We start from the raw sequence: 116334 nt of genomic DNA, 5'->3' as shown, positions 1-116334 counted from the left end.
ACTTGAAAATTAGGAACTGGGCTTCAGTCAAAGGGATAATGTTAGAGTTTTTTCATTTCTCCTTCTACAAATTCGCTGTCCAACTCAGACTTCCTGGACAGCATTTGCAGTCAGATTTAACAGTTTCTCCTAAAACTTGATTGTTTTCTATTAGCCTCCAAGGAAGGTAGATAGTTATTTTGTCCTTTTTTTCCTTTTTTTAAACATTAGGTAAAGGGCTTCCAAGAAGAGGGTTTCATTGTTGTATTTTCTCCCCTTTATGCTGTTTAAAGCCATTGCAATGTTACAATGATGGAACCTGGTCTTTGGGGGAAGGTTCAATAATTTATTCACAAAGTGGCTGAATTTGTTATCTGTTGCTGTGTAACAAACTATCCCCAAATTTAGCAGCTTAAAGCAACAAGCATTTATTACCTCACAAAGTTTCCTAAATCAGGGTATATTCTGGCTCAGGGTCTCTCATGAAGTTGCAGTCAAAATGTTGGTTGGGACTGCAACAGAGCAGGACCCTATGGGCCTTCCTGGGACAGACCCTACCCCCATATCTTCTGCTGTAGCTCCTCTCTGAAGTACCCAGGTAATAGTATCTCATTCATATTTCTTGAGTTTTTCAGATGCTAAAAACCACCACCAAATGGAAGAAATTAAATACTTGATGATCATGAGCACATAACCCCCAGACCTTCTGGTGCCTAAGGATTAACAATGTTAACTGCTCTGTTACCACACCATCAACCAATCAGAGAACTGTGCATGAGCAGATCACATACCCTGTGATGCTCCTCCCTCACCTGGCCTTTAAAAATGCTTTCCTGAAATCCTTTGGAGAGTTCGGGGTTTTGAGGGGCATGAGCCACCCATTTCTCCTTGTATGGCCCTGCAATAAACTTTTCTCTGCTCCAAACTCCAATGTTTTGTTGTTTGGCCTCACGGTGCATCAGGCACATGAACTTGGGGTAGGTAACAGGACTACTGCAGTCTTCAGAAGGAGCTGGAGTATCTGCTTCCAAGAAGGTTTTTTCATGTGCCCATTGGCTGGAGGCCTCAGTTCCTTGTCATGTAGACCTCTCTATGTATAGGGTTGCTTGAGTGCCCTTATGACATGGCAGCTGGCTTTTGCTTCCAGAGCAAGTGATCCAAGAGAAAGAAAGGAAGAAGCCATAGGTCTTTGATAATCTAGTCTCAGAAGTTACACACTGTCACTTCTGCCTTATTCCATTCCTTAGAAGTGAGTCACTAAGTGTCCACTTAAGGGGAAGAGAATTAGGCTTCATCTATTGGAGGGAGCATCAAAGAATTTACATATATATTTTAAACCACCAGAGTGGCTTTCCTTCAAATAGCTCCAGAGAAGGCAAACAAATCCTTGTTACCCTGTGGATAAAATACCACTTGGTATTTGAATGTTCTGCTTAGAGGTTGCAAGAGACTTGGAAGTCTTACATAATAATCATTGGAATAGTGAAAAAATAATACTTATGATAATGGGTGAGAGGGTATTCTGTTCTTTTACGTATGGATAACTGGAAGAGTTTGGGAAGAGTAGGGGATGCCATTGACTTCAATTTAGTACTTTCTGTTTAATATATTCAATATTAACTAGTTATCTCATTGTGGTCTTCCATTCGGCAATTCAATACCAAGGGCCATGATGAATGAAACAAAATCCCTGCCTTCAAGGATGAGATACAGATGGAGCAATGCTACCCCAGCTAAGCTGTCCAGCCAAGTGCAGCCCAGATAGAACCCTATCAGACCCACAGATGCATGAGTGAGCCCAGCAGAAACCAGCAGAACCACCCAGCTCAGATCTGCTGAACCCGGAAGAAATGTGAGACATTAATATTTATTGTTGTATGCCACTGAGTTTGTGTGATTGTTTGTTACAAAACAATAGTAATGGATACAAGTTTATAGTGTCATGAAAGAGACAAACATAAAGGCAAATTTTGCAATGCAATGGATGCATGTTATACTTGAAGATTTAATAGGGTGCTCTGAGACGACTAAGAAGGTAGTGCTTAAATCTACCTCAGAGTGGTGAAGGCAGTGGAAGACTTCAGCTGATGCCTGAATGAAGTTCTAAGGATGAGCAGGTGTTTGCTAGAATGGGTTGTGAGACTGAGGTGGGGGTTGAGGAAGCACATCCTTTTCCGGTAACTGCAAGCCTCTTAGTAAGCTAAGGAGCAATAATAATAAATTGTTCCTAATTATTGGCAGCCACTGGATCATGAACAGCTTCATATGTCCTGCTAAAGAGTTTGTTCTTTATCTTAATGGTAACCAAACCACTGAAGGACTGGAGATGCATAACATGAATGGATTGATGGCTTTTTAAGCTCGTTCTGTGAGTGGTGTGGACCCAGGCAATTCTTGGGGAGGCTAGTCTTGAATCTGTGTTTTTCCACATGTGGCCATAGGAAAGAAGGGGCAGAGGAGGAAGATATTAGGAGGCGGTGCAGACAAGGCTTGGCAACTGATTTAATGAGGGCATTGTATCTGGCTTCAGTCCTGAGGCAGAAAAGTTTGGAAGTGGGGGGCGGTAAGCATTTCAGTATGGGTCATGGTGAATTTGAAGTGGCTGTGGGTGAGCTGGAAGGAGGTGTTTAGTAGGCAGGCAGAAATGTGATTTGGGGCATCAGAAAAGAAGCTTGGAGTTCTAGTTTTAGGCATCATCTGCATGGAGGCTGTAGCTGAAGCTATTATAGGCAAGGTTGGGTTTATGCAGAGTGAGAAGCAAACCAAATTCAGTACTTCAGGGAAACACTAACACCTAAAAGATAGGCAGAGGAAGAGAAACCGAAGGAGACTGAGAAAGAAAAAATTCAGAGGAAAGAGGTTTCTTATAAAACAAGGAAGGAGTTTTGAAGTTGGAGGTCAACAGTATCAAATATCCCAGAGAGGCTGGGGCATGGAGGATTGGAAAGTTTTCTCTTTGTTTTGTGCCCAGAAACTATGATGAACTTCATGGTGGCTTTACCAAGGGTTGAATCAAAGGTCATGAAGGGTGAGAGAGTAGTAAGAAAATGGAGAAAACAATGGCTGTTAACTATTCCTTGGTGGAAGATCCATCCATGGTCTCTAGACCTCAGCTCTGATTTCAGCCATGGAGGGGTAGATAGTCCTGTGCAGTCTTTGACTCATCTCAAGCAGGCACTGTCTTGAAAACTTTGAGTTTTCCCTTCTGTCCAGGGCTTCTCCAATGCCATGAGCACCAGTGAGAGCATGCTCAGCCCTGTACATGAAAACTTGGAAGTATGGGGGAGTTAACACTTCTGTGGGGGAATCAACAATCCTCCACCCCTGTGGATGTGAACTAATGAATAAATGATTCTGTCTTGCATTATTCACAGTAGCCAAGATATGGAAACAACCCTAAGTGTCCATCAGCAGATGAATGGATAAAGTAAATGTATTGATAGTATTTACACACAATGGAATATTATTCAGCCATAAAAAAGAAGGAAATCCTGCCATTTGTGACAACATGAATAAACTTTGAAGATATTCTGTTAAGTGAAATAAGTCCGACAGAGGAAGACAAATACTATGTGATCTCATTTATATGTGAAATCTGAAGAAAAGCTGAACTCATAGAAACAGGGAATAGAATGGTGGTTGCCAGGAGCTGTGGGTAGGGGTAATGGGGAGAAATTGGTCAAAGGGCACAAACTTCACAATTATAAAATGAATATATTCTGGGGATCTAATATCCAGCATGGTGACTATAGTTAATAATACTGTGTTATATATTTGAAAGTTGCTAAGAAAGTAAATCTAAAATGTTCTTAAACAAAAAAATTATAATTATGTGAGGTAATGGATGTGTTAATTAACCTTATTGTGGTAATCATTTTGCAATATAAACACATATCAAATATCACCTTGTACACTTTAAACTTACAAAAACTGTTGCATGTTAATTATATCTCAGTAAAGCTGGAAAAAAAGAAAAGAAAAAAGAATGCTCTTGCCTTTCCTCTTTAGACTGGACAATTCTGAGAGGCACTCTGTAAAGTTTTCAGAGGTTCCCATGGAACTGAGCTCCATTGCCCAGAGCAGTGATCTTGACAACACATGCTTTATATTGGCTTTTCTTCCTTACCAGATCCCTCACTCCTGCACACTGGGATTACCTCCCAAATAAAGTGTCTGAATCCAAATCCCTAACTCAGGCTCTATTTTGGGAGAATCTAAATTAAAAAAGAAATCTTTTAGACTAAAGATTTAAGATGAATATATAGATATCAATAGGTACTCACTCACTACACCCCCCTTCCTTAAGGCTCCTGCTGCTTAGGTGGCCATGTTTTGTGTCACATGACTTAACTCTCCAGCAATAGCTAATTGGAGCAAGAGTGAGCATGTGACTGAGCTCAGCCTCTCCAAACCAAATGTCAAAGAGTCAGCAACCTATGATGTTGCTTGTTGTGAAAATAAGGGAGGAGCTAATTGGATTGCCTGTTTTGGGAATCAGACTAAGAAAGATCTAGGGAATGAAGAAGTGATGAGAGCAGAAGCTGAAAGGTTGAGATGGATGAGTTGGACGTGGTTGGTCCCCTGCAGCAGCATTATGAGAGAGCAAAAGCAGTGAGCTAACAAAAGAATATAAAGACAGACAGAAGGGGAGCTTCCACAGGGCTCATCACTATGCTCCTTCTGACAACTTCAAAACTGACAACTTCAGTTTTTCTCTTGAAATGCAAGCTAAAATCATGCTAGGAGAGAGGAAGCGAAAAGCGTGGTTCAGAAGGGGTTCCTTTATATTTGAAAGACCCTTACAGCTGAAGGGAGAGCCAGATGAAGTTGGGGACTCTATTTTGCTGTTTTTATAACTTTTTTGAAACTTCTTGTTGAGGTATATAACATACATCCAAAAAGGTGCACACATATCATATTATACAGCTCAGTGAATTTTTGCAAACTGAATACACCCATGTAACCAGCATTGATGTCAAGAAACAGGACATTATTAATGCCCCAGAAACTTCTCTGTGTCCTGGTTAAGTTACTAACCCTTCACTCTAAGGGTAATAACTATCCTAACTTCTAACCCTATGGACTGATTTATTCTGTTTTTGAAATTTATATATGTGGAATCAAACAAAGTGTTCTTTATATTTGGCTTCTCTCACTCTGCATTGAACGAATAAGGTCTATGCACCTTGCTTTATCATGTAGTTGTAGTTTGCACGTTCCCATTGCTGGAAGAATTCCATGTGTAAACAACCATAATAGATTTCTCTATTCTATTACTGATGGGCATTTGAGCAAATCCCACTTTGAGGCTATAATGAATACTTTCTGCTATGAACATTCTAGTACATGTCTTTGATGAATGAAAGTACATATCTGATGGGTAGATACCTAGGAATCGAATTGCTGAATCATAGTGTATGCATATATTTAGCTTTTGTAGATACAGTGATCCCTTTGTGTCCCTGGGGGATGGGTTCCAAGAACCCCCTCGGATACCAGAATCTGCGGATGCTCAAGTTCCTTACTGATAGATTTGTGGTCGGTTGAATCCGCAGATGCAGAATCCCAGATATGGAGGGCCAAATGTACTGCCAAATAGTTTTCTAAAGTGGTTGTACCAATTTACACTGTCACCTGCTGGGCATTAGAGTTCCAGTGGGACCATGTGTTTTTATTGGCACCAATCCAGGTATTTGCGTGATTTTACCCTGTGTACCAAAGGACTTCGTACAAGTGGGATCAGGCAGAGGGCTGCATTTATCCAGAGTTTGGGGTTTATAGTCCAGGGTTGAAGGGCAGAAATTTACAGATATTGGCACAAGAGTGGAGGAAGTTGTTGACCAGGCCTCTTGGTGACATTAGGAAGTTGGACTTAGAAAAAATGTAGGAGAAGCAGCTAGAAGTTTAGATGAGTTTGAAGGGCATGTATAGATATGTAAGAACACGAGAGAATGGAAGTGTAAAATTTTTGGTCAGAGGTGAATTTTTCTCTGAACTTTGGAGCAATATTGGATGAGACTGAGGATGAGAGAAGCTTTGCAGTGTAGAAGCTTATAATCAAGGTCACCTTGATCGCTGTGAGAATAAAGGTAGAGAGAAGGACCAAGGACTGCAGGTAGGGTTATTTCCGGAAGATGAAAGAGAAATAGTAACAAGGAACTGAGTCTATAACCAGCCCCTGTCCTCCAATCCTTTGGGTGGTATTTTTATCCAAAAGTTCTCTTTCATATTTCTTTCTTATTTCCTTTTAACTAGTTATGTCATTCTCTGCTCCCCCACCCCCATTCCCTCAATCTCTTCTGTGTTGTCATTTTTGCCAAAATCTCTCAATACTATCTTCTTTGGTGTTCCTCTTCCTTATCTCCCTCCTCATGCTAAACTTTCTGGCCCTTTGCCTTTGGGTTTCCAGGACTCAAAAAACAAAAACAAAAACAAGCCTTCCCTGTTACTTTTCTGTTATCATCCAAAACATTTGATCCATCACTAATATTTAGAACTTTATTTTTTCCATTTATTCTTCAGTTTGTCCCTTCTGTTGGTCCTCCAAATTATTCTAAAACAGAAGCTTTTAAAGGTTTCATCTTACGTTGTTTTAACATTTTCTTTTTTAGCAGTGGAATCTCTTTCATACAAAATCTCATTTGAGACCCTACATATAAAGCAGGGAAATATGGAGCTGCTATTATGCTGTGAATGGCACCCTCTAGAGTTGAGCAGTATGCAAACCACACAACTGTACGCAATGCACATCAGATGCTTCTTAAACATACCTTCCAACTCTCTTGTCCCTGTCTTTTATCCCAGCCACAGCAGTATTGACCAGTTTCATGCAGATTTCAACCAGCCTCACACACGGATGAATTGACAGTACTCACCTCAGTCCCACCTCTCACTTCTGCCTGGAGGTCTTTGATCTTCTAGGGCAGGACATCCTTGAAAAGAGCCCCTTGACATTCAGGTACATCACCCAGAAGTATAAGGGAGTTGATGCCCTGCCCTGTGGCTACCCTTAACTAAAGGCAGATGGAAGCTGATGGGTAAATCTCCCCAGCTTGCCCCAGGAAGATGGTCCTGATGTGCATTTCACAGGGCTTCTCAGCTGCCCCATGGGAATCAACACCCAGGTGCCTGTATCGTGGCTAATTCCATATGGCTCCCCTTCCTTTGCTATTTCACTCTCTTATCCCTCTTTCCTGCTCCCTGAAATCACACTCCCAGATAAACTACTAAGACTTATGCATCTATCTCAGCTTTGTTTTCTGAGGAACCAACTTGGAATGCCCCCTAATTCAGTCCCTGGAGGTTGGGAACAGCATTTCCAAGGCACTCCCTTGTTTCTTCTTGGCTTGAAATCACTGCTCTGGAATAAGATTATGTTGAGATAGTTGGTAGGGATATCTTGACTGAAGAATTAATTGTTCATTGTTCTCAGAGCAGAGTGGGGTCTTCATATTTAAGGTGCAGAAATGAAATTTCGGAGGCCAGGAATTCCAGTAGGCCATCGTCATGGTCAAATCGATAGGTATGGAAGGTAAAGTGGATTTTCAATGGAGACATATAAAAGCTCTAGCCCCTTAGAAAATCTCTTTGTCCTAGTTGGGGGTTTTGCCTTTAATAACAAATGAGGGTATGGGTTTAGCTCTGAAGAGCTTTCTATCCCCCCAGCCTCTGAAAGTTTAAAAACACACACCGTTAGCATTTTCTCATCTTTCCTAAACTGGCGGTTGTCTCGGTTCCTTTAAAGAAGTTAAGACAGTGCCTGGGAAGACAGTAGTCACCTCCCACACCCCCACTCCCCCAGACAACCAGGATACATCTTGTGTGTACTTAAGCTGTCTCTGACACACATAATTTCTTTTTCATCCCTGAGTAATCAGTCTTTTTTATCCTTTTAGCAAAGAGAATGGTATATTTTTGTGCAGAAAAGATTGGGAGGAAAGGAAAATTAAAGAAAGCACCTGCCCTCCTCCTGAGAAATTTCCGTGTAAATTCCCACAAAATAGCAACAAATAAAAGATGGCAGGGAAAAAACCACAGACGTTTCAGAATAAAGATATTTGTCAGGTGCTGGTTGAGGATCCAGTTCTATTTTGAACATTTTAAAATGTTTTTTTTCCAGTTCTGGTGTTTAGGGGTTAATCATGGTGCTGAAACCCCATTGCTTTGAATAGGAGGGATTAGTTTCGTTATTTTGGGATTAAGGTCAGTCTTATCGACTGGCTGCCACATCCTGTCAGCAGTGCCCAGTCCTACAATCACTCTTCTCGGGTTCTCAAATCCTCGCTTGGGCTGCTGCCTGCTGAGCCCTACAGTTTTTCTTTTGAATATGACTAAAGGGGAAGAATATTCGGGTGTGCTTACTCTAAGGCACACAGAGGATCTACCCTGATCTTCTGTTTCCTTGAGACGATAAGGACACAGAGGACAGAAGGAGAATTCCATAGGCCTCTTGGTGGGTGTGGTAGATTGATTGCCAAGATAGACACATAGTTCACCTCTCTCTGCATCCCTGTCCTTTGCAATATGACTTTAAGCCTTTCCCAATAAGAAGTGTATTTCCTTATCTCTTGAATCTGAACTGATCTTGTCACTTGCTTTGGCCAGTAGAATGTAGTAGAAGCAATGAGCCTAACCTCAGGAAGTTTTGCCTACTTCCACTCTTTTTCTTGGACTTTTTCTGATTTTGCCCTGAGAGTAAATCTTGGTTGACTTGTTGGAGAATGAGAGACCACAGAGAGAAAAGGGGAGGTTCCTCAGCAGACAGCTGGCCAACTTGCCCAGCTGACTTGCAGTTGACTGTAGTTATGTGAGGAGCCCAGCCTAGACCAGAACTGCCAGCCAAGCCCAGCCCCAAATGCCAAAATGCAGAATTGTGAGCCAAATGAATATTTATTAAATCACCATGTTTGGGGGCAGCTTGTTATGTAACAATAGCTAACTGTTACAGAGGTTCACAGCCTCCGCCATATTCTTTGGATCCTTTGCCTGGGTTCCCTTATTATCATTGATAGTATTGGCAACAGTGATAACAATAGGTAATATTAAGACAGAACTGTAGAGTGTACAACTCATTTGGGTCTCACAATTACATCTAAGGGATGCCTTTTATTTTGTCTCTTTTTAAAAAATTTTCAAATATTTTGGCTGTGCCATGTGGATTGTGGGATCTTAGCTCCCCAGCCAGGGATCAAACTTGTGCCCCCTTCATTGGCAGCACGGAGTCTTAACCACTGGACTGCCAGGAAAGTCCCCGGGATGCCTTTTATTTTGGATGTGAACAATGGAAAAAACAATGCTAACACTCTTGACTTTTATTACCTTTGGGTAAAGGTCAAAGAGACTGATGGAACTTTAATGGTAAAAAATTTAGCAGACCAACTGTTACAATTCAGAACGTGGAGATAACTGAAGAGTTTGTTGGTAGGTTTAACAAAGTATGAAGCATCTTTGATGTGAAAATTAATTTATTTAAACTTAAGATGAAGTCCAGTGAGTACACTGTGTGTGCACATATGCAATGAGTGAATTCTCTAACCAAAAGTGGCAAGGGAGGCCTGCTTTCAATCCTGGTGGTGCTATGTTCTCTTTCACTTGTCATCTTGTGGCACATAAGATTTACAAGGCATTTTAATGAACATGATCCCACTTGATAGTCTCAGCCATCCTGTGAAATAAGTAGGGCAAGAATCATTATATCTGTTTTGCTTAGACATATATAGACTAAGGCCCAGGCTAGTCTTAAGACTCCTGATTGAATTATCTTTCCATAGCACATCCAAGCTACCCTTCAGTTTATAACTTTGTGAGAGGGAGCACATTGTCTTTTACTATAAGTTTTCATCCCTCCAACCCTTGTTTGGGGAAGGTGGGTGCTACACGAGGGGCAGAAGCCAGATTTCACAAATGAAGAGCCATGAGTTTAGACAATAATTGGTACTGCTTTGCATGCAGCTCCTTGCTCACCGCTGAGGAGTGCCAGTTTCTAGACACATGCAGTAGGAATTAAGGGGCATTTTATTGAAGAAGGATGGATCCAAAGAACAGTGGCAAGTAAAGAATGCTGGCAAGTGGGTGGTAGGCAGCGTATTTCTCTATGGAAGTGTTTTGGAGGAGATGATCAGAAGCTGGCATGAATCTCATAAAAACGTGTTGTCGGGCTTCCCTGGTGGTGCAGTGGTTGAGAATCTGCCTGCCAATGCAGGGGACACGGGTTCGAGTCCTGGTCTGGGAGGATCCCACATGCCGTGGAGCAGCTGGGCCTATGAGCCACAACTACTGAGCCTGCGCGTCTGGAGCCTATGCTCCGCAACAAGAGAGGCCGCGATAGTGAGAGGCCCGTGCACCGCGATGAAGAGTGGCCCCTGCTTGCCGCAACTAGAGAAAGCCCTCGCAGAGATACGAAGACCCAACACAGCCCAAAATAAATAAATAAATAAATAATTAAAAAAAAAAAAAAAAGTGTTGTCTTAGGTAAGGCTTCCCCAGAAGGGGACCCTGAGGCAAGGATTTGGGGGCAGGTAGTTTATTTGAGAAGAGATTTCAGGAAATACAAGTAAGGAGGTGGCAAAGAGGCAGAGAAGAGAAGACAGCCAATAAAGAAAGTGACAATTGAGCTGTTACAGTGGAGGATTACTGGACTGAATGTCAATATTATGACATAGTATGAGTGTGTTTCATGTTTGGTAATTGCAATCATTGTTGCTTTTGTTGTGGTCATCCATGTACAATGCTTGGTGTCAGTCTATTTATCTCTTGTAGAAAGTGACAATTACCAGGCAAGATATCATGTGAGGAAGTTGAGATTAGTTCTACTGATGAACTCTGGGAAACTATATTGAGAACACATGCTTCAGAACCATCCCAACCTGGGGCTGAAGAAGCTGGGGAAGCCACTCACCCAGCCCTAATCATCCTTGGTCGAGGACTGCTTCCAGGGGCATTAAAACTTCAGCACTTCTGGAGAGGGTGTGGAGAAAAAAGAACCCTCCTACACTGTTGGTGAGAATGTAAACTGGTACAGCCACTACAGAGGTTCCTTAAAAAACTAAAAGTAGAGCTACCATATGATCCAGAAATTCTACTCCTGGGCATATATCCAGAGAAAACCATAATTCAAAAAGAGATATGCACCCCAATGTTCATTGCAGCACTATTTACCATAGCCAGGAAATGGAAGCAACCTAAATGTCCATCAACAGATGAATGGATAAAGAAGATGTGGTACACATATACAATGGAATATTACTCAGCCATAAAAAAGAACTAAATAATACCATTTGCCGCAACATAAATGGACCTAGAGATTGTCACACTGAGTGAAGCAAGTCAGACAGAGAAAGACAAATATCATATGATATCGCTTATATGTGGAATCTAAAAAAATGGTATAAATGAACTTATTTACAAAACAGAAATAGAGTCACAGATGTAGAAAACAAACTTATGGTTACCAAGAGGGAAAGCAGGGGAGGGATAAATTGAGAGATTGGGACTGACATATACACACTACTATATATAAAATAGATTAACAAATAAGAGACTACTGTATAGCACAGGGAACTCTACTCAATACTCTGTAATGACCTATATAGGAAAAGAATCTAAAAAAGAGTGGATATATGTATATGTATAACTGATTCACTATGCTGTACAGCAGAAACTAACACAACATTGGAAATCAACTATATTCCAATAAAAAATAATTAAAAAGAAAAAAAAAGCTTCGCACTTCTGGCATTCCCTGCCCCAAGGCAGAGAATTGCAGATTCTCCACTGCAAATCGCCTTTTGGGAGTAGAGGTAAGTGCTCAGAGGATGTGGGCAGGGTGCTAACAACATCTGCTAGAAGAACTGTGGGTCAATTTCTCCAATTTGCTTGTGGAAAGAGAATCGTGAACTCAAGGCAGCAACTCCCATAAACAGGATGGTCTTGAAGCTGTGTTATGGTGAGAGGCTGGAGGAGCTAAGGACTATGTGGTGGGTGGGAACGTTAGCTGGTGGCGCCCTGCCTGGGAGTGAGGCTCTAGAACAGCCAGATACCTGGGATGTTTTGGCAACTCGTTCTGGAAATAACTGAGAGTACTAGAGTTAAATGACTTGTTCATGGTTTATTTTTCTTAATTTCCTTGTTTCCCCTACATTCTAGGAGATGTATTTGAGTTTCCAAAACCTAGTTGGAAAGTCTGAGGTATATGACTAACATGCTTGAAGGTAAATTCATAAGTTGGTGATTGGATGATGACCACTTAGAGCAAGAATTTCCAAATCTTGGATCATGAAGTCAACACTTTTTACTCTTCTAATAACATTTGACTGAATACTCATCTCTTGCACACTGTTTGTTTCATCCTTTGAACTTGCCTTCTTGCTCATAGGGCCAAGGATTTCACAAGTTTCTTCTGGACAATGTAGGAAATACTTAAAACCAATATTGATTGAGCTGTAGAGGAGGTATGCCAGTACTATGAAATGAAAAGATACAGGTAGCTTGTACGTTTCTTCTATCACTCCCAGCCTCTGCTTCCCAAATGGGTTCACTGTGGACATATCATTTTAGTTACTCCCAACATTGAACTTCACCTTTTCTTCCTGGATCACTCTATTTCAAAATAACACCTTCTCTGCCACCTCCTACACTCTTTACCCCCCAGTATATAAAAATATACTGCTTTATATTTTTTCTGGGGCAGTTACCATCTGATACACTTCATATTTTAGTTGTCGGTTTATATGGATAGATAAAACACCCAGCTTGAGTGTAAGTTCAATGAATCAAGGGAATTGCCCCTGCCCCTCCCACTCCCAATACTCAGAACAGGACCTGGCATAGAGGCTCAATAATCATTTCATGAATGAATGAATGAGAGGTGGGTTTACCAAGACCTTCTACTAAGAAGCCCAGCACATTTGTCTTTACTGTTCTTTGTGAAACCAAATGTCTCTCAGAGTTTCCTGACTGGCTGAATTGAGAGAAGCACAATCCTGGATTCATCTTCCAGGCCTCTCTACAGCTTTGGAAACACACACATCTGGCTTGAATCATGCCTCCATCACTTTTTAGCTTGAACAAGAGAAATCTGGTTCAAATAATCTATTAATTTCTTCTTCTGCAAAATGGGGCTAATAATGTCAAGTTTGCAGAGTTTTTAAGAGTGTTTAATGAGTCAACATAAATGAGGCACTTCACACAGCACCTGGAATGTACTAGCTGACCACAAGTATGATTTTTCTTTCATTTCTCTCAATTTCCATTGCCGTTATCAATGTGCTGACAAATCAGTGACACAAAGATTGGGGCAAGGTGGTCAAAGCAGATGCTGGGGGAGGATGTGGAAAAAGGAAAACCGGAACTAGAAATGGAGAGGCAGACAAGAGGAAAGGACTCTGTCACTAGGACACAGGACCACCTTTCACCTTCTGGTGTTTTGTTGAAGGCTCATGGATGAGAGAGATAGAAGACTTAGGCTTCGCAGTGTTCCACCTTGCTCCAGTAACTGTATTTCTACTGTACTTTCTGAGTTGGTTCATTACACAGATCTGATTCATTCCTGGGGAATATGTCTTCCTTTAGCCAAATGAAGCTGACTGCATTAAAGCTGAGGCTAGACAAGCTCAATTATCAAAGGAAATATGCTTCAGAATGAATTATGTGATGGACTGTAAAGCAGGATACCCATGTCTTACTTTTCATGTATCCAGTGTGGGATTTTAATTACTCAAACAATGTGGAAACACACTCACTCACCTCACTGAGAACAGATGGAGTTTGGAAAAGAATTTTCTAACTCGGCCCATACATCAACCCCTTAGCAGCTTCAACATACACGGTATATTTATTCATCTCCATCTTTGAGCATCCTCTCTATTACCTTAATTTTAAGGAATAAATGTGTTGCTGGAGTTGGTCCTTAGAATAACTTCTCTGAGCACCTGGGTATCTCTAGAACCTGTTCTGAGGTTTGGGAACAGGGTAAAGAACTGCAAACATTTCCTGAGAATGATGAGCTTGCCATCACTGTTTTTACTTCTTAGCTGCTCTCACCAAACGTCCAGAGTTACTGGTGAAATGATCTGGCAGCCAACCAGAGCAATCAGGATACATTTGTCTGCATTGCCGTTATGGGGTAGGAGAGAGAGACAGAGGAGGTGGCAGAGGTGAGAGAGATAATGATGGTGTTGGTGAAGGTGGTGGAGGAGATGGTCATGGTTGGGAAGGTAGCAGTGATAAAGGTGGAGGTGCTAGTTAAGATGGTTAGAGAGGTGGCAGAGGCAGTGGAAAGGTCAAGGTGGTGGTAGTCGAAGCAGTGGTCATGGTGGAGGTAGGAGGGTATAGGTGATGGTGGAGGTGATGGTGGGAGAAGTGTTGGAGGCAGAGGCAATGATAGTGGTGAAGGTGGTAATGTCAAGAGCAATGAAAACTTATGTCTGCACAAAAACTTGAGCATGAATGTTCATAGCAGCATAACTCATCATAGCCCAAAAGTGAAAGCAACGCAAATGGCCATCAGTGGATGAATGGATAAACAAAATGTGTTTTCCATACAATGGATATTATTTGGCCATAAAAAGGAATGAAGCTCTGTTAGATGCTACAACATGGATGAACGTTGAAAACATGATGCTAAATAAAAGAAGCCAGTCACAAAGGATCACCATTATATTGTATAATTCCATTTATAGGAAATGTTCAGAATAGGCAAGTCTATAGACAGAACTTAAATGAGTGGTTGTCTATGGCTGAAGGAAGTAGAATGGGAGTGATTATTAATAGGTGTGGGGTTTCTTTTTGGGATGATAAAAATAGTCTAAAATTAGATTGCACAACTCTGTGAATATACTAAAAACTATTGGATTATACATTTTAAATGGGTGAATTTTATGACACGTCAATAAAGCTGTTAAATAAAGTGGGGGCAGCAGTGGTGGTGGTTGTGGAGTGCTAAGTTTGGTGGGGATACTGGAGAGAGGAAGGAAGATGAGAGTTGATTGACACCTGATATACCTCAATCAATGTATGGCCAAGTCTGAGTACCACAGATATTTTTCCCATGGAATTTTTTTCTATGCCTTCTGGTTGAACTACATTTCCCCCACAGACAACACTGAATCTACACACAAGCATTTCTGAAACAGATTATAAAAATCAAGCCAAGTTTTGGCTGTCATTGGATCGTGTCTAGAAGGGACACCTTTGCTTTTTCCATTCAGTGTCTTCAGCACACAGAACTGGCTTCTTAGGAGCAATGGGATAGTAGCCAGATTTCTTCTTCTCATGTGAGTTCAAACTCAGACGGGGGTCCGTGAAGAAATTAAAACAGACATCTGGAGTCTATAATTTTTAATAATTTTAAACTAGCTACAAAATGTCAATCACATCACAAACTGACAGAGGAGACAAGGGGGTATTTAATATTACATGCTGTAATGATATTTATCTCACAGTTTATCTATATTTCATTCATTTATATTATTTTTTAAAAGTTTCTTTATCAGCTACTAAACATCTCAGCAATTTGGTGTGCATAGCTCTAGATTAAGCAACAGAGAATTGTACTGATAACAAATCACAGGGGAAATGGTGATTAATAAGAGTCAGCCTTATAAAATTTACATCTCCACACTGTTTCACAGCAAGGTTGCTTTCTCCAAAACAGAGCCTTCAAAAGCAGCAAACAAACCCTATATTACATCCATTTGACATAGTTTCAGCCAAACATATATTTTGCTGGAAATGGTTAAATGGTGAGCGTGTTTAACCCATCTTTTTAAAAAAATTTTTTTTAAAAAAAGGATGATTATGATTAATAAGTCTAAATATTGACAGAAAGAAAGTGACACTATTGCAGTTTTGCTGGTATATCTTAATCTTGACAGTGTCTCAATACTGAGCATGCTTTGTTGTTGTTTTGCTGTTGTTGCTGTTGTTTTATGTGTGTGTTTTCTCATCAGTATGCTACTGTCATGGAAATATTTTGTTTAAGTAGGAATCTAAAAATCTATTTAGTTCTCATGCATAAATGCATAAATCACATCACTTTGAGTGCAATGCCTGTTATGTAATTCCACATTGTCTAATCATGAAATCATAAAGACAGATGACAGCCGTGAGGAACCAAAGACAGCAAATTTTGAGAGTTTCAGAGCCTGACACCCAAAGAAAGGACAGTGGCAGTAGCTCTGTGGAATGTCACAGTTTTACAAGAACAATACTGTGTATTGAAAGAATCAACAGCACATTGAGCATTCCTAAATCGTTGTCATTCAGTAAACGCCACTGAGGAGAGAAAAGGAAAAAATGAAACCCAGGACATCTTACATAGGGAGTTAGAGCCACCAAATGACCACTATATACAGCCTTTGGAAAAAAAGAGACCCAGAAAGAACAAAAGACACATAGTATTGTTGGGCTGATGGATGACACAAGACAACATTCACAATGGGGGCAGATTGATGTGTGCATGTGTGCAGACCTACTAGGTAATACCATGAGAAAAGCATGAAGGTGCCATCTTGCCCGACAGCATTTGGAAGAGGACACAGGTGGGCACATTTAACCACTCCCCAGCATCTTTGTTGCACGTTGGTTGGCCTCATCAATTCTGGTTTTGTTGGAATCAGCCTGGAGAAAGGGGAAAGAAAACAGAACTCAGTTTACCCATTCACATTCCATTCATCCTTCTGGGTCTAGCTCAAATTCCTCCTGTTGGGTGAAGGCATCTTGAGACTTCCCTGATCAGAATGAACCATGCCTTCTTTTGTGTTCCCAGAACCATTGCTTATGGCTGGACTTGGACATGATCACAGAAGCTTGATCTTAGTTCTCATGACTCTTTTCCCTACTATGGAGAACAGAGTTATATCATTTATCTTTCTCTTCTGGAATGACACCCAGTGACTTCTATGGCAGGCATTCACATCTGTTGGATTGAGTTGAATTCCTGCCATTTGTACAGTTATTAGCAGTGTCACTTTGGGAAAATTACTTAACATTTCAGGGCCTCAGCTTTCTCATTTATAAGCTGGGGATAATAAAGAGCACTGCTAATGAGCACAGTTCCACTCATTCAACTTTGACAACATCAAGACTGACATCAACTATGAGGTATATCTTGTTATTAGCTCCTTTTTCCAAGTGAGGAAACTAAGCAGAGGGGATTTAGGCAATTTGTCTAATGTCACAGAACTAATAAATGAGGAAACCAGAGTCAGAAGGCCAGCACCCTGGAGTCAACGTCCACACTGGTAGTCACTATGTTAGTCATTTTACTATTTAAGTTTGCTATGAGGATGAAATGAGTTTATACACATAATATGTTTAGAATAATGTTTTGCAAAAATTAAGGGCTCAACATATCTTATCTTGTAATTATTGTTATTGGGTGAAAACGTAGTTTGCTTTTAAGGATGTTTAATAATTTTTTAGCCCCATTTCTGAAGACTTACTCTTATGAGTTATAACTGGCTTGTTTTAGCAGGGGAACATTTACTATCATTTTGTGCCTTGACTGACTGCTTCACTGCTTGAGTTACCTTTTGCTCTGCATGCATCATGAAACCCAGGTCTGCTACCTGGATATATCTTTAAACTCCAGAAAATAAACTATTCCTGACACCACTGAGAAATGTATGAGTCAGCAAGTAGATGGGAAGACAAAAATTCTTTTTAGGCTGTTGTTTTGCTCTATTATGATTGGTAATGTTGTCTGTCCCTCTCCAGCCTGGGAAGAGGGGAAGGAAGCTGAGAGGCAGTGTAGGGAAACTGGACTGTTTTTATATCAACCAGTATTTACTCAATGGTTACTGATTTTGCATCTATGACTGTGCTTGGTGCTTTCCAGTCTCCACCAAGTTGTGTCTTCTTTATTCAGTTTAATTGTGAATTCCCAGGACACTAGAGTTATCAATATTCAAATAGAAATTTGCCAAGTTAAAATAAAAAATAATTCTAGATTATTCATAATTCTGAATTATCTGGCAATGGCTCCCCACCATCTGTTTGGATAATTAAGAGTTGACTTCAAAACAGATAAGATAGAACACTAATTTTCCTTGATTGCCTTGATCTATAGATTCATATTTTTGACCTTAGGTTCCTAATTTGGGAAATGGGTATTCTCCCCAATTTTACTTGGCTCTTAAGTATTCCCTCTTCAGCTACAGAAATAATGACACTTTGGTACAAAGGAAAATTAGAGGCTCAGACCAATGTGAAATGCTCCTGAAGATTGGATTATTCCATTTTTCCAGACTTAACTTTGAGAACTGTTCAAATGAGAAAAATCATCCATTTTAAAATGGATAGCATTTCTGGAGGCAAACATTCTAGGATTTCTTACATTAAGAATGCACTGGCAAGTCTTCACATGATGGTACAAGAGGATATTTTGAAGTAGAGCATGAGGTTACTCTTTGGATATCCTCAAAGGATCTGGGAGGACCTGGAACAGACCTATCTTTAACAACCATCTGTGATGTCTTCCTGAATTATTTCTGAAGCATATCAAAATTCAAGCCCATACAATACAAAAGTGCCATATCTTTATTATATTATATAACAGTAGTGCTTTTAGAAAAAACTCCTGAGATAATCTTATTTTAGATGTCTTCCTGGTATTTGGAGAATGTGTCTGTGTTTATTCTACTTATATGCTTTTTAGGACTTTATTTATGCAATATATCCCATTCCAACTTTCATATTTCTATGTAGAGAATCCTAAACTTGCTAATATACTCAAGATATGGTACATGATTTGCCCTTGTGAGAAACCCAGGATGCCTACCAAAAAAGCCAGTATGAGAGGTAGAAGGAGCTGTTTAGTTCACCCTTCTGAACACTCTGGAAATCTCAACTTCAGATCATGACAGGTAGATTTTAGGCCACAGCTCAGACTTCCAGAAGTGGATACTCACTACCCCACATGGCAGCCTGTTCTAACCCCAGATTTGCACTGTTCTCTTATTATCTTTCAGGTGAGGAACCAGGTCATGAAGCTGGTGAGCAGGAAAACCTTGCTGGTACTCAAGATCTTAGTTTTCAAATTCCATGTTTCCTTGTTGATGAGAGAATGTGAGCAATGCTAAAGCTTTAACTTCACTGTATTTCAATGTATGCATAGCATCTTCCACTGACAACTTTAAGTCCAAGTTTGAACATCATTAAGTTGTTTCCTTAGCAACAGTTCCCATAAAGATCTGATATAAACTTGCCCCATTTTAATAGTTTTCTAAGAGAATCGTAGCTTTTTAACCTTAGAAGATTGTCTATATATAAATATCCTAAATCAGAAAACAAGGTTTTTAAATAGACAAAGTAATTTCTTGACAGTCCATAGGGATGTATTGAAAATTGGGTTGTTTTAGACTACCAAAACTTCACTGCTAACTGAAGTGATGAGAAAGGATCATGACTGATGAAGTTGGGTGAAGATTGCTGTTGGGGTCCCGAGAGAATATGGGAGAAACATCAGAAGATTCTCTTTTGTTCTACAGTGTGATTTAATCTTAGATATGCAGGAGACCTTTGCACACCATTTCCTCTTATCAGAAGTAAGAACTTGCACAAGAAGGTAGAAGTCTACTAATAATTGTGTAGCTCATGTAACATGTATCATTTGGAGCAATGCTGAGTTGAAATGGGCTTTATCTCAATCATATCCATATTGTTATTTTGAGGGGAAAAAAGGCTAGTTACTCAATGGGAACTAGACCCCTACCTTACTTCTTAAGCAATTCAGCATTCAAGGATGATATAAACTGTAATGACTATTTCCTATCCACTTGTCTGACTTTTGATTAAACCTTATAGCTGTACATGTCTTTGCTCTTATAGCAAACTTGGCCCAGAATGAAAGGTATTCTAAAGAAGAGAACTAGAAATACAAAGTGGCAGAATTAAGATGTCACTTGCCTTTCCAGGAAAACAACTTGTTTAAGCCCAGCTCTATCAATAAAGATTTGACCCCTCTTTTTTAGTAGAACTTCTCCTTCCAGGACTCTAAGTGAGTTAGAGATATATTATCTCCCTACATCTGAGTCAATTGGGTCCTTTGATAGAAAATGACTACTCTTCATTTTTTAAAAATCATTTTCCTGTTGGAAGGTAGTTCAGCAATTATTTCTCAGTTCATTTTTCTGGGCCATAATGGTTAGGTCCATTTCTGTTGGCTCCAGTGCTTTATGAAACTCTCAATATTGTTCTGAAAATCTATTGATTTGCTTTAAAAGCTTTAAAAGCTTTAGCGTATCAAAGGCTCTTAACAGTAATAAGTATGTCATGACTTGTAAAGTAGGCAGAGCGCAAGTATTTTGTCAACTAACATTGACATCTGTGTAGCTCAATATTGATTAGCCAAAGTGTTACGCAATCAAATATTTTTAATATAAAGTGCACAGAACACAATAGGGCAAAACGTTCCCTTTATGTCTACTCATTCCTTTCTCAAGTCAGTGGAGAATGCTTAGGTACTAAGAAACTGAGTATTTAGCCTTATGATTCAAGAGATCTCAAAAACCACCCTTCTTCCCCCTACCAAAGTGGAATGAGTTGTTGAAAAGAAACTCAGGGTTTCAGGCTCAAAACTTCAATATCTTCCAAGGAATAAACTCACACAATATAAGATTAGCCAAGTAGAATCGATTATAGATGCACAATTACCATTAAACCCATAATGTGTCTATTTCTCCCTGTTGGCATTTGGACACCTTTAAGAGTTTATAAGCAATATTTAGGAGTCTACTGATTGGGGAGGGGGTGGAATACAAAGACATAGAGACTGAATCAGATTTGCATAGTGTAGAATACCAGGTTTGGGTGCCCCAAATCTTTATATAATAGCTTTCCAGTGTTTCTTTCTGTTTCCTCCTAATCTCAAACCCAAACCTACCCTTTTCCATTCTACTGTCTCCACCCTTCCTTATGCCTCTTGTTGACACTAGGGGGCTCAGTCTTAGCATGACACCTGGTGTCCTTATGTGAACGCAGCTTCATCAGATTATGTTCCCTACTTTGAGATCTGGACATGTGCACTGCTGAACTGGAAATGGAATCTGGGCCTTTTTGAACTGTCATTAAAGCTCTGGCACTTATAAAATCAAAGCTCATATTCATCATCTGGCTAACCTAAAATAACTATTCTTTCATCCATTTCCTGATTCTGTTCCTACATCATCTCCACTTGACAAGCTCCTAACCATCCTTTAAGACTCAATTCAAATTCAACCTTTTGTTTTGGAGATTTTCCCATCCCCTGACCCTTGAAATCTTTCCTCATCTAACCTGATTTAGCATTTGATATGTGGCTTTCTTGGCAAATTATATTTTCATCTGAAGCTCACTGCCTTCTGTAGGATGTGAGTTTCTTGGCAGTTGGGATGATGTCTTTCTCATCTTAATATGTCCTTTGATTCCTAGCACAATGCCTGAAGTAAAGGTGCCTCTGAGGAATATCTGCTAGATTAAATTCTACCCTGTTATTTACTTATCTGTTGCTGGATTTTTGTCTTAGAAAATTAAGGGGAAAATGTCTATCTACCAACGCCTGAATCCAAAGTCATGGTTTGAGGGTCTTGTTATGCCCTTCGCACTTCCTTGGCGGTTATTTCAGAGGAAGTGATAAGCAATGGAAACTTGCTGAATGCCCCATGCTCACCTTCTCCATGATCCTGTCGATCTGGCGGTTCTGTGTATCGATCTCATTGCCCATATCCAGGGCCATGTGACGGAGGTTTCCAATGATGCCGCTCACCTGCTCCAGGTTTTCATCCATTTCATTTTCTCGGGCATCATTTGTTACCCTGGGCATCAAAGAGCAGTTTTTAGAAGATAGGAAAAAACTCAAATACCAAGGACCCAAAGTTTAGGGAAAACCTGTAGACCTCTAGGTATCAATCCTATCCTTTTAAAATTTCTGTTCTATACAAGAACACATGTTAGCTTTTGTACATTGGAAAATTATGTTTTAAAGTGCATTATTGAACACTTACATTTCTATTTTTAAAGAAGGCATATTAAATAGATTAATTTATCTTCTTCTCTTGCTTCCACCAACACATCATTTCCTCCCTTCATATGTTTATCCCAATTTTCATTTTTTTAAGGGTAAAATCAGCTGGGAGGATTAGTTGGGAGGATTCCAGGTCAGAGAATGGAACTAGTTAGAAACTGTATTTTTCTTTCTGAAATGTCAGTCAAAATCTCCAACACTCAAATTTAGAATGAAATAAAAGCTACTGTACTAAGTCAGAGAATTTCTCCACTCATCTTCTTCCCCATTTGGGACCAACATCAATGGGAAGAATAATGAGAATTACAGTCTTCCCCTTAATCCTGTTTGCTCCCAAGAATTCCAAAGGGAGCAAGATGATTGCTTGCTTGTTCAAGATGATTTTTACTTGCTCAGATTTCAATGCTATGGGGTTTTTGGTGGCATTGTGAATGGGTGATTTCAAGGAAGAAAACTGTGATAAAAAATTATTGTTTCAGTTTGAATGGGGAGGAAGGATTTGGCTCTCAAAGTGCCTTATCCAAAGTGTCTTCCCATTTTTTTCATAGCTCAGCTTGAAAATTAAGAAGGCACTAACTCTTTACTGTAAACGGTAGGTACTTATTCCAGAATGTCTGGCTAACTAATATCTTTCTACAACAGATGGTGATGGGCTAAAATATGTTCAGAGGGGTTAAAATCCATCCCCCATGGTAAATCCCAATGCAGACTGCCCCTCTAAGGTTTTTAAAGCAGTCCAGGCCAGATAATATTAAAGGGGAACTTCCTAGATTTCTTCTGTAGAAAAGAAGCTTATTTAAATGATCTTCAGCAGCTAAGGCATACTTCTGGTTCCAGGGTTCCCAGCCCTATTTGCACATTAGAATCACCTGAGGAGCTTTAAGAACTACTGATACCTGGATCTCACTTCTAGAAATTCTGATTCAGTTGGTGTGGATTAAGTCCGGGCACAGATACTTTTTAAAAATTGCTCAGGTTATTCTAATGTGCAGCCAGGATTGAGGACCCCTGGTCTGGTTTCCATTGGAGCAAATAGAAACATGAATAGAATTGTCATCTGTTATTTCTAGGTAGACATCTAGACCTTTATACACAAATGGTAGTGACTCATTTGAATCTGGGTTATTGGTTGGCAGTCTCAGCTACAAAGGACTGGGTATGGATGGCTGTACAAACAGCAACCCTAGTCATTGCTGAGTCCTAGTGTAGTAACCTGTAAAAAGTTATAGTTTTTTTCCTTTTCTTTTTAACAACAGGGATATTTGTTCTTATTATTATTTTCTTATCTCTTGAGAGCTTAGCTCTTTTTTGTTTTTTTTAAACTTTGGGTTTATTTGTTTATTTATTTATTTATTTATTTATTTATTTATTTATGGCTGTGTTGGGTCTTCGTTTCTGTGCGAGGGCTTTCTCTAGTTGCGGCAAGTGGGGGCCACTCTTCATAGCGGTGCGCGGGCCTTTCATTATCGCGGCCTCTCTTGTTGTGGAGCACAGGCTCCAGACGCGCAGGCTCAGTAATTGTGGCTCACGGGCCTAGTTGCTCCGCGGCATGTGGGATCTTCCCAGACCAGGGCTCGAACCCGTGTTCCCTGCATTGGCAGGCAGATTCTCAACCACTGCGCCACCAGGGAAGCCCGAGAGCTTAGTTCTGAGTTGGCAGATCTGTGTGACTTGAGATTTTTTAATAGATGTTTAAGTTAGCTTTTGCTTCCAGATCTCAAAAGAAATGATTAATAAGAATTCAGGTCTGCTCATTATTCTCTATTTGTACCCCCAGATCTGTTCTCTGGCTTCTTTGCTCTCTGCCCAGAGAGGCTGACCTCTCTACAAGCTTATCACCCAGGTTCTCTTACTCTGCCTTCCAGTAGGCTTTGTCCAATGGCCAGTGAGAGAGTAGAGGACAAGAGACTGAGGAGTTGGGGCATTTATTTCCCTTTCTAGTTTCCTGTTGGGTTTGACAGTGGCTGCATCTCAACCCACAGCACCTGCCCATAGCCATAACTACAGTTGGGTTCTGGTGACAGCTCTCTCCTGTCCTTTCAGGATTCTTCCTGCTATTCCTAGTTCATAAGTGCTTCGCCATTCCTTGATATTGACCCTGCCCACACCTCTGTAAATAATCTCTTTCATTAGTTCTGTCCAATTAAACTCACGGAGTGAGACACCTGTTTACTGCCACACTGATGCTGGATGCGGTCACGTGACTTGCTTTGTCCAATGTAATGTGGGCAAAGGCTTGATAAGTGCTTGCTTATCAGGGCCTGCCCCTTGGGTTGCTGCCACCACCATGCAAGAAACCTCGGCTCTCCTGCTGGAGAGGCCACATAGAAAAGAATGGATGTTCCCTACCCACAGCCCCAGCCAACAACCAGACAAGCAAGTAGGGCCATCCTGAATCATCCCGCACCCAGGTGCATGTAATGAGTGAGCCCAGGAGAAGCTATCACAAGACCTACTCAGCCAACATAGAGGTTCAGAAGTAGAAAAATGATTTTTTTTTGGCCTCGACACGCAGCCTGCAGGATCTTAGTTCCCCGACCAGGGATTGAAAGCAAGGAGTCCTAACCACTGGACCACCAGGGAACTCCCTAGTTGTTGTTTTAAGAACCACTCAGGTTGGGGTGGTTTGTCACTCAAAAGTAGATAACTTACATAGCGCCGGCTGCACAAGGCTCACCTGCGGATGAAGCCACCACTGATGGCCATCTGCTCCCGTTCATCCACCACACGAGCAGGCTGGCTGGCCACAACTCCATCCTGATTATTGCCCCAGGCTTTTTTGTAAGCATCACTTGATTTAAGCCTATGCAAAAAAGAGGGTGAGTGACAAACAAAGGGGGCAGAGCATCAAGCTCACAACAACGGTTACCTCTTCAAGCTAAGAACTGAACCAAGCAAATGAGTTTTAATTTGAGGCATTAGAGAATACCGATATATCATAATCTGGACCCAAAGAGTTGGCCACCACCATGCCTCAGCTACTCAGGATTTCATTTCCAATCAAGTCAATTGCAATTGTCAAGATGGCAACCTTTGCCCGCGGGTTGTTCTTGTTTTGGTGTGTTTTTGTAGTTTAGTTGGATTTAAGACAAGGATTAAGGTATTAGAGAACATTCAGTTCTATTTCAGTGACACAGTTATATTTTGAGACACAAAACACACAGAAAAAACATACTGGCAGACAGACACAAAACAAGACTGCCAAGTAGAGTGTGTACATCACACCACAGGAACACACTGTCATCAAGAAAAACATACTGGACCAAGTTTTTACACACCATCATGCAAAGATTCCCTGTTTAATTGTTTTCCCCCAACGCATGTGTGGAAACCAGCATTCCCACTCTGCATGGAGAACATAAAGGATTGGTGGTTGGCCAAGCGTGATGGTCTGTGTGTTGCCTCTAGAGTGATTTGAATTAGATAATATATCGGTACTTCCAAACAGTTACCATACATCCAGAATCGATGTACAAACCTTTGTCCACAGAGACAAAAAGTAAAAGAAGCATAGTGAAATGAATGCAGGAAAATAGAAGAGAGAACAAGCCATCTAGCACCAAAAAGGGAAATCCCTCTACATCTTCTTCATGCACCAGCTACAGGCATGAGTAGAAAGTGAAGCATACTCATTTAAGCCAAACTACTCCAGAAGTTGACCATTCTCAAAAAAGGCACCAGCAGGACAGTAATAGCCTTCATGAGGATTTGAAACGCAGTTCAATAGCTTCTTTGTTGGGCTGAGGGGCAGGATGGGAGTGGTTACAGACTCCTACTTCAAACTATCCTGGGATGTGGTGGGGGAGAGTGGTCTGGAACTGGTGTGGTCTCCGTAGGCCATATTTCACTGAGCTGCCTTGGAGAAAAACTTAAAATCCAGGCATACCTGTTGTGCCCAATAGAAACATGTGCAGCATATTTTGGTGGGTGTGTTGTAATTGAGCAATCAAAGATGTTTTTAGGTTCTTTGCATAGTAGAAACCACATGCTTTTTAGTCCGAGAACAGAACTTCCTTTGGTCCCATTTTTACATTTTCTATGATGACACCAGAATTTAACCTTTTTTTTTCTTTTAGTGGAGGACCATAGCCATTTATTAAAACTGGCTCTAATACTAATATTTGAAGATTAGGGACCAAGAAACCTTGGAGACAAATTGGAAAATTGTACAAATGGAATTTCAGCAATTCCCACAATCTAGGGTATAATACCACAGCCTTAGAGCAGTCAGAATTCACTGCTCTAAAGAGCCAGGGGCCCACTTAGTGGGATAGGAGCCCAAAACTAATTTAATGGAGTTTAGAGTCTGGCTTTGTTGTTTTTGTTTTTTTTTCTTTCAAATCTCCGTCTCCTCCCTCCTCACATTAACAGAAGTTATATGGACCTTGTGATGCTTTCTGCTATGTAAAATGTCTGGTATACCATCTTTGGCAGAGTCAAGGGGGTGGGAAAGGTTGCGTTTCTGAACGAAGGCGAATCACTGCACCCACAATGCTGCACATAGACTCACATAACTGCCGGACATCTACCATAGTCCTTTGAAACATGCCGAGACAGGGCGAAGCCCTCAAAGAGTCCAGGGCACCACCAGCCACTGCGTTGTGACACATGGTTTTTAAAGCATTATTTACACACAATAGGGAACACTTCAGTCAAGCTTTGAAGCTCAGTTAGGGTCTCTTGTGCAATAAGGAATTAGTGCCAACTGGTATGTGGAATTCATAGGGGTCGTCATTTCATCTGAACATTAGAATCCATCCCAGGGAGGGAAGGGGGCCTGCCTCCACCTTTTCTCCACACGCAGTTGATGGATGGGGAAAATGTACCTGTGAAATTCATTACAAAGCAGGTAGACATCTCACCTGGGGGCAAGTGGCCACTGAAAAGGATATACAGTTAAATCTTGACTAACTGGAATGCTTAGCAATGTCATTTTGGTGAATTATTGGACTTTCTTAATTAACAGTGGGCCGTGGAGGTACATTTTATTTCAAGGGTGATGGTTGAATATCTGTTAGATTCTTGAGCTACTTTCCTGACTCAGAGTGTTAGGGCATTGAACATGATCAAGTCATTCCTTGGTTATGGTTTCTCTTGATGTGTCTGATGGCCTTTCCTCTGCAGCTCAGCTCTTACTGTTTGGTTCTATTGGATGTAGAAGTTATATAGAATGGAGACTGAGTGAAAGAATGCAAACTGCCTAGATTGACCTTAAAGAGAAACACTTTAATATCCTTGATGGGATTTGTTCTCTCCTTGTTCATTTGTCTCTTTTTGCTAAAAGTGGAAAGGAGCAAAAGTATAAATATACTCAAGGGTTCCAGTTAGCTAGATTCCAGTTAATCAGGCTTTACTGTAGATCATTCTTAAAAAAAAAGAAAAAAAAAAGTTTAAATTTATTTGTAAATCGAGCCCCTCCCCCTCCTAAGCAGGAAGTGGGATATTTTAAATCAGCCTCAAAGTTTAAAGGATGTGAATGGTCATATAATCAGCTAGAAATGACACCAATTTCTATTCTAAAAGCTAGGATCAGGAGAGCTTTTAGGAAAAAGGCTTCTGTTCAAAGGGAAGTGGGAGGGGTGAGGGGGATCAGGTAACGGGTTTAATTTTCCAAATGCATGTTGGACAATCTGCTCATGCATTTTTTTTTCACTGCTAGTCAAAGGAGTCTACCTTCCAGAACCCTTATTTCAGGTTCCTTCTGTTGCAAACCTTTATAACCACATGTCACATTTCTGCTACATTCCGAAAAAGCATTGCAGAACCTTAACAGTTGAATGTTTTGTGATGTTGTGCATGCAAAATCTACACATTTCAACATTTCGGCCAGTGTACAGGGAGGTCTTCCAAGAGGAAGAATTGGAGAGGGAAGGGTCCAATTTGGCTAAGGCTTGAGCACTTCTTGTTGAATGACTCATTGCCTCTGCGTTGGGTGCAGCTGCGGCATCTATGGTCTAACCACTGACACGATTTGGCAACTGGTGGGCAGTTGAAAGGGTGAATCGCTGTCATACTCTCTAACTTATGAAATGCTTGTTTGGGCCAAATTAACTGTTATTTTTGCTTCTGAAAAATCAAACCTTGATACGTGTTTCTCATCTTCTCAACTTACCCACAGTCTTTTCTAAATCTGCAATTTTGGCTTTTGGGATTTAGAGAACATAAAATTCCTCTTTTATGGGATTTTATGTTCTCTAAAGCGCCTCTTTCTTGAGATTAGTCTCTGTCTCGAGGTACACTTTCTGGAAAATGTTGAAACGTTCATCAATAAAAGTTGCTGACAGTGAAGCTTTCACTGTAGTATGCCTGATTTTTAATGCATCAACAGTAACTCCCACTAATATCATCTATGCTATGAGATGAATGCATTGGAGACGGTATTGATCTGTTCTGCATGCCACATACTCATCCTGCCTTTGCACCCAGCAGGAATGAGCTTGTCAAGGCTTGGAGATGGGCCTTGGGAAACCAAAGCTTCAGGCAGGCAGGCAGCACCTACTTGTTACAGGGACACACACAAAGCCCGCAGAATTTTCCTAGATCCGTCAAATTCTTTTCTGCTTCTTTCATGTCCTTATTGATTTGGTCCATCCCTTCCTCAATGCGTTCCAGTTGTTCTGATTAAACACAAGTATTTTATCCCCACAGAATGAAGCAGATGAAAAAGGACAAAGAAAAAAAAGACAAAACTTCAGACATTCACTTTGACATTAAAAAAGAAAAAAAAAAAAAAGAAAGAAAGAAAACTGGACGCCACAGATTAGAGCTGGTACCCAGTACCTACTTGTTACAAGGACATATGAAAAGGCCACAGCATTTCCCTAAATCTTTTAAATTTTTCTCAGCCTCCTTCATGTCTTGGTTGATATGGTTCATGCCTTCTTCGACACGATCGAGTTGTTCTGGTTAGGACAAAGGGATGACAGTGTGGAATGAATTTTTTGGGGGTTTCCAACAGAACATGAGAAATGTCTATGTGAAACGGAATTTGAAAAAGAAGGAGAGCTATTACAATGCATTGTCTGAGAGGATGCATTGCTGGAGTCGGCTGTTGCTCCCCTATGCAGCCCGGGGTGGAAGGAAATGAACAAAAATGATGCTCAAATAGTTTATAGTGCAGACATGATGGGATGGGGTAGGTAGGCCTTTTAGATTCTGAGGGTCCAGGAAAACAGCACAGCATATTCACTTACTCAGACACCAGTGAAACCCAAGAGAAAGAAAACAGCATGTTAGTTTATGTTTTAGGCATTCATATGTAATGCTACTAGAGAAAGTGTCTGCTTCAACTTTAACATGTCTCAGTCTTTTGGTTTTTAAGCATCCTCAACCAGCTAAGGGTAGAAAATAATCCACTTTCTTCTTTGGGAAAAATAACAACTACAGTGATTACTAGCAATGGATACCATATATTTTTTCCCCCTAGCAGTGGCTGTCTAGTCAAAGGCAGGCCATGGACAGCTCTTGGTTTTGAATACTCAATTAACACAAGCTCTAAGAAAAGCAACATCAGCACAGCAATGTTATAGGTAGTGGAACATTTAAATTCCTTTTATCCTATGACTTCCTTGTAATGAAAGCTTTGGAAGGCATTTCACTTCTCTGCCCCTGATTTCCCATTCTCCACAATGGGAAATGCTAGACCCCAGCCCCAGGCAGAGCATGGGGAAAATGAATGCCTGGGTCTCTGGAGGAAGGTGATGGATTGGAATGTAAAACAGTACCAAGTCTTCACTGCCAGGAAAGCTGACTTTAGTGTACCTAAGACATAGATCAATACCCATAAAAAGGAATAATACTTCTAGGTCACCAGGGTAACATACACCAACTTGATTAATTTTTCAAAAGTTGTGTCATCAAGTTGAGTAAACTATAAGTTCCATGAAGGAATTTTTAAAACAGCTTTTAAGACCATTAAGGCAGCAATGGGATGTCTTGGCTGTCTATTTACAAAACCTAATTACATTTCTATTCCTCCTTTCATCTATATTTTCATGCATGTATGCCTACGCCTCTGGGAAGGAAGGCATGATTAGAATAAAACTGGTAAATACATTTCCAGTCTAAGGGCATACATAATCACTTAAAAACAATTTCACATTAAATTGTCATTCCAGTAGAAATTGTCATTCCAGAAAACTAAGCTAGGTTCACTAGTGGCCCAAGCTGGAGAGACTATCCATTTGGAAAATAAGAGCCTATTATGTTCTCTTGTGGGGCTGAGGAATAGAATTCAGCTTATTAGGAATCTGCTATCTCTGCTCTGCTTTTCAAATGACAGGGGAAAACAAAATGTTTATCCACCATAGCCTAGCCGGAGGAAATAAGGGTGTAGTGCTGGCAAACTTTTGCTGAATAAATATAGGTACAGTAATAGCTTAAGAAAAATCTCTAAAGGGGCTAAAAAACAAATGGATGACAATTCTTTACAATCCAGAGAATTCTGTACTTTTCTGAAGACTTCATTCCAGTTTCCTTTAAGGAATGCAATAAATTAGTCTGTAGATCAAATTAGCTATCAAATGAGGGGATTGGTTGGGGGGAAAGGAGCCCAACATCCTCAAAACAAGGACTATGTTAAGTACAGACAGAATAGGGACGCCAAATTCCAATCGAGGAATTGCTAATGGCTTCCTGGAGAGCTGGGTTGAGATGAGATTGAAGCATCTGGGTTCAGAGGGAAAACTTGCTGGACTCAACTAATGACAGCTGACATATGCAGAGGTTTTGGCATGGGGACACACATTCAGGTGTTTGCCTTTCCTAAGGAATTTCTCTTGAGTTAATATTTTCAGCTAAGATAACTTTCTGACATTTCAGGATGCCCACCCATTGTGTGTCCAGGGATTAGAAAATAACATAAATAAAAGTGAACTGGCCCACAAGTGTTGAATTTCTGAACCAGAGAATTCAAATTAAAAGATAAAAACAAACAGGCAGGTCCAAATCCCTATTTCTGAGAGCAGGTTTCGGCCATGGTTTGCCAGTTTGTTCAGCAAAGATCATAGCAAAGAGGAATTCTGGAGTTCTTTCAGAAAAGTTGATTCAGAAAACTATTTTATTGCTTCAATATTGGTTGAATGTTTCATTATACACAATTATAAGTCAAATCCTTAATTAAAAAAATATTGTGGGACTTCCCTGGGGGTCCAGTGATTAAGACTACACCGATTCCACTGCAGGGGAAACGGGTTCGATCCCTGGTCATGGAACTAAGATCCAGCATGCCGCATGGCATGGCCATAAATAAAAAAATTAAAAAAAATTTAAAATTAATAAAAATATTAAAAAAGAAATTAAAAAATATTGTGGAACCATTTTGTCACAGATATTCTGACAATAATATTAATTTTTTTCGGTTTTTTTGGTTCCCTCTTTGAATGGCACATAGCAGGTGCTCACAATAATGTCAATTTTAAGAGTGTTACTGAGTTACGTTTGTGGATATGTTTGGTATATTGGGACTTCACAGCACTTAAATGATTTCTGTGAAGATTTTTCTCAGGAAATGCTTGAAAGCAATCAATATCCTCATTCCATTCTGGCGTAGACAGCAGCATCTCAGAGGCTGATGCAATGCAGTGTCTAGGGTTGACTGCTCCTTACCTCCCTATACTTACTTTCTGGCTGTTTTCTGTTTACTCTTGGAGACTGGGAGGGAAATAAGATTTTGGATTGGGGAGGTATTCCAGTACATCACACTATATGTTGGGGCAAGAGATTGTTCTTTCTTTTGCTATGATATTTGGATGACTGGTTATTTGTAATGGATCCACAATGGCAGGATGCTCAGGGATCTAAGTTTAGACATCTTTTCTACTAATATTACGTAAGTAAAGCAGCATGGGCCATTAGAATCCTCAATCTAGTAAAAAAAGAAACAGTAGAAGAATAGCAAGAGGTCAATACTATTGATTGACCCAATGTGCAAGCCTTCATGAGTGTAACCAATTACAAGATGCTGCCTACATGATTTTCATTTTCCTTAGAATTGATGAACATATGGAAATTCATTTAAATAAATTTAAATAGCCACATTACTAGGGGCTACCATATTGGGCAATGCAGCTTTAGTCATTCATAAGAGATATTGGTGAGTGGACTTTAGCAAGAGGGATGTTTTCACAAATGTTACCCTGTAGTGCCATGAACCCGTTAAGAAAGTTGGCAGGCTCTGTGGATGAGGGTTTACTTTGCCTTTACTCTGCCAGGCAGTGGTCAAAGATTTCACTGTTTAGTTTGTAGCCGTTCCCATGGTATTGTCCCAAGAGCAACATTTTCAGCATCGAAACAAACATATAACCCAGCAAAGACCAACAAGGGAACAAGAGATATGGAAGTGAAAGGTTAAATCATCCCACATTAGGGTTAGGGGTTTTTCATGGGGATTTCTCTTGGAGACAAGAAAAGTCCAAGGACACAGGACATTTCAGGGCCATCTGTCATGCTCAGTGCTCCTTGGTGTCTCCTGACACCTGGGTGTAAAACAAGAATCCCATAAGGAATTTCCTAGCACAACCATTTAGCAGGACAACCTGGATTGGCTCTTTAGGCGGATGGCTGTTTCTTGAGACTTCTGTGCAGTTGCAGTCAACACTTTTGGTGTTCAGGCAAAGACAAAATTAGTAGAGCATAACTGGAGAGAAATTTTAAAGCAGTTACTGATCTAAACAACTAAACACAGCATATGCAGTGTCAAAATGCATTTTCAATGGCAGTAAAGATAGTTGTTGACTCATCAGTCATTTCAAAAGTTCTAATCTCTTCTTACAGTATAAATGGAACATGTAGCACTTAAGACCAGGCAGAAGCTACCCACTTTTGAGGGTTTACAGTTGCATGCTTCTCATCAGTATCAATTATTCACCACGCATCTGGTAAACCCAGGTTATCCTAGGAAATATGTTCAACCGAGAAGTTAGCATTTACTGCTGTGTGGTCACAATTGAAATGTCTTAGCTGAGAACATTAACTATCTTGTGGGGGAAATCTGCAATTTTACTTCGTTTCTCAGAGAATAATGTAAAGATGTTCCTGGGAATCATTTGTGTTTAAGAATAATATATTTTTGTATTTTTTTGGAGATTTTGGCAAATTTTGCCTGTAGATTTTCTTCATCAAAGTACAATGAAATTTGAAACTCAATATCTTATTCACTTTCTATTTGACTTCAGATTTGTATATGTTATTTTTCATGTCAATGTTTTACAATTAGGGGAGAAAATGGTATTATCCTGAACCTGTCTCAAACTTTTTCTCCTATTGCAATGCTCCTTTTCTACTCCCTTCACATGCAAATTATTAACTAAAAGAGTTAATAAGATAGAACTCCTTACTACCTGAGTTTATATGTATCAATTTAGCTCTGGAAATGAGGTACCACTCTTCTGTATGGGCATCTGCTGCCTAATTAAACAAATTTTTTAAAAAAGCAATGATTTGTTGTGTCCTGAGTTTCAAAGTCTGGGGCATTGTTAGACACATCAAGCCAGCAAGTCTTATGATTTACAGCAAATTCATCTGGAGAGTTCTGAAGACTGCCACAGCTATTGTAATTCCTTCAAAATACAACTCCACTATGCTCCATTATTTTTGTATTAATTTTGACAATTTATATTTTAAAAATGGGGGGAGAAGTGTTGGGATTGATGTTCAGTTGTTTTTTTAAAAAAATTTTCTTCTGATTTAAAAAAATTAGTCAGTGTATATTTATTGGAAAAGTTCAATACAAATAAATAATATAGAAACAAAGTCTTTATATAGCAGCCATGAGGGTGTACCCCTCAGATCTCCCTTCAAGAGGGACCCTGTAGTTAGCTGACACCTCCAGCTGTTGCACCTATAGGATCCACTACATTTACATGGAAGCCATGCCCTCCCTGGGATGCTTCTAGACAACAGCTGAGCACAATTTACTAGAGCAGAGGCATCCCTGCCCATCACAGGGCTGCTCCATTGGGTTGTCTTTGCTCCTGGGCTGCCTATCAGTCTGGTTGAGACTTTCTCAGAGCAGCACTACAGTATGAGACTCTTCCTACCCAATCCTCCTTCTGCCCCCCTCCCCTCTCACAAGTGTCAAGCCTGCATCACAGTCCAAAGACTCTCCTTGCCTACTCCTGCTTCCTCTCCCCTTCACCCATCGCAGACATTTCCTTAAGAAATCTCACACACTTCTAATTGATTCTTAGCAGTTGCTTCCCAGAGGACCCCAAATAATACACCTTCCTTCAGTCTCTCCTTGCCCTTGCTGTAACTCCTCAGAAGTCAGTAAAAATTGATCTCATATATTGTAAAGGTTGCAGAACATTTTATGCAGAATTTCTTTCCTGGCCATATCATAATTGATTTGATCAGTCTCCCCACTGACAGACATTTAGTTTCCAGTTTTACACCATTACAGGTAAGGCATGTATATTTTTCTTCATGGAGTTGTCAATGAATATCTGCAGCATATAATTCTATGAGTGGAATATTTTGGTCAAAGATGGGTGCACATCAAAATTTGGAGATATTATCAAAATACTCTTAAACTTTGTACCGATCAACAGTGCCCATCTGTAGATTGAGGGTTTCTGTTTTCCCAACATATTCACAGCATTGATTATTATCAATTAAAAAAAGTTGTGCCAATCTGCTAAAGAGTGGCATCTCATTACTCTTGTTGGGTGAAGCATGGTTTCATTTGTCTACTTGTAAACTGATGATTTACATATTACATCCATTTTTTCTTGTATGTTGTTGTCCTTTTCTTTGATAAATGCAAGATCTCTCTGTATTTTAGGGAAATGCCTTATGTCTGTTATCTGTAAGGCAGTTTCCCGCCCCCCACACACACACAGTTTGAGGTTTATTCTTGGAGTTTGTTTATGGTGTTCCATGTTGTAAAAAATTTTATATTTTTATCTTTGACAAAAAATTTCTCGTGATTGCTAAGAGTTTCCTAATGTCTTCATAAGATATACATAAAGAGAAAAAATTCTGCTAAATCTGATTATTATGATAAGAATTCAGAATAGAATCGGGTAACTAACTTGTGGCTAGAATTAAATAAAGCATAGCTGTATGACAGTATGTATAACTCAAAGAAAAAAAATTTGGTATTACCCTTCTAGGTTTCACTGTAGACTAAATATGCTATACTAAAATGTTGGTACTCTGATGTTCACTGCTTCTAGTATTTCTGTAATAATTAAAAGAAAAAGTTCAAATATTTTAAGTGGTTCAATTTTCCATTTTACAATGATTTCCCTCAGCTTATGTCCTGTTAAAAACAGCTTCCAGTTATTCAAGGAATTCCCATAATGACTTGGAAATCAATATTGCCAGATGCTGAATTAGGATGGTCAAAAGAAATGGACAATATGGTATACTATTCTCTCATTCTATTTAGGAATTATCACATCATATTTATGGGAAAGATTGGGGATGAGGAGAATTCTCAAACTCTCCAAAATCTTATCATTAAAAATTCAAACAAATGACTTCTGCCTTCAAAATTCTATAACCCCAACACATATAACAGGGAGCGTAGTACCATTTATTCAACCGTGAAGAGCTCAACATTTTCATACATTTACCAATCTTTTCAACAGAAAAAGGAGAAAAAAAGCAAGATAAAAACTGTAGAACACTTACACACATATATGTGCATAACACACGTCAATGACCACCTGTAGATGCACAAATCATTTTTTAATGGACTTTATCCAGAAGAGGAATTGTTCTTACTGAAGAAATCTGAACTTACCTCCTTGTTCATCCAACATAACCAAAGTCCTGATACCAGCATCTTTACTCTACATTCCAATAATGGTAGCAAAGTGGAAAAAGAGTTAGAGAGAGAAAAGAGAGAAAGAGAAATCAGTAAGGGGACAATTAGCCCTAGAAATGGAAAATGAAGAAGGACCAAAGGAAAAAGAGGGAGGAAATATGGCAAAGAGTATTAGGGGCTGGGGAGGAACTCAGAGAGGTGGGTCACCTGTGGACTTGCTTCATCAGTGATTCTCAGATAGAAGAGGGGGATGTAGCTCAGTCTCCATGGGGTGGGGCTCGGGATGGGGCTTGGCATGGACTTGAAATACACATACTTAATATTATAGTGAGATTTTATATCTGGAAAATAAAAATGCCTATAGTTTTTGTAACACCAACCACAGAAAGCAAATCTTTCAAAATCTTCGAGACTAAATCTTCTCTGGCACGATAGATCAGAAAGTTTCCATAGGTGAATTGGGGAGGGGTACTCCACTGAAAAGATGTGTAAGAATCTTGGGGGTGGTGGTGAGATTTTTAGGTTTATCAAAAAAGATGACAGCTTCATAAAGGTTGAGAAACATAGCTCAAAAGTAAATTCAATCTTCCATTTCTTTCTCTATGGAGAGAAGTTCTGCAAGATTTAGAAAAGGGAATGACAGATGAGAAATAAGGGCTTTTTCTAATGAAATCTGAAATTCTGCACAATAATATGGTGTGAGAAAATAATTCATCCACAAGTTTTACTGCAGTTTTTTTGTTCACCCCTTATGATCTAAATAAACAAAACAGCCCTGAACTATTTGGTGGAGGGTAGTGGGAGTTGGTGGGTGGGAAAAAAGGAGCAGAGATATTTGCATTGCTCATAATCATCATTTCCTGGAATTCTAACTAGTTAAGTAAAGACCTTCCGTTTTATAGGGTGATTATTAATAGGTATTAAATGGCAGTGCTTACAGTTTGGATTAATTGTTTTTTCAAGAAAAGCTCATGGTGGTACCTAGAATAAATTCTAAAATACATCTCTCATGGCCCCATTTATTTTCGACTGACTTACATTAACCTAAGAGAGAGATATTAGTGGAGCTCAACAAAAGTGTTTTGTTTTGTTTTTTTTAACAGTATTTCAACAATTTAATTCCAATAGTGCTTTTAAAAAATAAAATAAAACACTGAAAATTATTTCTGTGAGCTTTTATAAACTCACCATTTCAGAGAACGTGTGCAGTTAACTCACCCAGACAGAAAAGCCTATTTTGCTTTTTTTAAAAAAATTGAATGAAAGATTCTTTAAGTTCTATAGTGCTTTATAATTTTCAAAACTTTCACATACATGATTTCATGTAATCACATAAGAACCCCTTTTTTACCCCTACACCTCTATGGCCCCTTCCCCCTTCCCTCTCCCCACTGGTAACAACTAGTTTGTTCTCTATATTTGTAAGTCTGCTTCTTTTCTGTTTTAGTCACTAGTTTGTTGTGTTTTTTAGATTCCACAGATAAGTGATATCATACAGTATTTGTCTTTCTCTGTCTGACTTATTTCATTTGATATAATACCCTCCAAGTCCATCCATGTTGCTGCAAATGGCGAAATTTCATTGTTTTTTATGGGTTGAATAGTATTCCATTGTATATATATACCACAGCTTCTTTATTCATCTGTTGATGGACACTTAGGTCATTTCCATACCTTGGCAATTGTAAATAATGCTGCTATGAACACTGGGGTGCGTGTATCTTTTCAAATTAGTGGTTGAACACATTTTGATAAGTTTTAGTTGCAAAGTCAGGATGTAGTTTGGAGAGTGATGGCTCAGGATGACTTCAGGAGTCATTGACAGCACAGATTCTAGAGCTAGACTCTGCCTTGGAATCTTGGTGATTTTCTTTCCTGGCTGCAGGACCTCGGGCAAATGTCTTAATTACTCTGTGCCTCAGTTCTCTCATTTGTAATACAGCGATCATAATAGTTCAGACCTCATTGAGTTCTTATGCAAATTCAATGAATTAATAGGCGGCACATGTTAGATTGGTGCCTGGCCTATAGTTAGCCTTACACCAGGGTTAATAAAATAAATATCTTCACAAAATGTATCTATAGCAGGATATCTGGGCAAACTAAAATATCATCATTACAGACTACCACCAGAAGTTTCTAGACCATTGCTCAAACTTTAATGTGCACATGAATCCCCTGCATAGAAAACATCTTGTTAAAATATAGATCCTGATTCAGTAGGACTGGGGTAGAGCCTGAGATTTTTCATTTTGAACAAGATCATCGATGCTGGCTGGTGCAGGGTCATACACTGAGCAGCAAAATTCTAGACCCCAGAAGACATTTCAAAATCTTGTTCTTCAATGTGTTATAAATGGACATTTGTCTACACTAGCCTGTATTTTAACAATTTCTGTGCCCCTTTTCTGCAAATTTTAGCCATTGTTTATGAGAGGAAATTGTAAAAAGCAGATGGCTCATTCAGGCATATGGATGTGACAATGCAAGTTCCAGTGAGGACGGAATCATCTCAGAGAGCACCTTCTTCTCTAAGAACCCAACTCAAGGCCATGCATGATATCTCTGTTCCATTCTATTTGGGATGGAGGGTGGGAAACAGGTGAGTGACTTCAGTTTAGTCAGTTCAGCTCTCACCTGTTGACCCTTTCTGCTCTACCCATTTATTTAATATAATAAATAAAATAAAGTATAATTTCCTCTGCAAGTATAATTTCCTCTTTGTCCAATTTGGTGCTAAATGTTTCAGTGCTGGAATGATTCACAGAACCACCAAGAGTTTGCCCCAATTTGGGAGAACAGAAGCAGTGAGCACAGGTCAGACAGTCAGGTATGCTGGATTATGTTCTTAGCTCAGCCAGTTAATAGTCTTGAGACTGGGGAAGAGTCACTTGACCTTTCAGGATGCTTTCCCATATTTAAGATAAGGATAGAGATGCTAAATAAGATTGGGTAGTTGCTAGGTTGGTTCATTCACTTGTTCATTAGTTCATTCATTCATTCATTCATTCACTAAATGGTTATTGAGCTTCCACTCTGCCCTAGGCACTAAGGTAAGGGCCAGACAAATGCCTGGCTTCTAAACTGTGCTTCACAGAATGATAAACAGTTTGGTCAAGTGAACAGAGCTGGCATCTGGGAGTCAGTAATTCTGAATTCTAGACTTATCTTTACAGTTCTATTTCTCTAGAGTCACCTGTTCTGTGTCTCAGCTTTCCCAGCTGTCAGATGGGGACAGAAACAGCTCCCTCACTTCCCAAGATTTATAAAGACAAGATAAGCTACAGAACCTAAAAGCTTCTACAGGTTCAACTCCACTGGAAGCCGTGATTCAAAAACTGAGATAAAGGATTTCATTTGTGTGGAATCTGTCAGTTTAGGATGAGCTGCTATGTTTGTTTTCTTAGATCTTTTTGCTTTTTGTGGAATTCTCAAAAATTTTTAAAAATATTGTGGGAGTTGCTGGTGGAAGGAAATGCTGTAAGAATTCACACTCTGGAATCAGGTAGATCTGAGTTTGAATTTCATCTCTGTCTTTTGTGGCTGTGTGTCTCAAGCAAGTTCCTTAACCACTGTGGACTTCAATTTCCTCCTTGGTAAAATGGAGAGCAAAGCAGTAGAAAAAGTGACTGCAGAGATTAAAGTAGATAATACACTCTGAGCACAGTCGCTTGCATATAGTAGGTTCTCAATAAATAGTAGAACTTATATTTGGCTCCACTTTTTGCTGACAACTTTTATCAAAACAACTGGGTGGTCCTTTGGAGGAACTAGGACAGCAAGAGAGAAGGACAGGGATGGGACGATATCTTGGGGGAGGCAGAATATTACTTTCTCTGATTCCTTAATGAGTATTATGTTTTAATAGCTAGGAGGGAGAGGAGGTGGTTCTATTTTCGTCTTAGCTCAATTCCTGGTTCCTGTTCAAGATCCCTGGGAAACTTATCTAACTGTGAACAGGGGGAGCTGGAGACATCAGTGATTTTTAAAAAAATATTTATTTATTTACTTATTTTGCTGCACTGGGTCTTAGTTGTGGCGCGTGCGATCTGCGTTGCAGCATGCGGGCTTGGGCTCTTTATTGTGGCACATAGGCTTCTCTCTAATTGCAGCACTCAGGCTCTCTAGTTGTGGTGTGTGGGCTCCAGAGTGCATAGGCACTGTAGCTGCGGCACGTGGGCTTAGTTGCCCCGTGACATGAGGCATCTTAGTTCCCCAACCAGCGATCGAACCCGCGTCCCCTGCATTGGAAGGCGGATTCTTAACCACTGGACCACCAGGGAAGTCCCTGATTCTTTTTCATTTCTTTCTTTTTACTTTTTATTTCTCTATTCATATTTTTTTTCTTGCTGATGATCTAAGACCATGTTTATAGAACATTTTAAAGTCTTTTGTCATCCTGAAATGCTTTTCCCAAAGTCCAATACACCTGAGCTAAAACTAGGCCAGTCCAGACAGTCTCTTAACCGCGAGAGTTCCAAAAGACCCCTACAACTGTCTACCTGAAAACAGCTGCTCAGCCTGAATTTTCCACCTTTAGTAGAAAGTCTGGCATAACAAAGACATAGCTTTAGAATACTTATTTTCTTCTTGTGGCCAACGTGTTTCGAAAGATAAGTTGGAATGAAAAGAAAAGATGCTGAAACACCCATAAATGTTGGGGAGCCCTCAGTAACCACCATTGCACGAAAGCTCTTTGTGGGGCTTTTGAATCAGCCTGCCCTAGGGCAGCGTGGCTTTTTCTGGCTTTGTTCCATAGCCCAAGGCATTAACGTGTAGACCTCATTTCCTGCAGTTAGTATTAGCAGAGTTAACTTTTTTGTCTGGAATCAAATAGTATTCATAATTCTCCCTCTAGAATTCATTGTCCGCTCCTCTGTGCTCCTGAGGCAGGTGTGGCCTTGAATTTGGAGAGCTATTTTCATATCTGTTTTTCTACATGATATCAATTTTGATCTTCCACCTCCAGCGTCAGGCATTCCATAAATATTTGCTGAAATGCATCCATCAAAAGAGCCAGTTCCGGGCTTCCCTGGTGGCGCAGTGGTTGAGAGTCTGCCTGCCGATGCAGGGGACACTGGTTCGAGCCCTGGTCTGGGAAGATCCCACGTGCCGCGGAGCAACTAGGTCCGTGAGCCACAATTACTGAGCCTGCGCGTCTAGAGCCTGTGCTCCGCAACAAGAGAGGCCACGATAGTGAGAGGCCCGCGCACCGCGGTGAAGAGTGGCCCCCACTTGCCTCAACTAGAGAAAGCCCTCGCACAGAAACAAAGACCCAACACAGCCATAAATAAATAAATATTAAAAAAAAAAAAAAAAAGCCAGTTCCCAGCCCCAGGCTGGGAACCAAGTTCTCTGTGATTTCTAATCTTTTTACGTGTGTATGGTATTCAGCTTTTCTGAACTTTCTCTACTGATCTCTGTGTAACTTTACATTGTCCTTGATACACTGATGATGGCTTCTATTAAAAACCAAGCTTCCATGCCTTCCACTCTGTTACACCGTAAAGTCCATGAGGGATGGCACAAAGTCCTATATTCCACTGAAAGTGGGATTGCTTACCTCAGGGAAACTTCACAAGTTGAGTAACCTTTCCTGTCTTTGAGACTGAATTTCAATAAGCATTTAGCTCAAGTCAAATTATATGGCACTGATGGACTTTGGGATCATGGGCAAGATCCTGGTATTTCAATGCTCAGATTTTCCAAATGATTTCTGCCCTTGATGAATATTTAATGTTGATTCTCTTTAAAGAGAATTTCCTTCTTGATTGAAAAGCAGAATATCATCTGACTGGACAATGCCCTAGACGTAAGGGATGTTTGACCATCAATATAAGATAACCCAGGAGGATGTAAGAGCAATCAATCTAGTCTAATAATGCCTTGCTCATAATTTCCTAAGGATGGAAAGTCTAATAGCCTCCTCTCATTTATTAGAGGCAGGAGACAGCATCTATCTGTTTCACCCCCTGTTCTAAGATGTAACTTCATGCTTGATCGAGAAACACTTTAGGAAAACCAAAAATGTAATATTTGAGAATCCTACTTCAATTAATAGAGCTTTTGAGATTTTTTTTCCCAGAATAAATTAGAGCAGACACTCCTTTTCCAAGACTGGCCAACACTGCCTGCAATTTAAGAAGACACAGAAAAAGAAGTCTCTGCGGCCCAAAGACTCTGATGGGGGAGGGGTTAGTTGGGAAAAGTGTGTTGGATGCATTCCTCCACCACTTTCCGTGTTCTAGGCAGTTTCAGCATTGCACAGGTGGGCAAACTGGTGATAGATGTTGTAGTTTAGACATTCCCTTCACATGTGTACACACACAAATGAAAATGAAATATGAGCTTGGAGGCCATGGTTGAAGGTCATAAACACGCATCAAGATAATGATGTCAGCTGACTTCTGGGCTCCCTTCCTTCCTGTCACGGTGAGAGATCATGTGTGGGTGTTACTCAGATTTGTTCCTTTTACTTGTTCTCATGACAAGATGAGGGGCAACATGTGGATTCTGAAAGCCTCACCGACACTATTAGATTTAGAATATCTGCCTCCTTTTTGGTCCTCAAGTACTTCCGCGTGAGTGGTGTTCCCAGGACAGCGCAAAGAAAACATTTCTCTTCATTAAGAGAGTGAAGGTTGCTTTCCTGTGCTGCCGAGGGCCCCTTGCTGGCCCACCTCCTGTGGGGGCTAATTTGTGCTACGCTGCAGGCTCAAACTGTCATTTTTCATGATAATAGATCTCCTTCAGTGGACCTCCTACCCTTCCCAGGAGTCCTCTGAGCTCTTGGTTGCCACCTTCTCCTCCCCCTCCTGTGGCAATTCACATTTAGCTGTATTCCATTCTTAGCTGAGAAGCTGAAGCTGCAGAAGTAAGGGAAAATGTTGGCTTCCATAGTGTGAGAGGCGGCTGCCCTTCCTTTTAGCCTTATAAAATTGACCCTTTTCAAAAAAAAAAAAGAAAATTGACCCTTTTCTCCTTTCATGTCATTGCAAAAGCAATTTACAGTAGCATGAGGCAAGTAGGCTCATTTGATCATTCTGCTAGAAAACCCCCAAGATCTCTAAAGATGATAACCACACATGAATTTATACATTGATAAGCATTTTCAAAGCATAGATAAAACAGCATCTCACTGAATAAAAACGATTAGACTTGTTTTATTCAGTTAAGATAAATATAGCTCATCCCATTCTTTTTCCACTTCATCTCTCCCAACGGACAAGTTCAATTAATCCATTTATTCTTCCTGGTTGACTGCCGCTCTCCCAAATTGGAATAAATGAGGTTTATTGCAAATGCCCTTTTGATTCCATTATTGCTGTCTGCCCTATTTCACCCATTTAAAAATAGTCACGGATTCATTAACCATGCCTTGCAAATGGATGTTAAATCCAGAGTCAGGAATATAAAAGAGCTTCTATATTTACATGACTAGACTTGATGTTTCCCTTTATTAAAGGATTTTCCTATTATTTCATGAATTTTAGTGTCTGACTATAAATGTAACAATTTCTGAAAATTATGCCTCTATGGGTACATATTTTTTAAAGTGATATGTGGCTAAATTTAAAACAGAAGGCCAAGATTAGATGTAATTTAGAGGCATCAAAATCAGTACAAATGAGGATTTTATGTAGATAATTCTTTCGTATATTAAAAAATCACTCTGATTTGTTTTTGTGATTTCTTGGGAGCATTTATTTACTTGGAAATACCACCCTCCTCTGCTTCCCAGACTAGGAAGATAGGCTGGGCTGGAGGGAGAGTGAATACTTTGATGGCTACCTGGCAACTTAAATATAGCATCTCTCTCATTATGTGGCTTTCTGGTAGCTACATTCACACTGGAATCAATGGGACGGTGGTCTAGGGAAAGGCAAAGGGTCTAGGCAAAGAATATGTCAGCCAAAGGGATTAGTTCATCTTAAAATATAGTCACTGCTTACCTCTTCAACCAGTTGTAGCATACGACGGGTGCTTTCCAGTGACTAAGATAAAAAACATAAATATTATGAGTGCAGGATCCAGAGTTCTTGGAATATCAGAAAAACTTTCTTCACTTGGGAAACATAAAGGGTTGTTATCACATGTTCTCTGAAGTTTGTAACTGAACCACAATTTCAATCTCTTTCCTATCAGGCTTTCTACATAATAAGATTCCCTAAAGCAATTCCATTAGAGCTGATTGTCATAAAATCAAAACCAGACGAAGTTGATCTTGATATCAAAGACAAAGTAAGCTCGAAAAGGTAATTTTGCATGTGCAGGAGGCATGAAAAATTATCTCGAATACTCAGAGGACTAATTTGGCCTCCCTGGACCAGGAATATTGAATTTTAAAGGCAAATATCATTTGTCATGAATTGAGATGAATCTAACATCGATTTTCTTTTAAAGCTCCTAGAAACACAATTGGAAGTTCTTATCAGTACAAATTAAGTTGTTGCCCTAGGGTGGAAAAAAAATCAAGCGTGTTTGAAACAACTAGTCTATAGGAGACAGCTATAATAATTATCTTCATCCTTAGATAAGAAAAACTGAATTCAGCGCTGGCCCCTTGGCCACAGTGTGGTCACTTTTTTCTAAGTTCCTTTTAAATTACTAGAATCCAGCAACCAGTGTAATTTCTCAAAAGCTGTGCTTTTCAATGACAAACTTATTTTGGACAAGAGTTTGCAGGAACATGAAGCATGTTCACTTTCCTGGAAGCACCGTCAGCAGGTTGCTTTTTGAAATAGAATGGCTGTAAGCAGAGGTATGCTGGTAAATGTTAACAATGGGCTCTACAGAAAAAAAATGCGTGTGTGTGTCTGTGTGTGTGTATTATTTTAATGATATAAAGGATGACTACCATAAAATTTACAAATAATAATAAAATACGCAACACTTTATTGCAAATTCTGTATAGCCAATTGATTTTCACAGAAAGCTTTTGTTGAATTTTGCTGAACTCTCGTGTCCACAGCTAAGCACGCATAAAACAAGTGCAGCTCTGGCATGAACGCTGGTTGATATTTTCATTTACGTGAATGAATAAAAGGCAAGTGAAAGAATGAAGACATGTTTTGGAACTTTATTCATTTGTCAATGATGCAAGTGGCTTCTCTGCTGAAGAGAATCATAGTTTTCAAATACTGGAAGATTTTCTCAATTGTTTTTTGTGTTGCTTATAGTGTAATGGCTGTGGATGTTCATACTTTTAAGTTTAATCTGCATTATTAACATTTTTCCACTTTCTTAAGTCTAGAGGATCAACAGAACAATAGGTCAAGCCCTGATTTGTAGTGTTTGCAAATTCCGTGGTGTAAATACTTTTTCCCTCTCTGATTTCTAACTACACTATGGTGTCACTGAAGGTGAACTTGTGAAGGTTCACGGTAACACGCCACTAGACGGTATCATCACACTACAGATACAACACATGCCAAGAACTTTGAAAGCATAGATAGTAGTAAAATCATTAGGACGTGATGAGATCTGAGTATTTATTACCTTTGATTTTAATATAATCTATTTAATTGTCAGTTTATAGAATTCAATTTTAATACCACCTTGCAAAGTTCTGGACAATGTAACAACCAGCTCTCAGGATTGAGCCAACTCTGGCACAACACTAGCTGTAAGACACCCAAAGACAGTGCTTTTCTTAGAGAATCTTGACTTCTCTAGATTTCTAGAAGTTGGAAGTTTGGGCTCAGCCACTGATCTGCATGCAAGTTTTATAACCAACCCATTCCTGTGTGCAGAGCCCTTAGATATATAGGAAATCAAAGTCATACTCCTCCTGTTTTTTTTTTTGTTTTTTTTTCTGAGACATGAGAAGAAGCCCTTTTCCCACCTCAACCTGAATAAGACAAACTACCCAGCTCTGCATCTTTTGCTCCCTTCCCAGGTCTCCATCCCTCACCTCATCAGCCAGCTGGTCAGCCCTTCGCTGCATCTCCTCCAGCTCATTGCGCATGTCCGCGTCTTCAGCCATGGTAGGGGTGGGGGTTGGCGGGGTGCCTGGGCTGGGGCGTCAGTGATGGGTTTGGCCACGGAACCTGGAAAGAAGCAGATTTGAACATGTGAGAGCTTACATGTGTACAGGCAGGTGTGCTCAGCTAGGGGAAGGTCTCAATGGTCCCTACTCTGTCTCCGTGACTCATCTTCTGAGCTGGAAGCCATACCCAGACAGGAGTCCGCAGAACTATGCTTTTTCTCCAAAAGTCACCATGAATGCTTATCTGCCTACTTTACAATGGAGATGGATACCTGTCTGCCTATGAAATATTTTTTAAGACACACACCACTCAAGTTTGAAATGTCAGTAGGGAAGGATGTGGTTCCGGGTTAGAATACCTTTAACCTCCCACTTATTTATTTCTATTTTATTTTTTAACAGCTTTATTGAGGTATAATTGGCATACAATAAATCCCATATCTTTGAAGTATACAATGAGAAGTTTTGACAGATGCATCCTCCCGGGAAACCATGACCACAATTAAGAAAATAAACATATCCATCACCCCCAGAAGTTTCCTCATGCCTTTTATAATCCTACCCACCCACGCATCCCATCTCACTGTAGCCCCGTGCCAAGACAACTGCTTATCTGTTTTCTGTCACTATAAATTAGTTTGCATTTCCTAGAATTTTATATAAATGGAAAGATACAGTATGGATTTTTTTTTCTGGCTTCTTTCACTTAGCATAATCATTTTGAGATTCATTCACATTGTAGCATGTAGTAATAGTGCATTCCTTCTTGCTGTTGAGTAGTATTCCATTGTATTTAGGGGCATGTAGAAGCAAAAGACAGAAAATCTTTCGTCTCTTTCAGTTGTTATCAGAGGTTGCCAAGAGGGCTTATGTGGGTGTGCATAGGAATTTTTCCAAAGAAGGTTGGGCCCTTGGTCCTGTAATGTGACCTGTGCATTTTTCTGGCTGCTCTCTTGAAATCCCGTTTGGTGCAAATTACAGATAACCAGACTAGGCTCCCTCCAGAGCCAATCAGCCCCTTTCTTTCCCTACCCACCTCCTCCATTCTGGCCACCAGAATATGTACTCATGATATGATGTAGAGTTTTAAATGCTTTGCATTTTACTTAAACACAAGTCTCCATTTTAGAAATAGGGATCTAGGAAACAGAATTTGGAAGGAATTTATACCAACTCATTCCTAAACCTTGAGAAGAGCAGAAACAAAATTCCTATATTCCTTTGAGTGACTAGGATCTGCCCTCCAGGATAAAACGGTGGACCAGAAATGCTGAGTAGATTGTGGGTCGTAGCTTTGATATCAGAAAGACCTAGTTGGACTGCTGGTTCTGGCACTCAGTTGCTGGGTGACTCTGGACAAGTTTATCACTGTCTCTGAGCCCCAGCTTTCTCAACAGCGTAAATAATACCAGACTCATTGGCTTGTTGAGGGGCATATATTATAGAAAATTCTGATCAACCTTGTTTGTAAGGATGTGGGAGCTTAATATTCAGAAAGCTTGCTCATTCAGGATAAGCCTGTACCCTTTGCTAAGAGTGAAACAAATCCAGCGTTTGTTAATTAGCTTTCATTGACTGATGGCTGGGCAAGAGGCATGTTGCTGCAGTGCTGATCACCCATGGAAGCCTGAAAACAGGGAAACCAGCCGAGTGCCTGAATCTCCAGTCTCCAAGCAGCACCTCTCAAAGGATTTCCAGGTGGAGACAAACAAGAGCGCCTTCTCACCCTGTTCTCCATCTTCATATTTTGCTGCTGGGTTCCTTGGCAGAACTTCTTCCTTCAGTCTAAGCCAGCAAGTGACCTTTCCTTTTAATAGGCCAGTTTGTTAGAAGATAGAGGTCTTTGTGCTTTCAGGCCTGTAGTGCTGTTGCTATTTCCCACTTCTCTACGTCTGTTTGCTGATGGATGTGCCCTCTCTCTCTCTCAATTACACACACACACAAACACACACACACACACACACACAGGTCTCATGTGTTTCCTTGGCAATCTCCTCTCAAAGTTGCTATTCTCATCACTTGAAGAACAGCTGTAGGGCCCCCTATGTTCAAGCTGATGTTCACCTATAAGGAACTGGTTGATGGGCAGTTGGTGCAGTGACAGTGAAGTCATGCGGTAGACGCCTTGTTTTCATCACTTTCACGGTTCCCCCGGGGAGCTCCCACCCCTTGTCCTGCTCTAAAGGGTAGGGGTATGTCTGTGATTGGAAGGGCGGAGCGAGGAATCTGACAAACCTCAAATGCACGGCATTTCAAAGCCGAAAAAGTAATGTCCACTCTCCTAAGAAGAATGGGGGGAGCAAAGGCATGGAATGAACCTTGAAATCTTCTGTTGGGATGTTTATTGCTGGTGTTAGATAAACTGCCCCTACAAACTCCAAACCCATGCATATTAGAATTCTAAGAGACAGCACTTGAAGAAGCATACTGATGGTGATTAGCAGTAATTTCAGTAGCTGAAAGTGAAATGGCATTTATTATCTAGGTGACATGCAACACTTCACTTACATTAGCACATAACCTCCATCCTGTGTGTTGCCTGAGCTGGTAGTGTGGCCCCAGCCAGCAAAGCCTGATTGTTAAGTGAGGAAATTAGAAGCAGAACCACTCAAATCTATTCCCTGGGGCTCTGATGTAAGACTCTCCCAGTCCATTAAGGGCCCAACAGTATCTATTAATTAGCTCAAATCACCAGTGTTTAGCAAAGGATCTGGCCCCTAGTAGGTGTTCAATTCATGTGAATTGACTTGTTGAATGAATGAATGGACTGTTCTCACAGCCCTAGGTAGCATCCGATGTTTCCAAGACAGCAATTTTCCAGGTGTGGTCCATGGCAGTGCTTCTAAAACCTCAATGGTTTCAGAATCACCAGAAACTTTGTTGGAACAAATTGCTAGGTCTCACTCTCAGAGATTCTGAGTCAGTTGGTCTGAGATGGGGTCCCAGATTCTGCGTTTCTAACAAGCCCCAAGGCGATGCTGATGTTGTTGGTCCACAGACTGTAATTTGAGTAGCGTTATCTATAGAACGCTCCCCTGGAATGTTAATAAGTGTCACCAGGTGAGGTGGGGCAAGGTCCTGCAGTTATTAGGTTGGGGGAAACAGTGGGCTCAACAAGGGCTGCAGGGAATTATGGCCAAATCCAGATCACTGCCTGTTTTTGTACTGGCTGTAAGCAAAGATGGCTTTTACATTTGAAGATGGTTAAAGAGACTCAAAGAAGAAAAATATTTTGTACATGTGAAAAGTATATAAAATTCAAGTGTCAGGGTCCATAAGTAAAGCTTTATTGAAGCACTCCCACACGCATTCACTTCCCTCTTATCCGTGGTCCTTTCAGGTCACAATGGCAGAGCTGAGCGGTTGCTCCTTGAGGGCCACGTGGCCCTCAAAGCTGAAAATATTTACCCTCTGGTCCTGAACAGTTGCTGATCCCTGGGCTACATAAAGTTAAACAGAAATTCTTAAAGCATTTCCTGTCCACAGAGCACCGTATATTTGCTATAGACAGATACGGGGTGCTGTGTGTTTTTCTCTCTGTAGTTGTTTGTAGAATTCCCTTTGCCTGGAGTTTCCTGTGATGGGGTTTGTGTTTCCTGGACCACATTTTAAAACAAGAAATGATGCACGGAGTACAATATAAAAGTGAATTTGCCTTTGATGGACAGAGATTTAGGACTACAAGTCAGATTTAATCCATGTGATTAATCTGGGATGACCGTACAGCCCTCATAAAGATGCCTAATTTTCATGACCAGCTGACCAAGGTTCCTAGACTCAGCGTCAGTACCGGGCCATCTGCATCAGAGACAGAGACGTCTGAGGATCTGTCGCTGTCAAGGTATGCGGTACAAAGTGGGTTGTCTGCAGTTATCCCTTGATGGCAGGTGTAATTTGTAAAGCTCTCATTCTCATTCTGTATCCAAGTCTATTTGAGACCCACATTGGACACACAGCAGACGGGCTCCAGAGAAAACCCTTTCTCCCACATCAAGGGGCTTACTTATTTACATGAATTAACCTAAGACTGCTTTCTCGATGTAGAGTCTGGACTCATATGGGGTTAGGACTCAGGAAGAGCAGGTGAGTGTGCATATTTAGGTGTGTGCCTTTGATATACGAGGTTGACAGAGACATGGGTGGCTATTACGCTGGGAACATCGGCTGTTAGTCCAAGTGCCATAGGGCAAGAATGTCATGGAAAAAGTGTAAGCAGAGTACTCCCTGAGCTAACATCTATTTCTCTCCCTGTTTCACACTTTAATTAAAAGAACAAACCTATATACATCAATACCCATCGGCTGAATTATCATAGAAAGCTGAAACCTACATCTTCGCGTCTCCCCACACCGCTAACCATTTGAACAAGGCTTCTGTAGGACAGAACCCTCTCTTCCTGTAGACCCTGCCTGCTTTCTGGTGGAGATATGCTTTCAAATTCAACAGAAGTTTATTGAAGACTCACTATGTTCAAAAAGCCCAAAGAAGAACACAGGGACTTTATAAACCAAGTCTGACAACTCTCCTTAATTATTAATAAAATCACACTAACATTTAATGAGGGCTACTCTTCCTAGGGTGCTGTTTTCACATAATAACTAATGTAAACCTTAAATGACACGTGGTATGCATCCTGTTAGTATCCCTACTTTGTAGATCAGGAAACAGGCTTAGAGGAAACTCTCTACTGACACACAGATAAATTTCAGAACATGAGTTTGGGTCATTTTCAAAAACATATTTTCAAAGCATATTTATTCTCAAAGCAAGTTGTGTGGATATTTTGTCTTTCAATTAAAAACTGGAAGTGATTTTATTTTTAGTTTCATTTATATACCGGAAAATAATGTAGTGGTCTGACAGGTACATCTCTTTTTTAACTGAAGTATAGTTGATTTACAATGTTTCAAGTGTATAGCAAAGTGATTCAGAACATATATACACATATATTCTTTTTCAGATTCTTTTCCATTATAGGTTATTACAAGATATTGAATATAGTTCCCTGTGCTATACAGTGGGTCCTTGTTGTTTATCTACTTTATATATAGTAGTGTGTATCTGTTAATCACAAATTCCTAATTTATCCCTCACCCCCCTTCCACCTTTGGTAACCATTAATTTGTTTTCTGTGTCTGTGAATCTATTTCTGTTTTGTAAATAAGTTCATTTGTATCATTTTTTTAAGATCCCACATATAAGTGATATCATAGGATATTTGTCTTTCTCTGCCTGACATTTCACTTAGTATAATAATCTCTAGGTCCATTCATGTTGCTGCAAATGGCATTATTTCATTCTTTTTTATGGCTGAGTAATATTCCACTGTGTGTGTGTGTGTGTGTGTGTGTGTGTGTGTGTGTGTGTGTGTGTGTGTGTGTATACACACTACATCTTTATCCATTCATCTGATGATGGACATTTAGGCTGCTTTCATGTCTTGGCTATTATAAATATTGCTGCTATGAATGTTGGGGTGCAGGTGTCTTTCTGAATTAGAGTTTCTGTCTTTTCTGGATATATGCCAGGAGTGGGATTGCTGGATCATATGGTAACTCTGTTTTTATTTTTTAAGGAACCTGATAAGTACATCTCAAGTATATTCCAACTTTTGATATTATTTATCATCCCTACTTATGTTGTTAATTTCCAATTCTTTTTTCCCTTGCATTTACTCTTACTTTATTTCTCTTTTCTTCCTAAGATGTGTTATCATATTGTTCCTTTTCTATCTTCTTGAATTGACAAAAGATTCATTTTACATTTTGTCTTATTTTTGGTACAGTATACTACTTGCTGCTATAAATTGTCCTCTGTGTGTTACTGTGGCCCTATCCTACATGTTTAGGCATATAGAATGGTCTTTGTTATTTATTTCTAAGTAGTTTTAGATTTCAGTTTTAATTTCTTCTATAACTCAGGAGTTATTTGAAAATATGATTTTAAAATTTAAATAAGAAGAGTTTTTTTTTTGTAATTTCTAATTTTATTTTCATTATGGTCAGTGAAGGGGACCCACATGATTTTTGCTTTTTGAAATCTGATGAGATTTCCTTTGCACCCTAACGTATGACCAATTTCTGAGAATGTTTAATTTGTGTTTGAAAAGAAATTCTATTCCATATTTGACTCTGTCTAGCTACCTACCTACATCAAATCGAGCTGGAAAGGAAGGTGTGTTATTCAAACTTTCTGAAATCCTTACTCAACCTGATCTATTGATTTCTGTGTATTCAAATTCTCCATTGGAACTATAGTTTTATCAATTTCATCTTATATTTCAGCCCATTTTTTGTTTTTCTATTTTGCAGCTCGGTTGTCATACTAATAGACCCCCAATGGCTACACATTCATGGTGGATTGTAACTTTTATCAATAGTAAAGAATAGTATTGTACCTGTATACCCCATTTCATTATCTTATTTACATTACACAATTCTGGTCAAACTCAAGGGACTGGAGTATATGTCTTAGCCTATCCCTTTCATCTTCACAAAACAAACCCAAACAGCAACAACAACAAGAACAAACCAGTATCACACATCTAAACTGTGGGAGGTCTCATTTGGCTCATGACTCAGAAGCTAACAGAGGGGGCAGCCACCTGTTTTCTCTGGGCTTTCGTCCTCACCTGTAGAAGGAGCCAGCTCTTGGATATGTTTGGAGGAAGGTCTCTTTCCCCAACTGTGATGGTACAAGAATGTGATCAAGGATGGGCCTAGTGCTATTATTTTCACTGGTGAAATTCTCCTTGAGGTTAATGCAACTGTAAGACTCAAAGTGCTCATTCTTTTTTTTTTTTAATTTTTATTAGAGTATAACTGATTTAAAATGTTGTGTTAGTTTCTGCTGTACAGCAAAGTGAATCAGTTATACATATACACATATCCACTCTTAAGATTCTTTTCCCATATAGGTCATTACAGAGTACTGAGAAGAGTTCCCTGTGCTATACAGTGGGTCCTTATTAGTTATCTATTTTATATATGGTAGTATGTATATGTCAATCCCAATCTCCCAATTTATCTCTCCCCACCCCCTTTTCCCCCCGGTAACCATAAGTTTTTCTACATCTGTGACTCTATTTCTGTTTTGTAAATAAGTTCATTTATACCACTTTTTTAAGACCCAGGCTTCCTAAAGATTGCTCAGAATTACTCATTGATCAAAATCGATTAGGCAGATGGTCCCCAACCCTGGCTGCACAGTGGAATCAATCACAAAGTGCTCATTCTAAGGGAAGGGTGAGCACAGTTACTGCTGCTGAGACAAGTCCCTAAGTTTCCTCAAGCGCATCGGAAGCATCATTTATTGTGAATTATCCGAATTAGGCCTAGGTTTGGAGCAGTCTTTCTCGATTAAGATAAATCAGCTGCACTTATCCAACATTCCGTGCCACATAACTCTTGTCAAAATATTAGGTGTGGACTTCCCTGGTGACACAGTGGTTAAGAATCCATCTGCCAATACAGAGGACACGGGTTCGATCCCTGATCCGGGAAGATCCCACGTGCCGTGGAGCAACTAAGCCCGTGCACCACAACTACTGAGGCTGCGCCCCTAGAGCCCATGCTCCGCAACAAGAGAAGCCACCACAATGAAAAGCCCATGCACCGCAACGACGAGTAGCCCCCACTCGCCACAACTAGAGAAAGCCTACGTGCAGGAAAGAAGACCCAATACGGCCACATATATGTGTGTGTATATATATATATATATATATATATATATATATATATATATTAGGCATAGTAATAGTCATTTATTGACAACTTGCTATGTGATAGGAATCAAACCAGGAACTTTATATAAAACTTGAGGGTTGGGCTTCCCTGGTGGCTTAGTGGTTGAGAATCTGCCTGCCAATGCAGGGGACACGGGTTTGAACCCTGGTCTGGGAAGATCCCACATGCCACGGAGCAACTAGGCCCGTGAGCCACAACTACTGAGTCTGCGCGTCTGGAGCCTGTGCTCCGCAACAAGAGAGGCCACAACAGTGAAAGGCCCGCGCACCGCGATGAAGAGTGGCCCCCGCTCACTCGCTGCAACTAGAGAAAACCCTCGCACAGAAACGAAGACCCAACACAGCCAAAAAGAAATAAATAAATAAATTTATGAAAAAAAAAAAAAATTGAGGGTTTATATAGGATCCCCCAAACCTTTGCTATTCCAAGTGTGGTCCTCAGACCAGCAGAATTAGCTTCAATTGGGAGCTTGTTAGAGATGCAGAATCTTAGGCTCCACCCCAGACCTACTGAATCAGATCATCTACTGCACAAGATTACCGAGCATCAGAAGTTTGAGAAGTGCTGCCCTAAACTACATTATCTCCATGTTAAACGAAAAGAATGAAGTACAAGTTGGTAACCAACCAAGATCACAGAGCTGCAGTGGAAGAGGCTGAGAGCCCCACCTTGGGAGCCTGACTCTGCCTGTCCCTCCACCCAGCACTGCATGCTGTTACTTCACTCTGCCCCTTATACACGACCTGCAGACTTCTAGCAGTATTTGCTTCCCAAGAAGCTGAGAGCTCCATGGGGTCATGGGTTCTAAATGTCTCACAACAGAGTCTTGTACTCGGAGGGTGGACAAACTGGCTGATTTCCATGAGATTAAGTATTTCATTCAGAAAGCAAAGGGGAGATGCTTATCAGAAAAAGCACACTGGAGACTTTCCATCTTCCCCAAATAATAGAGTCTGTGAAGGCTAAGACTTATTATTTAAGATCATTAGAGCTCAAAAGGGAGAAAACGTTGAGGATTTTGAATATTGGAGACTCTATGGATGGTCCTGATAAATTCTTCTTCTTCTCCTTCTGAAAATGATGATAATTAAAGTTCATGTCTTAATGCTAAAACTAAGGACCTGAGCAAAGAATAATTTTAGCAGGTAACAGGTACCAAGGTTCTGTTGGCACTTCTATGGTTAAAAATGGCCATTTCTTAAATCTGCTGTGTTCATGGTTGTGTAAGTTCTTCAAAGTGTGGACTGGACTTGGCTCCCTGTGACTCTACTTTGAACATTCTTGTGCATGAAATTCAATGTCCTCTTTTCACTACTGGTTTTAATAAATTTCTTAGTTGAATGAAAAGAGCATCTTTCAAATATGAAGAATAAAGTGGCTCATGAATGAACTGATTTACTATCTTACATACATTTTATGTCCATTATGTGGTTCACAGATAAGTCTCAAGTGACTTAGGGCTTCTCGGTAGTGTGGTCTGAGGTCTCCTTGCATCTAAAACGTTTTAAGCTGCTTATTAAAATACAGATTCCCAGTCACACCACCAATGAAAAGAGATTTATGAAGGTGGGGCTGGAATTTGCATTTTTGACAAAACCACAGGTCCTTCTTATGTGCCCAGAATGGGAGAATCCATGTGCAGCATCACGTAAGGCCAAAGGGCTTTGCAAGTATCCAGTGGGCTGACAGTCCTATGATAAACCCATCTAGAAATACAAGTACATGGTTGTCCAGCATTTAGGAGGCCATCTTGATCTGAGACGGCAGCCTTCTTTTCTCCCCATCATGTTCTCCTCAGTATTTGATGGCATAGTATGTGCTGGGTTAAACACCATGAATGCATTCCCTATAAAAGAATTTTGCTTAAGAACCATCTCAAGTGACAAATATTTCAACCAGCTCACAGAATTGTCATTGTCTCCCTTAGTGTTTCTGAGGGATGGCACTGACCACCATTAGAGCCCAATTCTTTTCAAACTTGGCTTATTTATTTTCTAAACCATTGCACTGCACCCCATTCCTAAATGGGACTCTATGTTTGTACATCTGGATATATAAACAGATACAGTCCTGATCTGGTTTCTTTTGATAAGGTAAGTCCAGCTTCCTCAGTGAGCCCCTTCCCTGGGCTGTTCTGGGATTAATGACAGCATGGCTGATAGGCAGCTTTGGCTTGGTTTTTGTTTTTTACCGACCTGGGTCAGGGGTGGCCTGGCATTTCAATGCAGCCAGCTTTGGCATCTCTTAATTGCAACAGGGCAGCCAGCCACAACCAACACTGATTATGCCTAAATTTCCCCTTTTCAGAAATGCCAGTGTTTCCTTTGTCTGTTTTGCAAATGTGGCCAAATGGTTATTTAGCACTGAGGTTTGTATTATGCAGCAGTTCCTGATTGTTTACTTGGGAGCCAAGCACAGAGGACTCACTGACCAGAAGAGAGGGAAAGGCAGAACTGAACCTCATCTCATTTACCCTGATCATAGTCAAAGCCAACCACAGTAACTTGTTCGTCCATTTAACCAATATTTACTGAGTGCTATGGGTTAGTGCAGCCACATCTGGCTTGCAGCTGGAGGGGAATGGCTGCCTCTAAAGGGTGGCTGTAGGAGCTTGAGCTGGAAGCCTTTGCTTTCAGTTCTCCTCCTCCATCTTGCCTTAGGAGAGAACTGATGAAAATGTTTGTATCCCAAGTCACCTGGCTTGGTTCCTGAGGGAAGAATGATATCCATGTAAGACTAACACTTGGCCACATGAAAAACAAAATGCCCTAAATAAAATGATTCCACTCGGGAGTGCAAGAACAGATAGAATCCAAGACCAGGCAGAAAAACCCTCCTTCTCATCGAAACGAATTCTTTTTGTGGCCACATGACCAATCAACAGAAGGAAGCCGCTGTATGTTCTGGCTGCTGATAACTTGCTTTCAGTTGTAGATGCTGTTGGTGCTCTGCTTGGCATCCCCAGGATTTCCCTCGCTTGGTTCCATGTGGTCATCCCCCAATTTCTGCATATTTTACTCTGACTCATGCATGTGACCCTCTTTGTAAAACTGCCTTAATGCTGCTTCACCTGATCCACTGAGAGCTGCAAGTCCCTGGGTCTCTCCAGGGCAGACCCATAGCTGGTGACCTGCTGGCCCAGGAGTACAGAAGCCCAGCTTTTTTATTTTATTTTATTTTTTTGCCTTCAGGTGAGACACACCATGAGATGCAGTGGACACTCCGAAAGTTCTCTCGAGGTCATGCCAAAGCTAGGACCTCGCCTGCCATCACTCTACTGCCTGGCTTTCTCTCCACCTCACTGTCCTCTTCCTCCCTCTCCCTTTCTGGTTTCTCCTGGTAGCACCTCCTTAATAAATCACTTGCACACAAATACTTGTCTAAGGGTCTGCTTCTCAAGACCCCAACCTAAGACAACTTCCATTGGCTTGTGAGCTATACTTTATCAGGTACAGATGATTGCAAATCAGGTACTGAAAGAATTAACAAATCACTGCATTAGGAAAGGTTGGGGGAGAACAAAAACTCCCTGTGTTCCCAGCCCTGCCAAACAATATGGGAAGTCCTGGCTGGACTTCATTGGATTTGAACACTCCACATCCAAAATATCACAGAGTGGTTAGATTTGAGGGTTATTGGAGCATCATCTTCACAGAGGGAAGCGAAACTCAAGGGTGGAGTAGTTTGTTGGTGGCTGCGTCATCACCTGGAACCCACTTCTTTTAACTCAAGAGCTAGGGTTCATCTTAAAGTATCACTGAAACAGGAAATATCAGAAAACTCGGGAGGGAGGAACCTGTCTTGTCTGTGCACATTGACTGTTTACAGAACGTATGAACAACAGCATGACTAAGGCCAATATGCCCTGTGCTCTTTTCCAACTGTTGATTTGAGGCAACCACTCTTTTTATCTGCCATGATATCATCCCTCCACTAACAAAACCCAAACTCTAGTTTCTTCTGGCTTAGGTCTTTTTGGTGGGTACTGGTCTTGGCATAGGATGTTTCCTTTCCTCAATTGAAAGGAGGCATGTGAGCTATATGCGGTTTATCAAAGAATCAGTAGTGTTTGCATTGCTAAACTAATTGAGTTTTGGCATTTTCTGTTATTTTGCCTTCCTCCTGGAGACATGACGAATAGCTTAACAGGCAAATGATACTGGTTACCATGATCTCTGTTTTCCTAGGAAAGGTACTCATGGTGAAGACACCCAAGGCCAGGTCCTCCATATCACAGACCTATTATCCTTGTGAGTAGTTTATCCAAAACCCTAGGCTTCCTGTGCCTTCACAATTTAAGCAAAAATGCACACCAGGTTATTAACTTGATCTTTTTTAAAAATTGATTTTAATGGACTCACCTTTCAAACTTAGCCTTGTTCTAAGTAGTAATGTCTCTAAAATCAGAAGTTTTATGTTTTCTTTAATAGACATTGAAATAGACACATGACTATTAAAATCTTAAGGAACAAACGTTTTTCATCATCCTCTTCAGCTCACTTGGAGAGCCATCAAGGGTGCGTATGTGTTATATTTGGGAATTCACTCACCCACCCACATTCTTGTCTGTATTTCCACATGTCTGAACCATGTAGAGAGGTCAGAGATAGGCAAGAGAAGCTTGGCAAAAAGGGGTTCTGAGTTTGAGCAAAACCAGAGCATGGATGTAGAATATTTGGGGTGCGTGTGAGTGTGAGTGTGTGTATGTGTGTATAAGTACCTTTATCCTGGAATCAGGGAGCCCACAGAACAAGCAATATCTACCAAAATTCATACTCATTAATTTGTGGTTAACTTGAAGTTGGGAGGAGTACAGGGTGGTCAAGGGCTTTGACATCATATTACAAAGGAAGGTATGAGGATGTTTAGCTGGGAGAAAAGAAAGCAGAACAAGACTTAATGGTTACCACAAGGAAGAGGCATGATGACTGTCTTTGTGAACCCAGAGGCCCACCTTCCTAAAACAGCTACTACAAGTGTTTCAGTGTCCTTTATCTGTGATCTACTGGGAGGTTTGCTAATTAACATAATGGATGTTAGGGATGCTTTTTAATTGGTGAATTGAGTGTTCAAAATAGTGTAATTGGCTAGAAATGTAGGCACTAACATCCCACATAATATGAATAGGGTGTGTGTGTGTGTGTGTGTGTGTGTGTGTGTACTCACTCAGTCCAGACCTACATCATTGGCTTAAGGCTGCAGTTTGGTCCTTGATTCTGTTATGGTTAGGGAATTGTCTTGCCCACTGATTCTCATCTGGAGAGCTTACTAAAACTCAGCTTGCTGATGCAGTATGTGATTCTGGAACAGGGTCTGAAAATTTACATTTCTAAGAAATTCTCAGGTGATAACTGTTGCTGATGGGTCACAGAACGCTCTTTGGGAATCACTGATGTGGTCTGACTATAAGGTCACCTGAATCCTCCTACTAGAATATTTTTGCAACTTCCCTAATTAAGCCTTTTCTGCAAGGTTCTTAGTGGAGTGTCAAAAAGAACAGAAAGCTGGGGCATTGTACTGGTAGAACAGGTTGTCCAACTAGGATTGTGTCTTCTTTCTAATAAATATTTGCATGAAGGGAAGACTTCATCCTGAATCTTGTTTTCCTTATAACATAATATCTAGTTTCAAAGTCATGGGAGAAGAGACCCACAAGCATCACCTACTCTAACTACTAGAAGCTGTGGCTATCTATGAAATAATTACTGAGAGATATCAAACTATGAGAAGACAATTTGCAACAGACTCCAAGGAACAAAACCATCAGCACTGGGGGGAAGTTATAGGAAAGTAGAGTTTGGCTCAGTAAAGAACCTTGGAGCCATCTGTCCAAAGTCTGAGTTGGACGCGTTGGATGAAGTGAGTTCCTGTTCTTGGAAATATTCAGGAAAAAGCTGGTGGCCTATGGTCGACGGATTCAGTTAAGAGAGGGGACACTGGATCAAGCGATATGTAAATTCCTTTCCAAACCTGAGGCCTCTCAGGCTCTATAAAGGATGTCAAGGTGGATTTATGATGTTGATGCTGCAAGGCCAGGCCCCTTGCAAGAGTGGGGTCTTTGCAGCCATGGCAATTGGGATTCGCTGATTCGCAGCACCATCGGCTTCTCCGTATTAAAGGATCCTTTGTGGGTAGAAACCAGGAACATATTTCCCAAGTGGGCAAGCTCCCAGGAAGGGGCTGATTCATTTGCAAAGTCTGCTTCATGGAGGTGAGAACCAAAAATGCCAACCTAATGATTATTTCTTAAATTCATTGACAATCTCATATCAAACAACACAGGCATTTGCCCTGGGCTTTATGAGTTTCACCTTTGATGGAGATAATGTGTTTTTTGTTTTTTGTTTTTTTTTGGCCTTAGATAACAGTTCTGTCTCTCCTTGAAGCAGCCAGCACCTTCAAACACAATCCTGCTCCAAAACACACCCATCGTGGACCAAGCTACTGGGCAGTTAAGCTAAGAAACTCACAGAAAATTACTTGCTTTAGAAATGAATTCACTGCAGGGTTTCTTTAAATAGCAAAGCTCCTAGCTTACATTCTAGCTTTTTCCAGATCATTAAGTATTTGACAGAGAGAGGGTGAACAAAAGATAAAAAAGTCTGGCCAAAGCATCAAGAATCTCAGCTAAAGGCAGAAGGGCTCCAAATGATGTGATTTGTAAAATGAGAATTTACTCAAATCTCCAGTTGCTTATAAGTAACCCGTGTATAAATTTGATTTCTTCAATTACTCAATTTGGCATTCACTAACATTAATATGGAGTAGATTTAAAAGGCACTTTGGACTAAATCTTGTGGGCAGAGGGCCTGGGAATTTTTTTTTTTTTTTGCATGTACTGAGACCATCAGAGGGAAGGAAGCTTCCTGTGACCAAGTGCTAAGATGTTCATGCTGGATAAATCCCCACTCAATGTGAGTTTCCAATGTTTGCTTCTATCATTGTATCTGTGTTTAATCATGGACAGTTTCAATATACAATTCCAAAAAGTTAAAAACATGACTCTCATGAAAATATAGAGTGAACATGTGTCAAAGATTTATTTAACTCATTAATGGGGGAACCAATTAGATGAAAAAGCTGGTTCACAGATAATTTGTATATAACGATGCTGGATTGAGATTGCTAATTGGATACAGAGCTCGTTTATATTTTACAGGGCAGTAAAACTGTAACTTTTCTACTAGACAGAAATCATTTAAATCTCTAGCACACAAAAATCTCCAAGTTAATGAACCGATAACTTCACAGGGTCTGGAGCCTGATCAGAAGTTAATAGTAAGGCAAACAAAGAGAATCAAGTAATCCTTGGGTGGGTCCCTTAGACTTGTATCCACCCTTTTGCCTTATTTCCAAGTATTGGATAATTTTTCTTAATGATAGAAATAATAGAAAGAGGTGAGTTTTGCCTTGGACACTACGCCAGGAAATCTGTAGCAGCCACCAGATGGATTTCTTTTGCTTTGGAAGGCCGAGTGCTTTCTCCTAGTGTGATTAGTAAAGAGGATTTTTTAAAAAAAGGTTCTCAAATCTGAGGTGGGCGGGGGAGCACATTAAAATCTCCTGGGGAGCTTTAAAAAAATCCAGGTGCCCAGGAAACACCCCGGAACAATTCAATGAGAATCTCTGAGAATGGATCCAGGCAGCAGGATACATTAAAGCTGTTTGGGGGATTCTAATTGCAGCAAGACTGAGAACCAGTGAACTATTTAGCATCAATATATATTGTGTATCTCTAAAATAAATTTATCTTTAATTTAGGATCATACTGATATATATTCTTGTTTTTTCTTTTATTTAACTGTATTTTGAAAATTTTTCCAATTAATCATTAAATGTTTCTCAAATACCATTTTAAAAGACTATACTGTATTTCAGCATATAAATGTGTTATGATTTATTGGGCTTATTTCTGAACATTTAATGCTATTTTCTTTTTCTTTTCTCTGTTTTTTTTTTTTTTTTTGCTATTATAAGTTAGACTACTATGGACATATTTATACAAAAACTTTATCTACTTCCTGGATTATTTTCTTATAATGGATTTCTGGGAGTGGATTTACAGGTCAAAAAAAAATTGTTTTAAAGACCTTCAAGACATATTACCCAAATTGCTTCCTATAAAGTCTCATCAGTGTATACTTTTAAACGGATGAGTTCTTCAATTTTTTATTTACAAAATATTTACATATTCTAATAACAGTCAAAAATTCATTTTCTTTTAGTCTTTCTCAATGGTTATTTTTAATTTCACTTTATTTTATTTTATTTTATTTATTTATTTATTTATGGCTGTGTTGGGTCTTCGTTTCTGTGCGAGGGCTTTCTCTAGTTGCAGTGAGACGGGCTCACTCTTCATCGCGGTGCGCGGGCCTCTCACTATCGCGGCTTCCCTTGTTGCGGAGCACAGGCTCCAGACGCGCAGGCTCAGTAATTGTGGCTCACGGGCCTAGTCGCTCTGCGGCATGTGGGATCTTCCCAGACCAGGGCTCGAACCCGTGTCCCCTGCATTGGCAGGCAGATTCTCAACCACTGCGCCACCAGGGAAGCCCTAATTTAACTTTTTAATCTGGCTTAAATTTATGTTAGAGTGTATACAGAAACAGTTAAAGCTCTAATTTCATATTTTTTCCAAACAGCCCCTTTTTTCAACATCCTTTGTGGAATAATTCATTCTTTTTCCATTAATTTATGTGAAATAAAATATGTAGGTGAGTTAACTGTGCTTTGTAATGGTTGATAGACTCATAGATACACATGCCAGTTTAAACTACTAACAAGCTATTTTGAGTGTATTCTTGTCTCGATTTTAACCATCACTATTTCTTAGAGATGTCTAGTTCTGATTTTAACTCTCACTCACTTAGAGAACTCTTAGCTGTTGAAAAGCAACTCACATCTCATCCTCCCTAAAATGGCTTTAATCTGTCTGCAAGCAGCTTGTAGCTTTGCCAATAAGAAGCCTGCCTAAATCCATCTGTTCTACTTTAAATATTCTCCCTCTGTAATATTGGTTATACCCTTGCATTATCTATGAAGAAAGATTTTTCTACACTATATCCCAGACTGACTTATTACCAATTCTGAATTTAGTGGGATCCATTTTCATATATTTTTGTTTGCATATATTTAATATTATTTCTGTAATAATTATAGCCTCATTGTTCTATGCTTAATAGCCCTATTTACAGTCATTAAATGAAGGCTGAAGTTATCAAAGCCACATCACACAAAAGAAAAGGAGGCCAGAATTTTTAATTATGCTCAAGAAAACAGAAACATTTTTGTTGACTGCAGGACACAAATCTCTCCCTTCTATCCCTCAAGATTCCTCTATTAAATCGGAGGAAAGGTAGACTTGCCTACTCAGTTTTTTAATGGGCTGTGCTTCACTAGCTTTATTACTCTTTGTTAGCTTTGTTGAGTCTGAGAAACCTTCACTGTGCATCTCTTATTTCCAGACATTGAACAGACCCCTAGTGACTGTGGGTTGCAAAGAGGGACGGCTGACCTTGGTGGATTTCCATAATCCTGAGAAGGCAGAGGAAGTTGTATGTGTGTTACTTGTATGTTACTGTTCCAGAAACTGAGAATAGCTTACCCTGACTCATTCACCCTCTCCCACCCAGCCTCTGTCTTGATCAAGGAGTTATTTGCTCCTCTGAAACACACACGCAAGATGTTTGACAAGAATTAAAGGTGTTGTTTGTGGCCAGGGAAGCAAGTATCACTTAGAAGTGCTTCCCAGCACCAAAGAGTCCATGTGAGACCACCGAACTTTTGGAAACCTGGCAGGTTGGTGGACCCTTAGCTGGCAGATGGCTGGGCCGAGGAGTCCCGCTGAGTCTCAGCAATCTTCTTGCTTCAAATGAAGAAGCAGTTGGAAGCCCAGACCCCCTGCTGTGGCTGAGCTGAAGGAGGAAGTTGAGCAAACTTTCCTGAGGTTAGTGAGGGGCAGAGCAGGCTGAACCTGTTTGCGGAGAAGTTCCTGAGGCTCTGAGACTGCCCAGTGCATGAAAAAAAGTGTCCAGTGACACAGGCCTGACTAGAACGCATCTTGCCTTGGGGACACAATGTTCTTCCTTGGAGGATTTGAATGCTGCTTTCTTCATCCACTGCGAGCCCCAGGCCTACCTATCCTGCTTCTCCTCCTGCCCCCAAAGTGCTTACAAAACAAGTAGCTCGGGCTTCCCTGGTGGCTTAGTGGTTGAGAATCTGCCTGCCAATGCAGGGGACACGGGTTCGAGCCCTGGTCTGGGAAGATCCCACATGCCGCGGAGCAACTAGGCCCGTGAGCCACAACTACTGAGCCTGCGCGTCTGGAACCTGTGCTCTGCAACAAGAGAGGCCGCGATAGTGAGAGGCCCGCGCACTGCGATGAAGAGTGGCCCCCGCTTGCCGCAACTAGAGAAAGCCCTCGCACAGAAACGAAGACCCAACACAACCAAAAAAATAATAATAAAATAAAATAAATAGATAGTCACTCACCAATTAAAAAAAACAAAAAAACCAAAAAACACACAAAAAAACCAAGTAGCTCAGGGTGGGGCCGGTAGCTCAAAGCAAGCCCTGGCTCTGTGGGAACTTCAAGGTTGGAGCCTCCTCTTTTGGGGCTCCACAAGTTCTAGATAGAGAGACACTTTTAGAGTTAAAAGTAAGGAGAAAAGGAGGTGGTCCTAGGCTGGCTTCTCCCAGGAGCCAGGCCTAAGCCAAGAATCTGTGTGCCAGAACCTGGTTTACTGGGGGAAGTGCCTGAGCAGAGACCAGGGAGGGAATAGAAGAAGTAGACTGAGGAAGGGGAAGAAGGCAATCAAGACAAGATCATCCCACAGGGAGCCCTGGAGTGTAAGACGTACCTTAGAGTATGTGCTACCTCAAGGCCATGGAGCTGGGCTTTTGGACTCCCACACCAGTCAGTTGTGGGTGAAAGCCACTGAGTAGGCCAGGGGCACAGAGACCCCCCAGGTACTTCTGAAACTCTATTCAGGGGAGGCAGTCCTTAAGGGGTTACACACAGGCAACCCTTTGCATGGATGGAGTCGTAGGCTGTCTGTAGCAGCAAAACCTGCAGACTCTGGGCAAAAGGCTGGTGCAAGGGATCCAATGAGATCTTATGGTGGACCCACAGTGCCTGCTATAGGAGTCTCTGGGGACACATCTTCTTGCAGCTCTGGGTGGAGCAGTACCCCAGAACCAGAGAGAAGTCATCTTGCCAAAAGCAGGTGGTAAGACATCTGTGGGCTCTGTGGGAACACGAGGCACTTCCTGCTTAGGGAACCCTGCCAGTCAGCAGGGGGAAAACCTGGCCAGGTCACCCTGAAACCTGCCTGGACGGGACCTTTGCACTGACAACACCTTTTCTCCAGTCCCAGGGGATGCATGACGTGTAGATCACAGAGCTTTTTGTGTCATTAGACTGTATGTGCAGCTGTCAGACAACTTGTGTTAGTAACACAAATACACCTTTGGAGTTATTATTGAATGACACCCCAAAGGGGAATTCTTCTGCATATACAAATTATGTATTCAATCCTTATCACTCTGAGAAGTTCAACAACACTCATCAGTTCTGCTAAATGTCCAGGGCCCTTGGCTTCTCAGCCATTCATTCAAAGGCCCTAATAGTAAGGGAATGATCACTGAGCACTTAGTATCTGCCAAGCTCTGTTTAGATCCAGGGTAATCGTCCCAGCAACTCTGCGAGGTGGGTGCCTTTATTAACTCCATTTTACAGATAGGGAACCAAGGCACAGAGTGGTTGAGTGAATGGCCCAGTGTTCCCTAGCTGGTAAGCGGCAGAGTTGAGATTTGAAACCAGAGAGTCTGAGTCCAGAGTCTTTGCCCTTGACCACTGGGCTACAGCATGGTGGACCGACAGCTCTGAGAGCTTATGAGTAGATTCTGGATGAGAAGAAGCCAGAACTCCACCACGATTTGGCTCAAGGCCCAGTAAGTCAATTCCACTTTGAAAGTTAGATCCTGCTCTGGCTCTCATCTGCTCTTCTCATAGTTTATAGCTGAGGAATGAGAGATAAGGTAAAGGGAAGTGGTGTAGTCAAGATCACACAGTTCTTAGTATCCTTAGCGCCTCTTTCTTTGTCTGTAGTCTTTCCATCCACCTTATTGTCTTATTCAGGTTCCTCAGCTATTTTCTTCCTTAGAAACGATAATTAAGAACAGTGAACATTCACTAGGTCCTCAATATAATATGTACCAGGTGTTTTGCTAAGCGTTCCACATGCATTATTTTCTTTAATCCTAGGTATATGCCTATGACATAGAAGGCTACTTTAATCTTCATTTTTTCAGACGGAGAGCCTGAGACTTAGGGAGGTTTAAATATTTTGGCCAAGGTCACACAACTAGCAGGTGACCAAAACCTAAATCCCTTTTATTCTAGAATCAGTTGCTCTAATTACTGTCAAGAAAAATTATCCAAAACTTGGAAATAAAGCAAAAGGATGATCACATCCTTTTATATCACACTGGGGAATTGTCTAATTGGCTCATGCAATGATAATCTAATTTTCTAGGGGAATGTGCCTTTGTTTGGCTTTCTATTTTTTCTCTTTCTCTTTTAACAGCTGTATTGAGGCATAATTGATATACAATAAATACATATATTTAAAGTGTACAATCTGATCGAATTTAATGTCATATGTACATCGCCTGTGAAACCAGCACCATGATCAAGGTAATAAATATACCCATCACCCCCAAAAGTTTTTACTATTTCCTCTTAATTAGAGACCAGACTATCAAGTGAAATAGTACTCTATAGAAAATTGAGCAAATGACTTTTGTCCAAGAGAGATGCAAATGATTCCTCTTTGATAGAAAAGATAACCCCAAGAGCTATAGTTTTATTGCCCTATAAGACATTAATCAGTTTCATACTTAACATAACAAATTTATTCTAACATTCTTTTCCTGACTGTTTATATAAATCTTTGTTCCTCAGATGCTCTGTGAATGAGCTTTCCCAGCCTACTGGTTCTCTCACTAATGACATAAAGGAACTTTTGACATATACTCACTATACATTGATAGAAGAGTCATGTTTTAACTCTTTGGATATTGCACTTTGCCACTACTGAGTTAGCATGTGTGTGTCTCAGAATGGGTCAATGTATTCCTGTATCCCCAGGCTCTTCCAGAGAGCAAATCAAGGCACATATTTTCTTATCCACCTAAGGACGGTAGAACTCTAGATGGTTCTAGATGGTCATGTCAGCCAAGGCAGAAAGCAAGCTTACGATCCTCACTCATTCTTATTTGGTGTGTGCTGGCGGAGTGCCTGGCAAACACAAGTGTACAGAGAATTTGTGCCTTGAATCTCTCCAGGTTCCTCTTCTTTCCATTTCCCGACGTTTGAGATTTCTTTTTCTGTAGCTGCACAAATATCTAAAATTTCCATAAATTCACTTTCTAGGAGGCAGGTATTACAGGCGAAAGGGCTTTTCTGGGCCTACAGTTCACTAGAACCTCAAGGGGATGTGATGTGAAATGGAAGATTTAATGAATAACAAAAAGGAAACACAAAAGCCACCCAGGAAATGTTGGCCTGTTTTAATCACAAGGGCAAACATGGCTCCCTTCAAATAGATTTATGTGCTCCTTTTCAGAGGTAGCAGCAGGTTTCTTTAACATTTTCCGAGGAATCAGATCTCATGCTTATTAATCATTGCTCCCTCAGGAGCAAACCTGATGAAAATGCTTACCTACCTACTTACTTTTACTGTAATCCTCCAAACCCCTGTGATCTCATTTGCCACAATATCACCTCTCAACCCTGCTCTGCCTTCTTTGTCTGGCCAGCTTCTACCCAGCCTTCAGAATTTAGCACAAGTGGCAACTCCTGGAGGAGGCTGGTGGCTTGGCCAAGGCCCCCTCTGGACTCCTGTGCGCTCTTAGGTGTCCTGTCCTAGTATTTCTCACTTCATGCTACATTGGTCTCTTTATGTTACCTACATCTCCCACTATCCTGCTACGGGTCCTCAAAAGCTACCCTTTTAGTCCCAGTGGCTAGCACACAAAAAACATCAAGTGACTGTTTTTGAGGACAAGGATCAGAGCTCACACTTTTTTTTTGATGTGGACCTTTTTTTTTTTTTTTTTTTGGTTTTTATTGAACTTGTTACAATTTTGCTTCTGTTTCTTATGTTTTTGGTTTTTTGGCCCCAAGGCACGTGGGATCCTAGCTCCCTTACCCTAGATCCCTTACCTGGGATCGAACCCACACCCCCTGCATTGGAAGGCGAAGTCTTAACCACTGGACCTTTTTTTTTACTCACACTTCTTTGTAACAGTTTTTGTTTGACTTGATGTTGGGCTCAAACATGAGTAGACTCTCACATACATGTTGCTTGTTTCCTGCAGTTTTTTGGTACCAATCTTCCTTTGAGCATTGAAGGCAATATGTCCTCAATTAATTTGAGCATTTATTGGAGAGTCCAATGAGCAATTTAAGAAATCACACACACACACACACAAACACACACACACTATCTGACCTCAGAATCATAGAAGGTGGAGGGAAGTATTAGGGGAACATGTTAAGGCTTCCTTTCCAAATGACACAGAGACCACTCTTGGCAATTGGGTGTCACTTTTGTGGGGCCTGACAAATGAGCCCAGAAAATGTAGCCCCAGTGCTGTTTACCAGGGACTCTGGTTCTAATGGAACCAGAAGGAAGGCCATCAAAGTCCCCCAAACATGAAATCATGAAGCTATACCTTACATAGCTTACACCCTTCTTCTCACTTAGACTCAGCTAGCTCTGTCAGAAATTCCCTGGACACCAGAACCAGCTCTATTTCAAAACAGTTTTTGTGAACTTTGGTTAAAAAATAAGTTAAAAATAAGTGGTTTTCTGAAGAAAATGAGTTCTCTAATTAAGAAAATATCATTTTAAAATGTAACTATAGAATCAGAAATCTTGAAAAGTTCTTGAAAGTTGAGGTCAGTTGTTTTCTTTTTTTTGAGAAGGATGTTGGCTAAAGGAGCGCAAGTTGGAATGGGGTCCAGGATTAGCAGCATCAGCAGCCCCAGGGAACTCACTGGGAATACAGATTCATGAGCTCCACCCTAAACCAGCTGAATTGGAGCCTCATAAGGGTGCAGCCCAGGATTTTATGTTTTGCCAAGCTCTCCAGGTGATCCTGATGGTCACTAGAGGTGCTGACTTAAAACTCTCTAGAGGATCAGCTGTCCTCCTTGGGAAGTAAATCAATCCATTCTGCAGGGTTCTCAGTAGACCAGGGCTTCTAAAAATGTAGCTGCATCAAAATCACTAGGAAAGTTTGTTAAAACACCGATTCCTGGGCTTCAACCCTGGAGATTCTAGCTCAGTAGTTTTGGGGTGGGGCTTCTGAAGTTGCATTTCTATCAAGCTGCACAAGTGGTTCTGCTGGTCCATGGACCACACTTTGAGATGCAAGGGCAGACATCCAGAGAGCAATGAGCTGATCATACATGGCTACAAAAGCTGTACTCCATGTAGTCAGGACATCATGAAGCCTTGGCAATCACGAGAGGTTTTTGTTTTTTCCCTGTAAGAAACTTAGCGAAATATTACTGGACTCTTTGCTGTTTAAAATAGCATAGAAGACTTTGGAGCAGGTTCCTTTCTGTATCTTCAAAAGGCAACATCTTTGTGCAATGTTTTCCTTTCATATCTTTTTTGATGAGGACAGTCACTTAAATATCAGTACTTAGAGGCTGCTGGGACAGGGCTCATAACACTACCCATCCCAGGGCTTCCCAGCTGAGCCCCTCACCAAGGAAAGGAATAAATGAATAAATCAATGAAGAATGAATGACTACAACCTCCACATCTAACTGTAATGCCTGTTATCAGAGAGCCTGCATCTGAGTTCAGAACTGTCTCATTGAGCACCATAACCTCACCAGAAGAAAAGCATGGGCTATAAAATGAGGTGAAAATTACCCCTTCTTATTGTTTTCAATGAGAGTGAACTGGAAAAGGGGTATAACATAGAATTGGCCAAATGTGTGTCCATTCACTGAACCTCTCTGAACTTCCATCCTTTCATCTGTGAAGCAGCATTAACAGTACATACTTCAATGTTGCTGTGAACAGAGCTTGTGGACCAGTGTGGTTCATGGACCAGTGGCATCAACATCACCTGGAGTCTGATAGAAATGCAAATTCTTAAGCCCCACCCCAGGCCAACTGAATCATAATATCTGGAGCAGGGGCTCAGCAATCTGTGTTTTAACAAGTCCTCCAGCGGATTCTGATACACACTGCACACTAAAGTTCAAGTAACACTGGATATGAAGACCAACAGTAGATTCTCATGGTCAAGACTAGTTTAAGGAGTGAGGTTGCACTGCTGCAAATGCTGGCTCCACTACTTGCTGTGTGATCTCAGGCAAGATGTTTAGCCTCTCTGTGCCTCATTTTCCTCATTTTAAAATGGATTATTGTTGTAAGGATTAAATGAAGTAACACAGGTAAAGCAGTTAGTAAAAGGGCTGACACATAGGGCTCAACAAATGGTATTACTGCATATTTAAGTATAGATAGAAGCAAGGCCAATGTTATACCATATATATAGTATAATAATTATTTATAATTATTGCTTCTGGACCATGAGGTCATTGTTGACTTACTTTTTTATACTTTCCTTCACACTTTTTCTACAATTTATATGAATTTTTTTTAAACATCTTTATTGGAGTATAATTGCTTTACAATTGTGTGTTCGTTTCTGCTTTATAACAAAGTGAATCAGCTATACATATACATATATCCCCATATCTCCTCCCTCTTGTGTCTCCCTCCCACCCTCCCTATCCCACCCCTCTAGGTGGTCACAAAGCACCGAGCTGATCTCCCTGTGCTATGTGGCTGCTTTCCACTAGCTATCTATTTTACATTTGGTAGTATATATTAGTCCATGCCACTCTCTCACATCGTCCCAGCTTACACTTCCCCCCACCCCTGTCCTCAAGTCCATTCTCTACATCTGCGTCTTTATTCCTGTCCTGTCCCTAGGTTCTTCATAACCACTTTTTTTTTTTTTTTTTTAGATTCCATATATATGTTAGCATACGGTATTTGTTTTTCTCTTTTTGACTTACTTCACTCTGTAACACAGACTCTAGGTCCATCCACCTCACTACAAATAACTCAATTTCATTTCTTTTTATGGCTGAGTAATATTCCATTGTATATATGTGCCACATCTTCTTTATCCATTCATCTGTCGATGGACACTTTGGTTGCTTCCATGTCCTGGCTACTGTAAATAGAGCTGCAATGAACATGGTGGCACATGACTCTTTTTGAATTATGGTTTTCTAAGGGTATATACCCAGTAGTGAGATTGCTGGGTTGTACGGTAGAACCTCCATACTGTTCTCCATAGTGGTTGTATCAATTTACATTCCCACCAAAAGTGCAAGAGGGTTCCCTTTTCTCCACACCCTCTCCAGCATTTATTGTGTGTAGATTTTTTGATGATGGCCATTCTGATTGGTGTGAGGTGATACCTCATTGTAGTTTTGATTTGCATTTCTCTAACGATTAGTTATATTGAGCATTCTTTCATGTGTTTGTTGGCTATCTGTATATCTTCTTTGAAGAAATGTCTATTTAGATCTTCTGTCCATTTTTGGATTGGGTTGTTTGTTTTTTGGATATTGAGCTGCATGAGCTGCTTGTAAATTTTGGAGATTAATCCTTTGTCAGTTGCTTCATTTGCAAATATTTTCTCCCATTCTGAGGATTGTCTTTTCGTCTTGTCCCTTTGCTGTACAAAAGCTTTTAAGTTTCATTAGGTCCCATCTGTTTATTTTTGTTTTTATTTCCATTTCTCTAGGAGGTGGGTCAAAAAGGATCTTGCTGTGATGTATATCATAGAGTGTTCTGTCTATGTTTTCCTCTAAGAGTATTATAGTGTCTGGCCTTACTGAATTGTTTTTATAACCAGAAGAAACACTATAACAGTGATGTACTTTAAAGAAGGGAAAGTGTTAACAGCTGAGTTGGATGAGTTATTGGGTTGGCTATGGAATATCTTATGGGTCCTCATGGGTCTCCCTCCATTCATGCCTTATTCTTAGAGCCAAGCATATCTTTTATTGGCTTCTGTACATACATGTGTGAGTTTGATCATTCCTATGCAATCAATCAGGAAGAAAAACCTCTTAGGCCTCATTACCCATGGGCCTGGGCTCCAGATGATTGACTGGATTGAGGTGATTTCTATACCTTCTTGTATACATGCAACCACTAGGTGAACAAACCCAGGCTGGCCTGGTGGATCATAAGACAGACCATCTGGAACAGAGATAAGTCATCTCAGCTAAGGCCACTCTAGATCAGCTAGCCCCCAGCTGACCTAGCAACTGACCACAGATTGAACCTAACCAAGATGAGAAAAACTGCCCAGCTGAACTCAGTCCAAATTACTGACTTAGAATCATGAGCTAAATAAATGAATATTGTTGAAGCCACTAAGTTGGGAGGGGTTACTTGTTACCCAGCAAAAGCTAACTGATACACTGGGTATACGTCAAGAGTTTGCTATTATGCCATCATCCTATTCTTCCCTCAATATCCAGCAGTCAAATTTCTTTTTACTCTTTTATGTTAAGAGTTTTACAGACAGTGGGACTATCAGGATAAGTAAGCAGCAGGCAGCAAGTAGAGTGGAAATAAAGCATGCTCGGAAGACACATCAGTAATTGAAAGTGCTGTCTTCACGTCCTTTAATAAAAGAAAATAGGCCAAGAGGAAAAAAAGAAGCCTGACTTAATATAAATTTTTCACATGGCATCTCAGGAATAACCAGCCAGTCTATTCTTAGCCTTTTCCTCTATTGAAGCTGAAATTTATTTCCACTTTAATGTCTATCTTGGTCTGAAAGGCAATACTGAAGTTGTGGGCCAGGACAGGAAGAATGGAGTTGGGAAAATAAAGTGTTGGCATCTCATTTCTTTCAGGAGCCTGAAAACAAATCAATGTAGGGCTGGACCCAGATGTTACCACCAATCTATCTCTTTACTGCTCTGCTGACGGCCATTAATTAATGAGACCTCAGGTGCAGCATTCTGGGCAGAACCAGGGTGTCATCTGCAGCTTCACCAATCCTTTAGGGAGTAAGAAAGCTCCTTGCTTACCTGTTGAGAAATTGCCTATTCTGTTCTAACTTTTGGGTCATATGGGTTTTAATTAGGTGAATTTGGCCATCTTAAGTGCCTGGGAGCACCACAGTTGACACATAGTTGACTCACCGCATGCCAGGTAGTGTCTGACCTATTTGTGTGTGTTAGATCTCAGCCAGATGACAGGACGGTGCCTAGGACGTAGTAGATGTTCAATAAATACTGTGTCTGACTGACCATGTGAGCCCTAACAGAGATGTTGCACCAGGGGCTGGCAAGCGCTCCTAGAGAATGACTATTAGTGATGGGTACTGATTAATTCTCCTCTTTTATCCCTACTTTTCCCTTTATAGGGCCACTCTTAGCACATCTATTCTTTATGGATTTCGAGGGGCACATGAAATTCTTTATGGCTTAAAAGGTGGTGATTTGGTAGGAAGTTCAGGAGACTTGTCTGGAAAGTGAGATTTCCCAGCAAGCACACTGTTTTCACTCGGGTTCTGTGTGTGCTGTGGATGACAGCTGGGGTAGTGGTGGAGATTCTGGGCATGGTGGATAGCAAAAGCAGCACCCCCTTACACACATCTGTCATTGTCAAGGTGGCTTGCCTCTTTCCTTTCTTCTCTATGTTTTAGCCAAACGTCAACATTTCTTGGGCTCAGCTGATCATTTGGTCTTCACTGATAAGGAGAACCTTGCAAGTACAATTTGCTCCCCTCTCAATAAATTGGTCAGCCCCTTTCATCTCTTTCCTTTCACCTTCTGCCCCCACCCCACAAACACATACAAATGTGCACGGAACACACATACCCACCATACTTTCTTTTGCTCTCAACAAGGAAAATTCAACGTGAGACTCTATCTTTGAAATACAACCGCTCAGAATCAGCTCAGAGTCAACATGGCCCCAGTGAAACCCCTGAAATTCTGAGTTTTCCCAGCAGGCTTCAGACAGAAGTGGAGTCAACACAGTCAAGCGTAAGATGAATTCCAATGAGCTCCACCAAATAACGCCAAACTCGAGGACACTAGTTACCTGGGCTGAAGGGCATACAGTTTTGAAGTCTCAGATGTCGGTAAAGGTATATTTAAAATTTCAATCATGATGTGAATTAACATACTTTATTCCCTGCCAATTTTGGAAGCAGAAAGATGATTTTATATGGGGACAAGACAGGACAAGGGAAAGGACATAGCTTATAATTTACATGTGCTCTTGAGGTTTCAAATATGGCTGCAATGGTAAAAAAGCAAGCCACAGCACTTCATCATGAGTCTGTTTAATTATAAATTCATTTAAAAACACATATCAAGCACCTACTGTGCGGAAATTGTCAGTGTGAGTGTGTGAAAAATGAATAAGATAGCATTCCTGTCACCAAGAAGTTTGTAGCTGAGTTCAGGTGCAGGAATATGGATCTAGAGACATACCCAGGCCATGGACCTGGCAATACTTTGAAACCCACCCTGACCAGAAAATAGTACTTATTTTTGACTCCCAAATTTAAATTAATATTCATTCTCCCAAAACATAATTTAATAGCTAATCTAAGTCTTCACAATCAGAAACTTCCTTGGCGTTACAAAACTCCTGACATAAAAATGAAGGAGGACAGATTGATTCTCTTCAGTGTGGAAGACAAGGCACAGGATCTGTTTTGAATGGTCCAGATTCTTTTATACTGACCACCAGTTTGAGTTATTGAAAGCGTCGTCCTCCCCACTCCTATCTCCCTAAAATCAAAGACCTACTGAATTTTCCCAAGGGCACATTCAAGAATTGAGAAAGCAAGAGAGGAGGAGACTTCCTGTGACAAGGATACTTAATGTCGGATGGCTTTGGGGGGAGCCAAATCTTTCCATACATCCCTGCTCTCCTTCCCCTAACCTACCCCCCAACACCCTTCTCTTGCCTGGTATAAATTTACCCAAGATTTCACAGATGCTTTCCCTGATGGGGCTCCCCTCCCCTGACCAGGCCACGCCCCATTTTAAACAGTCTCCCGACACTCTATAATTTTGTTTGTACCATTTAGCGTAGCGTAGTGGTTGCAAGCATGGACTCCAAAATGGGATTTCCTCAGTTCAGATCCTGCCTCTGCCACTTTCTGGCTGTGTGCCTTTAGGCAAGCTGCTTAACCTCACTGTGCCTCAGTTTCCTTATCTGTGAAATGGGGCTAAGAGTAGTTCCTACCTCATAGGCTTTTTTTTTTTTAATATTTATTTATTTATTTATTTTTGACTGTGTTGGGTCTTCGTTTCTGTGCGAGGGCTTCCTATAGTTGCGGCAAGCAGGGGCCACTCTTCATCACCGTGTGCGGGCCTCTCACTGTCGCGGCCTCTCTTGTTGCGGAGCACAGGCTCCAGACGCGCAGGCTCAGTAGTTGTGGCTCACGGGCCTAGTTGCTCCGCGGCATGTGGGATCTTCCCAGACCAGGGCTCGAAGCCATGTGCCCTGCATTGGCAGGCAGATTCTCAACCGCTGCGCCACCAGGGAAGCCCCCTCATAGGCTTTTTATGAAGACTAAATGAGTTAATATTTATGAAAATGATTAGAACAGTGTCTGGCATATAGTAAGTGCTAAATAAGTGTTCATTTAATAAATAAACATAGTGGAATGAGTTGTTTAATATGTTCCTTTCAAATATAAGTTCCAACTTATTGTTTTATGTCACTGGGGTGAATTATTGTGGCACTAGATGTCTGATACACAAGACTGGAGTAAGGAAGGCATTACTATCCTACTATTATTACTACTGTTGGTACCTAACATTTATGGACTATTTGCTCTGTGTCTGGCACTGTAGTCAAAACCTTATAGGCATTGTCTAATGTAATCTTTACAACAAGTCTTAGAAATAGATACTCTATTGATACTCATTTCTCAGATGAGGAAACTGAGGCTCAGAAGGGACTAAACAATCTGCCCAAGGTAACATAGCCAGGAAGTGCTGATTCAATCCCAGGAGATTTGAGGAGTATTCCAAGTTCTGGATCATTTGAGGAGTTCACACAATAGTGACTGGGAACTAAGGCAAAGAGATGGGGACAGTATGATGGCCATGGAAATGTGTCTCTCGGATTTTTGCCTATAGGTGGGGTTTGAGTACCACCTCCACCCACAAACACACACACACACACACACACACACACACATACACACACATACCCCTTGAGGGTGGGCTAGACTCAGTGACACACTTCCAAAGATATGAGTATGGAAAGGGAAAAATAGTAACTCTACAGGGGAAAGACTTGGCAAGCACTACCTTGGGCAAGTAGTATAATATCACCAGTGATGTTATATGGATTTGCTGTCCCCCCTGACATAAGGTGATGAATAGGACACTTCACTTCTGCCATATTCTTTCCAAAAATCCATAACTTGAGTCTAATGGTAAGAACGACAGCAGACAACCCCAGATTGTGGGACATTCTACAGGGTGCAGGACGCTGCTCCTCGAGACAGTCAAGGTCATAAAAAACAAAGAAAGATGGAGAAACTGTCATAGATCATAGGAGACAGGGAGAAATAACAGCTAAATGCAATGTGGTACCTGGACTAGATCCTGGACCAGGAAGAGAACATTAATGGAAAAGCTGGTAGGATCCAAATAATATCTGAAGTTTGATTAATAGTAATGTCAGTTTCTTAGTTGTGACAAATGTACCATGTGTTCAAACGTACAAATGTGAAAATGTAAGGTGTTAACAATGGGGGAGATTGGGTGGGAGGTGTACCATATTTGCAACTTTTCTGCAAACCTAAAATTATTCCTAAATAAAAAGTTTATTTATTTTTTATTCCTAAATTAAAAATGCCTCCAGAAATTGTGATTTGATTGGTCTAAGATATGGCCTGAGCTTTGGAATTTCTATAAGATCCATGGGGATTCTGATGTGCAGACAAGTTTAGGAAACCATTGATCCACATTCTTAAGAGCTACTGAGTTGAGTGGTAAAGCCAGTTTCTTTTAAGTAAAGTCACAAGGGGCAGCTGCTTTTAAGTAAAGTCACAAGGGGCAGCTGCTTTAAGGTGGCTCTACCCCTGAGCTACGGGTTCCTTCTCTGTGATCACAGTACAGTGGTTCTTTCTGGAACAGCACTCCTTGCAAATTTACTCTCACATTTACCCTCAGAAACAGAATCTTATCTCTTTGGTGGGACACTCTAATGTACTGGTTAGATTAATCCTAATCTCCTATTATGCTGGCTAAGTGGGTATTCAGACCTACCTTTGGAGAACCAAACTAAATGGACTCACTATTGTCAGGGACAAAATGTAGATGGTCAATACAGGCACATAAAGGAAACGTAAACTAGTCTTACAGGAATTTACAGCTCTTCTCAGAAATCAGCAGAGGACACCAGCCAATCCTCAAACTCCAGGTCTGTTCATGCCAGCTCTGGATTTCCTCGTTCCCCTCACCCAGCTCCCCTGATCCAAATAAGAAAGAAGACCACTGGGCAACCAATCAGCTGAAAAAGACAAATAATTTCCCTATGATCCCATAAAAATTCCTTAGTCTGTGAGCAACTCAGAACTCATTGCTCCCGGAGTCTTGAGTTTCGCAGTTTGCATGCAGGTCAAAAGCCTTGAAATAAACTCATCCTTCTGCTTTGTTTTATTCAGCGGGCAGAGTTTGGTTTTTGACACCTTCTAGCATGCAAGGAATTTAATCCTAAAGAGCTGGGTGAATGAAACAGCTGTAAATCAGTTAAGTGCCTAGTGGGAGCTGACTGTTTAAAGGTTTTTTGAAGAGGACCTGTGGGCAATGAGAGGTTTCTCCTGTAACAGACCTCCCAGGTTAGCTCATTTAATTTCTTTACATTTGGGTTCAGTGTTTTCTGGCAGCAGGGCACTTCACAGACTAGTCGTCTCCCTCCCTCACTCAGGAGAGTAATGGCTACCATAATGGATGCTGGAGGTGCCCTCCCCAGATCCCAGTTACTCTTTACTGGCAGGTGTACCAGTTTCCCAGATGCTGAGCTTGCTGTGGCTCACAGGTTACACCTGTGATTTCTCCTGAGCTCTGCTCTTGACTGACAGGGCCCACCTCCCCTGAGATGCCTGGGAGTTTCCTGGCTGCCCAGTGACTGACTGATACAGAGCTACCTCCTTGCCTCAAGGCAGGATGAACTGTGATGCAACCCACACTCCAGAGCTCGGGATCAGGCTGAGGCTAGTCCACAGGTGAGATGGCATCCTTGCTGGGCTCTTTCCCCTGCCCCATCCTGCTCCCCTCGTGTTATTACACGCTGACCTGAAAATCCTTTCTCACTGAATCACTTGCACTCGAATTCCACTACAACCAGGGAATCAGACTTACATCAGCCCGCATCCTGCTCCAGGCGGTGACTGAGGGGACAGCAGATAGGGTCCTCCAGTGGCCTCCCACTCCGAGGATGCACACCAGCTGGCCATCCCTGTCTAGCTGGGAGCCCCTAGTAAGTCATGTCCTCTCGCTGGGTCTCAATTTCTCCATCCACAGCTACCTCCTATTGGGCTCCCTGTTTCCGCTCTTGTTTCACCCCAATCCAGAGTGATGTTGGAAAAAGATAAGGCACATCATGTCAATCCCCTTCATAGAACCCTCCAGAGGCTTCCAGTGCTCCTCCACCAAAAGCCAGACCCCTCACCAGGCTCTGCGGCCCTCGCTGATCTGGCGCTTCCTAACTCCCGGCCTCATTTCACACCCCATCTTCTCCAACAGCTTTGGCCACTTGCTGTGGAAAACACACCACCCTTCCTGAAATACTGGCCCCCACCAAGATGATGCCTTCTTCTCCGGAGCTTGACTGCCATCCCCTTAGACAGGCCCGCCCTCACCCCATCTCACATTTCCACCTCACACTATTTTAATCTCCTGTTTAGCGCCTGTTCCATCTGATGTGGTTCTTGTCTGTCTGCCTGTTTGTTGGATGTCTGTCTCCTCCCACTAAAATGTTATCTCCATGTGAGATCCTGCCTGACTTGTTCACCCTGTTTCCCCAGTGCCTAGAGCAGCACTAGGCATGTAATAGATGCTCAATAAATACATGGTGGCGACAGAAGGAGGGAGGGAGGGAGGGAGAGTCGACGGTGCTTTGTACTCCAATGCCACAACACGAGGATCTGAACCCACTGATGACCTCGGAGGCCCAGGAGGCTTTGCCGGGCTGCCTATAAATCATAGAACAAAGAGACCACCCTTGCCCCACGATGGCACCCCTTGGCCAGCATGCCCCCTCGAGGTCTGTCCCAATCCCTGTCTTTCTGGCCAAGTCCTCGCTGCTCTTTCTGGTTCAGGGCAGCCCAGCTTTGGCAGGACTCAGCATGCTGAGGGCCCTACAGTCCACACTGGCCTCTCTTGAGCAGGGTGGGCTGCCCTAGATCTCTTGCTCAGCTCCATGGAAGCTCAGAGAGGCCGCGGGGCATCCCCATTACCCCCAGCAGCTGCTTCACAGAGGCGTATCCGTAGCTCATGTCAAGGATCCCCAGTGCCCACAGTGATTGCTGGCTCCACAGAGCGAATGAAGTCATTTGCGTCAGTCTCCAGGGCTGCTAATAGCAAACTCTGTGAGTCGACTCCTCTAGAGGTCCCTGCCTGCTCTTCCAGGGCTCTGCGGGCCTTGCCTCTTCTGGAACAATGATTGTGGATTGAGGCAATCAAGGTCAGAAAAGTGCACACGGGCCCCAACTCAGGCTGGCAGGCAGGTCTGCAAACAACCAAATTATCCAGTTCAGAGCGAGAGCTGGCTGCTGAGAAAGGGTCATTTGGGAGGCCGCTGACTGCGACGTGGATCCAGGTGTCCTCTAGGGTAGGAGCCTGTAGATGGCTGCAGGAAGCAGAATTGGCCTTTACCCCAGGGTCGGGGCAGAACTCTAAGACAGCTCTCAAGGTTCCCACATAGCTCTCTGTGTAATCTCCTCTCATTGAGTGTGGGCATTTGTGAATAGGACAGGATGTCACTGTGATTAGCTTATGTTCAATAGAAAAGGGTAAAGGGATTTTGCAAGTGTAATTAAGGTCCCCAATCAGTTGATTTTAAGATATCAAAAGGGAGATTTTCTGGGGTGGGCCTGACCTAATTAGGCAAAAGCCCTTAAACCAGGGATCTGGCCCTCCCTGAAGAAATTCTCCTGCTGGCCTCGAAGAAGTAACCTGCAATGCTGTGAGAGGGTCTGCAAGGGGGCCGTGTGGCAAAAGGACCTGAGAATGGCTCCTGGCAACCAGCGAGCCAGGAATCGGCCCTACGATGCAAGAACTGAATCTGTCAACAACCCGAATGAGCTTGGAAGAGGACCTCAGGCTCTAGATGAGGATGCGGCCCAGCTGACCCCTGGACGGCAGCTGTGAGACCCTCAGCAGAAAGCCTGGCCACATGGTGCTCAGACCCTTGACCCATGGAATGTGTGAGATGTTTTAAGCCACTAAGTTTGAGGTAATATTGTTACACAGCAATAGATAAGGAATACACCTGGGTTCCAGAGAGGCCCCTGTGGGTTCCCGGTGCTGCCTCCCCCAAGTCAGAGGGCTTCTACCCCCTCTTGTCTCCCTCCGCTCCTCTACTTAGGGAAGGCTCACGGGTATCGCAGTGTAGTGCGGGGGCGCCACTTAGCAAGCGTTATAACAAAGTCACAACAGTGTCCTTACTTGTGAGTGAGGGGGTTGAGTAGAAGGCTTCGCAACATTTCTTCCAGTTCAACATTCCATGATTCTACAATGTAACCCTACTCCTGGGGGCACAGGGGTGGCATGGCACATTGAGTGGTTCAAAAGGCCCCAGAGCTGAGATCTAAGATGGGATTCAAAACTAGGTGTGAATGACCCAAGGTGCCCTAACCTTCATTCTCCATTAAAGCACTTTGGATTGTACCATTTAAATGGTCTCTCTGGACCCATGGTGTGAAATTTCCACTCACTGATCTATACCAGGGCATTTTCCATCAAAGACCCCTTGTTTTGGTTCTTTCAAGTCTAACTTTAATTTGTTTTTGTCCCGTGAGGGGTGGAGAGTTTCTGCCACTCACCAATACTGACTTCAGAGCAGCAGAGTTCATATTGGCACTGATGCTCTATCGATAATGTTTTTCAAAGTGATAGCAGGGTTCCCATGAAGTCCGATATAATGGCTCTAAAATGGAGCTGTGCAGCATCATTTTGCACCCCACATGCTCCCCTTTATATTTTTTTGCCATCTGGAGGCTGAAGTTCTGTGTTGACTGCTGCGGTATCCTCCCTGGGACTGCAGGAGCTGCCGACTCCTTCCCACTCCCCTGCTGGCAGGCTGGAATTAATTATTCCCTCTCTTGTTCCACACCCCACGCCATTTTATTTTTAAAATACTAACAACAGTAAAGTGGGACTTACATTTTTGTCTGATGCTTAAAAACAAACCATTTGATCCTGTTTGCTTGGGGCTCATGGGTGAAATCATGCTTAAAATCACAAGATGCCACAAAGAGATGATTCTCCGATTCCTTTAGTAGGAAACCAGAAGTAGCAGGACCTGCCAAAACCCCTGATACTGGTTGGAGGAGCACAGATCATGGGTGGGTGTGAGTTGAAGGTGTTTAAGGATCTGGAGATTCAAAGATGTAGTGAGCTTGGAGAAAGTGGTCACAGGGCCCAGGGTAAGGGGGGCCTGGAGGATGTGAGGGACAGTCCACTATTCTTAGAGAGGGTTTGCAACACTGAAGGGACAGGAGTTAACTCACTAGAGCCAACTTGAGAACTGGGCTGGGGTTACAGTGAATGGAGCTTAGACTTGGAAAATGGACCTGGATGAGAATCTTAGCTCTGTCATTTTCAAGCTGAGGGACTAACGTAATTTTACTTACCTTAAATTACTCACTGAATCTCAGTTTTCTCAGCTGTAAAATGAAACAAATAATACCTTGTAGGTTGTCATGGGAATCAAATGAGATGATGTATGCAAAAACCTTAGCTTAATGCCTAGCAGATGGGTGCTGAATAAATGGTACCCAGTTGGAGCCCAGTGAATACATGTTGAATAAATGAAGGGCTGAAATATCAATGTGCCAAAGCTGGAGACAGCTGTTTTGATGCTTGGGGTGTCTGGAGATGACAAGTTGCAAAATCGTAGCAGCCATTCTTGATGCTTCACCTATATCACCTTGGTACTCACCTCTCCTGTATATTCTGAGAGCCTCTATGACAAGCATCTATGACTCGGTGCCTTAGGGATCTCTCCAGTCTCAGGAGTAGGCTTAGCCTCTTACAGGGCTGGGTGCAAGTTTACACTCCTGGGAAGAGCCCTTAGCCACTGAAGGATGGGAGTTGGTACATAAATACCCTAAATTCCTTGCCCTTCAGGTGGGGTAATTCAGGCATATTGTGCACTCCCTCTGAGAGAGGTCCTAGCAGGACTGAACCCCAGCAGGTGGTACCCTGCACTCTGATGCCCCCTGTATTTGCTTCTTTCCCACCCCATCTAGCTTCCCTGCTCACTGACCACTGCTTCCTAGGATCATCTCCCAAATAAAGTATGTGCACTACATCCTTCCCTCAGGGTCTGCTTCTGGGAGGACCCAACTTAAGAGGGCATTCCGATTAAATAATTTAGAAGCCTTTACATTTGTAGTTTCTTTTGTTTTTTTGCTTTGGGGGCTCAGTAACCTGAAGCCGGTAGAGGATTAAGCAAGTGGACAGCTCTTCTGCCCAGCGTGTGATCCTAGGAGTCTGCCATCTGATATCTGAAGTGATTTGAGAAAATGAACAGTCAGGTCTCAGAATGCTCTTTGAGAGTGCCTGACTAGATAGCTGGGTGAGCCGGGCGCTCTCTGCTAATCTACAGAAGAGCTAAGACGAAGGCTCTCGTGGGTCTGCTGCAAGGCCCCGATGCAGGTGCCTGGTTTGTTTCCGTGACGCAGCAGCGCAGCTGAAAAGGCTTCAGGGTTTTTTCCACTGTCTCATCCCTCGGGTTCCCATTTCCAAAGCACTCATTGGATAAAGGGTTGGCTGAGGATTGTTTCTACCATTATGGGGAGATCTTGCAATTACAGGAGAAATCAGAGTTTTCTTAAACAGGAGGGACTTCTGGAAGGACAGAGAAAAAACTTCAAATACAACTGCTTTCACCGAGACAAGCCCAAGTGAAATTTCAGATAAAGAAACATCATCACAAAACAGTAGGAAACTGATATTTTTTTCCAGTTTGAGCCCAGAAAGGCTTACTCATCCTCAAAGTTCAGAGCAAAAAATTTTCCCTTTGACTTTCTCCTGAATTTACCAGACATCTGGGCCTGTGATTGCTTAGCTGCCTTGGAGAGACGCAGCAAGGTGTTCCAGGTGCCCTCTTGACCCAAGGATATCCAAAACTTAAGCCCAAGGGCTCCAAATCTGGCTGAGGAAGGAATTGGAAGGCTGACAGTGGCAGGGTAATAATAACGCATGCCCAGGTTTCGTGCTTTGTGGAATTTAGTGGAAGTTATGCAGCCCCAGGATGGACAGGTAGAGCCTAGAGCCAGCCTATGGCAGATGGAGGGGCTTTCTGTGACTTACGCTCCCAAGACTGGGGGGCTGTGGTAGATACTTTTACAAAAATGGCTGTAATAATTCCCCTCTCAATATCCATAATCTTGGGTGGCCCCTCCCACACTGATTCTGTACTTGGCCATGTGACTTACTTTGGCCAATGGGACAATAGCAAATGTGGCCTCACTGGACTTGAGAAGTGCCTACACCTGGTGGCTAGTCCTCTTGTGCTGTTTTTGAATGGTATGTGGTCTAGTCACCCCTATTAACCCCAGCCGAGAGCCAACACCAACCATCACTCATGGAAGTGAGGATGTCGTGGACCAACAAGACTCCAGCCAATCGACCAGCTGAATAAAGAACCGCCTAGGTCACCCACAGACCCATAAGCGGTAAGAAATAGTTGTTTCAAGCCACTAAGTTTTAGCGTAAATCGTTACCTAACAAAGACCAACTGCTTCAGGGTCTCCCAGCTGTCACTGGCGCCCAAATGACATGAAGACACACCCCTCCCTCCACTCCGTCGACTTCACCCCACCACGCCACCACCGAGGGGGCAGGAAGAGAGCTCAAACCCTGATGAGCCACCAGTAGAAATCTCAGGATGTTTTCATATCACTTTATAGCTGTTGCAAATATCTCAGAATATCATATTCTCAGCACCACTTTGAAATTATGGTAGTTATTGGACCAAATATTATTATTTAATGCTTAATTTTTAAAAGATTATATATTGCTATCCACAATTTAAATATTTTGATAACTATACTTTAATATAATTGGTTTCCTATGAAATCCTTTGTGTTTTATTTTATACATTAAAACATACCACTCTGCAAAGGGATCCAAAGGCTTCCTCAGACTGCCAGGAGGGTCAGTGGGAAGAACAAAAAAGCTAACTCTATTCAGATCAAAAAAAGAAAAAAACCCCGAAACTTGGTTGGTCTATTTAAGGCAACCAATCTTGTCTCCAAATACTGACTTAAGACTAGGAAAAGTTGTGACAAAATAACCCAGGAAACTTCTAGCTGTATCTGATTCTGGCAGGATCACAGAACCACCAAGAATGCCACAACTTTGGTAAGCAGTGGAAACAAACTCAAATGCCTACAGGTGTTGGGAAGATAATACAGATGTATGGACTGAAGCAGGTATATGAAGACATGTAGTGTTAGGCTCTGTGGCAAATTGGAGAAGAAATACTCTGCCTTAAGGCATTCAGATTTAAGATGTTTGCAAACTCAGCATTGGCCAAATGAAACAAGTTTGTGGATAGTATTAAGCCTAGGGGTCATTAGCTTGTCATCCATGGATTAGGAGCAAAACTGAACATCTGTTCAATCTTCATCCTTTGAGCTGGCTGTGCCATCAACTTAAGTAGGTAGGTGATGTTTTCCAGGGCAATCAAATTTCTTAGGCCTCAGTTTATATATCCACAAAATGGTTACTTTTTAAAAAATCATCTTCCTTTCCAGAGCTGTCATGAAGTTAAAAAATTAGATCATATTGGGGAAACAACTTGTAAAAAAAAACCAAAAAAATATCTTTAAACAAATACAAGTGTTTGGTAAGTGACCTGCTAAAAATTGTCTGTGTATATAGGACACATAATATGGCTTATCATGTCAACCTTGAACCTGGTTCTTCCCCCAACTGAATTGTGTGGCTCCAGCACATAAGACATACTGTTCTGTGATGCTCCACACCATTGGTGTGGAGTTGGCATTCATTCAATTCATTGGTGTAAGCTTGGCACCTGGCCCAAGCTGGACCAATCAGAGCCTTTCCCTGAGATTTTTTAACATGGGGTGCAGAAAATGGCAGTCCATTTTCTATAGTGGATGTGCAAGGAGTACAAATTAGGTGTACATGTTTCTGATATATAGAGGGAGGAAATGACTTTTTAACAAGAGAAAATGAAGTCAGTGTATAGAAAGAAGCACAGGGAGGAGGCAGCACGAGAGCCTTGGTGGTGCTTGACTCAACTCAACTCAACTCAACCCTGAGTTGTTCCTGAATTCCAGCAACCTCTCTGCCCTTCCCATGGTTTGACTGTTCAACATTTACTCAGATTCTTTGAGCAATCAATCATCTCCATTTTTGCCTAATTCACTTATATTTGGGTGTTTCTGTCGTGTGCAAAACCCAAATAGACATAAGCAATATAGCCAATCATTTCAGGATGCTCTACCTGGCAGCACAGAATCATGGGAATGTTACTAGAATGCTTTTATAAATGTTGGGTTACCATTTGAGGCTGGAGACCTCTGAGGGGAACAGCAGACTGAGAGATTTCCTGAGCAGGGTGTGGGCCTGTGCTGGAAAGAAAATGTGGAAGAGATGAGGCAGAAGTGGCAAGAAAGCACAACACAGTAAAAGAGCACTGAACTGTGAGTCAGGAGCCCTGGCTGTAATGCTCACACAGTGACTTTGGTAAGTTATTTATCTCTGGGCCTAGTCATTTGTCATTTTCTAAAAAGTGCTAATTTGTATGTTCTGCCCTAGCAACCCAAATCTATAATTCTATGTAAGATGAGGGCAAAAAAGAAGGGTGATGTGAGCCATCAGGATCTTTTTCCCAAGGGCGATTGGTGCTCTGATCCAGAGCAGAAAACAAAAAATTGCAGGATGAGTGGGAAAGGGTCAGGCCCCTTCTTGCACCTGGGGCAGTTTATTGAGGAGCCCAAAGCAAAAGCAATGGGATCTGCTTTGTCCTTTGCACAGTGGGTACCATTTCCTCTCTGGTGTCTGTCAGAGGCTGCAGGCTCAGACTGCAGAAAGAAGGGACTATCCTGTCATTTGGTGAGATTTTATACTTTGTTAAGTTTTGGGAGCAAGATTCTGGGAGCCAGAGATTGAGTCATTGTTGCAGGGGAAAAAAGATAACAAAGGAGTCCTGTGTCCCCCACACACAACCCCCGTCTTCATTCTGTGGACACTAGTCTTCCTCATCCTTCAAACTCATTCTGATGGACAATAGCATCCTTATAACTAGGTCAGAAGAGTGAGTGGAGACTTCTATCCAGTGCCCCAGGACAGCACTTCTCTCTCCAAATACCTAGTCACAGCCTTTGTAAGGCAGAGAAGAGGGGAAACACCTCATCCTCATCAGACCCAGCTCAAGATCAATGTGAACATTTGAAGGAGCTACCAAAGATCTCTAGGATATTGGTTCTCAAACTTGAGCACGCATCAGAATCACCTGGAGGTGATGAAAACAGAAAACTCTTCCCCCATCCCTAGACTTTCAGACAGTAGGATGGCATGGGGCCTAAGGATTGCATTTCTAACAAACTCTTGGGTGATGCTCATGTTGCTGGTCCAAAGATCACAGTTTGAGAACCAGTGTCCTAGAGTAAGGAGCCACTGATTCTGAAGGGTCAGTAATATTGCACTTGGGATCTTAAATTCAAACTCAAGTTCCCTCTCTTATTAGCTGTGTGGAAGGAGGATCCATTCTCTGCCTCTCAGACTCATTAATTCCTCCCTTGTCCCTTAAAATAGGAACCTTCACTCTTTGGGAAGATTAGTATTAGGAAGATAGTTTCCACCATCCCTTCCACCCCTTCCTTTATGTGCCCTTCCAACCCCCCACTTAAGTGCTCTGTGAGATGGGAAATGGGCAGTGAGCAAGCATACCTCAGTCCTCCACGTGGCTTTTTCTTTTTCTTACTCATAGCAAGGTTGCATTTTCTGCTCCTCCAAGCTGCAAATCTTCTGAGGCATGTTCTGGGAGGGGTGAGTGGGGGAGTAGGGGCAGGACCTAAGGTATTCTAGCTGTGCCTGACTACACTTATCTCTGTAGCCCTTCCTCCTTTGGTGGGTCTCCATGTCTAGACTTGGAGAAGGACTAGGAGTAGAACTAGTCTGATTCTGGCTGCTGGTTCTAACCATTTTCTCCCAATCAAGCTTTGACAAAAATCCTGATATTTTCATCACTAACGTATATATCAGTTGGTTCATGAAGGGGGAGAGAGGCAGCAATTAGCACCTTGGTAGGACCTTGACCAAACAGTATCCTCTCTGAGTCAAGTGTGGAAAATTATGTTCACCATTTAGGAGGTTGTGTAGAAATTAAATATAATACTACTAGCTACAATGGACAGTAATATAACAAGTAGAACATAGTAGGTGCTCAAAAGACAGTGTGGATTTCAAAAATCTTTCCCAGCAAGCTCTCCTGTCCTGTAAGCCTAGATTTGCAGGAATTCTCCCAAAATTTGAGGTCATTGCTGCATAGATAATTGCTTTGGGAGCATTTTCCAACTTTGGAGGGGAATCATTCTGTGAATGCAGCCTAGGATCATACATTTTGCAGTTCACATAACTTGCTCTGTTATATATATTTTATGTTTATTGGTTTATATGAATATGGCTAAAGGTTTTGACAATGAGGTGATGCATGTAGGAATCTTAAAGCTGGCTGTAAGCAAGAGTCTGTGTTTGCACCTCTCTGCCTATATATTGTGTGCACATACAAAAACACACATGCAATATTTAATAAGGAACCCAACACTCCCCGACAAAAAACATTACACTCAATACAAAATGAAGCCAACAGATGCAGCTTCAATAATGGTTCACTAAATAGCTCACAGCAAAATTATTTTTCTTAAGCTAAAGAAGGGCAAGTAATTTTGCATATCATTTCTTTTTAACTCCTCAAGGGCCTTAACACCCAATGCATTAAACAAGAGGGGACCAGTGTTTCATTAAAGCATAACCTGAGCTTCTTCATCTCCAAAAGTTATCCTGAAAGTCACAAAGCCAAAGCAGAGATGCAATTCAAAGGCATTTAAAAAACCCTCCCACAAATAGAAAAATCAAAGACTGTTGACACATTTTCCCATTTTATCATGCATGCTGCTCAAGCTAAAAAATAGTGTGATGGCAGGACCTGTTACTTCTTTAAGCAAAATCCACATTATAAAGAGGAAAAGAAGCATATGGCTTGCAATAAGAACACTGGAAATCTGGCACGGCAAACAGCGGACAATGGAACATGATAACAACAGTTCATTCTTCTCTCCCAAGTGGAGGTAACAATACTTCACAAGCATTAGCTCAGAGTCACATAACAACCACAGGATGTATGCATGGTAGCTATTGCTTTCTTTGTACAGATATGAAAACTGAAGCTCAGTTCAAGTTAGGTAAGTTGGTCAGGGTGATACAACTGAGGTGGCAGAGATGGGCCAAGTATGCAGCCCTCTGACTCTTAATCCAGTGCTCCATGAGTTTGTCTGGATATTTAGTTTCTCCAGGTAGCTCATACCACCACATCTCACCCGACTTTTTAGACCACAGGACTGAGTTCTTTGGATTTTGCTGACTCATGTTCTACATATCAGGAGCATACTTTCTATTAGAAGATCTCAATGGATTGTGTGCGACTCATGGGAAAATTCATGAGGTTGTGGGGAAAAACGTGGGCTTTGTAGTCAGAGAGACAAGAATTCCAAATGCTTTTAAGGTTGCCATGGAAATTAAATGAGATAATGTATGCCGAGGGTCTAGCTCAGCATACAATGGGCATTCAATAAGTTAGTTACTTTTTTCTTATGGTCAACAAGTGGTACCTTCATTCTCAGCTGGAGAAAGTAGGGCACAGTGGTTTTAGAGTTGTTTCATAAGAAGGACTGGGGGGAAAAGTGCAACATTCAATGCTCCAATGGTAATGGCTTTTTCTCAGTGATAAATGGGACTGATTTACCACATCATGCCTCAGTTTATTTTTCTCTCCTAGGCAAGAGGACACTGGATGTTTGAAAGGATAGGTTAGAAATTGATGTGTTTGGAGGACATTTTCTAGGAAGCCAAATCAACATGGAGAGCTTGTATACACCATGCCACCAATTCTAACAGAGAAGCAGCAAATATGTGGCCCCAAAGACAAGAGATGGCTGAAGCCACCAATCTACTTCCCTGATGACTATATGTCTCAGTGAACATGTATGTGAAGAGGGGCATCAAAAATATTCTTTCCATATTAATGAAAAGTAAAGAATTTTAACTGCATTATTTTATATATGTTAAACAGCTTTGTTTTATATGTGAAATTGACCTAAATAGGTCATAGGCAATGGTTCTTCATTTCTTTATATAAACCTGCTTTTAGCAATGCTTTTCATGAGACTCTTCAGATTCTTCATTAGCATTTTAGCCCCTGATGCATAGGCGATAAAACAGCAGGTCAGAAAAACAAATTATTTGCCAAAGTTTGGCAGCTAGTTGGGATGAACAAAAGTGCTTCCTTGGGACATAATTTTATTCCAATATTTAGGGTGAATCTGCATTCCCAAGTTGTTCTGATCATAACATCTGACCAATTAAAGAAGGAATTACTTACAGTGGTAGAATTCTTTTCTCTGCAAAGGGGTAGCTGGTATCCCCACTCACTCATTCTTTTCCTGTACAGCTGGTGTGTGACAGGAACTGTTATAGGTACTGAGGATTCAAAGATAGTTAAGATATTGCCCTTGCTCTCAAAGACTTTTATATTCTGTTAAGGAAGAGAAATGCATAAGTACATAATTACAAAGCAATGTGATAAATGGGAGCATTGCTCATTGGTAAGAAGAGATAAATTTTGAAAAGCAAGAGTTGGGAGACTAATACATTCTTCTATTTGATCCTGAATGTGTAAACTTGTTTAATGATAGGGAGTTTTCAGAGGAGGAACGTGGATTGGCTCGGGAGGTACTGTCATCCAAAAGATGCTGCCGTTTCTCTGTCATTCTATTCTCGCATTGCTTCACGAATTTTATAGTTGGGACTAGGTTTTCTAGCCTAGGAGAGACCATGTTTCTTGCAGCTTGACCTGTTCTCCCCATGAGTGGTGGGGAATGGTCTATATATGGAGAGACCGGGATACTGGAATATAACAGGTACTGAAAGGAAATTTTAGCAATACTGCCACATAAATAGAGGCAAATTTATACAAGGGCATATCTTAGATATTTACTAAGTTCCTTGATGGCTGAGGCTGGTTCTTAATTTACATTCTGTTTATGACAGCAACCCTTCCATGGACACTGATCACTCAGTAGAAACCTTTGGTCAATTGCATATTTTGGATAGACAGCCAAGTTCTTTTCTAAGTTGGGTTAATGTCTTAGAGTCTAAAAGGGATTCTATGTGAAACATGTCTTCTAAAATAATACCTCAAGAAGGGATGCCCATCAAAATACACTGAGGGCAGAATCATTCATGTTTTATTCACTGCTCTATCTTCAGTAACCAGTACTATGTTTTCCTGGTACATGACAGATGCTCAATAAATATTTGTTGAATTAATTAATTAGTGAAGAGTGCCATAATGACAGCTGATTTATGTTTGAGGAATACAGGAATAGTCATCTTGAAATTGGAAAAAGTAGATATATTCAGCAATTTCTCAGGCATAAATTAGGAACACTATCTTGATTTCTAGTGTTATAATGAAGTTATAATGGACTTTCTTATTAAAATAAAAAAAATTCACTCGACAGGACTACTGCATATTGAAATTGTTTGCCAGTGTTCTTTCTAGCAGACTTACTGGCATTTATTTCCTTCTACTTTCTGTTTATCAATGGAAAAGCTGCAGTGTGATTTACCTGTAACTAGCTGTCAGACCAACCTCAGACTAACTTCAGGGAAATTTAAGAAATATACTGTTTTGCAATTTGTCAGTCACTATTCTATGAAATTGTACAAAACATGAATAAAGGTGATCAGCAATTTGGTCTGAGATTCTCCATGGAAGGGAATTCTGTTCAACTTGTAGGACTCTCTGAGCTGAATTGAGAGATTTCTCTAGAATAGGAAAGAGGCAGGAGTACAGGGCAACTCTGGCCTCAGGGGGCACCTAAGAGGCTTTCACTTTCTTACATGTTGTCATCAGTAAAGGACAGAAAACACTCATTCAAGCCTGCAGGCATGAAAAGTCATCTCCTAAGTTCAAAATCTATAACTAGGGTCATTTGGATACAGGAAGTGATGTGGAAGCTGGGACCAGATGGTCATTTTGTCAGACCTACCATTCTAGCAGGAAAATAACATTGCTCTTCAAGTATAAAATGGGCCATCTTCAAGTATAAAATGAGGTGAGTCAGCAGAAAGTGCAAAGTCTCAATTTAAGACATGAGAATTAGCCATCTTTGGGTAATAGGAAGCAAATCAAATCAACAACAAAAACCCCAAAATAGAATAAAAGATAAGTAAGTTCTTTTAATTTTCCCTTCACAGGGATCATAATTCAGCTTCTTTTACAAGCTAAGAGGATCGAATTTATTTTTCCATGACCACAGAAAGCAGTTCATAAACCTAGCACAGCTGTCATTCAGTACCAATCTGGTGTGAACATTGTTAATTCACTTTGAGTTTCTCCAGAATGGTTGTTAAGCATTTAAAAGGAAGCACTAACCCTTAACCAGGATTTTCCCCATCTCTTTTTGGGAATACAGATTTGTTCTTCTCATCAGTTAATCACTACTGAAGCTAATCTCTGTGAGTCAGCAGTAAGAAAATCAGTTAGCAACTCCTCTTGTCAATGCTTTACTGTGATGGAAAGATGCTGAAATCTGCAGTAAGAATGAGTTTATAGCAACAAGGAGAACATGGCTTTTCTGAAACTTGTGAATTTAATTAATAAATATTGTACCGCCAACTGCTAGCCTCTGAACTTTATATCTCATAGGCTTTAAAGCTTCCTCCTCTCCTAGTCTCTTGTCCTTGAAGCTTTTTTGTAATGTTATCTTACCACCACCTCTCCATCCTCCAAATTTTATTAGTTTTTGAGCTGGCTACTTAAATCATGTAACTCAGGTCATATGGAAATGTTACTTTTTAAGTACTTAAGAGCTCACAGACTCTTTAAAAGCTTCTGTTTCCCCTTTTCTAAGAGGCAGAGAAAAAAAGAGGAATGAGGAAATAGCAGCTAATAAATTGCTTTAAGTCATACATAAAGACATGATCAAAAGGGGGTCTAGAAAGAAATTTTTTAAAACAGTTAATTAGGTTGAAAAAAGAATTATAAAAAGTTTAGGCAGGTTGTAGAAAATAGTCTGTGCCAGACAGCAATAAATCCGATTGAGAAGGAGGGGAGATCCCCATAGCAGTGATGACTCAGATCAGGGCTTTGAGGAAAAAGTCAGGATTTCTCAAGTCTGACCAGAAAGACTTCAGAAAGATGATGTCAAAGAAATTACTGAGGGAAAAAAAGAGAGAGATTGCAGGGGGTGCTGTGGATATAATTAATCTTACAATGAGGGAGGGAGTCAGGTCAGTTACTGAAGCAGTATTAAGGCAGTGCCATCTGAGACCACCAGGTCACTGGCCTCAGACTTACTACCTAGAGCTTCCACCACCGATATCATTGACTTCTGAATGGCAAGGATACTGGAAAACATTAGTTCAATTCCGCTGTCATTCTACAGATGAAGAAACTGAGTTCAGTAGTGGTTGAATGACTTATTTAACGAAAATGACAAGCAATTGCTTCAGGGCTAGATCCAGGTCTCCTGGCTCCTGATCAGCATCCTTGCCATCATGCTCAGCTGTCCAACTGAAAGGGAAAAGATATTGCCAAAAAAAAAAAAAGAAAAAAAATCATATACATTCTCTGTGCCTTATTTAGCCAGTATGAAAAATGTGGATGATGCAAGAGGTAGCAGAGTATATAATTAAGAGCTTAGACCCTGGAGTCAGAGTGATTGCATTTAAATCCTGGCTCTGTTCTGTGATGTAAGGCAAGTTATTTAGGTTTTCTTTGCCTCAGTTTCCTCATCTGTAAAATGGAAATAATAATAGTACCCTGATTATAGGATTGTTATGAGGATTCAGTGAGCTAGTACAGGTAAAAGCTTTTAGAATTAGTGGTTCACTCTTCTCTCCCACAGACCTATTAATTAATTTAAAAAAATCATATACATTCTCTGTGCCTTATTTAGCCAGTATGAAAAATGTGGATGATGCAAGAGGTAGCAGAGTATATAATTAAGAGCTTAGACCCTTAATCACTGCTTTGGGTATCTCTGTTCTAAATCAGATTTATGGCTTACTAAATGTTACCTAAATATCATATATGAAATGTTATCTAATATCATATATGACTATGGTTTGTACCATTCACTTGGAAATCAGAAACTGCTTGGACTTTTATATTGGGTGAAGTGCTTTGAGATCCTTGTGAAGAAAATTATGTAGAAACAAGTAGCTATTATCATTACAGCAATGACAGTAATTCTGAAGAGTTCATAGTGCAGATAGCATTCTCTGGAAATTTCTCTGAAGCCTCTTTCCTCTTGTAAGAATAATTTTTTAAAACCTCTTTCTCCACTCATCATGTCCTGCTTCCTCAATGCTCTGTCATATCTCCTCCTTCCTACTTAATAACTTGGAAGGCCTTCTGCACTCGGTTTAATAACCACCAGTCTGACCTCCTAAAGCATCAAACGTCACTACCTCCAATTTTGCCCCAGGGAGTCAGCTTAGAAATCAACAAGTTATCCTATGGATGTCTCTCCTGCCAGTGTTTTGGTGAAGAACAGATGAGAATAGTCCCTTGACACTTCAGAGTGAGAATTGAAATGGCAACAAGATCTATGTCTGCAACTGCCATTTATTCCTCCACATGAAGCCATTTACTCTTTCAGTTCAGCAGTTCTGTCAGAATTTGGAATTGTGAAGCTCTGCTGTGAGAGTAGTAACCACAAGATTAAAAATGAAATGGGTATAGTTCAGACCTCAAGCAAGCCCTGGAGTGAGGGTAATCAGCAAAAGTCAGCTAGAATGCTAGGATGGTAGGGAAAGAAATATGATATACTGCCCACCTCACCTCAGTTTTTCAAAATTTTACCATAGTATCTTTTTCTTTCTTCCTTTCTTTCTTTTTTCCTTTCTTCCTTCCTTCCTTTCTTTCCTCCCTCCTTCCTTCCTTCCTTTTTTTTTTTTTTTTTCCAGTTTTAGCCACTTGGAGCTGGTTCTATGTGTCATGCTGCCTGAAACATGAACAGAAAACCTGGCATCTTTTTTCATCTATCCAGTCAGCGTATTTGACAATGCAGAATACTCAGAGGGTCCAAGAGAGTGTTCTGCATGTTTATTATTCAAGTGTACCTGCTGGACACCTCTCATCCCCAGATGCCTGACCTGATTTTCAATCTTCTTGGTAGGCACTCATCTTGAATAATTTGTTCTAGTCAATAATGAAAATTTGAAACTTACAATTAACTTCTGGGTAGGACTTAGAAGCCCATGTATATACTGAAGGGTGGTAATAGATGACTAAATGAGGACTGGTTATTATTTTTTAAATTAATCATCCTTTATGATAACAGTTTGCTTCCCTCTATTTCTGGAAGAATGTAAATTTAATTCCACTCAGTCAATAGCAATTCCAAGATGCTAAAAAAGACATGGTTAGTTTGTTATATCAGCTTCTGCTCAGAAATCAACTTTAGAGGATAAAGCACTAAGTACTCAGTGTGGCATTCAAGGCTTTTCATAGACGGCTCCAACTCACAGTTCCAGCATATTCCCCTTTATAAGCGTCCCACTTCACCCAAATTCATGGGAATTTTTAGGGTTTGCTGACCATAACTTGGGCTTGCCTAACTTGTAGTTCTGCCTATGCTATAACTTTTACTTAGCAGAGTCCCCTCACTTCTCTCCAACCTCCAAAACCAGCTCAGGTCCTGCTTCCTGTCTCGGATCAATCTAGTCTACTGAAATATTGTCCTTCTCAGAATTTGCATTCCTTATTTTTGGTCACATTGACTTGGCAAATAATTATACACTCCCTCATGATTTTTCTTCTACTGTTTTATTGCATTTTCCTTCTGGTATTATTAATTTTTATTGTTTGTTGTTTTCATTAAGAGTACTAGATGTTAAACTTATTGAGGTCAAAGACTATATAAGCATGAGATTTTACATCCTCAGTGGGGTTCATTTATGTATCTGGTACTCACTGATTGATCAATATCTTCCAATCAGGTTGGTCCCTGCTGACAAGAGATGACACTGCAGAAATATATTTAGCACTGAGGTTGAAAACACCAATCTCCTTACCTTTATAGAATTGTAAAGCAGTTCCATGATGTGAGAAAAATAGTTTATTCATAGTACATCATATAAAAAGCAGTTTTATCTATTTTTATCTTTCATGTCTCCTTTGTCAACCTCTTTCTCAAATTATCTCTCATTTCTCCTAATCGTCAAAACCTACACGCTCTGCTGAAGGCTGGCTGCTATGAGAAGAGGTGCTACTGGCAGACACATCAATCTTCTGGTTGATAACCATCACTCTGGGGTCAACACTTAGAGTTTAGAAATGTCTTTATATAAGCTAATTCAGAGGCAGTTTGTATTGTGTTTGTGCATGTGTGGTTGTGCATGTTTAACGAAGTAAAAATAAAATTGTGAATTCTTGGGAGATTTTACCATGGAGAGGTTAATATGATTACAAATTGTTTCATATTCTGAATGCCAAGGTGGTAAAGCAGAAAATGCCAATGAGCAAACAAGCAGGTACCATTGGAGGGTCTGTGTGAGTGTTTCCTGGCACATCTCTATGTCCATCTGCTCCTGCCTCTGCTCACCATATTGCCCTGGATTGTTAAAATTTAAAACTTAAAATAGGAAATCTCTTGATTTTTTTCCTGAAGCTTATCAATAATGTAAATGTTAAATTCATGTTTCAATTACATTTTTTTAAAAACTTTTCAGTAAGCTATTAGCTCCATAATTGTGCACATCACCACTTCCTCCCAGATTTGCACCCTTTGCCAGCTTCACTGCAGTCCTCTACCTCTGCCCTCACTACTCCAGTCTTCCACTAGCAAACAAACCCAGCAGTAATTACTAATATCCAAGCACATAATTCCGGCAGTGTTAGGCTTTTTCATTTGTCGCAACTACGCAGAGAGCTGTCTGGACATGCAGCATGAAGTCAAAGCATTTTTCAAGACTCCTACCCATCTTGTCTCCCCTCCTCCTATCACTGAAACACAGTTATTTATTTCATCTGCAGATTGCAGAGTTGTAAAATTCTTCCATGCAGTTACATACTCTTGAATAATAATTTTACATCCATATCCAGCAACAGAGCAGTATATACTTATATGGAACCACATGGTTATCCGTAAAAAAACACTAGGAAATAAATAGCTGGGAATGCAAGTACCTTCTCTATGTGGACACGGCATTGGAGTACCTCTAATATATAAATGATTGGAGTTAATGACTAACTAAACCCAATCCAAGATCTTATTTTAAGGCTTTTCGGGGAATCATGATAGCATTTCTTTAATGCATTGTATAAACATTCTTACATATGACGCTATTACTCTTATTTAACAACTACTCAAATAGCACAATTTTGTTCCTGGTCATTTTATGTTGATTTTATCTATATCAAACAGCTGGAAATATCCCTGTGATAATTTTTGTTCACTCACAGGCTCCAAACGTCAGAGTAGAAAATGGTTAAAGTACTTATTACTGCCTCAGCAAAATCCCGCAATGCTGTAATGGAAATTGCAGTAGATCTTTAGGTCAGAGTCCAGTTTCAGTCTAACACCATGGGTCCTTTCATCTGCATCACGCTGAAGGACACAGTTAGATTCCCCTGAGGAAAGCCAGTCTTAATGTTGTCAAAATCAGAAACTATCCTGAGATAACCAATGTCCATAGGAAATACTTCTCCTCACTCTGAAACTATGGCCAAAGAGGTTAAATCTATACCCTGTAAGACCTGTAATATTTCTTAGAGATGTATTTTTATGGGCGTGTGCTTGTGTCAATGCCTAATTACAAGGATGGGGAAGAGGAAGAAGGATTCATTATTAAAGTTGATTCTGCTTAGTTCAACTACCCCTACATTTTTAATCAAATAGAAACATGTAGAAAGATATGTCGCTCCTATAAACAGATTGTGTTGGCATCTTCATATATACCTCATTCATGACCACCCAGGATCTGTAGACAGATCTATTCTGTGTTAAAAAAAAAAAAAAACAGAAATAAACAAAACCCTTGATTTCTGACTGGAGGATAAATGCAGAGTTTTAAAAATGTGTTTGTTTTTTACCTAAAAAGGGGGGTGGAGGAGAGAGGGCAACATAGAAAATTTCCACAAGTAGACTTTTTTCTTTTTTCTTTTTTTTAGGCTATGCAGGAGCTAAGGATGGGAGCTGGTAATTGTTTCCAAAGGAGTCCTATAGGCAGGATTTTTTTTTTTCCTTTGTTTTTTTCTTTTAACCTACTACACCTGCTCTATTAGGGGTCTCTGTGAGACCTAAGTCTCAGAGAAGCAATTTGGCCTGCAGCCCTGGAACATCTAGCCGCAGCCAGGCATCTCTGCCGCAGGTAGGTGCGCCGGGGCGGCCGGACCACTATCCGCGGTGCTGAAAGGTCGCGGGCTCCAGTGCAGTCCCTTGGTATTGCTGTCCAGGGTGCTGACCGCTGGCCGCCGCAGTCCGGAGGCGAGCCCGAGCCCCCGCCCCCGCCAGCCTTGCGCAGAGCCCTCCCACCCAGCACTACCCGCCCGCCTCCCGCCAGCCTGCAGTTGACGTGGAGCAGGCGGCATAAATCAAGTCCGTGGGGCACGGAGGCTGCTGTGGCGGCTGCAGCTCAGCTTGCCCGGGGCGGGAACTCCCCCTTCTTTCGCCTCCCCAGCGCCCACACCCTGCCTTCTCCCTAATTCTTCCCTAGATAATAGCGCCCTAACGACAAGTCATAATAATCGGGTCAGAACCACAGGGTTTGTTTGTCTTGATCTACAGAAACAAAACAAAACAAAACAAACAAAAAAAAAAACACCCAAAACCCAGCAGCCGAAACATCTCTTAAAACTGCATCGCAAAATGGAAGAGACAGAAGGTCCCACTACTGTTTCAAGAGAGTAAGTTATTATTCCGTACGTATTCTTGCGCTTCCTCCCCATCGCTCCACCTGCACTGTTCCCATTCATCCCTTCCCCAAGCAGCTCACCTCGAAAATACTTTATAAAGCCCCAGGCGGGAGTCTAGCCAGACGCGCACACACGGAATACCGCACCCTAGGTGCACAAATTCTTGTATTTGCCCAAGCTCACTTGGTCTGCCCAGCTGTGGTCCCCTCTGGGTATGTAGCCATCTAGAGCCAGAACCACGACCTGGGGAGGGGGGCTCCTTACCTTGCCTTCTCCAGAGGGTGGTGTTCGCCCGGTCCCTGCAGCTTCCAAGTGTGGAGGAACCGCCGAACAGGGAGGGAAGGAAAGACAGCGCCTGACCTCCTCGAGGTTTCGTCTTCAATGCAACGTGAGCTCTGCCCTCATCAAAGATGGCCGTCCCTTTTGACGTCAGCAGCTTTTAATAGCCATCTCCCGGAGAGGCGGGGAGGAAGTGTGTTAAGGGGAGGGCGGAGGGAGCATGGGGGCGGGCGGTGGGAGGGGAGGAGCCGCGAGGTGCCGAGCGCTTGACTCAGCTCCCAGTTCGCTTTACTGCAAACCTTTGTATTTTAGTCTTTTATGAACACCAGAACGGGACGATTCTTATGACTCCATTTTAATACCCGGTCACGGGCAAACTCATTTATCTCGCGACTGGTCGTCTGATATTCTGTTTTTTTGTGTGTACGTGTGTATGTATATGTATATATGTGTGTGTATGTATGTATATGTGTGATATATATGCAATATATTTGCGGTTATATATACAAAAATTTTCCCCTGCTGAGTTCAGTCTTTGATTGAGTCATAGAAGGGGAAGGGAAGGCAGAGGAGGAGTAGACGGTAAGGGGGTGGGGGGAGATTTCAGCTGCGATTTGCTTTTTCTAAAAAAGATAGTCCAAAGGGGCATCCCTGTCAACTCTCACCAGCTCCATATATGGCCAAGCTACGTGGGTTGCTATTTTTATGAGTGATTTCTTCATTTTATCAAAGTAGCATTGAGGCTTGGAGTTCGCCTTAATGTGGTCAGTTGGGGAGGGAGATTAGTACACGTTATTTTAAAGTACGTCAGAGCAATTATCGCTGAGCGATTTCAAAGGAATTGGGGGAAAGGGGAGGGAAGGGTAGTTAACCCAACCAGCTTGGGTTTGCTGGAGTTCAAAGCTTGGGGTTGAGAGTTGTTTGCGGAGGGCAAAATAGGTAACGCTGTTTGGGTTGAATTTGCAATCGGAGCCTGGGATTTTATGTTGGGTTTCTTAGGAATAGTTCCCAGAGGCGCGTACACGCCTTCTAGGACTGACCAGACTTCGGAGGTGGAGGTGGGGGTGGGGGTGGGGGTGGGATAATGTGGGGGGGCTGCGGCTTCAAGGATTGCTGGGACGCTACAAAATTCTGGTGTTTCATTCAGCGCACACACCCTGGGTACCAGTCGAGCCTGGCTTGGGGTCCCTCTGATGCTCAAAACAGGACGTGGGCGAGAAGCTACTAGTGCTGGTCATAGGAGAGATTAAAAAGAATAATCATAAAGCAATAATCCTGTCCTCCTTTGTTGTGTGCGTTAGGCACCAAGGAAGGGGGGTCATATGCAAATGGTGGCAGCCTCTCGGATGATTCACAGGTGTTGGGTAGGCTGTCGCGGGGCACTCCGCGGGGAGGGCGAGCTGGGAGCGCGTGGGACGTGGAGGCCCTAGGCTGAGGATCTGTTTGTACTTTTCCGGGAAGGGTGTGAGTGGAAGTCGTGTCTCTCAGTGTTAACACTTGATGGCCTCTTTTAGGCAATGGAAAATCCTTGCCTGGGGCGGGGGAAACGAACCTCACCTCCCCGCCCCCAACACACACCCCTGCTCTGTGGGCTGAGAGCGAGCTTAGGTTTTTAACTGCACGTGATGAGACAGAGAGAGAGAGAGAGAGAGAGGGAGAGAGAAAAGGGAATGGAGAATGAATCCCAGGAAAGAGAGGAGGAAAAGTTGTAAAGGGGGCATTTATAGCGAGCAGAGCTGTAAGAATTTAATAAACAATGCCTTTCATTGAAATAAGTAGAAGTCACTGTTTCTTTAAAGATTCCTTGACCCAAAGGGTATTTTGAAATATTAATGTTTTCAATAATAATTAATGAATAGTGTTTGGATTTTTATTAAAGCTGGATTCTTAAAACATGGCATGTTGCTGAAATTTGTTTACTTCATTAAACATTTAAGATTCTTATACAATAAAGAAGAAGAAAATCTGCCTGGTCCTCTGATACTTGACAATAAAACTCCTAGCTATGGTTCTCACTTTCATTATAGAGCAAGCTGGAATGTGCTGGGAGAAGTGGCAGCGAATGCGGTGATGTCACTACAAAATCCTTTAAAGTCAGGATTTTTTTCCCCCAAATGTGACACTTTTTCAGCATGTAGAAGTCTTGGGGGGGAAGCCTGAAGTGGAGAGAAACGAAATATGTGTTTGGCCTTCAGTCTGAAAGTCATTCAGGCAGAAAGTTTTGTGCAGGAATAGAGGAGGTGGGGGATTTTACAGATTAAAAGTATAATAAAACTAAAAAAGTAACTACGTCAGTGATGCAGGCTCAACTGTAGGCAACAGCTCTGTGGCAGTCACAGGGGAGGACTGGCTTGGTATTCTGAATTTTCAGCTGCTGATGCCCCACGTTGACATCTTTAAAAATTACACAGTAGAGGATAGAGTCAGACTGATTCAAAGCATCACAGAAAATACCACAGGCTCTACAGGATTATGCTGTGATGACGGTAGCATTTCTCATTCTCCTGTGCTTATGTTAAAAAGATGCTGTTTGAGAGCTTCTTCATCTTGCTCTGGGAAAGGTAGCAGAGTCTAATTTAGAAAACATAAACATTGGATAAATATATAAGTCTACTCAGGAAAACCAGACATCCTTAAATGTATTTTAATAGGATAAAGAGATTTTTTTTTTCTTTTTTTTCTGGCTGGGTTGGGTCTTCGTTTCTGCGTGCAGGGTTTCTCTAGTTGCAGAGAACAGGGTCCACTCTTGGTTGAGGTGCACGGGCCTCTCCCACTGCAGAGCATGGGCTCTAGGTGCGCAGGCTTCAGTAGTTGCAGCATGCGAGCCCTAGAGCATGCGGGCTTCAGTAGTTCTGGCACACGGGCTCTAGAGCGCAGGCTCAGTAGTTGTGGTGCACGGGCCCAGTTGCTCCGTGGCATATGGGATTTTCCCGGACCAGGGATCAAACCTGTGTCCCCTGCATTGGCAGGCAGACTCCCAGCCACTGTGCCACCAGGAAAGTCCCTGATAATGAGATTTTTTTCCCCCTAGTGTTTTCTCATTGCTTGATTAAAAAAAAAAAAATCCATAGTCATCTTTGCCAGTAGGGAACCAGCAGATTTATGTTATTCAGGGTCTATAAAGGCCTAAGCCATACAGAGAAGAAAGGTGATGGAAAATTCACTCTGAAATGATTCAGCTCTTGTGAGTTATTTCTACAAAGATCCAACGTGTAGAGTAACGAATGCTTAGGAACTCATTTGATGAGTAATGAGAAAATGACCTGCTCTGCTGGAAGGATATTTACACTATGCTAATGTAGTCTCTGAAAGCTTTTTCTGGTACACCATGCCCCAAAGTACTCTGGTTTGCAACAACTCCAGATCTAAGATATTTAGCTTGTATCTCCCAGGTAAGGAGCAAGATGCATGGTTGACTCAATAATTACAACTTCATGAAGAATAATTATAAAAGTTTTTATAAAATGTTGTAAGATCTTTCCAAAGTCAGTTTGCAAGTAGTTTAGAACTAGCCCAGCTCAGAACCCCCTTCTCCAAGGTCCTCCTTTGGGTCATGCCAGGCACCCTGTGACAATATTTCGAAACATTGTGAGGGCACAAGAAAACACAATTTGACAGATCAACTCTTCTAATTCCTTGGGTTTTTTTCCCACATGGTTTGCTTGCCACTTTCTCTTTATATGTTCTTCTAGCCCTTATCCCAGCCCCCAACCCATTTATAGACAGTGACCTAAGAGTTCCTGGGGAAAACTTAAATGCTGTAGATCTAAACTCCTTTTTCCCTGAAGCCTCTGAGGCAGAGACATATCCTGTAAGAGGTAAAAGCAGAACTAGGAATATTGATTTCTGTTTCTGGCTTGCCATGTTGAGAAAAAATAAGACTGCACACCAGAATTTTAAATAACACCTCGTTCCTTACTAAGAACAGCAATGCAGGATGGAAGGAGAGGAGTGCTCAGCAGCCAGATGCTGGGTGCTTTCAAACTCCTGTCCCTTAATGCATCAAAATTATAGGGTCTCTTTTGTATGTGAATGCATCCCAGGACCCTCTCCAATACTGAGATATGCAGGTGGTCAAGTAGGGAGGAAGAACCCTGTGACAGTCAGGGACAGAGGGAAGGAGAAAGTAGTAGTTGAAATGAGCAAACTTCTAAAAGGCTATTTGAAAGGGATCACAGTATTCCTTTAGCAAGTCTTTCAAGAATCTTATTAGCTCTCTAAGCTCTCTGTACCTCAGTCATCTCATAGGTAAAATGGGGACAGTGATTATAACCAACCCACAAATAAATTGTGAAGTCTTGGTTAAGTAAATCTCTCAGTTTGATGAGACTTTTAACTTTTCCTCTGAGTAGTGAAACGTAACTCTGCTTTCATATGAAGGGTTGATTTTTTTTTCATTAGCTACTAATGAAATATGTAACAATGAATGGCTCTGGGCCTTGGTTTCTTCATCTGTATTAGTTCATTCATTTACTCAACATTTACCTGCCGTATGCTTGGCACTGGAATATATTGGGATTTAAGTAAAACAGAGGAGGGAACTAAGGATTAGAGAGGTAAAATAACCTGACCAAGGGCACAGCTAATAAATAGTACAGCTGGAATTTGAACCCCAGGGCCCAAGCTCATAATCACTGTGCTTTAGTACAGACTCTGCCAGGCTCATTAGACTTAGCCCATCTGTATCTCTCCAGAGAAACAGAACCAATAGAATATGCATATATATCTAGACACACACATTCTCTCTCCCCCATACTACCCTCCCCCTCTCCATATATATATATATATATATATGCAAAGGGATTTCTTATAAGGAATTGGCTCATGTGATTATGGAGGCTGACAAGTCTCAAGACCTGCAGGGTGAGTCAAGCTGGAGACCCAAGACACCATGCCAATGGTGGTATATAGTTCTAGACCAAAGGCCAGCAGGCTCAAGACCCATTGTTTCAGTTTGAATCTGAAGGCAGGAAAAAGCCAGTGTCCCAGTATAAAGGAAGCCAGGCAAGAGGAGTTCTCTCTTACTCAGGGGAGAATCAGCCTTTTTGTTCTACTCAGGGCTTTAGCTGATTGGATGAGGCCCACCACATTAGGGAGGGCAATCTGCTTCATTGGTCTATTGATTTAAGTGTTAATCTCATCCAAAGACACTCTCATAGAAATGTTTGACCAAATATCTGGGCACCCTGAGGCTCAGTCAAGTTGACAGATAAAATTAACCATCACACTCTCCCTTCACAGCTAACCTCAACATGTTGTGGCTTGTGTATGACTATTTTCATTAGCAGCTTTAGGGTTCCACTTGCTAATGGGATGAGTCTATGGATCACTGACCGCAAAGTGTGGTTGGGGTGAATTTCAAGAGAGGATCTAGGCTGGCAAGATGATTACCTGGAGCAAACAGAAGAAACATATTCCAAATAAAAGAGTGCCAAGTACAATCAAGAAAGGAATTTAGAGATCAATATTTAATAAGGAGCATAAATAAGAATTGGGTCAGAAGATGCACTCAAAATATACTTGAGAGAGTCAGCCAGAAGTCAGAACAGAACATCAATGTCAACTACTGGTTTTGAGGGGATGATATGAGGTCTTAAATCAGAATTGATTCCAAGAGCCAGGAACTCTGGCAGTGAAAATCAGGTTGAGATGGGTTGATGTGAATAATTCAGGATATGGCTGGGATGGAGCAAGGCTATCTGGCACAATTCTATTAGTGTTGACGGTGAAGAGCAGTGCAATTCTGCCAGCCAACAGGTACCAGGCTGGACAAGGCACTCTAATATCTCAGCAGATAGCATCAATGATCTCTTGGTCATAACCAATGGACTTCCCATCTTTTTAACCTCTGACTTCACTCGACAATTTGTACCACTCATTCCATTTCTTAAAGTGCTCTATCAGGTGCTCTCACCTGTTTCTCCCTTTTTTGTTGGCTCCTCGTTTTCCATAGCAGATGGGTTGAAGCAGTAAAATTGCGGTGCCCAGCGGGTTAAGCTGGACATTTCCCTGAGCCCCACACAAACCCTCTGGGAGCTCCATATGTCCATGGATCATGTCCTGACTCTCCACCACGAAAACTTTGGTACTCTAAGTCAAAGAGAAGAATATTGAATAGTTCACGTTTGTACAAATTGTAAAACACTGTCACACACTTGATCTCATTATATTCTCACCATTCTCTGAGATATGTGTAAAAGTAATTATTATTTTAATCCCAGTTAATACATGAGAATTCTGATTGATTTTCCGGACTCCTGAACTGACCACAATACATCAAGAGAACCCAATGTCCTATTCCTTCCTTCACATGTTGTCTTAAAAATATCTGATCCATACCCTTAGTTTAGCCATTATTTATATATGACTCTTCATTTTATATTCCCAGTCCCACCTTCTCTCATGAGCTTCAGAAGCATCTTCCTAACTTCTTACTGAATACTCTTTTTATTTATTTATTTATTTATTTATTTATTTATTTATTTATTTATTTATTTATTTATGGCTGTGTTGGGTCTTCGTTTCTGTGCGAGGGCTTTCTCTAGTTGCGGTGAGCGGGGGCCACTCTTCATCGCAGTGCACAGGCCTCTCACTATCGCGGCCTCTCTTGTTGCGGAGCACAGGCTCCAGACGCGCAGGCTCAGTAGTTGTGGCTCACGGGCCTAGTTGCTCCGCGGCATGTGGGATCTTCCCAGACCAGGGCTTGAACCCGTGTCCCCTGCATTAGCAGGCAGATTCTCAACCACTGCGTCACCAGGGAAGCCCTTACTGAATACTCTTACCTGAGGAATCAAGGTGTCTTAAACCCAACATATTTATGCATCAGTTGATTTCTTCCACTCTCCTCCTCGTATATTCTTTATTTTTTTAATCTTTTCTTTGAAGGGGATCTTCAGAGGTATTTATCTGGTCCAGCCTTACATCTGATGCATATTCCTATTAGTGGTTTACAATTATTGAGTACTTATAAGATATTAGGCATTGTGACGAGTGCTCTACAGGTATAAACTCATTAAGTCCTCACAGCAACCCCATGGGAATACAATTATCAGCCCATTTCAGATGTAGAAACTGAAGCTTAGATGAATAAATGACATGGCTAAGAATTGGCCTAGCTGAGATTCACCTTGAGGCCTGTCTGGCAATACAGCCATGCTCCTCACCCTTTTATTATTACTCTGGTTCGCAAAGAAAGACCCTGTGCTACAGTGACTCCTAAACTTTGATAGTCAGTGTTTTGAAGAGGAGCTTGAAATTCTATCAAGCTCCCAGGTGGTGTCACTGCTGTTGATCCATGGATAACACTTTGAATATTAAGACTGATTAGTTTGGCCAAGTGGTAGTCCAACTTGTACTTGAACACCTGCAGTTATATGGGACTAGCTACCACCTCAGAAAGGCAAGCCTTTTCAGACACAGATGGCTCTACTCACTATGAAAATTTCCCTTTTGTATTATATTCCTCAGAACGGCCAAAATCTGGCTCTCTTGAGACAGCACAGCACAGACTCAAGAACCAAACTGCCTGTGTTTATATCCTGGTTCTACTCTTAACTGTGTGACTTTGGACAAGTTATTCAACTCTGTTTTCTCAGTTTCCTCATTTTTAGCTTGAAGTATAGTTGACCTACGCCACTATGCTAGTTCCAGGCATACAACATAGTGATTCAATATTTCTATACATTATAAAATGATCATCATGACAAGTCTAGTTATCATCTGCCACCATACAAAGTTATTACAATATTATTGACTATATTCCCCATGCTGTACATTTCATCCCTGTGACTAATTTATTTTGAAATTGGAACTTTGTACCTTTTAATCTCCTTTACCCCCTCCCCTCTGACAACTTCCTGTCTGTTGTCTATCTATGAGTCTGTTTCTGTTTTGTTATGTTTGTTCATTTGTTTTGTTTTTCGATTCCACATATAAGTGAAATCATACAGTATTTGTCTTTCTCTGTCTGACTTATTTCACTTAGCATAATGCCCTCTAGATCCAGCTATGTTGGCACAAATGACAAGATTTTGTTTTTTTAATGGCTGAATAATATTCCATTATATATGTATAAAATATATAACATATATATGTATGCACATGTATACACACACACACACACACACCCCACATCTTCTTTATTTATTAATCCATCAATGGACACACTTTGGTTGCTTCCATATCTAGGTTATTGTAAATAATGCTGCTCTGAACATAGGGGTGCATATAACTTTTTGAACTCCAGGAGTGGAATTGCTGGATCATATGGTAGTTCTATTTTTAATTTTTTGAGGATCCTCCATACTGTTTTCCATAGTGGCTGCACCAATTTACACTCCCATCCACAGTTCAATAGGGTTTCCTTTTCTCCACATCCTTGCCAACACTTGTTATTTCTTGACTTTCTGATAATAGCCACTCTAACAGGTGTGAGATGATATCTCATTGTGGTTTTGATGTGTTTTCCTTGATGATTAGTGATGTTGAGCATTTTTTCATGTGTCTGTTGGCCATCGGCATGTCTTCTATGAAAAAATTGTTTATTCTGCCCAGTTTTTAGTTGCATTGTTTGTTTTTCTGATGTTGAGTTGTATGAGCATTTTTTATGTATTTTGACTATTAACCCCTTAACAGATATATCATTTAAAAATATCTTCTCCCACTCAGGAGACTGCCTTTTCGTTTTAGTGATAGTTTCCTTTGCTGTGCAAAAGCTTTTTAGTTTGATGTAGTCCCATTTATTTATTATTGCTTTTGTAACCCTTGCATGAGGAGACATACCTCCAAAAAATATTGCTGAAACCAATGTCAAGGAGCATTTTTACATTCTTAATTAACAATATCACAAGATGTCCTGTTTACTAACCTAACACTCAGAAGCATCTTAGCATTCTCCTTTTCTGGCTTTTCTTCATCTTCCCAACTCTATGGGGTCAGGTCAAGGACCTTTTCTCCTCTCTGTACACTCATTTCTTGGTGATTTTATCCAATTCTAGAACATCAAGGAGCATATACCTATTAATGCTCTTGTATTTACATGTTTAGTCCTATTTATCTCTTGAACCTCAGCTTGTATATTTAACTTCCTACACAATACTTGCACTTAAATATAAAGCAAATATGGATGTATAACCTAGCATGGATGAAGTAGAATTTGTGATTTTTAGCTCGAAAATGGCTTCCCTCCCAGTGTCCCCTATGTTATAAATGGCAACTACATTCACCTACTTTCTCAGGATAAAAATCTTATTTCACTCATCTCTGTCACATGTACGTCTAACCCATGAGTAAATGTTGTTTTACTTTCAATACATTTTTAAAACGCAACGATTTCTCAACCGTCCATAGATCCTATATTAGTTTAAATCACCATCATCTCTCACTGAACTATTAACAGTAGCATCCTAATTTGTCTCCTAATCCTTATTTCTCCACATAGCTGCCGCAATGATACTTTTAAAAGACAAATCTTTCTCAAAAATGTTTAATGGCTCCTATCACACTTAGAAATTCTTCCCTTAACCTGTAAGATCAGGCTCCTGGCCACCTCTTCAAATTTATTTCCCGGTGCTCTCTCTCCATTTATCTTCATTACAATCTCATGGGCCTTCTTGTTGTTCACTGTACAATCAAACTCACCCCCACCTCAAGACCTTTGCATTTGCTATTAACTTTACCCAAAACACTCTTCCCCAGATCTTCTCATGTCTCATTTCCTTAAATGCTACTTTTTCAAAGGAACCTTCTCTGACAATCCAAACTAGCTAAACTTGGCTAATATCCAATTCACTACCATTCTGTATTCTTTTACTCTGAATTATTTTTCTTTATAGCACTTTTCTCCTCTTGATGTTATCTGTTTATGTATTTATCTATATCCTATTTTGAAGAGGTAACAATTGTCAATGACATTGTCTTTTCCTTTGGGTAAATTCTTTTTTATTTCTAAATAATATGCAGACATTGTTAATGCTTTTTAAAAATTTTTATTTATTTATTTTATTTTTGGCTGCACTGGGTCTTAATTGCTGCACGCCGGCTTGGCGCCAGGGGCTACTTTTTGTTGTGGTGCGCGGGCTTCTCATTGCAGTGGCTTCTCTTGTTGCGGAGCACAGGTTCTAGGTGCATGAGCTTCAGTAGTTGTGGCGCGTGGGCTCAGTAGTTGTGGCTCACGGGCTCTAGAGTGCAGGCTCAGTAGTTGTGGAGCACGAGCTTAGTTGCTCTGCGGCATGTGGGATCTTCCCGGATCAGGACTCGAACCCGTGTCCCTGCATTGGCAGGTGGATTCTTAACCATTGCACCACCAAGGAAGCCCAGACATCATTGTTAATTCTTGATTTATAAAATAGACTATCATTTGACTTCCCTTATAGTCAATGATAAACAAGCTCTCTTAGATCACCCCTTTTTCCTCTCTCTATCCTTTCAATATCATGAGTTTTCTTTACATAATCACTCAGCCATTGACACGAGTATGTAAGTACTCTTCACTGACAAGTTAGCACCACACAATTAATATGCTGCTTCTTTTGAATAATTTTCCACTTTCCTTGGGGAAGATTTTAAGAATTTCTGTAGAGGAGAAAAGGATGGTTGCTTACAAAGAAACATGAATCACATCAACATCAGACTTCTCATCAGTGAATCCAGATGGTAGGGTCAATGGAATAAGTCTTCACATGTTGCAAGAAAAATAAATTTTAGTCTATAAGTCTATACCAAGCCAAATGTTAATAAAGAATGAAGGGCAAAATAAAGAAATTTCCAAATATACACACAATCAGGAAGTTCACTTGTGCTTTGTCTGCAAATCAAAACAATTTCTGAGCATTGTACACTAGCAAAACAAAAACTCACAAAGGAATCCACCAAATGCAAGAAGACTAAAAATTTAGGAAATATTAGAACTAATACAGAATTTCTTTCCTAGTATCGAAGCTAGGAAGCAAGTATAGAAATAAATCAGTGCAAATTAGATAATCTAACAAATAGTGTGATTTAAAATGTGGATGATCCTAGTATTGGTCTGACAATGGCATAGATCTCTTCTAATGGCAATAAAAATAAAAAGTGCCTATTTAAAAATGCCAGGAAAAACAAAGCTATGCTATAAATTTTTGTTTCAAATATGACACAATTTTGAGAAATTTTTGATGGCGCTTAAGAAAAGATTTTCCATTTGTTCTTTCTCTTTGATTATTTTCTTGTTATTATAGTGAAGATTTAGTGCCATAGGAATGTTTAAAAACATACTATTCTACCTGGTTCTGCAGTGAATAATATTTATATAATCATAATGCTGTAAATGCTATTTATTAATTTTCAAAGTTTATAATCAAGTTGTAGATCAAGCACAGAAGTTTTAATTAAGTTTATCTAACAGAATCTAAATGTTATAGAAAATTGATGGTAGAACTTTCAGACTGTGATCGTTAAAGGAGGGGCTTGGGAAGGGACAAGGTGGAGAGGTTTTATTTAATGTACAAGCTCCAATTTATCCATTTTTATATGGTAAAGGGTTAAGAGAATGGGTGTAAAGTTGATAGAAGAAAAAATAAAGTTTAATCATATTATATGATTAAACATACATTTATATACAAAATTAACCAACAGAAAACCAAAAATTAATAGAAGCAACAAAGTTGAGGTGTTAGAATAGGAAGAAAGGGCCAATTAGATCATGTTCTAATCTTTAATAAGAGAGAGTTAAATATTATTTAAAGTTGATAAATCAAGAAATAGGATTATATCATTTAAAATCAAGGTTATAAACACTAAGAAGAACTTACAACTGAAATATTTAAAGATGGTTACTTTGGAGAAGGATAAACACTAAAATGCATGATTGATTTTATTTTAAAAACTCTATTGAAGCATAATTGACTTACAGTATTATATTAGTTTCAGGTGTATGGCATAGTGATTCAATACTTCTATACCTTACTAAATGATCACCACAATAATTCTAGTTACCATCTGTCACCATACAAAGCTATTACAATATTATTGACTATATTCCCTATGCTGTACATTACAACCCCATGATATTTATTTTATAACTAGAAGTTTGCACCTCTTAACCCTCTTTCCACTATTTTGTCCATCTCCCCACTCTTCTCCCCTCTGGCAATCACCAGTTTGTTCTCTGTATCTTTGAGTCTGCTTTTGTTTTATGTTTGTTTGCTTTCTTTGTTTTTTAGGTTCCACATATAATATTTGTCTTTTTCTGTCTGACTTATTTCACTTAGCATAATACCCTCTAAGTCCATACATGTTGCCACAGATGACAAGATTTCACTCCTTTTTATGTCTGAGTTTATCCATTCATCTAGCAGTGGACATTTAGGTTGCTTCCATATCTTGTCTATTATAAAGTTGCAATGAACATTGGAGTGTATATATATATTTTGAATTAGTGTTTTTGTTTTCTTTGGATAAATACACAGAACTGGAATTGCTGGATCTGTCCCCTCAGGCAAGGACAACAAAAGCACATGTAAACAAATGAGACTACATCAAACTAAAAAGCATTTGCACAGCAAAGGAAACCATCAACAAAATGAAAAGGCAACCTACTAGATGGGAGAAAATTTTTGTCAAAGGTATGTCCGATAAGGGGTTAATATCCAAAATATACGAAGAACTCATACAACTCAATATAAAAAAAACAAACAATTTGATTAAAAACTAGGCAAAGGACCTAAATAGACAATTTTCCAAAGACATACAGATGGTCAACAGACCCATGAAAAGATACTCAACATCACTAATCATCAGGGCAATGCAAAGAAGATACTCAACATCACTAATCATCAGGGCAATGCAAAGCAAAGCCACAGTGAGATATCATGTCATACATGTCAGTGTGGCTGTTATCAAAAAAGCCAAGAAATAAAAAGTGTTGGTGAGGATGTGGAGAAAAGGGAACCCTATTGCACTGTTGATTGGAACGTAAATTGGTGCAGCCACTATGGAAAACAGTATGGAGGTTCCTCAAAAAAATAAAAATAGAACTACCATATGATCCAGCAATTCCACTCCTGGAGACTTTTTAAAATTTTATTTATTTATTTATTTGTATTTTAAAAAAATAATATTTATTTATTTGGTTGCATCTCGCCTTCGTTGTGGCGTGTGAAATCTTTAGTCACAATATGCAAGCTCTTAGTTGCAGCATGGGGGATCTAGTTCCCTGTCCAGGGATCAAACCCGGGCCCCTTGCATTGGGAGCATGGAGTGTTAACTTCTGGACCATCAGGGAAGTCCCGACTTTTTAATTAAAAAAAAATTTTAATGTGACTGTATTACTCTTCTTAAAAAGAATGGAGATATCAAAAAATTTTAAAATGCTTTTAAGCAGGCACTCCTGGTTTGGGTGGGCTGCAATGTTCCACCTGAAATATCTGTCTCATAATGCCTTGGCAATTCTAAAAACTTGCTTGTTCAGTCTGTCAAAATGGCATCCACTTTTAGAGTGGAAAAGAAAAAAAGAACTCCCTGCAGTGTATTTTTAATCTCTTTGTTCTTCTGGGTAATGCTAAATAGAGAGTCTGGATTAAATGTGAGATGTGGGAGCTGACGTCTGGGCAAGAGTCCTGTTGGGGTCAACGTTCTAATAATAAAATAATGATCATAGAGAGTCACTTTTGGAATCATGGAGTAGGGAGCTCCAAAATCTGCTCTTCGATAAAGCAATGAGAGCATTGGCAAAATTTTTCAAAAGCTTTTTTTTTTTTAACCTCTGGAAATTAACCAAAGGTTTATAACAATCTGATTTAAACAATTTATTCAAGAAAAATGATTGAGTCTAGGTAAGAACAGCAAACTTTGTAGCGTTTAACTTTTCCTACTCCCATCCCCCTTTCCACAGCTCTGTAGTACCCTTGAAAACTATGAGCCTAGAAGCCAATGGAGGGAGGCATAATTGGTTTGGAGCTCCCTAGAAGCCCCACCCAGAGAGAACTGTCACTACTTGACCTGTTTGAAAGTTCCCTGGAAACTACTACTCTCGGGGATTGTCTATATTTGACATGTATCAGAACGCAATCAATGTGAACAGACTTTTCCCCAGGGCATTTGTCAAAAACAGTCAGCAGCAAATGTTTAACATAGCAGCTGCCTGAGGCAGTGATAACTGTTGGGGCAAACAAGGCACTGACCAAAAAACTTAAAAAGAGATGCTGAGAAATGAGATGTCCATAGGGCCTTTGAAAAGTTCCAATATATTCCTGGGAATCTAGAAGATCATTCACATGCATGGGGCTGTGAGCATGCCCACAAAAGATCTGAGAAGGCCCTATTCTCTGAATGTTCTTGAGACTCTGCAAAAACGGGAAGCAAAGGCTAAGGCAGCCTTGTAAACTGCCTGCCAGAAGTTGAAGCACTACCCTAACACACAGACAGAGCTTCTCTGCAAGTACTGTGAGACTTAGCAGTGCAAGGCGTTTAAGGAAATCTGTCCATTCATTAGCTGATCACTAAGTTAACTGAGCAGAGACTTTAGGACACACACAACAAAGAATATAGACTTTATAGAAGTAGTTTGGAAAAGCCACTAAACAAACAAACAGTGGCAGCAACAAATGATGGGGATATGTGTGGCAGAATCTGATTTCCAGAGTTGCTACATTATACTGTTTTAAATGTTCAGTTTTTAACTAAATATTGAAACATGCAAGGAAATAGGACCCATAAACAGTAGAAGAATCATCAGCAGAAACTATTCCTGAGGACACTCAGGCATTAGACTAACTGGATAAAATTTTAAATCAGTGATTAGAAATATGCTGAAGAATAAACAAATTCTAAAGAACTAAAGTAAAGTATTAGGTGACTCACCAAATAGAGAATATCAATAAAGAGATAGTTATTATTTTTAAAAGAACCAAATAGAAATATTGGGATTTAAAAGTATAATAACCAAAATGAAAAATTCACTAGAGGATCACAATAGTAGATTTGAGCTGGTAGAAGAAATAACCAGCAAATTTAAGGATAGGTTAAATTTAGATTAAGATTAAGATTATTGATTATTATTATTAAGATTATTTATTTATTTATTTATTTATGGCTGTGTTGGGTCTTCACTGCTGCATGTGGGCTTTCTCTAGTTGCGGCCAGTGGGGACTATTCTTTGTTGTGGTGTATGGGCTTCTCATTGTGGTGGCTTCTCTTGTTGCGGAGCACGAGCTCTAGGTGCATGGGCTTCAGTAGTTGTGGCACATGGGCTCAGTAGTTGTGGCTCATGGGCTCCAGAGCGCAGGCTCAGTAGCTGTGGCGCACAGATTTAGTTGCTCTGCAGTAAGTGGGATCTTCCCGGACCAGGGCTTGAACCCGTGTCCCCTTCATTGGCAGGCGGATTCTTAACCACTGTGTCACCAGGGAAGTCCCTATTATTATTATTATTAAGATTATTCAGTCTGAGAAACAGAAAAAAGAATGAAGAAAAATTAAAAGAGACTCAGAGACCTGTGGGGCACTATCAAGCATACCAAATATCCATATAGGGAGTCTAAGAAGGGGAGAAAAGAAACAGAAAGAATATCTGAAGAAATAATGGCCCAAACTTCCCAGTTTGAGGAATAACATTAAACATCCAAGAAAATCAATGAACTCCAAGTAGGAAAACTCTGCAGAGATCCACACCTACATGCACCATGAACTATCAAAAGCAACAGACAAAGAGAGAATCTTGAAAGCAATAAGAGAGAAGTGACAAGGGATCCTCAATAAGATTAACAGCTGATTTCTCATCAGAAACCAGGGAGGCAATGGGATGACATATTCAGAGTGATGAAAAAAAAAAGACTTTTATCCAGGAATTCTATATTCAGCAAAACTATCCTTCAGAAAAGAAGGAGAGATTAAAACATTCTTAGATTAAAACAAAAACAGCAGCTGAGAGAATTTGCTGCCAGTAGAGTGGCCTGACAAGAAATACTACAGGGAGTGCTTTGGCTGAAATGGAGAGACATTAGACAGTGACTTAAATCCACATGAAGAAAAAAGCAAAGATTATCAGTAAAGGCAGATACATGGTTAAATATAAAAGCCAATATTTTGGGACTTCCCTGGCTGTCCAGTGGTTAAGATTCCGAGCTCTCAGTGCAGGGGGCCCGGCTTCCATCCTGGTCAGGGAACCAGATCCTGCATGCTGCAACTAAAAGATCCCACATGCTGCAACTAAGACCCAGTGCAGCCAAATAAATAAATATATATATATTTTTAAAAAGCCAGTATTTTTTGGTTTGTTTGTAACTCTTTTCTTCTCCTACTATGAGAAGACATCTGCATAAATCAATAATTATGAGACTGTGTTGATGGGTTTATAATGTATAAAGATGAAATTTGTATGACCATAATAGCATAAATGTGGAGAGAGGGAATTGGAGGTATATCAGAAAAGTTTTTGTGTGCCATTGAAATTGTTTCAATATTAATTAATATTAATATTAACTGGTATCATTAATTAATATTAATCTCAACTAGATTTTTAAAGTTAATATGATAATTGTAAATCTCAGGGCAACTATAAGAAAATACCTAGAAAAGTATAGTTAAAGAAGAAAATGACAAGGAAATTAAAATTGTATACTGGAAAATATCACTTTAACACAAAAGAAGGCAGTTATGGAGAAATAAAGGGAAAAGACAAAAGATATAAAGAAAACAAATAGCAAAAAGCCGGACATAAATCCTACCGACATAAATCCTACCTTATCAGTTATATTAAATGTAAATGGACAAAACACTCTAATCAAAAGGCAGAAGTTGGTCAAATGGATTTTAAAAAACATAATTGAACTATATGCTGCCATATAAACTGCCAGACCGTTTACAGTCAAAGACATAAACAGGTTGAAATTTAAAAAGATGGAAAAAGATAAACTATGCAAGCAACCAAAAGAAGTATGCAGTGACCATACTAATAACAGACATGATAGATTTTTCAGATAAAAATTGCTACTAGAGACAAAGAAGGACATTTTAATCATAAAAGTGTAACAGCAAAGCCCGAATTTGACAGATTGAAGGGAGAAATAGACAATTCAACAATAATAGTTGGAGACATCAACACCCCACTTTCAATATGGATAGAAGACCTACACAGGAAATCAATAAGGATCAAAGACTTGAACAACACTAAAACACTAACACACTTCTGTAGAACATTCCACCCAACAGCCACAGAATACACATTCCTCTTGGGTTCACATCACCTTCTCTGTACACCTATGTCCAAATCTCTCCCTGCCCTCTTTATAAGGATACATGCAGCCTGATTTCATTTAGGTTTCACCTCAGATAATCTAGGGTAATCATCTCATCTCAAGGTCTTTAACTTAATCATATCTGCAAGACCCTTTTTCCAAATAAAGTAATCTTTACAAGTTCTAGGGATTAGAACCTGATATCTTTGGGGGACATTATTCAGCCTACTACAGGGAGCTTTAAAAAACATTGGCACTTTGGTACCATTTCCAAAAATCCTGATTTAACTGTGTTCAAGTGGGCCCTGGACACTGAAAATGTTTTTAAAGCTTCCCAAGTGTATCCAGTGTTTCAAACTACTGCTGTGGGTAAGCCACAGATAAACTGATGAACAAGAATTACTCTGCTTATTTCCTTTTGGTCCTTTCCATCCACTCAATCCTTTTTTTTTTTTGAAATGAATAGCCCAGTTTGCTTTTTTTTTTAAAGAAATTCACGTTCTTTTATTTATTTATTTATTTATTTATGACTGTGTTAAGTCTTCGTTTCTGTGCGAGGGCTTTCTCTTTTTTCACTTGCGGCAAGTGGGGACCACTCTTCATCGTGGTGCGCGGGCCTCTCACCATCGCGGCCTCTCTTGTTGCGGAGCACAGGCTCCAGACGCGCAGGCTCAGTAGTTGTGGCTCATGGGCCCAGTTGCTCCGTGGCATGTGAGATCTTCCCAGACCAGGGCTCGAACCCGTGTCCCCTGCACTGGCAGGCAGATTCTCAACCACTGCGCCACCAGGGAAGCCCTCAGTCCTTTTTTATTCAACTCCCTTCTCCTTTCTCCTTTGAGCTAACCT

General features: G+C 40.8%; 1 protein-coding gene across 2 annotated transcripts; it reads right to left on the bottom strand.

Annotated features, from left to right (window-relative positions):
* Window positions 1-15300: 15300 nt before the first annotated feature.
* SNAP25 (synaptosome associated protein 25) lies at window positions 15301-98418 on the bottom strand. Of its 2 annotated transcripts, none has more exons than XM_082428240.1 (8): window positions 98264-98418; window positions 45664-45799; window positions 43703-43744; window positions 35727-35775; window positions 28764-28881; window positions 24657-24782; window positions 21626-21770; window positions 15301-16596 (listed from the first exon to the last, which is right to left on the bottom strand). In XM_082428240.1, the coding sequence occupies exons 2-8, from the start codon at window positions 45733-45735 to the stop codon at window positions 16528-16530; spliced, it is 621 nt and encodes a 206-aa protein (XP_082284366.1). In that variant the 5' UTR covers window positions 45736-45799; window positions 98264-98418; the 3' UTR covers window positions 15301-16527. The 2 variants fall into 2 exon arrangements, with proteins under 2 accessions (XP_082284366.1, XP_082284365.1); XM_082428239.1 differs by lacking the exon at window positions 28764-28881 and adding an exon at window positions 28479-28596.
* Window positions 98419-116334: the final 17916 nt, after the last annotated feature.

The sequence above is a fragment of the Balaenoptera physalus genome, assembly GCF_965194825.1.
Source record: "Balaenoptera physalus genome assembly, chromosome: 16".
In the NCBI taxonomy this organism is placed as follows: Eukaryota; Metazoa; Chordata; class Mammalia; order Artiodactyla; family Balaenopteridae; genus Balaenoptera; species Balaenoptera physalus.
The sequence above is the reverse complement of the archived record's forward strand: the minus strand, read 5'-3'. Positions and strand labels throughout refer to the sequence as shown.

Excerpts from the sequence above, each read along its gene's own strand:
- SNAP25 (XM_082428240.1), bottom strand. The coding sequence starts at position 45,735 with ATGGCTGAAGACGCGGACATGCGCAATGAGCTGGAGGAGATGCAGCGA. Across the intron at positions 24,783-28,763 it reads TTCATATGTCCTTGTAACAA|GCTTAAATCAAGTGATGCTT; the intron begins GTAGGTACTGGG and ends TTTTTTGCATAG. Across the intron at positions 16,597-21,625 it reads TCGACAGGATCATGGAGAAG|GCTGATTCCAACAAAACCAG; the intron begins GTGAGCATGGGG and ends CCCTTTCTCCAG.